Raw genomic sequence first — 144,179 nt, 5'->3', positions numbered from 1 at the left:
TTAAGTCCTAATAAAAGAAAATCCTATATTTAGATCAAAAGTTATTCAGGGTGTTTTCACTTTTTCTGCAAACGTTACGCATAGAGAAGTTTCTTACTTTCCAACCTAAGGTTCTTCGATTCGAAGTTTCCGTTCGAAACTTATTGTTAATCTCATATCTGCTAGAGAGAAAGTAGAATTTCTGCAGGTTTTTCCGGTCTTTTCTGACTCCTGGAATAAATTTTAATTTTTTGCCGTTTTTTTTTAGCTTATTTCGTGTCTTGTAATCCAAATTATATTCCATTTCTATTGTGTAATATAAAAATGATTAGAATATGGAAATTAAATAACACATGCGAATATTAGAATAAAGTTTTTGAAGAATTAGAAGTTTTATAATTGCGTACAAGGTACAAATGTTAATTGAGTTCGGTATTTTGTCCTTTTGTTGCTCTTTTGGTATCACTAAACAACAATGAATTGTCTATTTTTTGAATGTATCCAAGCTTACATGAATATAATGTGCTGAACGCGAGTATCACATATAAAGAAAGTTGATTTATGCTTCTTGCAAAAAACATTAGCATTTTTAGAGATAAAAATACACTATAATATCCTGAAATATTTGCATTATATTGTGTATTTTATTAGATTTATTGTATTATTAAATACATAATTTACACATATGATATCCTAGTTATACCCCTTCAAAGATATATCTTACCTAGATATACCTTTTAAAAATGCTTCTTAAATCTGGGTAGCAAAATTTTTAAAAAAAAGCGTTTCAGTAAAAATTCAGAAAGTTTGAGAGAATTTGTCAGAGTAACGAAAAACAGGTCCATGATGCTATTGGCAAGTCTGTAGCAAATTGAGGAACTCTTAACATTTATTATAGTAATGTGTAAATGCATATATACATTTTTCTAAACAGTTCGTACGTAGTACAGAAGAAAAACGAAACGTAACAATTTTTATCATATCCGTGTTCATCATATTGAGCTCGAGAGGAATTGAAAGTATTCATCTGGTAGACAGTGAGTAGGAGGAGGAGCCCCAATATATATTTAAAATAAAGTATAAAGAAAATTAAATTATAGTAGTTACGAGTTGTTAAATAGGACTAATAATATAGTAATGTGTAAATACATGTATACATTTTTCTAAACAGTCCGAACGTATTACCAAGAAAAACAAAATCTAACCATTTTTTGTCATATTGAAAGTATTTATTCATGTCGAAAGAAATTGAAAGTATTTCTCAGGAAAGCTAGTTTTTTTTTTTGAAAATTTGTTGCCCAGTGAATTTTTTCAAACTGTGAGTTAAACATTTAAAATGAGCGAGCGATCTGAAAAAGAAAGAAAACAAAAGAAAAGAAGGAAGAAAAAAAACAGATTATTGTTTGACGCGCGACATAGAAAGAGCCCCAATATATATTTAAAATAAATTATAAGGGAAATTAAACTATATAAATTACGAGTTGTTAAATAAGACTAAAAAATTAAAAAATAATTACGTAAGCTACTCCGTGGATTGGCGATAGATAGAGGCAGACTCTTATAATAATAAATTCTTATCTCCTTTTTCAATTAAACCGTGAATAATTTAAAACAAAAAATAAAGAGTTATACGGTTAAAGACAAGTTAGTTTGTTAGAAAATGACCGAAATAAAAGAATTTGACTTCACTAAAAAGATTAAAAATAATAAATTTTATCACTAAACGGTGAAATGTTTTTAAGCAGCAATTTAAATGCTCACAATTAAGTCATAAAAATATAAAGTGTCATATTTTTCATTATGTTGTTAGAATTATATCACGTGAGTCATAAAACTTGGTGGCTTACCCATTTTCTTCAGTTTCTTATCTCTTCCAGTTTGCATAAATTATTCTGCGAAGGTTCCGTAATATATGTGGAACATCACTCAAAAAAATCAGAAATTTTTAATAAATTTAAAAGATGTGCAAAGAATTACATTATGGACTTTTTTGAAATTACATGTCATTATCTTAGGAAATAGACTGCTCTAAATATTTCATTTCCGGAAATCTTTGATATTATTTATTTTAATTTATTTATTTGTAGATTTCTTCGAAATATACGCCTGTAAATATTTTATTATATTTATATATTATTTAAGACATGTTACAATTTAATTTGATGGAGGTTTACGATAATACGCACGCACGATAAAACGCATTTGGCATTAAGTGGCTGGAAACAAAATTCTTGAGCGGCAATAAAAAGCTAAAATTCAAGAAGTAAAAATCCTTATTTCGCTATATTGAACGATAATTATTAACTACCTTTCAATGTAATATTTTCATCGGTTTATTTATTTTTTTTAAATTTATTTATTTATTTATTTTTAAAAATAAATAAAATTTATTTATTTATTTATTTTTTAATTAATTTATTTATTTTTAAATTATTTATTTATTATTTTCTAAAGGTTTATTTATTTTTTTTAAATGGAAGTGTAATTTTTTTATTCATTTAATTTTTATCTCAAACGTCATTAATGTCTCTAAATTGAAAAGTAGATTGCATATTATAAATAATTAAAATAAACTATATCGACTACTCAGCAATGAAAATAATTTTTCAGTAAAATCTATTTTATTGGTCAACTTTCCTTGGGTAAATATGGGTTCCATGAACCCAGGTTACCGTCTAGGTAATTCCTCTATTTCTTTTGTTTCCTCCCCCTTTTCTTAATTATATTAGACATAGTTGCGTATAGCACAGTTTGACTCAGTAACCTGAAGTACGTATTATCGTAATTTTTTAATTTGAATATCACGCAACATAGCTGGACTCAGTTTTTTGAAGACTTAAACTGTCTTAAACTGCTTTTTATATATCATAATTATTTAAGTATTTCGCCATTCAATATCTTTGAGAATTTTCCATGTTTTTTATGAATTTGCACTTAAAATAATTTTCAATTTTTAATTAATGTAACTTTAAATTCAGAGATTGCAAATATTTGATGGGGATGACTTTAAGTCAATTACTATTTAAAGCAAATTACTATTTAAACCAGTAGGAAAAAAATTCTATCGAAATCTATTGAATCAGAACGCGAAATGTAAAGCATCGAAACCATTTTGATTGCGAGCAATTTCTTTTGAAATCTGCTCAGTTTTTGGCAATTAAAATGGTTTTGATGTTCTTTGTCCCGCCTAGTAGTGATTCAAAACCGAATGATAACTATTGTTTTATCATATTTTCTGTTTCTTCAGGTAATTAAAAAGATTCTGGTGCTCTTTGTCCCACCTAGTAGTGATTCAAAACCGAATGATAACTACTGTTTTATTATCTTTTGTGTTTCTTCAGGTAATTAAAAAGATTCTAATGCTCTTTGTCCCACCTAGTAGTAATTCAAAACCGAATGATAACTATTGTTTTATTATCTTTTCTGTTTCTTCAGATAATTAAAAAGGTCTGATGCTCTTTGTCCCACTCAGAGATGCAGAACCATTTTGATTGCTAACAATTAATTTTGAAATCTGCCATTTTCTTCGGCAATTTAAAAAAGGTTCTGATGTTCATTCTTCCACATAGGAATACAAACTTATTTTGATTGCTAACAATTGCTTTTGAAATCTGATGTTTTCTTCGGCAATTAAAAAAGGTTCTGATGTTCATTCTTCCACATAGGAATACAAACCTATTTTGTTTGTTAACAATTGCTTTTGAAATCTGATCTTTTCTTCGGCAATTAAAAAAGGTTCTGATGTTCATTCTTCCACATAGGAATGAAAAACCTATTTTGATTGCTAACAATTGCTTTTGAAATCTGATGTTTTCTTCGGCAATTAAAAAAGGTTCTGATGTTCATTCTTTCACATAGGAATGCAAACCTATTTTGATTGCAAACAATTGCTTTTGAAATCTGATGTTTTCTTCGGCAATTAAAAAAGGTTCTGATGTTCATTCTTCCACATAGGAATACAAACCTATTTTGATTACAAACAATTGCTTTTGAAATCTGATGTTTTCTTCGGCAATTAAAAAAGGTATTGATGTTCATTCTTCCACATAGCAATGCAAACCTATTTTGATTACAAACAATTGCTTTTGAAATCTGATGTTTTCTTCGGCAATTAAAAAAGGTTCTGATGTTCATTCTTCCACATAGGAATGAAAAACCTATTTTGATTGCTAACAATTGCTTTTGAAATTTGATGTTTTCTTCGGCAATTAAAAAAGGTTCTGATGTTCATTCTTCCACATAGGAATGCAAACCTATTTTGATTGCAAACAATTGCTTTTGAAATCTGATGTTTTCTTCGGCAATTAAAAAAGGTATTGATGTTCATTCTTCCACATAGCAATGCAAACCTATTTTGATTACAAACAATTGCTTTTGAAATCTGATGTTTTCTTCGGCAATTAAAAAAGGTTCTGATGTTCATTCTTCCACATAGGAATGAAAAACCTATTTTGATTGCTAACAATTGCTTTTGAAATTTGATGTTTTCTTCGGCAATTAAAAAAGGTTCTGATGTTCATTCTTCCACATAGGAATGAAAAACCTATTTTGATTGCTGACAATTGCTTTTGAAATCTGATGTTTTCTTCGGCAATTAAAAAAGGTTCTGATGTTCATTCTTCCACATAGGAATGCAAACCTATTTTGATTGCAAACAATTGCTTTTGAAATCTGATGTTTTCTTCGGCAATTAAAAAAGGTTCTGATGTTCATTCTTCCACATAGGAATACAAACCTATTTTGATTACAAACAATTGCTTTTGAAATCTGATGTTTTCTTCGGCAATTAAAAAAGGTATTGATGTTCATTCTTCCACATAGGAATGCAAACCTATTTTGATTACAAACAATTGCTTTTGAAATCTGATGTTTTCTTCGGCAATTAAAAAAGGTATTGATGTTCATTCTTCCACATAGGAATGCAAACCTATTTTGATTGCACACAATTGCTTTTGAAATCTGCACTGTTTTCTCGAGAAATTAAAAAGATTCTGATGCTCTTTGTCCAACTTAGTGATGCAAACCCATCTTGATTACTAACAATTGTTTTCGAAGTCTGCTCCTCTGTTTTCTCGGGCTATTAAAAAGGTTTTGATATTCTTTGTCCTCTCTGATGATTTGTCAGATTTTGATGATATTTTGTTTCTTTCTTCCTCATTTAAATATTGATTTGTGCCCCCTAATGTGTTGGCTTAATTTTACAAGGACTCTGAAGATATATATGAATCTTCATTATTGTATAAACTGCGCACAGTTTTTCTGTTTCTTAAAAGAAACTTCAATATGACAATTAAAATTTCAATATTCTCGAATAACAATTTAAGCATGTAAAATTTCCAAAATACATCAAGGCCTGTAACGAAAAAGAATAACAAATACAAATTGAATGCACATACACTATACACATACAAATACAATATTGAATTTCACCGGGAAATGGAGTATCGAAATCCATAAAGAGGGCGAATTATAATAACATTTTAAGAAAGGAACTACTGACTTATTATTTTAAGATATTATTAACATTATTTTATGAATAAAATAAGTAGCAAAATCCATGTAAAGCGTCAATTTCAACATTTTAATAAAAGGACCAGTAAATCGCTTAATAAGACTGATAATGATTTTCTTAAATTAAACTCTCTAACTCAAATAGCATGGCAAATATTCTTGTTTAAATTGTAGGAGGGATTCTTAATTATCAGATTAGCAATGCATCCCTTTTGTGAGTCGAAAGTAAGAAACCGCATTAAAAACTTAATTGAATTTCATCAGAAAATGAGTATCGAAATCCATAAAAATTGCAAATCGTAAAATTGTTACAAGAAAAAAACTATTGATTTATTGTTTATTTTAAGAATAAAGTGAGTAACAATAGAATTCTTATAAAGTGCAAGTTTTAAATTTATTTTAAAAGAAAGAATAAGCGACTAATTACTTTTGGACACTTTTATCGTTATTTTAAGAAAAGAACGAGAAACTTATTATTTTAAAGCATTCTTAACATTATAAATGAAATAAGTATCAAAATCAATTTAAAGTGTAAGTTTTAACATTATTTTCAGAAAAGAACAAGTAACTCAATTAATTAGACTGACAATGATTTCCTAAAATCAAAAAAATCAATCTCTCAAACTTAAATAGTTGGACGAATCTTCAAACTTAATTTGTAGGAGGGGTTTTTAATTATCAGGTAAACGATGCATAACTTTTAAGGAGTCTAAAAAAACAAAAAGTTCAAACTAAATTGAATTTCCTGAGGAAATGAGTATCGAAATCTATAAAAAAGTGCAAATTGTAACATCATTTTAGGCAAAGAACGAACGACTTGTTTGAAAGGACCTATAATTACTTTTCCAAATTAATCTGTCAAATTTATATTTGAGGTGAAAGAGTTTACTCATTCACTGTAGTTGTAATCGTGCAGGTGATGGACAGCTGCTTCCTGAAGTTGAAAAAATGAACTGAAGATTGATTTAAATTTAGTTTACTGCTTTCCATTTACCATCTTAATACAGCTTATGTCTCTAATTGATGTATCTATATTTAAGAAAATAACTGTTTTAGCTCATGAAACTATAATAATGAAATAATAATACCTGTTTTGTTTAAATCAAAACCAATTAAAAATCATTTTTGTCCCGATTTTGAGCTGTAACAACGAAAATGCAAGGAAATCAATGATACCGTTTAAGAGAAATTTAAAAAAATTCTGAAATTTCTAAGTACAATATTCAAAGTTGTTTGAACAATTAAAGTCTATTAATAAGTAATGCAGACTTACGTCTAAGGTTGTCCAAACAATTTTCATCACAACGAACTTACTGACCAACCTGCTTCAAACAAAACTATTTCCTCAAAAAATTAGAAATACGAAGAAAAATTTTTTAAGCTTAAACTGAAAATTAAAATTCATATTTTTTTGCAAAATATGTTACTATAAATATCTGTCTTAATACTATTTTAGAATTTTTTTTCTCCAAAACATGTATAATCGCACATTTTAAACATACATAGCTTGATACTCAATTGTTTTATATTTTCTTAAATTTCTCAAGAATTTCTTAGAGGATTATTTTATAACTTTAGTAGTGTTTAGGTCCTACAATTTCGCATTCTTATCATTAAGTTTATAGCTTTCAGATATTTGAGAGACCAGTAATGAGTATGAACGAAAACAAGTATTTTTGAGCACCTTATGGCAGAAAATAATATCATCAATTACTTTGATCGTACTTGCAATAACTACATAAAATTTTGTATACCTAGCTTCAATATTCATGGAGATATGGATATTTTTATAAAAAAAAACTAATCTTTTTACCTTATGTGTTTTTGCAATAACTTTAAAGATATTCAATAAAATTGAACAAAATGTTTGGAGCAGTTTTTAATTAATTAAAAAATTGCCATTTTAAAATTTGAAAACATTTCGTTAAAAATTCCGCTAGATATATGAGTACTTAAAGTAGTTCTTGCATACTTTGCGTGCGTGAAAAAAAAAAAACTTTTTTTTCATGCTTTTGCGGGGAATCGTATTTGATAAAGAATGAAAAAAGTTCGATTCGAATATATTGAAGATTTAAAAAGTTTCTAGCGATTTCCCAAGTTGTTTTGTATTTTTTAAAGGGAAATTAAATGATAAGGGGCTTTCCACAAATTTCATTTTGTATCGTAAGAAAAAATTTAATAACAAATGATAATACCTTACACTAATCATCCGTACACTTAAATGTAATGATATAAGGAAAGAAAACATAATTTTATGAGATATTATCTCCTACATTGCAGATCTCATTTTTTTTATGAAACTAGTTTAGTAGTACAAAAAAAAAATTATGGAAAAACCCTTATCATTAAGAACTATCTTTTAGAAAAGTACAAAAAATATTTAGAAAATTGCAAGATACTTTAAATTTTTAAGATATTCAAATCGGACTTTTTTCATTAGTTATTAAATACAATTCACTACAAAAGTATGATAAAAAAAATTTTTTAACTTTTTCCGACCCATGCAAAGTATGAAAAAATTGCTTTAATTGCTCATATCTGACGTTATTTTTAAAGAATTTCTTTCAAATTTTAAAATAATTTTTTTAATTTAAATATTTTAATAAATTTATTTAAAGTAATAGCAAGAAAACGTATGACCAAAAAATTAGTTTTTATAAAAATGTACATATCTCTATAAATATTTAAGTTAAGTTTAGGAAATTTTATTCAATTATTCAAATAACTATCAAAGTAATTTGTATTGCTGGATTTTCTGCCTCAGGATGTTCGAAATTTATTGTCGGTTCATCAAACCTCTGAAAGTTTCAAAATTTATTGATAACTATTAGAAATCGCATGATCTAAACACCTCTAAAGTTAAATAGTCCTCTAAATATTTCTTGAGAAATTTTAAAAAATGTCCTAATCTGAAAGCGTTTCTTTCATTATTGTATGTATATTTGTTACTTATTAAACAGAAGCTATTACCTGAATACTAGTAAAACTAATTGTCAAAATTAATGAGGCGAAACTGGTGTAAAAAATATTTTAATGATTTCTTATTGCTTCCCAAAACGAATCATCATTTTTTCCCATCAATTTTACTTTTTAGTAATTTTTTTTTGTTTCAATTATCATTGTTTTTAAATTACGGAGATTTCGCTGTTTTACGAACCATTCTGTGCGTTATCCCGTGCGTAAGGTTTGAAGTAACAGCGCATGCGCACCTGTCAATGATATACACAAGCGCCATTGCTAACCTAAGTGAACTAAATAGATTTTCGAAAAACACATAAGGTTAAAAACGCACGCAAACGTAATGGGCGGGGAAAAAATCACTAAATGAACTGTCATTTATTACGATTTCACTATACGAATGGAAACATTACAAACTAATTATTTTTAAAGCTGTGCGATTTAGTGAAAGATTCGTTTTGTGATAAAGCTTGTTCAATTACTTGGAGAAATTATGCAGTATTGTTCGAATGTTATTTTTAATAATATGCGTAAACAAAAAGAAACATTTATAAATTTAAAAATAAAACGGTCTTTTTAGGGTCGAATGACTGCTACATGGACGAAAATGCGACATTAGCTTCTGAAAGTAGTAGTGATTTAAACAAAAAAAATTTTAATATCTCATATTCGTTCATATGATTATGACTATATTGCGTTATTATCATTGACATTTTATTAAAAGTGAGTTTTTTTTAATATTTTTATGGGCGAGATATTTTTTACTCATAAAAAAATCAATAAAAGTATTATGCAATTTTTGTTTTAAAAAAATATTTTCAATATACTTCTAAAGAATTGGGTACTTGCACTTCGAGGAGAAGATCACGGTTACCCATACATGTGACCTATGACGTCAGCTGATCGTTTATGAGCAAAATGGCGTGTTAAAGTAGTGCTAAGATTCTTCACATTAGATAGAATGTTAATTAACTTGAAATAAATTCAATACAGCTTCATTTCATACATCAAATTTTTTGAAATAAATTTTTTTCTCGTTTACGTCTTTTACTTAATTTAGATTTGTTATTTGTTTATGTATTTTATTGTAACCGTGATATATTTTTGTTTTGTGTATCTGTAAACTTCGATGCATAATTAGTTTGTTTATGTTCTACTTGGCTTCATGCCTGTCTTTGTGTTAAGTAAGAAATATATAGTGAAAGAATTGAAATATTTGTAAAAGAATCATCGTGAAAGAATATAGGGTGTGTCACTTAAGATAATTGATAGTTGACGGGCTTGTCTTTCTTGAAAAAGAACGGAAAGAACAGTTACTAACATCAACAAATGGCACATTTTAACAACCAATCAGTATAATAAGCGATTTAATTGATTTATGCACTGTAATAGAACGACACCAAACCTTAAAGAAACGTCTATAAATAGTTACAAAAATAAATGCATATTTTGATATATATAATTAATAACTATGTATATTAATCTTCTTAGAAATTCTTAGTATTAATTCTTATCTGTGTTTAAATAAGTGTCTTAAACTAACATAATTAATACGAGTTTACTAAATCTCAAGATAATTTCACAACATTGTCATTTTTTATTAGCAATTGCTTTGACAGTGTAAAAAGTTCATTCCTGTATTTTACTGATTTCTTTCAATACTTATAAACAGCAGCGTGTTGAGCGTCTACAATGCGTGGTTGTATCTTTATGACTCTAATCGCGCCTTTAAATGTTCAGATAAGATCGGGGGGAAAAACGCGTCCATGCGCAGTTGCTCCAAAACTTATGTACGGAAGCGATGCGTAAAACTGCGTAATCTCTCTAATGTATTGTTTTATAAAAATACTTTTAAAAAACGTAACTCTAAACAAACTAAACACCTGATTTCAGATAACTTTAGGAATACTAATTCGGTGATATCAAATGCAATAATTTAGTCATTGATATTACCTGAAATAACGACTGAAAATAATGAAAAATGTGCTATTTTATTTTCTGATTAAATAGTGTTCTAAGCATCTTTATTATTTTTTAAATGTTCAAAAAAAATTGAGATCGCTTACAGTCTAATTTTTACCTCTGACTTGTGTTTCACCAAAAGAGAAAATTCCATTCCTTAAACTTCACTTCCAAACGATCTAGTTGAAATTTTTATAACAAATTTTAGGATCGTGGGCTAAGAATTGTGAATCCCTGGCAGAAAATTTCAGAACGCCAGCAGAAACGGTTCTGGAATAAGAAACAAGCACAAACTCTTTCTTTTATCATTATAAGTGAATTTTTTTTATAGAAAATTACTTTTTATACCATTTTTTACTTAATTACACGATATTGTATTAATGTAAAGCTCTACTTCAAAATAAAATCCCGCATGTTAAAACATTCTTTAAAAATAAGACTTGACCTGCATTTCAAAAATGATTTAAAAATTACACGATAAGTGCAAATTTACAAAATTAAGTGGTACTAAAACACTTACACCTCCCGATTTGTTTGACGTTAGTTATTTTATATTTTTTTTAGTATTAGTTACATTACTAATTACGTGATATTGTATGATTGTATTAGTGTAAAGCTGTACTTCAAAATGAAATCGCGCATGTTAAAATATTCTTTAAGAATAAGGCTTGGCCTATATTTCAAAAATAACTTAAAAATTACACGATAAATGCAAATTTACAAAATTAAGTGGTACTAAACCACTTACACCTCTAATTTGTTTGACCTTAGTTATTTTTTTAATTTTTTTTATTATTAGTTACATTACCAATTACGCGACATTGTATGATTGTAGTAGTGTAAAGTCATACTTCAAAATAAAATAGTGCAAGTTAATATATTCTTTAAGAATAAGGCTTGGCCTACGTTTCAAAAATGATTTTTAAAAATTACATGATGAATACAAATTTACAAAATTTAGTGGTACCAATCCACTTGCAATTTCTATTTGTTTAACGTTAGTTATTTTATTATTAGTTACAACGTTACCGTTTGCTTAGTATTGTGAGTTTTCATAATTTTCTAGACCTTAAATTTTATTTCAATATCTTTATGTACACAATTGTAAGTTGCATTTAAATTATAAAAAGTAGCTTTTTGTTGCGTCACTCTAGTGTTCTGCATTCGAGCTCTGGTGCTGCTGCATTTCTCGGCGATTTTGCTTGTCTCTTCTTAAAAAAAGTTTTATCACGAAAATTGATGAAAATTGATTTCTTGCGAAAAAAGTTGTTAAAATTTAAATACTTGCTTAAATCAATGTTTCACTCAATTAAAATTGTTGTTGGTCGCTTTGAAATGTTCCAGAAGTCTTTGACATACATATTTCAAGTAAGCTTTATAAGTAATGCAAACAACAGATATTTCCTAAAGAAAAATATAGCCACGCGTGGAAAAAAAATAAAGCAACTTTTTTTAAAAGAATTCGTTGTTTTTGAATACTTAATCAACTGTATCAGACAGCCAGACGACAGTTATTTGATGAACGAAACGTTAAATGTTGAGTAGTCAAGAAATTTTTTCATTTTGTTAACTTCAAAGTAAAGAAGTTTGTTCGAATATGGTAAAAAACAAAAGAAATCTTCAGTTTCCTACTGATTGAATTTCCTTCTCGATTTCCTAATTTATATGAGGGAGGAAATAGTCCGTGTAACATATCGTCCACTTCTCAAATTAAGGCACATCCCAATTTAAAGCATTTACATCATAGAGCAATTAATTGTCGTAAGAACTTTGAGCATCATTTACACTTTATGTATACTTATATAAAAGTTGTCTAAGAAATGTATGTTTAATACAAAAAATAAATAAGTGAATGAAAAAAACACGGTGAATAAATTTACACTGCAATGCTGGATTATTTACGAATTCAATGTTTGACTTCGGTAAATTAAGTTGTGCTTCTCAAAACACTTGAAAAAAATTAAAAACGCAAAAATATTAATTAATGTAGTTATATTAAATTTTTATTTCAGGAAGTTTGGATAATGAGTAAAAACCAGATCCGCGATGTCTCAGAAGATTGAGCATTCGCCTTCCAATGAGGTGAACCGGTTTCGAATCCCAGCGATGGCTGGTCGATACGAATTCCACATCCGGCTTGCACTGTCCACAATGCTGACGAGAAATAGCTTTAGTGGTAGACGGATCATGGGTTAAAATCCCCTTGTCGTTAGGCTAACCATGGGAAGTTCTCGTGGTCTTCCTCTCTATGTATCGTAAATGCGGGTTAGTTCCAACAAAAAGTCCTCCACTAAGGCATATTTCTCCCAATACTTGATCCAGCAGTTCGCTTGTCTTTTGGATTGGGTTCAAAATTACAAGACTTCGTTGTTGATCATTGGTAGTCGTAAGCCCAATATTGGATCGGCTGTTCAACGACGGTTATGAAATAAAAATATAAAATGAGTAATAACCAAATATATGTTATGATAATGTGATTATAATAATTTAAGTGATGATTAATATTGTTCCGTCCGTTAATGAGTTGAAATAAAATCTGGACCAATTTCAGAAAATCGACTTTTTACAAACTTAAACATCTTGAGTACTTACCAAATTCATTGCAACAGGCCTAGCAAAGGATGTCAGCAGTTATTTGGAAAGATGCAGATTTTTTAATTGCGACAAACGTTTCAACGATTTGATTTAATTTCTTTAAATTCTTAAATTCTTTATTAAATTTATTCTTAAAATGAATTTTTTTTTAAATTTTCAATTGCTGATATTTATTTACTTTTAAAACAAATACTTCGATTAAAAAAAAATCATCATTTTAACTTTAAAAGTCAACATTTTCTATGATGCTAACATTAATAATAATGGAAGATTAAAATGTCTTAATCTAGCTTTTGTAAACGAGAATCCAAAGTCTTCAAACATTAGTAAAAACTGGGTATAAAAACGTTGCAAACTAGTAATTCGGAACTAGGTGCAGCACTTATTGAAAATCCCGATTGCAATTAACGAAACAAGGTACTTTATAATTGAAAAACTCATACGCCATCTGGCAAGAGGGTCTAACAATGATGGCGAACCTGTAGTGCCAAGGTTATGATGATGCCGTAGGTTCGGCCGAGCGGTAATAAAAGCCTTAATGTGTTTTATAACAAAGAATCTACTTAGGATCAATTATTAGTATTGATAGCAGAATGTCTCCTGAAATAAAAATCCGACTCTATCTGGAAAATAGGACTGTATATGGGCTGAGAAGATTTATTAAATCTAGGTCTCTTTCTAGAAAAACAAAGTTGTTAATTTACAAGACTCTTGTCAGGCTAGTCTTGACATACGCTTCTGAAGCTTGGAAATTGACAAAAATAGAGGAAAGTTGTATCACAATATTTGAGAGAAAGATTTTGCGGAGTATACTTGGTGGGGAAAATGAAAACAATAACTGGAGAAGGAGATTTTACTTTAAACTGTACAAGATTTAAAAACAACCCAAAATAATTAAACACATAAAAATAAATAGAATGTAATGGATAGCCCACGTCATTCAAATGAGTGATGACAATACCATAAAAAAAAGAAGCTGCTTTTTAGACCCACTGGAACAAGAAAGCTGGGAAGGATGCGGTTAAGATGGGCTGACTCGGTGAAGTCTGATTTTCTTGCATTTAATGAAAAGAATTGGAGATCAAAGATAAATCGGAAGTCGTTATGGAGAAATCTTCAGAGGAAGGCATTGGCCCTCATTGAACTGTCGGGCTAACTATGATGATGATGCGTTTTATAACAGGGATGCCCATTGCCCTCAAGTGGAAAGGAGACATCATTCAAAATTGAAAAAAAAATCCCCAGATTTCAGCAAACAATAAAAATACCTATCAAATTTTTAATCAAGCAACTTTTTAGCTGTATCTAAATACAGTGAGAATTTCACTATTACATTCACCGTTAGAAAAGTTTTATGAAATATTATTTTCGAAAAGTAAAATTAACATTATAAAAAAGTATCATAGGAAAGGGGTAGTGTATTGTTTTTCAAAAATCAATATGAATTTAACAACCCATTCAACTTAATGAACTGAAACATTTATTAAAAAGTTACTGGATATTTTTTTAAAAACAATTAATATGCAAAGAATTATTTGAAGTGTATGTAAAGGTATTTTTAAAATTTTATATACATTTTTTAATTATATCTGCAATGATAGTACTAAGTACTAATCATGCATTTTGTATCAATTAGCAATACTCTCTCAGATGGTTAATCTTTTGATAAGCTAAAAATATCAACAAAATTGATGAAATGTTCCATTGTGTTTTCAACTGGCGACAAAAATTGCGTAATATGTAATTTTTTAAAAGTAAAAATCACTTCCTGAAAAGTTTTATTTTCATATCTATCATATAACGATACGATAAGAGTAATTATCAGAGTTAAAAAAATTTTAAAGCTCATACAAGTATCCTAATTTGTTAGTTAAACATTTTCCGTTTTTCTAATTTCAAATTAGTTCTTGCATATTAATTAATTTAAAAACAATATATTTAATTGTATTCGAATTAGTTACTCGTACTTTCAATTCAGGCTCAGTTTTGCACTACAATGTTTATTTTTCTGTGGGTTTTTTTCCCGATTGGCTATTTTATGATTCCTTATTTTTGGTGCTTTTTTCTGGGCTGTTTTTCCTGTTTTTTTCCCCCACTTACTTGTGAGAATACAATACTCAAGCTATAAGCTGCGGGGGGTACTGATTAATATATGTTTAACTGTGCTTTATGTCCTTTCAGCAAAACAACTTATAACAGCTAAGTTTACAAACACCCGATGAACACCCGAAGATCTAGGGAAACAATAGAACTGGTTGATAGAATAAAATGGTGCGATAAAACTTTTAAAACCACGGGTTTCTTTTGATTCCAATTCTCCCTCGTCATTAAATTCAGAAAAAAAATTATTTTGTCTTTGCGCCACATTACATTCAATTCTTTGTAAACTGCTATCAAAGAATTTAATTTTTAATCCAAAATTGAAGTTTTCATAATGTAATGCCTCACTTAAATCTTCTTTAAAGGGAGATTTTTCAATAATGTAGTAAGAAATAAGGGAATGTTGCGTAAATGTTTCTTTAATGTTTTCTTTAAGATCTCCAGCATCTTTTTCGGACATGAATAAAAATGACTAAAATGACACTACCGAAAAAAGATTTTGAAAAAATATCCACCCTCAAACACAAAGAAAAAAATGAAAGAATGAACGTATCAGTTCAATAAAACGAATGATTATAAATGTCTTTCCTTTATTATGTAATTTTGAGTTGAAGATATTTTATTTTGTAATTGTCGTTGAACAGCCGACCCAATTTTGGGTTTTCGACTACTATTGTTCAACTTTGTAGCCTTGTAATTTTGCACCCAAACTAGAAGACAAGGAGACTCCTGGATCAAGTATTGGAAGAAATTTGCTGTCGTGGAGGGCTTTTTGATAGAGCTAATCAGCATTTGCGCTACATGAAGAGCAAGACTACGAGAACCTCCCACGGTTAGTCTGACGGCAAAGGGGTTCTATGACCCATGATTTATCGGCCACTCAAGTTATTTTGCGCCAACATTGAGGTCGGTGCGAGCCGGATGCGGAATTCGTATCGACCAGCCAAAGCTGAGATTCAAACTCGGTTCACCTTATTGGAACGCTATATCCCCTGAGCCACCACCGCTCTAAGTTGAAGATATGAAGAACTTGAGAAGAAAAGTCCCTCCACCCCCCCCCCCCCCCAAAGAAGTTAAAGTATTCCTACCAAACATGATTTTAAGAAAATAACCGTCCATGAAAAAAAATTTAACTTCAGTTATAAGTACGCTTCTCTTATTTGTTGTTTAATTTAGTTTTGCATTGAGTTTACAGTAAATTTTTACCGAGGAAATTATACCCAAATACTCCGTTTAAAAAAGTCCATACTTTCAACATTTTTCTAGACTTTCAAAAATATTCCGAAATTGCAGTTTACAGTTTTAAGATTGCAAAATTGTCCAAAATATTTTTTTTTTTTTAAATTATTCACCCTCAAAATTAACTATTGTAATTTTCTCCCTTGGTATCCGCTGTGGACACCCTTTTTTTCATAAAAAAAAACTAAAGGTTCCAAAAAATTTATTTGATTTAGTACTTTTTTAAGATAGGACATTTTAAAGTTGAGCATCCGGATCCCCTTAAAGCGATTTCCCGATTTGTCACCCACGTGATTTCTGAAATTACGCAATATATTTGACAAGAAATATTTTGTAAATATGCATGCATCCATGCCACGAATACTTAGTACGAAACGTGAATGCATAAAAATAATTTTTTTCATATTCATAAAAATGCGAAATTATAATTTCTAGTTGTCCTTCCAACGGAGAATTATCTTTCAAGACATTCTAAGTTACAAACAATCTAATAGTCCTATATATATATATATATATATATATAACTAATTCTGTACCTGAAATATGAATGCAGATTTTTTCTATACTTTAACATAAAAAGACAACTGCGTTAGGGAAGGTACCTTAACGCGTTTAGATTATTTAGTATGAAATAACGGCATACTAATTTTAGAAAACTGATTTGGATTGAAGTTAATGGAAAGCGTTTTTTTTCTTCTCTAAATAGAAGTAATTTAAAACCGTGCATTCTTTTTCACAATTTCTCTAACAAAAAAGTGGAGCTATCAAAATATTTGATCTACTTTATGCTAATTATATTCATTAAATGAAAAATAGGTAAACCATAAATCAATAGGATGCCACCAGTCTCGTTAAATCTTCAAAATCGTGACTTAATTTTAACAAACTAACAGAATAAACAGCTGCAACTTTGATGAAAATTTGAAAAAAAGGGAGTGTAAAGTTCAAATCTAACGTACTAATATTAGATGTTACAATTTACTCGATACGGTTTTTTACCACCTCCACCAAAATCGTGACTAAATTTCCAACATCTTCATCTAAAGCGAAAAATACCTGGTATAAAAAAAGAAAAAGTCTGCTATTGACCTCGGGTGTAATATACTGTTTCTTCTAATAAACACCGCACTAACAAATACATACAAATCTAATGAAATCATTTCCTTTCACTTCACGAAAAAAAACATCGTCTGCGAGAATGAAAATAAAAGTTCTTTTTTACGTATATCCGCAGGCATCGTTTTCATCTTTTTTTCAGATCTCCCAAAAGCATCATTCGCGCAATTAACCCGGTTATAAGAAAAGAGAAAGGTAAGAAAATAACGGGATGTAAGAAAAAAAAGAAAAAAAAGATCAACTGGTCTGTATTCCACCTGTCCTTTCCCCGATGAAACGAAACAAAGCATTAAAAAAAAAATCACTCTCATCTTCATTGGAGGATGGCCGAAATCGGGACAGAGTGATGTCCAGCGATTGTCCTATATATATAAGGAGAAAATCAGAATGAGTTACAATCAGATCAGTTAGCTTCACCAAACCTTAAGGAGCTCTCACTGAACTTCATAGAACTTTTTTACCATGGCTTCACTAAAGGTAAGTCAATAAGAAAATTTAACATCAGTTTGTGCTCAATGAAATCACTGGATAAAAATTTATTGAAAATGTAACATTATGAATACAATTATTGCTTTAAAATTTTAAATAGTTAATTAATTATTATTTTTTCGTATAATATGTTTTAATGAATAAAGTGTTTATGTATGTTTTAATCCGTAATTTTAAATCACAAGGAGCTTAAAAAATTAAATTTTTAAGAAAATTTAGCATTAGTTTGTGCTCACTGGATAAAAAATTTATTGAAAATTTAACATTATGAATACAATTATTACTTTGAAATTTTAAATAGTTGATAAATTATTATTTTTTTCAGATAATATGTTTTGATGAATAAGGAGCTTAATTCATAATTTTAAATCACAAGGAGATTTAAAAATTCTATTGTTAAGAAAATTTAGCATGAGTTTGTGCTCAATGAAATCATTGAATAAAAATTGATTAAAAATGTAACAATTATTACTTTGAAATTTTAAATAGTTAATAATGATTATTTTTTCATGTAATATGTTTTTATGAATAAGGAGCTTAATTCATAATTTTAAATCATAAGGAGCTTTCACGGTATTTTCTATATTTTTTACCGTGGCAACACTTAAGATCAGCACAATAGGAAAATTTACAACATCAGCTAGTAAACACTGGATAAAAACTGACTAAAATTTAAATTAGTAATACTTTTATTTTTTATTAAATTTTAAATAGTTATTAAATAATTAATTTCTTATGTTGTACTAATTATTGTTGAAAGAAAATATCTTTAAAATGTTTCAGTAAACTTTATGAAAGGTATTTTTTAGTTATTGATATCAACTATAAGGAAATCACGATATTATATATCAAATATGATGAGGCAATACGAATGTTTTTAAGTAGATTGTTGTCAATTTTATTTATTAAAAGAGTTATTTGCTTTAATTAATGCCTTAATAATTATTAAATAAATATTGATTGAATTCATATTACTTTAAAACTTTTTAAATACTAAAAATATTTAATAGATGCTTTCCACAATATAATAATTTAGTATTAAGTAATGAAACAAATTTTTTTAACACTCGTTATTTAACATGATAAAAAAAATTATATTTCTTTCTTAAATTTTATCATTAAAGAATATAAATGTTATTAAATTAAAATATCCAAGAAAAAAAAATAAATAATTTTGCATTATTAAATTTTGCATAATAAAAATATTGCAAAAATCTTTATTTTTTGGAGAAAAAAATTAATTTAAGGAAAAATTTAGAATTAAATTTAATTTTATTATTAATTGTATTTATGAAGTCAAATTTTTAAAAATCTTTAATTTTTTAGTAATTATTATCAATTTGCTAAGAAAAATATATATTTAAATTTATTAAATTTAAGTTTTTAAAACTTTTGATTTCAGAATATTTTTAACTATATTTTTCGATACTCTTACGAACTGTGAGTTAGTTTTAATTTTTAAATTTAGATATGTTTATGGGAATAAAATAAGTGAACAGAATGATTGTATGTTTGAATAAAATCAGTGTGTTAGAATAAAACGAACAGTTTAAAATGTATAATAAGTTAATCATTAAACAATTAAAATTTGTGGGATTTTTGACAATTTGCTAAAATGCTTAGTTTTCATGAAAATAAATGAGTTTTCTATGCATTTTTATAAAAGATTTTATAAAGTTAAGTACTTTTTTAAAATTTAAATAATTGGGAAATAAACTTTAGAAATTTAATAATTACCACACAACCGTTAAGCATTACAAATATCGTAACTCAAATGGTAAAATTTATAAAACTATTGTACGTAGTATAAATTATTTCAAAACGTTTTCAGTGCAAGTAAAAATATTTGTACAGCTAAATTTTTAAACAAAATTGAATAACATCCGCTCATTTATTGACATTTTTATGACGTGTTTAAGTATTTTTAATAAAAAAAAGTTAAGTTCTAAAAGTATTTTCAACATAGTAGATAAAATGAAAGAATTACTAAAAATTTGACAAATCTCTTTGGAAATGATTTTTAAATAAATCAAACTCCTTTCCACATTCCGTATACATAGTTGCGTGTCATAATAAATTTCAATGCAAAAGAGAAAAGTTAAAAAGTCTTGCTAAGTAGTTTCTTAAAAATTTAAACGCTTTTAATAAATACGTGAAACATTTCAAATCAATACCCGATAAGCAAAAAATGATAAGAAATTAGATAAATCTCTCTCTCGGTTATGTTTTTAAATTAACCAAGCCTTCTCCATATTCATTGTTGTGCGACGGCCGCTATTAAGAAATAAACATATCTCAAAAAGACATTTTATAGCAAACAAAGTTAAAGTGTTAAGTACATTTTTTAAAACTTAAAGTGCTTTTAATAAGTTTTCAAATTTCTTAACATAATAGATAGTGGCGACTTGAAGCCCATCCACCTTCATACCGATAACATGTACGAGAAGTAAAATTGACTTGTGCGCAATATTCACCACATTGCCATAATCATACCGACGGTAATAAAATTGTAGAATTTTTATCTCCATAACCACAATGATCTGTATAAGAAATGCTTTTTAAGTAGTTAGCTACAAATTAAGAGAATAAATAAAGTCTATAAGAATGTTTTTATAATCAATTAAACCCTTTTCCATATTGTCTATTCATCGCTGTGTGACCGCTGCCATAACCACTGAAAAGTAATTGGTCTAATCGTCAGTCCCGCAGTGGACTAATCGTAAGCACATGGTTCCCAGTAGAACAACGATGTTAAACCTCACTGGCTGCTGTCAGTAAGTGGGTGGGTGACCACTTTGATCGGCCTGAGTAGGGACTGAGGGTGGGCGGTATCGGTTTTTGTTAAACTGTTCTACCGTAAATTGCTCAACCTCACGCTCAAATCGTCTGGCTACCAAAGCAGGGGATCAAAATTGCGATGGCATGTCTTCGGATCATCCTCAGGGATGTTTCTTAGACCGTCGCCATTGTGTAGCTTTAGTGCGATGTTAATAAAGTGCCAACCTACCTTAGGTTATTATTTTGACTTTTTTTTAAATAATATTTAGTAGAAATAAGAAGTCAGGTATGTAATTTAATAAACTTTCAGGTAAAATTTTTATTTTGGTACCTGACTTCTTTACCTAGAAAAACCACGGACAAATTTGTCTTTTATTATTATTTTTTACAAAGCTATTCACTGTGAATAGCTCATTGCTAATTTACGAAAAAAAAAATTTCTCTTCCGTTTTCATACATGATGTTAAGAATTATTTAAACCGTATAACCTTATTTATACTATTATACCCAGTTTATAGCCGTATAACCTTATTTATACTATTGTACCTACTTTATAACCGTATAACCTTATTTATACTAAGTTTTATTTTAAGAAATTCCGTGTCACAATTCTAAGCCTTTAGAGCATGAAAATATTTTTATTCCGTTGTATCATTATATGCATAACCTTTAGTAGTGATTATTTTCAACAATTTTGCCGGTTTTTTTATTCATGAGGTAATGCAGTTTGTTTCAATAATGAAGAATAATTTCAAATAACTTTCACAAAAATTTTAGTTCAATTTTTTTTTTATCAAATGGCCATTAATAGAATAAATTAAAAAGCATGATGTAAAGTAAGAAAAGGCTAGTATTTTTCAATAAAAAAAAGCCATATTTTTTTCAGGCCAGTAAATGGTAGCTCATATTGAGAGAGAAATCTAATTCTAACTTAAAGTTGCAAAAATTAGGGCTGAAACGACTTATATTTCGATTGAATTTATAATTTATCATTTTGTTTGCCTAGATGTAATTCTCATGAGAGCAATTTTTTTTATAACAGAACAATGTTTTCAAGATCTTAACTTAGTCTAATCTAATTTGTTGTTGTTGTTGTGTTCTTGTTTTGATTGAGATGATTTGTCTCGCAGTATTTAAAAGCTTTAAGCTTATCTTGTACGATTATTTCTTTATTCATTATAATTAAGTCTCGGTATATTCTATTTTGCATATAATTAAATATATAGAATGCAAGCAGATAAAAAATTTTGTTCCATACTTTTTTTTTAAACTGATTACTGAAGATTGGTTAGCATTTTTAAAATAAGAAGTCATGATTTTTTTTCTTCTTTTTAATTTTCAGCTATGGGTTTTGAGCTGTCTCATTTTAAGCGCCACATGTGCCAAAATAGAAAAAAAGAAAACTATATCTACCACAAAAGATTTAATAGCTGCAGCAACTGGTTATGGTGGAGCTGTTAGCTTTGCAGGAGCAAGTGGTGGAGGCGGAGGATATGGAGGAAGCGGAGGAGGTGGTGGTGGATATGGTGGTAGCAGCGGTGGTGGCGGAGGATATGGAGGAAGCAGTGGTGGCGGTGGAGGATATGGTGGAGGTGCTGGAGGAAAAGGCACAACTATCCTTCTTGCTATACCAGTATCTCTAAATGGAGGTGGCAAAAGTGGAGGTGATGGTGGTTACGGAGGTGGTAAAAGTGGAGGTGATGGAGGTTACGGAGGTGGATCTACAGGAGGTGGATATGGTGGTGGTTCTTCAGATGGTGGATATGGTGGAGCTTCAATTGGAGGAGGATATGGTGGTGGTGAATCTGGTGAGTATGGTGGAGCTGCTATAAGTGCAGGTGGTTATGGCGGATCTTCAGATGGAGGTTATGGAGGAGCATCACTTGGAGGCGGTTATGGTGAAGAAGCCCTAGGTGGCTTAGGAGGCTCATATGGAGGAGAAAAAAGTTCAGGAGGCGGTGATTCAGGATATGGTGGAGCATCAGCTGGAGGTTATGGTGGTGCATCTGCTGGAGAATATGGTGGTGCATCTGCTGGAGGATATGGTGGTGCATCTGCTGGAGGATATGGTGGTGCATCTGCTGCTGAATATGGTGGTGCTTCTGCTGGAGGTTATGGAGGTGGAGCTGCTGGTGGTTACGAGGGAGGATCTGCCGGTGGATATGGTGGAGGAAAAGGCGGAAGCGGAGGAATTCAAATTATTTCCCTCGGTGGTGGAGGATATGGCGGTAGCAGTGGTGGTAGTGGAGGATATGGCGGTAGCAGTGGTGGCAGTGGAGGATATGGCGGTAGCAGTGGTGGCAGTGGAGGATATGGCGGTAGCAGTGGTGGCAGTGGAGGATATGGCGGTAGCAGTGGTGGTAGTGGAGGATATGGCGGTAGCAGTGGTGGTGCAGGATATGGTAAAAGCGGTGGTAGCTCTGGTGGTTATGGGGGAAGCAGTGGTGGTGCAGGAGGATACGGTGGCAGTGGAGGAAATGGTGGTATCACTCTTTTAGGATTAAGTATCAGTAGCTTAGGAGGCGGCAAATCTGAAGGTGGTTACGGTGGAAGCTCAGGAGGATCAGGTGGTTATGGCGGAAGTTCAGGAGGAGCAGGAGGATATGGCGGAAGCTCAGGAGGAGCAGGTGGTTATGGCGGAAGTTCAGGAGGGGCAGGAGGATATGGCGGAAGTTCAGGTGGAGCAGGTGGTTATGGTGGTAGCGGTGGAGACGAATACGCTGCTGCTTTAAGTGGAGCTTTAGGAGGAGGTTACGGGGGAAGTAGCGGCGGCGGAGGTTATGGAGCAGGTAATGGAAAAGGAGGATTAGGTGGCTATGGAGGAGGTGCGTCTCTTGGAGGTGGTTATGGAGCCAGTCTCGGAGGAGGATTAGGTGGTGGTTACGGAGGCAGTAGTGGTGGAAAAGGAGGGTTAGGTGGTGGTTATGGAGGTAGTAGTGGTGGAAAAGGAGGTTTAGGTGGTGGTTACGGAGGTAGTAGTGGTGGAAAAGGAGGATTAGGTGGGGGTTATGGTGGTAGTAGTGGTGGAAAAGGAGGTTTAGGTGGTGGTTATGGAGGTGGTAATGGAGGTAAAGGATTAGGTGGAGGTTATGGAGGTGGTAATGGAGGAAAAGGCTCAAGTGGCGGAAAAGGTGGATTTGGAGGTCTTGGTGGTGGATATGGAGGAAGCAGTGGTGGTGGAGGAGGTTATGGAAGCGGAAACAGCAAAGGTGGATTTGGTGGCATCTCAAGTTATGGAGGAAGTCAATGGTCTTGGTAACCTGGTACGTTTTTTTAACATTTTATGAAATATAATGAAACAAACCTTTTCGAAGTATATAAAATTCAATTACTATTTACGAAATATTTAAAATTTAGTTTATATTTATTAAATCTTTAAAATATTGTTAATATTCATAAAATATTTCAAAATTTTTCATTAATTTCTGCTATCATTTATTGTAAGTAAGTTCAGTTACAATACTTAGAATTCCTTGAAACATCTTTTCATAATTGTTTTATACCAAATGTAAAGTGAAAAATTAGCAACAAAATTATATTATTAGTTTTTAGTATAAACTAGGATTGAATAATTAGAACACATTTATTATTTTTTTTTAAACATTTAAAAAATAATTTTAAAAAAACTTCATTTTTATACTTATTAATCGTAAATTTTGAAGAGAAAAATTGAAAAACGGGAACTAAAACTTATTTTAGATAAATTGTTTTTACAAAAATTCAGTTTAAGACTTGAAATTCATTTTAATTTTTTAATTCAATTCATGAGTTATCAATTTAATTTTAAAAAAAAACTCATTTTGTTGATATCCTCATAAGAAGTTTTGCATCTCATGCAAGCATTTTTGAAACGAAATACCCGTTCAAAAATTAATTATCTATCCCTTGAAAAATTAACAAAAGCAATAATTTATATTTTATTTTGATATTTATTGTTAAGATATAAATTTGAATATCCAGAACCTAAAATGTTTTGAATCTAACGCTTAAGCAACTTTTATTGAAGAAAATCAATGAAAGAGTTTAAAAAACTTGTTCTAATATCCGTATTTATTTCTTTTAGGAACATTTCACATGAACGGATAGCTTATTTGGAAGCACTTGAATCTTTATGAAAAACGATACATCAGAAATACGAATTCATTGGATAAAATGGTGCTGATATTTATATAATTTTATAAAATGAACTTTTGTAAAAACTGAGGCATTGCTTTTAACTGTGTTATCAGCAGTTCGCAACCAGCATCTGCACACAACATTCAGATCATGTGATTAAGATCACTAGATTCCATTCGTGTAACGAGTGTCTGAATTTCTGGTGAAAACTGAAGCGCTTACTCATTCAGTATGACGTTTTCAACTTAATAATTCCTTAAGTGGAATTCTTGGTTCTGTTGATCATCAAGCATTTTGAGGAATCAATCGGAATCATTACTTTTTGTACAGAAATGCACGATAACTTAATCGTGTCGTTGTATGTTTCATCAACATATCGTGATATACATAGTTGATAATTTTGTAAATCTGCGCGCTTGTATATGTAAACTGCGAATTGTGACATAATTGCGAAAAAAATGACTAAATAAATTGTTTTTATTTTATGTATCTGTTTTAATTTGTCTTATACTTACATGAAGCAAAACTTTAATTTATACATAAAGCAAATTTTAATTAGTACATAATTTCTTACAGTTTGTTTTATGCCAGTTTTATTTTTTGTTTTACAAAATATTTTTTAATCAAATTTGAATTGTAGGTTATAATAAGACTTGAAAACATTTACTTATTAATTTGAATCATTCAGAGGGACAACAGTGAGCATTTATAAGTTAATTTAATTACACTAATTTGAAAATAATTAGAAAAATTTGTGTAGTTACTCTAATGTGAAAATCTTTCAAATAAGAGTTGAATTATTTGATGAGAATTCCTTATTTTATTATTTGAAAAAAATCATGACTATTAAAATTATTTGTAAAATTCGTTTAATTCGTAAAGTGATTTTTAGGAATATCTTTTCTTTTTCAAAAAATTTGCCTTGTGAAATTTATAATGCAAAAAAATTAGCATGAAGTTATGTTGTTAATGAAGTTGTGGGAGTACAGAAATTATTTGAATCTGCTAATATCATGAATCCTTTTTAAATTGACATTTCATTTGAAAATCGAAAATAAATTGGTGTAGATAAAAAATAATTCAGTTGGGGGAGAAATAATTTTTAAAATACAATAAGACCGTTTAACTTAACATTATGTTTCATAAATAAATTATATAGACAACCAGCATGATTAACACGATTAAAATTTGCACTGATAAAAAGTTATATATATATGATTTTTAGTTCAATATAAATTAATCAATAATTCAATATTATAATTTTTAGAATATTATTTTTAAAGTTAGAAAAAACTACACTTTGAATATCTACCCGTATGATTCCATTGCATTTCAGTATCTTAATGAAAAACTATTTATTCTTGTATTTTTTATAAGGCAAAGGTTTGAACATTGGACCAATTTAAATTTTTTATTTTTTTTATTTTAATGCAGATTGTAATACATTATGTGAAAAATGAGCTATATTATACTTTTGTCTATTAATTTTTATTTATTTACTTTCAACGGAATAATATTGTGCGAAAGTAAATAGATTTTCTTTTTAAATTGCGGAAAATTGGTCCACGGGGCAATATGGTATTGTACTTTAGACCACCATATATGGCAATTTTAGAGTATTGACTGTCATTACTTAATTGAAAACTCTATTTTGTTCAAAAATATATAAATTGTAAATAACAGTCGGCATGTTTCAAGCTCTCAAAAATAGGTACCCATTTTAAAGACTTTCAGGCTTGTTAAGAGATGTTGGATATTCCTGCTATGGAAACTTATTGATGATGTTTTCAAGTAGATTGTGTATTAGCGAAACTAAATCTAATAATCATGCACCTAATGAAATAATATTTTATTGGGATTCTTCAAATTTGAGAAACTTAAAAAACTTTGGTGGTAAGTGACTGTAGAGTTTCATGGGCAAGATCAGGGCCCGGTTTACAGATCACAGGGCCCTGGCCACAAAGCTACTTGTGGGCCCTCTTGCCGTGTTGACTAGTTTCAGCTAGCATGCATGATTTTTAATCACACTATCAAAAAATCATTTTTTGACAACAGCAAATTGGGAAAAACCTGAGGCTCTATTTAGACCATATAAAATTACAAAATTTAACTTAGCTAAACTATGATAAAAATACTAAAATTTAATTGATAGAGTAAGAGTTGTCGCTGAGAATGAGGAAAATTGTATAGACAACAAGTAATTTGCACTAATTACCTAGCAAAGTAACTGTGATAGCATTCTAAAAAGTTATTTACGAGAATCAAAATTAACTTCAAAAAGCACTATTTATCAAATTAATTTGAAGTAATAATCTAATATATATAATTCTCTTACGTGGCTCCCAAATTTTGGCTGTATTTTTTTTCCGCCGGTGGCAACGTTTGCTTTGTTTTGTTTACGTTTTGAAAACACCAAAGCATTCTGCCTTTTAATGATGTGTTTCTGATCTAATATATATAATTCTCTTACGTGGCTCCCGAATTTTGGCTGAAGTACTTTGTACTACTAAATAAGATTCTTTTCACAACACTTAAATATTTACTTTATTTTCTTCATTTATAGAGAAAACAGTTGGCAAAGAATTCTGTTAGGTTAAAAAACATTTCGCTAAAAAAAATAACGAATTCTAAAAGAATTAAAAATAAACAACTTAAAAAATAAAAATGCTGTTGCCAGCCATAGAATTTTTTGAAAGTTAACTTGGCAACATAAATCAAAATGACATAGAAGCGCAGCTAGATCAAAATTATGATACCTGAGCGCTTGACGTAACAAATCCTTCAATTCTATAAGTGTTGTATCGCCAAATGCCCAAATTAACAATTGTGTTTTTAAAGAATTTCGATAAAAAGTTTTAAATAAACAACCTACTTCTTGAAGAACTTGGTTCATTGATTAAAAATATTGTTTTAATTTTACAGTACTAACTTTACTTCTACTTTCATTATTGCTATGACCCTCTTTCATTACATTTTACAACTTCATGCTAAATTTGAGGACTTTAAGTTGTTTTGTGGTTGAATACTGACATTTAGAAATGTGTACATAAAAAAAATAATATTTAGAGGTTAAGAGTTGCCTCAGAAAAATTTGAATTGTTGACATTGAATTTAACAATGGAAACAATCGTTTTTGTGAAAAATTGAATTGTATTGTTGACATCAAAACTAAAAATATTGTGTTTCAACTTAACAATACTACCTTAATTTATACTTTAGAATTGCCTCGGAGAAATTTTAATTGTTAGCAATGACTTAAACAAAAAGTTTTATTTTAACTGACAAATACTATATTATAATTTTAACTTTTTCTATGACTATACTCATTTTCTTACTCTTTTCTTTGTTTTTAATACATTTTATATTTTTGTGATAAAATAAAAAACTTATAGTTGTTCTGCTTTTGAACACTGATGAAAACACAAAATGATGGGCTTCATCAACAATCAAAACTATATACATTTATTTTACAAATTCCATATTATTAGGGTGTCGCCCTTCAGAGAATTCAAAATACAAAATTATCTTAATCAAAGCCGATGCTTTACATCCGGCGTTCAGTGGCAGACTACTATTTCATATTATTTTACAACACATGGCTTTAGCCTTCTGGTGGGAAAGACTTTAAAACAAAACTTACAACAATTACTTTTCTCAGCAACTGAAATTTAGAATAGTGCTATTAAGAAAAATATGTGAACTGTTTGCAGATTCAAATTAATATTGAAATGTACAGGCTTAGAATTTTCTACAGTGAAAAGTTTTCGGAACTTCAGTATTCAAAAAAGTATACAAAAGCTAGAAGCTAAGAACGTATCCAATGAGCGAGCAAAGCGAGCATTGGATTGCGAAACAATCCGAAATGAATTGCGAGAGCAGTTTCGGGGGTTGGCGAGCGCCAGCGAGCAGGGGGAGAAGCCTCCTAATAATTTTATAAAATGATAACAACTCATATTAAATGTATTTCCCATTTTAAAATGCTTGCGTGGACGTTGAGATTATAATATAAATAGCTTGAAAGTTAACTTTACGTATAACAACATAATTATAAATCGGTTAAACTTGTAGAACATTAGGGTAGAACAATTTTAAAAAAACTATTGAAAAAATTCATTTGTAATTTGTGGTAGGCCTCTTCACAATTGAGGCCCTGCAGTAAAACAGTGGCTACATAACAGTTTAAAATAACTATCCTCAGACAAATACTAGTAGTATTAAGAACTTAATGCAATAAACAAAATGATGCCGTAAATTAATTCTGGCTGAAAAAGAAAATGAAATAAACCAAAAAACAATAGAAAATTTTTATTCGAGTGTCTTTGCATCTTGAATCTCATGTTTAGATGGAGAAAAGAATAAACAAGTTCAATGACGGAAATAATACCTTCAATTTTATTCTATAACTTCAAAATTTTCATAGGCCTTATTGTAAAACAATGATAAGCCACATTTTCGAATACGCATTACGAAGGAGTAATGACTCGCGTTCTCTGACTCGTTGTGTTAGTTTAACTCACAAAAAAGCAAATATCCATAAAATTTCATATGATACACAGTGCAATAAGTTTCATTACAAAATATACAAAGAACAAATTGTAAATGTGAATTTTACTCCAAAATTATAATTTAAATTTGACACATTTGACTAAACGTGAAGGAGCGATGCAAACAACTCACGTTCGCTGACTTTTTGTGGTAGTTTAACTCACAACAAAGTAATAAATATCTATGGTTAAGATTCATTTAGCGCATAAAAAGTTCTGAAAGTTCATTTGGTGCTCAATGTTATAAGTTTTGGTACAAATATTATCCGATTACAAATTCTAATTTAAATCCTCCTCCAAAATTATCACTCGAGTTTTGTCTCAGATTCGACAAGCACACAAAGGGGCACACAGCTATCGTTCGTTGTCTGTGTTAGTTTTATTCTTAACGAATAGTAGATATCTATAAAAGTTTGTTTTCTTCTTGTTCGTTGAATGTTCTATCATTATCTAAAATAATGCTCGTTAGAGAATAATTTTCTAGTTTTTATAGTTAAATGTTTGTAACAGTTCTTCGTGACTCTTAATCTCAGTTTTGTCACAAAATGTCAAGTTGAAGAAAAAGTCACAGTTTTGTGAAAATGAAAAGGGCTTGTATTTTTTTAATACTTGTAAAGTTATTCCTACACTATTCCTTTGTTTGGGCACATAGAAACATGCAAAATTTGAAAATTATAATTTTCATCTAGACATCTCACCAACTATGCAATTTAAAAATAAAAAAATATGCAGCACAATTAATTTTAACATTAAAAATTATACCGATTTGAATTAAAATCATGGTTCCTTAATAGTAAAAAATGGGAAGAATATTTCATCATAAAGTCGAAATCTGACCATGTTTCCCCAACTAAACGTAAAGTAACTCTGACATTAACATTTTGACACTTCATGTCGTAATGTAGGACGATTAAATGTACCTTTTACAGTTTTTCCCAATTCATTTTATATTTTCTCAGACATTATCTGAGATAACAAATAATGAAAACCCTTCATTTCATACAGGTTAATTCAGTACAGCATTTACAAATTTTAAGGAATGTAGGGCACACCATAAGGACTGCGAATTGCATAACAAACCAAGTCTGGAATTATCATAGTAGGCCGTAGGGGCTGCTTGTGCGTATTTAAACAGTTTTTTTAACTAATTAATTTAACTAACTTTCAATTTAACATTTTCTATTCCAAAAATCGACATCAACTAGACAAATCTAGTTGTTTCATCGTAATTTAATGATTAGGGAACCATCTTGATAAGTTAGGAATCCTTAAGTTAGGAAAAATTTATTCCTGATTTTATTTGAATACAGTTTTTGGCAATAATTACTAAAAAACATAAAACTAAAATTAAATTAAGATAATTTAGTTAAACAAAAGTACCATTTCAAATGTACGCGAATAGCCAGTCCATAATAAATAGGTGCCCTTATTGACATACCATGACATTTACGAACAGGAGTTGCTAAGCAATTCTCAATTCTTATTAAGTGCCCTTCTACTTCTCTTCCACGTAACCATAACCGTTGCACTGAATCACTCTGTATAAAATGAAGAAGCTTGTCCGACATCAAACCTCTCATGCTAAAAACACATTTATTTTAAAATCAAAACTAGGTATCTCGATCCCGATTGGTTGTTGAAACGTGGCATATGTTTACATTAGCGACTGTTCTTTGCATTCTTTTTCGAGTAAGCCATGCCCGTCAAGTGTCAATTCTCTTAGGTGACACGTTCTGTAATTCTTACACAAAGATTTCAATTCTTACACTATATATTTCTTACTTAACACAAAGACAGGCATGAAGTCATGTAGAACATAACTAAATTAATTATGCATCGAAGTTGTCAGGTACCACAAAGCAAAAATGTATCACAGTTATTATGAATACATAAACAAATAATAAATCTTAGTTAAGTAAAAGACGTAGAAGAGAAAGAATTATATTTCAATAAATTCGATGTATGATACGGTGCTGTATTTAATTAACTTCACGTCATTTAACATTCCAACTTATGCGGGGAAACCTAGCTCAACTTTAACACGCCATTTTGCTTATAAGCGATCAACTGACGCTGACGTCATAGATCACATGCTTGAATGTCCATGCTCTCCTTCCTCTTGAAGTAATCCAATTAAAAACTCAAACAAGATACACAATCTTCTAAATTATTATTATTATAAATTACTCTTGATAAATAACTTTTGTTTTAATGATCGATGTTTTCTCCCGACAGATTTAGATATTTAAACCTCGTTATATGGGAGGGATTCCAATGCATGATCCCAATAGCTTGGTCAAGAAAGTGTTGAAGCCTCGTAATGCTAAATATTCTCTATGAGTATTTCGACATACCTCTGATGCTGATGAAAAGAAACAAAATTATTTGCATGCAATTGTAAGACTCGTTTAATCAAAGATAATTCGATTTTATTTATTCATTAATTTATACTATTTTGCTTAATCAAAAATCGTTTTGAATCGGAAGATGTAGAAAGTTATCCATGACATTAACCTCAGTAATTTTAAATTACAAAATCTAAAATCGACCAATTTCGTAAAAATTTTGGATTTTGTCATTAAAAATTTACTTATCTTAAAATAATGTAAGAATTTGTATACCTAACAATTGATGGTTTTAGTTAATTAATAAAAAATCAAATAAATTTTTTTTGATAAAAAAAATTTAAATATGTATCTAAAAATATGTAATTAGCTTAAATAGCTGCAAAGACAGAGCAAAATATGCATGAAGTAAAACTAATATTTAGGGCTTAAACGCTCTAAGTAGTGAAGACCCTTATTTTTTGCACTGCATCTATCAATATTTCGATAGTCGAAAGTCCAAATCCATGCGATGGCTCAGGGAATAGAGCGTACGCCATTCCAAAGAGATGAACAGGATTCGAATCCCACCGATGGCTGGTCGATACGAATCCGCATCCGGCTTGCACCGACCACAGTGCTGACGCAAAATATCCTCAGTGGTAGACGGATCATGGATTCGAGTCCCTTTGCCGTCAGGATAAGCGTGGGAGGTTCTCGTTATCTTCCTCTCCATGTAACGCAAATTCGGGTTAGTTCCATCAAAAAGTCCTCCACGAAGGCATATTTTCCCCAATACTTAATCCAGGAGTTCTCTTGTCTTCTGGATTGGGTTCCAACTTATAAGGCTACGGAGTTGAACATTAGTAGTCGTAAGCCCGATAATTGGGTCAGCTGTTCAACGACGATTATATATATATATATATATATATATATATATATATATATATATATATATATATATATATATATATATATATATATATATATATAAAAGAATGCTTATTAGTAAACTTTTGTATCTCATTTCTAAACCAAAAGCATCTGTACTAATTTCTTAGCATACTTCAAGTCTACCTCTTATCAATTAATAAGATTGCAATTTAGTTAGTGAAAATCCGATCATTAGATCAAAAATCATTGAGGGTGATCCAGCTTTTACTTTACGCACATATTATAGTTGAGTATTAATAACTATAATGAATATTATAATCATCAACTATTCATTATAATATTAATAATTATTAATTATAATATTAATAATTATTGAATATTAATTATAATTAATTATAATGTTATTATATTATTTACATTAATATGATAATAATAGTGAGTAGTGGATGAGTATTAATAATTATAATATTGTACATAAAATCATTGAAATCTGTTTAAAAATTATTAAATAAGGTGAGTTATATCTCCTCAACCGTCAATTATTATTTTTTTTCAAAACTTGTTTATTTTTTGCTGAATGAACGTTTTGAGGGAAGCAAACGGATGCTTTTGATATTTCTTGGGAATTTTTTTTAAGCAAGTTTACGATTGTTATCTCGAAATTTATTTAAGCGCATAATACGATTAGAGCGTGTAGAAAAAATGAATCAAAATATTCGAACAGGAGGCGGCATGTTTCAGCAATTCGTGGGACCGGTTCTTAATTTCGTAGCATTAAAGTGCTATTTTCAGTATTCCCGCAACATAGAAACAATGAAAGTTTTTTTAGAAGCATTAAAAAAATAGCTTACATCTCTAACGCCCTCATTTCATCAAAAAAAAATCAATGATTTAATTTACTGATAATGATTATTGTATATAAGTTAAGTTCAAATGAGGAGTTGAAAGATAATCACAAAATGATAAGTGTATACTGAATAATTATAGAGCATTAATAAATCAAGTTATAACTTAATAATATTCCTCATAAAAAGCTGTTATAAACATAAAGGAATTTTTTTGTAATGAAATAAAACGAGATTAAGATTTATAGAAAAAAAAATTCTTCGCAAAAAGAGAGGAAAAATTACATCCTATTGTTTTATTCATGAAATTAATCATAACCTATTTAGTTTATTAAATCCGACAAAAATAATTTCAAATTTTGTATTTTTGATTTTATTTGAGCGATTTTGAGATTTATGTAAGGGATTTTAATTCAACAAATTCCAATTGTCAAATGATGTCCAACTTAAACGACTAGCCAAAAATATCTTTCTCCAATTTGAGACATTCTATTTTAATTCATAACACACGTTGAACAGCCGACCCAATTCTGAATTTACGACTCTCAACGCTGAACTCCGTTGCCTTGTAATTTTGAACCCAACCCAGAAGACAAGCGAACTCCTGAATCAAGCGTTGGGACAAACTATTCTTGCTGGAGGGTTTTTCGATGAAACTAACCTGCATTTGTGTTAAATGCGGAGAAAAAAATCACGAAACCCGCCGTTAGTCCGACCATAGAGTTGATATAGTAGGTAGAGGACCAAGTCCGCTTTATTCCTTCCGAAAAGACACGCCACAGATAGCAAGCAAAGAGTTACAATCACGTGATGGAAAGAGTGCAATACTTGGCGCAGTATCACAAATGTTGGCGCACTAAGTTTTTAAACAGCTTTATTTCGATATTACCGATGCGCAAATAATCGGAGCATTTGAAAGACAAGTTTTTAAACAGCTTTATTTCGATATTACCGATGCGCAAATAATCGGAGCATTTGAAAGAGAGAAAAAAAATATTTTCGTTAATCATATTTCTTTATTATTAAATGGGTTTTTAAAACATGAGGAGTTTTTTTTTCTCTTAACAAATAATTTTTAATTAAAGTACTGCCTTTATTTAAAAAAATTCAGTAGTTCTCGTCTGTACCCTTAACACTATTCCTTAAAATTTATTCATTATATAAAAATAAAAAACGATATTCTGCATCACTTATATTTATTACTATATTCAGAAATTTTTTTTAAAATGTTTTTATTGCTAAGACCTATTTAAAAAAAAAATTGCTAATATATATTGTAATAACTATTGTTATTTTTTTGAAAAAAAATAATAACTTCGATACAAAAATCAGGATTTTTTTTAAAATCTACCAGGGCTTAAAATGTGAATTTGAAAATGTTGCCCTTCTCTTTTAATGAAACACAAGTTCGTTTAAAAAATTAATTTAATCTTTACGTTTTAAAAGTTTTATCACTGTTAGATAAAACAAATTGTAAAATTAAACAGATTGTCTGAAAAAAGTTCGATGATTAGAAATAACGTTAATGTTGCAACACTTTTATCATTTTTATTTATGCTCACCAAGAGACTGCTCGAGAGGTAATATCAAATTTCGGGAAAAATAGCTTCGGGGAAAATAAAACCCGTTTTTAGTAGAACAGATTAGTTAGAAAACATATTTGATTAAATTTAATTACGTTTAGAATTTTATTTATATATTGAATAAATTAAATTATTTATACAATAAAGATTATTTACATTATTAATTTAGAATTTTGACTTCTTTTTTTCCTGACACTTAAAATAGATATTTTCAAAAATAAACTGCTGTTGCATTTTAACTTAATACTCAACAATTTGTCTAAATATGAAATAAAATATTTATTCTAATATAAAAGTTTTCAGCTCCGAATAGAGAAAAATATAAGATTAAAAGCATTAAACTAATCAAAGAAAATAATAAAAGAGTTTAATTAGAAATTGTACTTTGTATTTCATGTACAATCTAATTCCATAAATTACTAGGAAGTTTAAATTGTACAAAGAGAATAGTAGAAAAGCTTTCAAAATTTAAACAAAAAATACTTAAATAAAAGAGAAAGCAATTAGAATTTTTACTTTGTACTAAATGTAGATTGAAACTAATGACGAACTTATAATTAAAATATCTTACTTTTATTTGTGATAGAAATTGCAATTTATGCAACTTTTTATGAGGTAAATTTATGCAACTATTATAGGTCAATGTATATTTAATAATTTTTATACAGAAAACCAGTATCTTAAAAAGTAGCAGTTAAAAATATTTTACTTTACAAATAAAAGAACCATAATCATTTTATGGACATTAAGAAAATTACAATGCCCATCCATAAAAAATGCAATTTTCTTAAAAATAGTAAGTGCATTTAAAACTATATCTTTTAGCCAGCTGCAAATTAAATATATACAATCTAGATAAAGGTAAAAACAGTTGAAATTTTACAAGAAAGGTTCACGATGCTAAATCTTTGCACCACAGCCAGCTGTTAGCCTTGGCCGTCTGAGCAGTTTATTCCATACCATGCATAACATGCGCTAATTTACTGCACTAATTTACTCCTATACAACTTATCCACTTCTATGTTATGTTTTCTAAATTTGTTGCACTAAATCAAACTAATTCTACGCTTTAATATACTAGTAAAATAAAGTATTTCCAATAAAGCAACTATTTTTAAATAAAAAGAAGATAAACAAGTACTTAATGATTATATTAAATATACCTTAATTTATTTTCTAAATAGTACATAATTTGTATTCATTTTATGTATAGTAACAGAATTATATAATTTTATTAAAAATTAACACTAAAACTACTATACACTATTTTATATTTAAATACTAAAAATATTTCATAGAATTTAATTATTCATCACACATATAAGAATATACAAATAATTTGGTTTTTAAGCATTCCTATGTAATTTAAAAAACACAACTTCTTATGTACCATATTTTTTATTTAAATATATATATTTAAAGGAAACATTTTAGAACAAGATAAATATGGGTTTTAGTAATCAAGAGGTAAAGATATACAAAATCTTCAGAATATACAGAAATGATATCGACATTTAAAGAGAACTAAAACAAAACCGAAAGTTTACTCAACTGTTCCTTGGCGCTAAAGTATTTCGCCAAGGAAGCCAACAAAGCTTTGCAGCTATTTCAGCTAAAAATAGAGTATATATTGAAATATACTTAAACATTATAAGTTTAAAGTTTAAGAAACAATAAAAACTTATGTTAAATGCAAAAAAAGTGAGCAAAAACGAGCGTAATTGATTATTAAAGCAAATAAAACATGATTATCAGAGCATGACTGAGTATCGGAAAAATTTTAAAATCAATTTTAAAATAGAAAAAGTGAAAAAAAATATCGCCCTTTCTTGTAAAAAGTTATCGGACAGTCCCTAGAAAACTTCTCCGTGCAGCAAAATGCTCAGGACTTTTGTACCATTCTTATTTCTGAATTAAAACGACAGACAGTTAATTGCATCAGACGATCGCAATGCTAAACGAATGGACGGGAATCGAAGCGGTCTCAGTGAACGGCAAGTTTGGGCTACAGTCACGTGACTTTATCTTGTCCACGGGTCGGGGGTTATTCTACTCTCTCTACCCAGTATTTCAACTCTATGAGTCCGACAGCATGGCGGACTCTTAATCCATGCTCCATCTACCACTGAGGATATTTTAGGTCAACTGTGTGGTCAGTGCGAGCCAGGTTCAGAATTCAAATCGACCAGTTTTCGCTGGCATTTGTACCTGGGTCACCGAATTAGGAGGCGAACGGTCTATCCCTTAAGACACAGCGGCTCTCCAATTTAAAATTTTGAAGCTGTACGTAGGGAAAATAAAACCAAAATTTAAAAAAAAAATTTAAAGAGCCATGATTATGAATTTAATTCTGAATCTGACCATTAACTATTGAAATATGGTCCAACGTGCCTATACAACAGCAACAAGGTCTGTCTTGACTGAGATGGCCAGTCTTAACTTAGGCGCAATGCGGAAATCAGCAGGATATTAAGAGGGATAATATCAAGTCAAGCTTGACTCAAAAATCAACACCAGAGGAATATAAATCCGTGCAAATTTGATTCGCTTATGATATTGACATCATCGTAGGAATACCTGCTGATATGAAACAGGCTTTCCTGGCCCTGGAAAAGGAGGCAATTAAAATGCATCTTACAGTCAACAAAGAAAAAACTAATTACATGCAGTGCACTAAGGTAACAGACTCTACTATCTATCTGCTACAAATTGGTACATATAAACTTGCAGAAGTTGATAGCTTTACATATCTGGGCTCTGAGGTTAACATTAACAGCAACATCACATCTGAAATTCAGAGGTAAATCAATGCTGCCAACAGATGTTTTTACGGATTAAAGAAGTATCTAAAATCAAAATTAATTAAAAGGAAGACAGAGCTATTAATTTATAAATGGCTAATTAGACCTATACTCTTATACTCGTCAGAAACTTGGACAATGACACAAAAAGATGAAGATGCTTATGAAGTCTTTGATGGTTTTTGGCACAGACGCTCAAATTTAGAACTTTATTGTGTCATCAAAGAACCCAACGTCATTAAATACATAAAAACCAAATGAATTGAATGGGCTGGTTATGTTATTAGAATGAACAAGGAACTTCCAACACAAAAATTATTCTTGGCCAGATCCTCTGGAACAAGAAGGCCGACCTAGCCTCAGATGGGTTGGCAGCCTAGAAAGGGATTTCACCCCTTTAAGAGTGATTAATTGCAAGGCAGTAGTCAAAAATAGTGAGGCCTGGAGGAAAGTTCTTGAAAAAGACAAAGCCCATCCACAGAAGTCGTCGTGCCGCAGAAGAAGAAGATGAATTACCAACTCAACAACCAACCTCCTCATAATACAATCGACTACGATTGTTCTTCGATGATGCAGAAAGTTTTTAACTGTGGTTTCGTAGCTGAGTGTGGTGCAGTGATCGAAAAAGATTGAATATGTTCCTCCATAACACTCCAGGGTTTTCAATCAATTTTACGATTTTGCAAAAAGCCACTATAGCTAATATATTTAATTCATAAGTAGTTGATTAAGAATCCTTATTTACTTGATTGAGCAAAGAGCGCTTTAAATTATATTTAATTCATTTAGCTGGGGATGAATAAAAGCCTACCTATACAGAATATTTATTTACCAGCTCGTTTAAATTGACCATTCTAATGCCGATTTGTAATTTTTAGTTTGAAGGTGCAAAAAAAAAAAAAGAATATATTTAAAAGCTACAAGTAGAATTGGAATCTCAAAAATGGTATATACTGTTGGTAGTATATATTCTACTACCTTCATCATATTAAAATCTAAGTAAAGCTAGAATTACCGAAGTGTCATTTTAACCACAAATCGACTTTAAGAGGAGCTAATTCCTAAAATAATTATATTAATACCTTACTTGTCTTTCATGACCTTTTCTATTAGTTTGAGATTTTCCTAAATAATACAAAACTGTTATATTAGTTTGCAGAACAAACGCGTAAAATGAAGTCCTACCTTTGAATGACTATAGCTTTCGAAACGACTGCAGTAAAAATTTGAGTGCATTGCTTCAAATGACATCCTCTTATTTTTTTTTCTTCATCTTTTATCTATATTTTATTGAGAGCTCACTAATCGGCTTAGATACGACAAATTTACCCTTCTTCCAGAAAACGATAAACTTTTGTGCGTTTTATAGCAGGAGAAACTTATAATGATCAAAATAGACAGTACATCGTGAGTTTCAAATTCATTCAGAACATGTCAAATAAGTCTAAATTTGGATTAAAATTCCAGTTGGCCGTGGAGTTAGATACCAAATATTTTTATTGGTTTTATATGTGCTGCTAAAGATGACGATGAGGACAGATATATGCAACTTGGCAGACATCACAAGGAACATTTTATTAGATCATAGAAACTTACACACTCTTTAAGAACAATGACGAAAATGTCGTTCTTTGCTATGAAACGGCTAAACTGTAAGGAACTCGTACCAATTAGCGAATCTACAACTACCTAACACTTTATATTAAAGTACTTGTAAAGGATCAAAAAACTGTATATCGATATAAGCAATTTGAGTACTATACACGAAAGATTTAACATTGCTGTTAACCTTGAAAAAATTTTTGGTGCCGACGTGTACCAATAAATCAGCCGATTACGTACTACACAAGAAGAGTATGCAAACGTCCTAGTTATTGCATAAATAACTAGGCATAAACAGCAATACATTTTTTTCGTGTTCAATTTAAGCGTGTAACTATTCCCAAATTTGTTGAAAGGCATTTATTTTGAACTTAGTCAACAAATTGAGATGCAATTTTGTTCATTAAAAGAAACTATTTGCCTCAATATTTTTAAATTCAACACAAGAAATTTTCAATTCTATTGCTGCAAGAGCTTTAAAATGTAGCATGTATTTGAATTATGATAAACCTGTTTGATTAAAATAAAACTTTTGGAATTCGAGTTATATTTTAATCATAAGTTTTAAAAATAAAATTTTTGAAGTTTAAAAAATAAATATTTATTTTCTTAACATAGATAGGAGTTTAGTTTAATCACAAGGTTACACATTTGCTATGTTGTTGCCAGTAGTTTTAAGCACTTTTAAGCATTTTTGTATCTTACACTTCGCGCGAAATGGTGTTTACTTTTGTAAAAAAGAAGGCATTTTTAAAATTTTTGAACGACAAATTAATTATTTTTGAAAGATTGTAAAAATTGCGAATATAATTGAGTACCTTTATAGATAGTTATATACATTAATAAAAAATATATATGGATTTTAATACTATTTTGAAACTGTGTCCTGTCTCAAAATGTTCAAATGTTTCGTTTTTATATAAATCTCAACAACCCTGAAACCACTTTAAAGTAAAAAAATAAAGCTTTAATATTCACAAAGAGAAATACCCAATATGTGTTAATCGCATGGAACAGATTTAGAAAGAAATTAAATTTTGAGATATCAATTACGTCACTAAGTAAGGCGAAACATGTTTCAAAATCTTCTTATCAATCTGGAATTATTCGATTACAAATGAAACTATAATCGATTTACTTCTTTAATCTCAGACTTCCGCAACATTATGAGACAAAATACCTAATCGGAGCACTTTTCAAAACAATCATTTTTCGAATGTTAAAAAAAAATTATTTCGATGCTCTATTTATAGAAAAATATTCTATGACGAACTGTTTTAACGCACACAAATAGAGAACAAATCCTTGCTTGAAACAGAGGCTAATTAGTAATGGCTTTCTGCTTTTAATAGAACACTTTACAGGGCTCCCCTACGCGCAAAGTGTCTTATTTTAATCTTTAACTCAATCGTTCAACTTTAAAATAATTTACCATCAATAGATTTTATTTTTGTGTTTTTTTTCGAATTCCGCATTCCGATGACCTATTTTGACTGGAGTATTCTAAAAGAAATTCTCTATAAATGCTCTTGTGTAGCAAACAATATGCTGCCATTTTAATATTGAAGGAAAAAGAATGAACAGGGAGATATTTTTTCAGGTAAGTCACAAATTCATATAATATAAATTGTTCTCAAAATATAATTTTAAAAAATCTCTTTTTTCCTTTTCTTTCTCTTCTTAAGCCCACAGTCCTACCCTCCTAAAACGATTTTAAAAACTAGTATCAACTTTATTTTCTGTGTGAATTTTGTGTGATGAAATGTTCCTTTCAACTCAAAGTTTAGCTTCAAAACAGCAATCAGCTAGATTTTATATACAACTATGCTCCTTAAATTTGCTAAATGACTTTTTAGTAGTTAAGAGTTCGATTAAAGCTCAATTTGGATACAAGTTTCTCACGTAGTAGTAGTACTTTATTTACGTTGCACTAGAGCTGTGTAATGGGATTTTGTCAATTGTCTGGGAAACATCCCTGAGAATGAACAGAAAACATGCTATCACAATTTTGATCCTCAGCGGAGGGGATGGTTCCCCAACAGTGGTAGCCCGATGACTTGCACGCAAAGTCAAGTACTTTATGGTGAAACAGTTTAACGAGGACCGATACCATGCCCCCTCCGTCCCTTAGCAGGTTGATTAAAGTGGTCACGGACCCATTCAATGACAACTGCCAGGAGTTTCTTGACTTTAGTATTCTACTTGAAATCGTGACTTTACGTGGTGGCTCAGGAGATAAAGCTTCTGCCTTTCAATGAGGTGAACTGGTTTCGAATTTCAGTGATGGCTGGTGGATACGAATTCCGCACCCATCTTGCACCGACCACAGTGCTGTCGTAAAAATATCTATAATGGTAAGTGATAGTGGGTTAAAGTCCTCTTGCCGTTAGGCTGATAGTAAGAGGTTTTCGTGGTTTTCTTCGTCGTGTAACGCAAATGCGGACTAGTCCCATGAAAAAAACATCTATGAATTCAAATTTCTTCCAATGCTTTATCCAGGAATGTCTTCAGGATTGGGTTCAAAATTACAAGGTTACGGAGTTGAACATTAGTAGTCGTTGGGTCGGCTGTTCAACGACAGTTATTAAAATCGGTCCATTGCGGGACTCAAATTATTAATAAAAAAATTATTACTATAATAATAATATTGTAATTAAAATTATTGGTTATGCGTTCAAACTATTATGTACATTTATTAAAAAAAATTATCTTTTGATAAATTAAGAAAATAAATTCAATTTAAATAGTTTAATGCGAGCCCGGATTGAAAAAGGAAATATTTAAATAAATGGTTGGGATTTAATTTTAAAAAGCCTATGTAAAACTCTGTTATAATTATCATTACTCGGTTATAAAAAGGAATTTTTCCTAACTTCCAGAAAATTATTTTATTGTAACCGTCAGAAAAAAAAAGTGATTGGACTCTCCGTTTTAAATTTCTTTTCCAATGGAAAGATTTAAAAACAGCATTTTAACAATTTGTTCAAAAATTGTCACTAGACAAAGAATAAAAAAAAAAGAAAATGAAAGTTTCACTTCTGTCTTACCGAAATGAATCACACAATTCCATTACTAATTCGTGAAAAACGTCAAATCAATGAGGTTGAAGAACCACGGCCATCTACAACCGAAAACGCGGAGAACGAAAAATTGCTAACTTTTCTGTAATCAATGAGTGAACCCAATATAATTTTGAGAAAAGCGTGTAGTATATGTCAATTGTCTAAGTTCAATCATAGAAAAAAAATCAAGCGTTACTCTAATTAGTGTTACACAAAAACCATTTTAAAACTTTTTCCAGTTCCTTTTTGAATATAATTCTAATTTCGATAGTATAAAAATTGTTTGAATCGCCGCGGTCCTTAAGTTCTTATTATAAACTTCGTCTGTATTGTAAGCCAGATAATTGCAAACTTCGAATTGCAAAGCTCTCACCTCATTTTCCATTCCCTTTTATTTTTATATTTATTTATTTTAATAAAATTAATTTCATCTGACATAATGAAGTTAAAAATACACTCTAGACTTTTTTTAACCTCTTGACCGTCATGTGTCATAGATCAAAACGGAGAACAGAAATACCGAACGTATTTTTACCATGTATAAAAGGCAATTAAAGCTTATTCTTCTCAACAAATGATTAGAGAAAAAAATAGAGTTTTCCTAAATAAAAGCACATTCATAAAACCCAACTTGTGAATAAATTATTTTAAAAAAAAAATTTTTTTTTTCCTTAAGTACATTTTAGATAAAATAATAAAAATATAAAAAGCGATAATATAATAGCTTTTAATTTATGATTTATTATGTAAATAATTAGAAATTCTCATGAACAAAGGTTTCACCTTATTTTCTTCTTTTTGTGTGGGTGTTTTACATTTTATACTCATTCATGTTTTACTTTTATCTTCAAGCCATTGCATATGATGTTGAATAGTGCATTCTACGGTATTTCAGAATTTCCTCTCGCATGTCCGTAAAGGGCACGAAATAGTTCGTAAGGGCACGTAAAGCACGTGTAGCGAAAGGGCAAATGAGTTCACAGAAGAATCCTCGAATATATTTTGCATCTCAAATATAAATTTTTATTTCATTATTTTTTTCATAAGATATACAGCTTTGCGCATGATTACAAAAAAAAAATGCGCCTGATTCAAATTGTATTTAAAATATATACTGTCACTTTATTTTTTAATACTTGTTTCACAACTTAAAGAATCAATAAAAAAATGTTTATATCGTAGTAATCTTAAAATGCATGCTTCTTGCATGTTATTAACACTTTCAGACACAAATGACTTCTTTAAAGCTTATTGGAAGTGTTTCAAATGCGTATAACAGACATTCATATTTTCCTTAGAGCGAGAAAAATCAAAGACTGAAACATTAAGCTCTGCAAAACAGTTCTACGTTTGCAACCTATGAACTACTAAACCTTTCAACTCGTACTTGCTCTAATTTGACTTAGTGTGAAGGAAAAAAAAGCAAATAAAAAAAGGAATCAATACCTAACTTATCTAGATAGCAATATTTAAGTTTCTACCTCGTTTTTCCAAAATCAAACGCCTTCTATATCTCGGTTCTTTACAGTCTTCATGGATAGCATTTTTTGTTGTTGTTGGAAATCTGAGTTAAATTTTACTTTACTAAACTTCATTGCCTTCCAATTTTGTATGATACATCTCTTTGTTGCCACTTTGTCAAATTTGAATTCATTATAAATAAATAAATAAAAATATATCGTAATATTTAATCCCCATGATTCAAAGTTTTTACAAATTAATAACTTCCAGTCGCGATGGCTCAGGGGATAGCCTTCCAATGAGGTAAACCGGGTTCGAATCACAACGATGGCTGGTCGATACGCATTCCACATCCGGCTCGCACCGACCACAGTACTGACGTGAAATATCCTCAGTGGTAGACGGATCATGGGTTAGAGTCCCCTTGACGTCAAGCTAACAGTGGGAAGTTCTCGTGGTCTTCCTCTCCATGTGACGCAAATGTGGGTTAGTTCTATCAAAAAGACTTCTACGAAAGCGAAATTTCTCCCAATACTTGATCCAGGAGTTCCCTCGTCTTCTGTATCGGTTTCAAAATTACAAGGCTACGTAGTTGAACATTCGTCATCGTAAACCCAAAAATTGGATCTGCTGTTTAATGAAGGTTAAAAAATGAAAAATCCATAATTTTAAAAGCTATCTCGAGTTAATTAAACAGAAGAGAAATCCTTCACATAAATATATAGCACTAACTGTTATTTTGGTTGAATTAAGCAATCTGAGCCTCTTTTGTAACATCGCAGACGGGAAAAATAAAAAGACTTTCAAAATAGAAAAGTTCAGCAATACATTAAGTATCAAATAACACTGACAGCATCTATGGCAGTACTGTAAAACGAGGAAAATTCTAAAGGCAACTTTGTCTCTCCTCTCCATACTTTAATTTTCATGTGCTATTAAATTAAAAAATAAATAAATGAATAATACTCGCAAAGTAGCAATGCTGATTATCTACTATTCTGCCACTAGAATGCTAACGTTACGTTTTAACGGACACCCAGTGGTATATGGACTCAGAGCGCTACGTAATCTACGCTCTGATTCAACCCAAAAGTGTTCTATGGGATTTAAATCATGGCTCTGAGAAGGCCAGTTCAGTTTTTGAACACCCATTTCGTCAAACAACGTTTGTGCAAGCATCGATGTGTGAATGGAGCAGTTATGCAGCTGGAAGAGAAATGGGCCCGAAATATTGCCATAGAGTTGGGAGTGTAGCATTGATCACATACATCTCATAGTTCATGTTTCCAACCACAGGAACTAACGGACACAGGTCAAACCACGAGAAACATCCCCCCCCCCCCACACACACACACCATTAAGCTTCCACCGCCATAACAATCAGGTTGTCTGGATACTTTTGACCAGATAGTGTATTTTTTTTAATAAAAAAAGGTGTTATATTTAATTTAGCTTCAAATTCGGTAAGAACTTTTGCAATCACCAGATAACAAACGATTGTTTTGTTTTTCTTGCAGATATTTTTACTCGTGTTAATGTGGGGATTAGCGCGATCCAAAACAGCTATTGCATATAAACTTCAAGCACAAGCTACAGAATATAAATCAAGTTACGATGCCTACGTAAGTAACAATTTACTATTTTTTTTCCCCAATGCCCACCAAATTAGGCAATTATATCCTTATTTAGTGGGCCTTATTGTAGATATCTTTTTTTTTTTTTTGGTGGGCACCATACAGGTTAATCAACATAACCCCAACACACCGTACGAAAGAGATTGAACAGAGAGAGAGAGAGAGATTGCCTCCATACACGAAGCGTGATTCAAACCCAGGAACTTTCTAACATGAAGTCAGCCCCCTGCCAAACATACAATCGATTAGCGAGTAACAAATTACTAAAATAGAATAGGGTGCATTGCAACCATAGCATAGGCTTAGTGTTGCAAATAATTATCTGAACAGATTATAATTGCTTTTGGTTTGAGCCGTGATGGCTCAGGGGATAGAGCGTTCGCCTTTCAATGATGTGAACCGGGTTCGAATCCTTCAACAAAGCTAATCATGAAAATTTAAGATTACGTATTTTTATATTGGCCATTTTTTGCAGAGTTAATCGTTTATAATTAGTGATGTCAACAACCAGTTATGATTTTTAACTTTTGTGCAATTTTTTTTTTTTGTCACAGCAAAAACAATATCATCCTTCTCACTGATGCAAATAAACTTATTAACAAAACTTTGTGCCGAAAAAGAAAAATAAACATGTTTTAAAAAAAAATACATTCATTTTTTTTGTAAGTGGTACACAGCTTTACGAAAAATTCAGAAAGGGTACACAAAAGTCATAAGTTAGGGAAACACTGGTGTAGAGTATGGATTTAATTTTTTTAATTTATTCATTTATTTTACTAATTTTTAAATTGAAGATTACAATAAAAAATTCGAAGTAACTCTTATTAAAAAGGTTAAACCCTCATAACAATTTTTTTTTATTATCGAGCATTAAAAAAATCGCTTCAAAATTAATTTTTAAAGTAAACGTGCCAGAAATTCGCATTTTTCTTCATAAAGGCTTACACTCGGTCATTAAAGCTTTTAAAACTATTGTTTTCTTCCTCCAAAGTTGCATATAATTACGACGCAAATAAAATTTCAACCAATAGAGGGTACTAAACCAGACTCCCAAAAGCGTCTTTTATTTAGCTATCTCTCTATATTAAAAAATCGTTAATTTGGGTGTTACATTTCTTTTGCTACATAAAACCTATAAGACTTAGAAACTAGTAAATATGAAAGTATACAGAAAAAAGTAAAGAAAAAACGATAACGTAAAAAAATTAAACATTTCATAGTTCGAGAATTATAAACTATTGAATAGTAAATACTACGTGGGCCGCTCAGCAGCCTACAGTTACAATTACTGAGTTGAAACTTGACGCGATGAAAGGGAGATTTTTTTCCCCTTGGAGTCGGGCAGCCCGAGCCAAATTTCTTTAACTTTTGAGAAAATTATCATTGAAGGGTTGTTAATTCTTTAACAGTTGATATTTCAATGGATTCAATTCATAACCTTCACGTGACATCATTATTCTTTACTAATTCTTTTATCAATATTTCTATCAGAAGATTAAACAATAAAAAAGTTAAAATCTTAAAGAATAATAATATACAATTCACAATTTAGGGAATATTCTTATTTCATATGGTTTGATCGTTCTTTCTACTTATATAAAACACTAATCAAATTCACAATTTCTAAAAATATATTTTTTGATGAATTTTTATTTTGATGAAAAAGTGACAAAATAAATATTGTTGGAGTAGTGTTGGAAAATGTTTTGTATCAAAATGAAAGTTTATTTTCAAAACATTTGAATTCTACACAAAATCGATAAATTTTAACAAAAAGAGAAGGAAAGAATATCTCTACTCATCTTTTAAGATGAAAACCGATTAAACTCTTTAGTCTGTTTTTGAACGGCATTGTCTGAACATCTTGAAGCTGCCTCCAAAAGCTCCATGTCACGGAACTGACCCTTTAATTGATATTAATATGAAAAAGTGGCTTGGTGGTTTAGACACTGAAGTGTCATTGTAAACGACTGTGGTTCGATCCCCAGAGGCGATTTAAAGTCCACTTCAAATCGATGGGTCAATTCCCGAGAACATGGGATGAGGGTCGGGCTTTGCACAGTGTGTACCACATTGCCACAATCATGCTATTGGTCACGAAATTGTGAAGACTTAACTTTCTTGACCACCATGGCCTACAATGGGCTGTTGAGAGAATGTGTTACTTAACTTGAAAATGAGTGAGTAATGTCACTCTTCAAATTTCATGATTCTTTCACATAAGTTATTCAAAAAACTGGGATTTCAACGATGAAATTTTTTTTCTAATAATTTAAAACAAAGGGATTGTTTTCTTATGTCTGAATTTCAGGAGCATCCACCACATCCTTTCCATTTCGGATACGACGTTCTTGATGAATATGGAAATAAACAACAACGACAAGAACAAGGAGATCAACATGGCAATGTGAAAGGTAGCTATGGATATACCGATGCACATGGCGTGTACAGACACGTAGATTATGTGGCTGATCATTCGGGATTCAGAGCTGTCGTACAGTCCAATGAACCTGGCCTTTCCAACGATGATCCAGCTGATGTTAAACTTACAGCCAAGTCACCCCCAGCACATATACTGGAGCAGCAAATTGGAAAAGTTGACATCGGATATTCTGAACCAAAATTGTACTTAAAATCAGTCACTAAACCAGTATACAGGGAAACATATTCATCTGTATAACATGATATAGAAATCATTCATCATTATCATATGTTGCATATAAAATAAATAAACTAGATATTAAAAAAATGAGTTTATATTTAGATTAGTTATTCACTTGATATCAATTATTACAGTATTCACTTTAATTATTCACTTGATATACGATATTATTCACCTTAGTTATTCACTTGGTATCAGACAGTAGAATACAATGGGTATTCATATAGTAATTAAATTTGATAAGTAACTAGTTTTTATTATTGGCCCTCGAAATGGGCTGTAGGTAGCGTACAGCAGAACTCTCTACCCATGGCAACAGTTCGCATGCTTTCACTATTAGCGTATGGAGAGTCATAGAAGAAAGATGTACGTTAGTGTTTTTCGTTATTTTCAAATAGATTAAAAACTTTCAAGTTAGGAAACTATATGGAACTGAAAACTGCATTGAACATAGTTCTAAAAGAAAGCATAATGGAAATTTTAAAAAAATATTGGTGACAACTAAATACGAAAAATATTAAGAAAAGGGAAAATACGTTCCCATATAACTGAGAAGAGGAGGAGAGGGAAATTAAGAGAGTCAAGACATGGTACCATTCTTCTCCCCAGGTGGCGTATTCGAGTGTTGCGATCATGAATAAAACCTTCCCCACGTTCATAACGCATCAGTTATTCATCTAAAATCAGACAGTAGGGAGAATTATAAATTTATGTTTCGGTGGGTTGGGTGTGGCAAAGTATTCAACATTCAAAACTCATTAAGGGACAGCAGTGCATGTTACATCATCTTTTGCTCCGTTAATTTTTAAGATGTATAGTGCCAAAAATAAAGTGATCTAATGACCAGATCTTAACATTCAACATTCTTGGAGTCAATCTAAACTATGGGTTCCTATTGAACACCAGAATTTTGAAATAAAAAGATGAATACTTTAGAGTTCAAATTGTAAAAAAATAGCTTCTACCTCATTATTTATTAACTGTACCTAATAATTTACAGGTAAATACAGTTATGACTTTTATTACTTTTCCACTGATAACCAAGGCCAAATACAGGCTTAAGAGCCTCAGGATAAAATTTATAGTTAACTCTTTCCCTACAAAAAGTTTTGTTTTCATATTTTGTTAATTTTTGATAAAAGTTTTTTCAAGATTGTAGTTTATACTTTGATTCTTGAAACATCTATTTTCATTAACTTATAAAAATATTAACTTTCATTAGGTTGATACAGTGATTCCACTAGACTTTTGAAACTATAAAGTCCAAGACCCGGACTAAAAGCGGGTCCCTGTTTAAAAAAATACAAATCTCCCATTTAAATATAGATTGTACACATGATTAATAAAAAAAATGCGACTAATTATTTATTCAGTAATAATTTAAACCAAAATTTCTACATTAATTGTTCTAAAAAGATCAAAATCAGATTAACTCTTCAAAACACTTTAATCTTTTTGATATGTACTAATTCATTATGCTGACTAGATCATTTAAATTAAAATAACACTTCAAAGGGAGGACAAACTAAACTAAAAACTGAACAAGATGTATGTTACTTGAATGTAAAGGAATTTAAATGTGAGCAAATAACATTTTCAACCGATGCTAAAAATTACAAAACTCTATGCTGAATAATATAAACTTGCGCTTCAAATGAACTTACAAAAATTGAAACAAAATATGGTGAAAGAACGAATAAAATGAAATAAAGATAAAAGTTGTACCCCCAGGAGACACCTCTACATATTGCATCCGATCCTCTTTGTCTTGGTTGTCATCTTGAGGAAGAGATTGCACGAAATATTCTTGGTGATCGTGAAGTCTTCCCTGCTCAAAGATTTGAGCACCTGGGGCAACATTACGTTAAGGTTTAAGGGGTGCACAACTTGTGTCCCAGGGGCCACAAGCGGTCCGCAGGATTTTCTGAACAAATAAAAAATTTCATTTTTTTAAAGATTACAAATTTTCTTTAATTAAAATATTTAATTCAAATTTATATTACTCAATAAAATGCATATATTTTTTGCACTTTCATCTTTTAAACTTCTTTTTTGCTTTGAATATGCGTGTGACCCTTCGTTAATCTACCTGCTGTGCAAGTGGTCCTTCACTCAAAAAGGTTCTGCATCCCTACGTTAAGGCCTAGGAACTACAAGACATTCCTGACAGGTGTTTACTGAACTTTGTTTAAGCTACAAAGTTTTTCTGCAACTCATGATTTAAAGTTTGGGTACAATAGACCTCGGGTCCATGTGCCTTGCTCCTCGGAGCTGCCCAACCTCTAAGTCTAATCTAAGATAAAAATTGATTTCAGATATTAAGCATATATTAAATTTGCTAACTATTTATCCATCTATGCGCTAAGGTTTCATATTCTGATAGACAAACCAAAGAAGTTAAATATTTTTAAGGTTTATTAAATTTTGTAAACCTAAGTCAGCTGGCCCACCATTTCTCTTTATTTTTCGCATTGGAGAATTATGTGTCCTTTGTTACCCAGAGACTTGAAAAAACTGTCCTTGTCTTCCACCATCTTGAGCTTGGTCTTGTTGACGTGAGAACAGCTAAAAACGTTTTTTTTGTTTGTTTTTGTTTAATTAAGATATTATGTGATTTTTTCCAAGTAAGGTTACTCCAACAAAATCAGAAAGTTGGTCAGACGAATAAGTTTTTATAGTCAAGAGACAAATAGTTAAATAGTTCTTTATTAGACACATCAAGAAATTGCGAAACAAAAATAAGTAGGTAAAAAGAAAACATTTTTAATGTATTAAAAGTGCAAAAATAGCTAACTCTTTCAAAAAATAAAGTTCCATCGAAATCACAGATATTCTACCTTAGTTTAGTGCTGTTGTTAGCCAACCCTGACAAAAGGAATGAGAGTAAAATAGTTAAAATTTGCAATAAATAATTCATCTATGTGGAGCCGAATTCAGCCATCCACTTCTCATACTTTTCAAGATCTTCTTTGCTCACTGACTTATTTATCTTTTTAATGGCTTCTTTAAAGTCTTCTGGGCTTACAGGTAGTTCTAATTCTTCTTTTGGAAGGTTTCTAATTTCATCCGGTGTTAATCCAGCAATTTTTCTACGCATTGCCATCATAGAGGCATCCCTAAAATTAAAAAAATACATTGAAAAAAATAAAAGTACACAGTATAATATAAATTGAGAGTTAACTATAATTTTAATAACTATAATTAATCATAGATGCATGGCCAAAATTAACAAAATATATTGAGAAAAATGAAAATGCACATTATGACACTAAATAGACAATTAAATTACTATAATAAAATTAGAGGCCAGAATTTAATTAATCGTTGTAGTGTAGTGACCAATATATCTCTCCATTCAGATACAATTTATGGGTCTAGATAGCTGGGTTGCAGTCAACTTAGCTGTTCATTTATTTGTGGTCAACAAAATGAGTACCTTATAATAAGCTTTATTCTTGATAATTTTCAAGTTTCATAAAAAATTTTATTGTATCTATACTGTTTTATAAAGGCACCTGTTTTTGACAGAAAAAAATTTACTTTTAATATTGTTTTCAAGTAAGTTTCAAGATAGAAATCACCAGTGTACATTTTCCACAAAAGTAATTAGTATGTTTATCAGTTCATTTGTTTGATTAGTTCTATGAAACTATTATTTGTATGAAGATAAAATATTCACAAATGAATTTACAGGTGCTTTAAAATTACTACCCTTAATATGTAGTTTTAAAAACCTTGCAAAAATAAAGTAAAGAAATATACACATTAAGGATTGCAAATTACGAAAAAACAAAGAGGCTATCTAAATCTAATAATTATTGTATAATGTAGGATTTAAAATATAAAAACCAGTTTGATTGTAGGCAGAAGATGAAAAATATTGAGAGGGGATTATTAGAGATACCTCCAAGTTTTCCCAAGGAACCAAACTGGTTTTGATACTTTTCATTACACCTTCCTCAACTCGTCAAATTTTCATAATATTTTCTTTCTTGCTTATTTTTAATCTTTAGCGCTTATACGTTATTTTTATACATTATTATTCTAAGAATATACATAAAGGTTGGTGATTATGGAACATCATAAATAATTTTATTGCAGTTAAGAAAGTAAAATATATCATGAAATAAAATTCAGAAATTTTTTTATAAATGCAATGTTGTTTACTATATAAACTGCGTAATTCTACTAACAGATATAAAGACTTGCCATTATATGTAAATGAACAATTTTATAAGCTATGAGCCAGTACTTATTATAAGTAAGATTTAATTAATTAAATAATTAATAACACCATTAATTGATATCAATTTTAGAAAATGAATATCTGCATATAAATGATAAAGAAAGTTTAAAAATTGATAGATTGAAAATAAAAATTAAAAAAAAACAAAAAAAAACATAAAAACATCATTAAATAAAATAATACAAAATAATAAATAATTGTAACATTTCTCAATTCGCTTAAAAAGTTCTTGCCATAAAGCAGAATTACACAAAAAGTAAAATTAACATTAAGGGGTCCAAACTTTCAACTCCTGACTATACTATTGGGACCATATTTCCCATATTGCAGCTATCTCTAATACGTTACTTGGCAAGTAGAAGTTTTTTAAAAATTCTAGAGTAGGAAAAATTTTTTTAATGAATATTATTATTATAATCTACTGATGCTTATATAGAATTTTATCAATATAACATTATGGGGAATTGCTTAGGCAGATTAAAATAAATTGTTCTACCTGCAAACATTAGTAATATCAGCTCCTGAATAACCATCCAAGCTGTTTGCAACATTCTCTAAATCCAAGTCCGGAGCAACTTCAACTTCTCTCAAATTGATCTTTAAAAGAGCTTCTCGACCAGCAGCTTTTAAATTAAAAATATTTTATTTTCCTAAATAAAAAATGAATTTATGTTTGACATTTAAAATTAATATCATTTATTCATTTTATAAATTTACCATTTGGAAGAGGAATATATATTCTTTTTTCCAATCTTCTACGTAAAGCTTCATCAATATCCCATGGAAAATTAGTTGCTGCTAATACCATCACAACTTTACTGGGATCTTCAGTGCTTGTTATGCCTGCATAAAATATAATTAATAATAATAAAAATTAATAAAATAAGAATTAATAAAAAGATTAATCAAAGAAAAATTAATAAGATTTAAATTAATAAGATTAAAATTAATAAAATAAATGGTTATTAAAATATGCATAAGTTAAAAAATATTATCGAAACTTTTCTTAAAAAATAATTAACCCAAAGTAACATAAAATAAAAATATTAGTTATTACAGATCAAAGTTCAGGTTTTGCATAGAAAAAAAAAGTAAAATCTGGATAAAATGGTTTAAGCGATTAGAAGAAAAGTTTAAATTTCAAAAAGGATTTTAAGGGCTTTAGATGAACAGTAAATTCCAAAATATATAATTAGGCTAGTAAAAATAACTTTAAGCCAATTTTTTTCTATGTAAAAGAAACATAAAATTTAACTGAATACTTTGAAATAAAAAATAGCCAGCAGCAAGGCCCATGCCTGTTTTTCCTTAAATTTGACCTTGGGATAGTTTTTCCGATATTCTGGTATTAATACCATAGAAACCATCTTTAAAAAGTTAATTCAAATGCAAGTCCGCACTGAATATTGTCCGAACTAAAAAAGTATAATTAGTTGCATATACCGCTACTGAAAGATCAGTGGCAAAAATACACTTAATTGTTAAAAAAAAGCAAAACACAGGCAAGACAACAGTAAACCTTAATATCTTACAAATTGAATATTACAAATTTCAACTTATTGATGGCTTTAACTAAATTGACTCAATTGTGAATAGTTAGAATAAATTAGATGATTAGATACAGAGCTAAAACGCATTGTTCTGTGAAATCATTGACATAATAGAAAGTTTTTTTTTTCAGAAAAAAAAAATTGGGGACTGCAGTGTTTTCATTACAGAAAAAAAATGAGAGAGAATTTCTCACCCTTTCTCAAAAACAGGGTGAGATCTCAAAAAGTTAAGTGAGATTTCTAAAAATTAAAATAACGCAAATAGACTTGGAAAAAAATATTTCTTTAATTATAATACATTTTTAACATTTAATTTTTAAAGCATTGAATATTTTTGCTGCATCATCATATAGAAAACGTTCTATATCTACTTTTTCATCAGCTATTCTCATTAGGTTGCTCAAATGTTTATCAGTCATTTGTATAAGATATTTTGTCCTAATTCGGTTTTGAGTGCTAAATGACCTTGCAACAGATGCTGAACAACTCGGAATCTCTAAGTAAATTTGTAGCATTGAAAAAAATTTAAACGTCTTACATGAAGAAATATTACCTTCCGTGAACACGTGGTTGCAGAAAAATGTGTTCTGAAAGGTGTTCTGTCATTCGGGGGGGGGGGGGCATTGAGTTCTGCTGTTGGCACCGGTTATGAACAATACTGGTAAATAGGGAAGCTAGATAACAGGGATCCATGTTGAAAATAATGAAAGATCAAGGAAGAAAAGTGAAACGAATTTTATTCAAAATGGCAGAAGACGAATTTTTTTCCAAAATTCGAGCATTTTGAAATTGATTAATAGAGTGTGCGATCTTCTCGCGTTGATAATTTTTTAATGAGAGAAAAGAAAAAAATAAGCGAGATTCTCGCGTTCTCGCGCTGTAGTGAAAACACTGGGACCTGATTTAACTTAAAATATCATTTGCATAATTTAAAAAGGTTTGAGGCAAATTTCCAGAACTGAAAGAGTGCACTCAATTACATGTAAATATGATTACTGGTTTAAAAGTTACTCAGATGATCTGTTCTTCATTTTTGTACACCTATAAAAAGTACATTTGATATGCATGCAATTGCAAAAAATTGCTTGTAGTGAAATTGAGATTTAATTGCTTGCCCATTAATAAACTTACAAAAAATTTGAGAAATATTTAATACTAAAAATGGGTGATAAATATAATTTCCATGAGGTAAAACCCATCTTTTTCTAGAAACAAAAAATTCAGACCTTCCATCTGGATAAGCAATTCAGATTTCACTCTTCTACTGGCTTCATGTTCAGAGTCAGTGCCTCTTCGAGAGCATAGAGAATCAATTTCATCAATAAATATTGTACTTGGAGCATAAAATCTTGCCTAAAAAAAGCATATTAGATAAATTTTTAAAAAAAATTGGAAAAAGAAAATTAGATTTTGTGAAATTGTATTTGAAAGAATTAAAATTTTAAAAATGTATGAAATTTTTACTTACCATTTCAAACAGCAAGCGAACCAACTTCTCTGATTCTCCTCGATATTTGGAAGTTAAAGTGGAAGAAGACACATTAAAAAATGTTGTTTTACACTCAGTAGCTACAGCCTTTGCCAACATAGTTTTTCCAGTTCCAGGTGGTCCCACCATCAGCACACCCTATGATTCATTCAAAAATATAGAAAAGAATATTAGGTATACATACATGGAGCAGGTAAATAAAACAAGTGGTAAATAGACAGTTTTAAAAGTCTACATTTTCATTTTATTTTCTGGAAATGCTCATTAATCTTCTCTCACACATTTAACTGCATAGATGATAGGTAGATATTTTATTTTCGTCGCACTAGAGCTACACAATGGACGTTTTGGCGACTTTCTGGGAAACATCCCTAAGGATAATCTGAAGACATGCCATCGCAATTTTGATCCAGATTCTCTGCAAAGGGGGTGGCTCCCCTACTTTTGTAGCCCAACGACTTGCTCACAAAGTCGAGTACTTTACGGTAAAATAGTTTAACGAGGACTGATACCGAGCACCCTCGGTCCCTACGCAGGCCGATCAAAGTCATCACCCACACGTTTACAAACTGCAGCCAGTGATGCTTGACTTCGGTGTTGTACTATATGATCAGTCCACTGCCGGACAAATTCATAGACGAAGAACGTGATATGAAAAATAATTGTTCAATGATGATATGAAAAAAATAACTGTTCAACATGAATGTCTAAAATTCAATTTAGTATTTTCTCAATTATATTAATATTTATTAAGCTGTGACCATTTACATGCAGAAAACAATGGTTTCTATGTATCCACACCAAATTTGAATTGTTTTGGAAAGAAGGAAGAAAGCAAAATAGAATATGTTATAATTTAAAAAATAAATACTGTAAATGTGATAAATCTATTTCAAGTAAGTCAAAGTAACTATAATAATAATAATAAATAATTTGCATAATCCCATACTAATGAAGATAAAATGCAGTTTAAATATATTTTTCATAGATAAACGAAGATTTACAATTCTAAATTTCCTCAACAAACAAGTTTCACAAAACAAACTACAATTATTCAACATTACAAAAGGGAATGCATATTTTGTGCAAATAAGTAAACAAAAATGTAACCAAACATAGAAAAATACACTAGCAATTACCGTACAGATTAGTTTTGAAAGCAAAAATGCATCACTAGCTGATAGAATTAAAGATTTAGTAATGTTCATTAAATGTTCCTTATCGATTTATTTAAATTTTTGGGGGGAACTTGATAGTTTTCTGTTTCAGAATGTATAACTGCATAAATCTCTTAATAAATGCAAACAAAAGAAAAATATATATGCGTTAAATTGTTATAAATATATGTTAAATTAGTAAAAACAAAAAATTTTTTTTGATGAAAAGTGATATTTACTATGTCAAATTTATTCATTTTTCAAAAAAATAATAAAGCAAAACACAACAGAATGAATTCCGAATATTTAAAATATAACCAGAAAATTACTTTTCTTCTTAAATATGAAATAGTTGCCATGAAATATTTCGAATAATCACTTACAGAAAAAAGATTGGTTGTCATACCTTCCAAGGTCTACGAATGCCTTTAAAGAAATCAGGCATCCACATGGGAAGAACAACTGCTTCTTCTAACAGTTTCTTGGCATCCTCAAGATCAGCAATATCATCCCAGCGAACACTTGGATTTTTCTGCAAAATATCTCGCTCCAGCATCTCTACAAGTTCCCTATCATAACCAGAGCCATCAAATTTTTTCTCATCTTCCTATATCAAAATAAGACATCAATTATTAATGCCTTGTAACAATTATACTAATGTCATTCTATTTTGAATGTGAAATATAAATCTGTAGCAATTAGGATATTGGGGCATAAACATTAATATACACATACAAGTTAAGTTGATTATTGCAAATGCAAGGAAAATAGTTTTGCCAAAAATATTTTCGCTTAAACAAAGTCAATAACTCATTACAAGTTAAGTAGATAATTAATAAATGATAATGACATAAAATAATTAAGAATGGGCCCAATACAAATCATCATACAAAATGGCAGTTTAGTCGACACCTTAGTTATCTTTCTCTATGCACCGAAACTTCGTAGAAATTTTTTTAAAAAGAAACAACATAAAAACACGATTCACTACAAAATGAAGAAAATTGGGATCGATGCAAGGCGATCACAGGTTACCCCTTTGCAAAACGGTTCTTGTCAAATTTCTTTTGGAAAAGAAACTTTTATTGTGTTCTCATCTTGTTAACTGTTAATCCTGAACTGCTTGGTACACAATTTCGCAGACATATTTAAATGCAGCTCAGACACATTTTGTGTAAATTCTTTGTATGTTTGAATAGACATTGAACAGCCAATCGAAAACAATATTAACACTTTTGGATTGGTATAATGGTGTTTGATGGAGATTGCAATCTGCATCATACACCCGTTTAGGATTCCCAAGTTCATACATGAAATATGATTTCGAAAGCTAGGCTTTTTTTTCAATTTTACATGAATGAATCATTTATATTGTGTGGAAGACAGTCTACTGTCTAGTGCAAGTTATTGGGTACATTGACAATGGATCCTTTTATCCCTAACTAGTGATCAACACCCAGTTCTCGAATTTGCATGAAAGGGGTTCAGAGAGCCACCATTCGCTCTTCGGTAGGGTTCAATTCTCTCAACCACTTTGGTACTTCTGTGAAGGATGGGTTTCATGCTTGTGTTTGCGAATGGAATCCTTTTGTTTTTCCATTTGTGTGTAACGCTTAAGGTATTCCTGTCTACGCTCCTTGACTTTTTCAGCCTCGGTAAGTTTAGACCTTGGCATCGTTTTTTTCTTGCTTCAACTCTAACTTTTGGGACTGCGTCAATCAGTTTGGACCCTCTTTATTTGTGATATTCATCTGAATTAGTATTGAAAAGGATCCACTTTGAACTGTAGGTTGGAATTTCTAATTCTTAGTTAAAACAATAGGGCTGTCGCGCCACTGAGTTTAGTTTAGTTTTTAGTTAAAACAATAAAAATATCGTTCAAAGGATGAAATTTTCTTTTATTCACAACTCAAAAAGTATTTGTGGGATCTCTCTGGTCTCATATCTCAAAAATAAACTGACCAACTTAATGTGTAACAAATTAAAAGTGAAAAAAGGAATTCTAAAAATATTATCAAACAGCAACTGTCGCCCTTGCAACGCATGTGCACTGTTTATTATTACTCTTGATTATTGTAGTTGAAAAGTGAGGACGCCATGAAATCCAAAACAAGACCCATTTTGCCAATGGGTAAAAAAAAACTGGCTTTATTAATAAAAAATTACTAGTGGAACACATTTAAAAAAAAAAAAGAGTTATCAAGTTCAACTCACTTTTTATTGTTGCATCAATTAGGCTTTTTCGCTTTACAAATGAACAGAATTGCATTTCGATAAGAGTATTAAAAATTCTAGTAGCTTCGATAAAAGTGAATATGCTTCATTCAGACAATTTTCCACTCAAGTTTGTTTTATTTTAATTACTAATTAAGACAGATTGTTAGGCATTGAGTTATTAGTTGTATGTACATGTAAAAAAGCTGTGTTTTTTTAAATTGTGTTTCCAAATAAACTTTTAATTGCTATTGGAAGAAATAAAACAAACCTTATCTTCTTTATTTTCATCTTTTTTGCTATCCTTCTTGTTTTTATCATCTTTTCTGGACTTGGAATCAGAACCTTTTTTAGTAACCCTTTCATGATTTGATCTATTACTGCTAGGACCACTTCTTGTTCCACTGCTTTTAGAAGGAGGGTCATTTCTTCGTGTAGCTCGAACTGGGCGAATAGGTGGACCATGCCTAAAATTTAGCACAGCAGATATAAAGTTTAAAAATATCAAGAATGGTTACACTAAATAACTCATATGAAATTTGAAACATAAACTTTTCAGACCACATTCAAAAATTAACAAACATATAAATATCAAAAGTATACTATGTAGAAATGTTTCAAGACAGAGTAAAGACAGCCTGAAAACGATTTGATAATGAAATTTGCAACACTCTAGAAATTATGGTTAATTTCTTTGTATACCTGCATAGCAAAATCAGCACATAGACTTACTAACAAACATACAACCTTGCAATTTTTCAACTTGATTTCTGTTCTGTAAAGCTTGAGATATATTTATGTTTCTTATCTAAACTTGTATATTGCTGTTTAAATGATTTAATAACAACTTGTATCATCATACTTTTTTAAAATCTGTTTTTGTTCGCTCATAAAATTTAATTTTATTAAAGTTTTCTTACATCTAATATAATGATACTATTTCTAGCTAGACTAAAAATACTTATATAAAAAATTTCCCAGCTCTTCAGTAATTTTTCCAGATCAATTTTAGCAAAATTCCCTGATTTTTGTAACTGAAGACATTATTTTTATTATTAATTTTTTAGTTTTGTCTTATTCCTGAACATAAAATCTATTGCAAAAAGCTTTTGCCTGATATCGAAGCTAAAAAAATTTCTTAAAAAAATTTTACAATAAATTAAACATATTGAATGAAAAGCATAAGGAAATGAGCAGTGACGAGATATAATAGATGATACATACATTTTATTGATTCTTGCTATTTATGATATATCCAAGATAACTGTTAAGCAACTTTAAATCTGTAGGAAACGTTTGTCGTTGATTTTCCAAAAAGTTTAAAGCAAACTATCTTAATAAAGACATTAAGTTTTGATTTTCATCATGCAAATAAATGTTAAATCAACTTTTTTCCAAAAAAATTTAGTTCAGAAAATATCTCAAATATGAATTCATTTTATTTTTCTGTGACTTTTTAGAGATTTTAACAGAATTTTTTGACGTTTCCTTGAATTTTCTCCATTCTTCCTGATTTCCCTGTCTAATATCAAAAATAAAGTTGCTTACTTATGTTCCACGGGTGTAGGAGGAGGCCAAACATCTGGATCTCTAGGTGCAGGTGGACCCCACATATCAGAAGAAATCGAAATGTCAGAAGGAATCGATAAACTATAAGACTGTCTCGAAGAAATAGCACGGTCAATACTCAGTTCGGTGTTAAATTCAGAAATCACACTTTGAACTTCTTTAACTGCTTCATGTTCTTCAGCAATTGTTTGCTGAATCTAAAAATAACAATTACAATAAGTTTATTGATTCTTTGAAAAATACTTATGTATAAAATTGCTACATACTTGTTGCCATCTTTCTTTTCTTATAGAATCTGTTATAGTAGTTAAAAGTCTATGGATTCTTTGAACTGCTCCTTGAAAATACACCAAAGAGTTCTCATATTTCCCCAACAGTGCATATTCTCTTGCCATCTGTGTATCCTCAACAATGTCTCTTATAGTATAGCTCATTTTCTAAAATAAAATTTAAAAAAATTATATTTTAAAAGAATATATATTTAAATATGATCTTAATTATAAAATATTTCAGTAGGGCGTCTTACAAGGATATTAAAAATTTAGTTTATAGCAATAGTAATGACAATCAATAGAATGTTCAATATCTTTCTATTATTAATTACTTGATTTCTAAAAAACAAAAACTTGCCAATTATTGACTGCTTACTTCTCCTTCAATGCAAAAAAAGTTTTTTTTTATATAGTACAGACAGTTATTGATATCTTTTACCAACAACAGTTAATGATAGCGTCTTTTATGATCTATTAATATGACAGTTATCAAGATTCTGAGTTACTAGATCGCCACAGATCAAAAGCATTGCTAAATTAATGTTTATAGATATAGGGGTAAAATCAATTTAAGAGAAAATATGCATATATTTTATAGAACAATTCTCAAACAACCCTATTTTGTTTTCCTTTTATACTGTTGTTCAGTGCCCATTTATGTAACTACCACCAAAGATAAATGAAAATCAACTTTATTTTAACTTTAAAACTTAACCTAGATTTGTTAAAAAAGTTTTTCTTTTATTCATATTTGAAAAACTATGTATACACCAGGGCTTCAAAAATATCAACAATTCTTTCATGCCCAATCAAGCATGTTAGCCCACAAAATTCATGCTAAAATAATACTTTTACAAGGCCAAAAATTTTTTTCAAATGCATATTAATGAAAACCTAAAAATGTACTCATTCTGTAATGTATCTGTAAGCAAAAAAAAAAGAATAAATAATAGTAATAACAACACTATTTATACATCAGCATTTTAATTTTATGTACAAAATAGAATAATAAATGCAAACCATTGTTCTTAATAAAATAATAGAATTATCAGATTAAGTAAACAAGTTAGTTCAAAATGTCACTTAAAATAATGTTACTTGAACATTCGCTTTCATATCTTATTTAACATTATTTTCTTATGTACAGCAATTGGGAAAACTTTTTCTCAATAAAAATGACCATGACTAGAAGAAAATAAATAAATTTTTTTGCACATTTTTATATTAATTCAATTAAATAACATTCAGATCTTATCATCAAATATAATCGATCTTCTCCTCTCATCCATTTTTTATTGCTTATGGTCTATCCTGCATCTTCATTTCTGTCAAAGTATTCAAGGGTATTATAATACCCTTTTATACAGTTTAAAAACTGTATTTTATGATGCTTTGGATTAAATATTTAAATGCCAAGCTGAATTGTAAAGATAAAAAATTCAAGCACAGTCTGAATTTTTACTATTAGGTAGGGTTTTTGAAGGTTTCAGTAGTTTAAATTAGTGAATTTTAAAAAGTTTTGTTAAAATTTCATATTGCTGTATGCATATACTTACATATTTACCTAGAAAATTTATATATAAATCTTAAAAAAATTTCTGACTTTACTTTTTTGCTTAAAATTGTTCATTATTCATTCATATTATACTAAAAGTTTCAAAAGACAAAAATCTCTAAAATTCACACCTAATTTTATAAAATGCTCTAGATAAGAGTCAATTTTCAAAAATAATTTATTTCAATTTTGGTGAAGATTTTATTTAAAAATAAAAGAAATAATCATTTAATTAATAAGTGAAAAAAATAATAATTATAAGCAGTGATTAAAGCAACATTGACTACAAGAAAAAAAATGATAGTGCCACAAGATAAGTTAGGCCCTCATCTACAACAAAAGATATTCAGTAATCCATCAACCAAGTAAATAAAAGTAATCAAGGACCAAGTAAGAATAATTTTATTACATTTATAAATGCGCATAATATATTATAAGGTTTAATGGTAAACTAGTATTGACCTTGACATTCATTAAAGAAAAACTTTCCTGACTTTTTAAGAACTATTTTTTTTATTAACATATTTATCAGATAATGTGCATAATTAAAAAATAAACAAATTTTATTATAATATAAATAATTTTAGGTAGTTTTCGCTCTCGCGAAATTTATTAAATTAAGATTCAGCAGCATATTTCGACTTATTAACGAGGAAAAAAAATGTGAGTTATGCATTGGTAATTTTCAATTGATAAATAAAAAAGGTTACTTAATGAAAAAACATACATTTATTAACCTGAATACCAAATACGTATGGCAGAAATAGTTTCTTTTCTGGGACAGAGATCCTCCTGGTTAAGTTTATAAACACTGAAAGGTAAAGATTTCTTATCCGGCTATTTTGTATGATAAAAACATATTTAAGCATAAAAAAATATCTAATAAGAGAATTTATCACTGAAACCAAATCTTTTTGGAATACTTTAAATTTGAATTTGGAAGAACAACAATTTTATTTGTTATTGCCTGGATGGTCGTGATGGTAACAATGAACTTATATGGCGCATTCAGTTCTAAGAAAGAGATTGGTTTATAGCTTACGTAGATTATTTTGCTGAAGGGTCCTTTATACTGCAAGCACAAAATCGCATGAACGAATCCGATGATGCGGCAGAGAACCTGGTTGGCAAATTTTTCACCAGCAAATGTACTTAACCAATCAGGTTTTCATTCGCGTCTCCGCATTTGCAATTTTTTTGTACAGTGTAAATGGTTTCTTAAATTTTTTATTTTTTAAAGAATTGTACTTTAACCGCCATCAAAATGTAATTTCTAGTTGAAGGGCATCAAAACAAAGCTGTTAGATGTAAATAAATTTTGCATTGGAAGCAAGGAAGTTGCGAGGACATGAATTATTAGTAAGGTATTGAACTTTTCTTAATTTACATTATTTTATCTGAAGATACTATGATATATCTGGCTCAATGCTTCTTGCCAATTTTGTTAGCAAATTTAAAACTCAAATTGCAATGTCAGATTTTGTGTTGGAAACTTGATCAAGCATGGGTGACCCAATAAAATATTAAGAGAATAAAAATATATAAAAATAAAAAACTTTACTTTTTATATTCTATTTATTGACTGTATAGAAAAATTTATTCATAATCTTTAACGTACAGTCAATTGATATCTCTTTTCTTCCTACTAATATTTTTTCATGTGAAAATATAAAATATTGTGGTACCAATTCATTCTTGTGATACTTTTAGTTGCATCAAATTTAGATTATAGATTGTGATTTCATATTGTATTGTATGTTTAATTTAAAGCATGTATCATTAATGAAGTTTTTCATTCATCTTAGAAATCTGTAAAACATTGATCGCAATGTTGCTAGACGATTCACTTGAAATTGATGAGATTCCAGCATCAGCATCAGATGCAGAATTAGTTCCAATGATAAAGTTGCAAGATGTGCAACTTTCTAACATTTGGATTCCATCTGAGCTTCTTCTAAACAGACAATTTTTTTCTCAAACTTCTTCAAATGTGGTAAGATTCATTTGTGTGTAAAAATATTTTGTTATTACTGGGACTATTTGCGAATAGAATTATTAAAAGTACAATTCTTAACAAGATTCTTTACTCCTAAAATAACAATTATTTTAAGCTATTATTGAAATTTAAAAACTCATAATTTATTCTACATTATTCTTTATATGTCATTTAATTCTTCATTATTGTATTGTACTTCAATGCAATAATTAGGCTCTATTCGTATGACAATTTTATCTTAGTTGTGATCATCTGTTTTTAAGAACCTATTATTATAATCCAGTCCGTAATCCAAATGATGACAAAATCAGTGTAGACATATGTATTTAGGTCATGTTAAATTTAATTAATTTAATAAACCATCTCCTTCCACATTATTTTAACTAATTTGTTATTTGTAACCTCATTTTCAATTAATTTTTCTATTGCACATTTTATGTATTTTGGGCTTTCCTTATAAATTTCTTCGTCCAATTTTCCGCTTCGATTAAAAATAATGACAAAATGATGAATTTGAGTTCTAAATTTTGCAGCTAAGGCTGTCAGCATACAGATAGAAGTTCTAATTCTGCTTGTTGAAAAAAACCTTACCTGATTTATCTAGCTTTTCTGTGTCCTAAAGTCGATTAGAATTGTATTAGTTTCTAAAGACAACCCTGTTGTTCATTACATTTTCATTATTCAACCTATCTACTTACTCAAATGTATTATTATTCAGAATACATTTTATTTCCTTGAAAATGCATCTAACCATTCATTTGACTTTTGATTTTATTAAGCCAAATAAAGTAAAAATTTTGCTATTTAAAATAATATTACTTCTGTTTAATATTCTTTTCGGGGTCTACCTGCTCATTCTGCACATAAATTCTGTTGTTGTGATTTATCTTCCAACTATTGGACAAAATCAGACAAGTGCGGGAGAGAAATCGGGTACAACGATGCTTATAGATGTGTTTGTGTAATTCTTTTGATTTGTCAACTACATGCAGCTTTAAAAGTTTTTTTAATTTTTTTATTTAGCCTAAATGTGCATCCGCATCTTATATCACATGACCCATTGTAATATGAATTTATTTTAGGACCCTATTCATTTTGACATAGTTTTATTGTAGTTAATTTTAACTGCAATCATTTTTCAATGTTTTAAAATGGTACAATAAAATGGAAAATTTATCTATAATAAATTATTGCTTTGAATAATCATAATCAATCAAGACAACAACAAAAAAAACTAGCTGAAATGTTTACAGTTTATCTATTATTATTAATTGTTAGCTGTTTATGTCTATCTGTTTTTTTAAAAGTGAACTGTCTCAAGCTTTTTCCGCTTGACATTAACTGTGGGTTCTCACGATGTTAATCTTAAAAAATGTTCATTGTTATGTCCTTAATTAAAAAAACATTAACTTCAAACAGTTACTTTTAGTGTTGTTTTTTTTAACGCCAATGCACATTACTGATTTATATAAATATATTTTTCTAGCATCAATCTGCCATTTCCCGTACATTAGTAAAACATAATGTAGTTGACAGCCTTTCCATTTACAATGATGCTGGAATACAGAAAAGTATCTTTCATAGCAGTGAAAAGTTGTTAGATTCTTTAGAGCAATTGCCACCTAACTATCTAGACACTGAACAAACACATTTGCAAGAAGCTAATGAGGGTGAAACATATTCTTGTTCTTTTAGTTGCTTGAATACAGATAACAGTGAATTTGCTCTGGATATTAGCAAAGTAAAAAATGATTCATGTTCTGAAGAGAAATTTGATAGTCCAGATAATAGTATTGCTGATTACCTAGAGCATCTGAATATAAGTGATGATGAAGAGGAAAATTCTGTGGTTGGAATTATTAATGATCCCGGTGAATCCGAAACTCCTATAAGTACTCTTGATTATTTAAGTGATAAAAAAGTGTTGGAATCTTGTGATGTCGAAATTTCAACAAAATCAGCATGTAATGTGCCAGTGGAAACAGATATTTGCCCTTTAAATGATGAAGAAGTTCAAGATTCTGTCAGAGTGTCTTTTTCTAGCCCTGATCAAATGGAAGATCTATTTGAAGTGAGTGAAAAACTCTGGAACGATCTTAAGCTAAATAATGAAAATAGTTCTGTAGGAATTGAAAACATAATTTTTTCAAATCAAACTGGAGGAACTCGTGACACAGTTGAAGGCACTAGTCCAGGGCAAAGTTCAGAACTTTCTGAGAATCCAAGTGATTTGAGTAATATAAAAAATCCTCCTGAAGAGGTTCATCTTTTTCCTTTTGTGTTGCAAAAATCCAAAGATGAGTGTCTTTCTACTGTTGTCAACAGTGGTAAAAGTAATAAAAAGGAGAAGAGAGTTAAAAAGAAAGCTTCAAAGAAAATACCTTTGGATAATTTTTTCCTCAGTAACAAAGAAGCTGCTGATTCAGATTCAGGGTACTTAGCCTTTTGTGAAAGTTTACGTCAAAAAAATAGTTATGGGGATACTTTTGAAAACAATGAACTCAGTTCTCATTTCCCTTATGCAACTGAGTTGAATGCAAAACATAAACCTGAATGTCCAGATAGTTTTTCGAATTGTGTAACAAACTCAATATCTGATTCTTCACCTCCAGTTAACTGTAGTGCTGATTCAACTTCAATAGACCACAACTTAACAAAATATGTTATAGAAAATATACCTTCTTTTGTTAATGGAAATATGTTGCAGAACCTTATTGCTACATTTGGGGACATCATTATCAAAAATATTGTAATGAAAATGTCTGGAAAAACTAAAAAAGCTCTAATAGAGTAAGTTTTATTTTTCTTCGTGATTCTGTAACTAGTGAAATATTGTATCATTATTTCATATTTGACTTTCTTTTAAATGTTTTCTAGTAAGCTTTTGCTTCAAAAAATTTTTAACGCTAGACAACTGAGCACTTATCTGGTTGACTGACTTTTGACTGTTTTGGGAACTCAAGTTGTTAGTGTTTTTGCATGTTAAGATCTTCAAAAATTGCAGATGTTAAATTTCAAACTTTAAATAAAAATGGACTAATATTTCCCTGGAGCCATTCTTAATTTGTTTGAATAAATTACTTATAAAATTGAGCTCATTTTATAAATCATCATCCATGAATCGAATGATTAGTTAAAGAGTAACTCTAAATTATGTTAAGCTATCGTAATCTAGGATTAAATTCACATATTTTCAATCTGTCCCAAAATTTCAAATGATTAAGTAACATAAATTAAGAGGTATAGTTCTAATCATTGATTCTTCTATTTCCTCTTTTCTGATCTCATTTATAACCATATCAAATAAATATAAAAGTGTTTATTCAAATGACTGATTTAATATTTCTCACTTTTTTAAAAGTCTTTCAGTTTATGTTTTAAACTAACTTTTTGTTGGTTGTTAACATTATTATTGCTTAGCAAGGTGTTTGTTTTGCACTCCATAATACTGTCCGGAGTGCCACGCACATAAATTTTTGGGAGGGGGAGATATACTAGTTTTGATGAATGAAACTCTTAATTTGACTGAATCATACATAAATGCGAACAAACATACTTATAAACAGACAATTGAAAAAACTCTAAATCGCTTTTCAATGTAAAGTTAAATAACCTTACTAAAAAAATACATATTAATACTGATAAGCATCAATATGTATTTTTATACTGCTTGTAATAAGCATGTATATGTATTGTATCCTAATAAACATACATATTAATACTAATATGTATTTTTAAATTTTTCAACAGAAGTGAAAAAAAAAAAGTTTTTAAAAAGGCTGGTCTCGAATTGATATTTATCCGAGAGAGAAAAAAAAGCGCTATCGAAATCTAACAAATCTCGGTACAGGAAGACAATATAATAAACAACAGTTCTGATTGTGCGAGGAAATAGAGTGTTGTGAAAGATGATTATTCAAAATACTTTTCACACACTCTAATCAGGGTTGGGGTTTTGGACGTCCTAAACTGGTTTTAGACAGGACACGTGGGTTTTACTGTCTTAAACTGGGTTTTACTGTCCTAAACTGGGTAAAACTGTCCTAAACTGGGTAAAACTGTCTTAAAGTGTCCAAAACCTTGAACTTTGGTAAAAGGTAAAAATTCTATAAGTGTAACCATTGTACACATAATAATTACACGTATAAATAAATATTTGATATTTTTTATACAATTTACTATAACTTATTAAAAGAAAATAATATAATAGGAAAAGATTTATAATTTTTGAAGCTCCACAATTCATTGAACAACAAAAGTGAATACCTAATTCTTTAATTATAAATATGCTTTTAATACTGATAAATAATATTTTTGCATAAGGATAAATATGGCAATATTAAAAAATAATTTTTCTTTAAAATAATACTAAATTTGTTCAAAAATTAACCTTTTATTTTTCACAATATTTTTTTTAAAAAAATGTTATAATTTCTGCATTACAGGATGATAAAAAAGACATGTATTCAAAAAAAAATTGTTTTTAAATATAAATATATTAGTTTAAATTGAAAATACAAAATAACTGAAAAATGTATTAACAGTTTTGAAGGGCATAACATCAGTTTCAGTTACTGACACTGGTGATGTATCACCACTATGCTAAAAGAATTGAACATGAATGAAATAAAAGTATTCTTGAATAGTACTATAGATAAATAAACCTGTTCATGACGAACCAACCACTTAGTCCCTAATATTTTAACCTGTATGGCAAGGCCAAACTTCAGTTATGTACTATTGAATGAGAGGACCAATTGAACTTGATTACTGATTAATCTTCCTTTGTTTAAATTGAAGAGTCAAACAATATTAATAAAACATTATACTTTTAAAAACAAATATTCTCTAGTATATTTAATTATCAATATGTTATTAGTTCTATGTTTATTTCACCTCTTAAATATTGTTCAGATAAAATTGTGACATAATTTGAGTAAAAGAGTTTTGGACAAAGGGGTTTTGGACAGGACGGTTTAAACCGTGGATTAATCCATTCTGTCCTAAACCTTGCCAACCCTGACTCTAATATTTTACTTGTTATGATCATAACATTTTAAAAGACTATTAACCAGGGGTCGCATTCCCCCTAAAATTCCTAAAACTATGTGCAAACCCTACAACTCCTAAAAATCTGATAAAATTTTGTTGGTGTTTCTAAAAAATTAGAGTTATAGGCTAAATATAAATAAAAAAGCAATAATCTAAAATATAAGAATTTAACTACATTAATTAAAAGTGTTTTAATTTTGCCACATGGGAATTCTGATCCTGAGAGAGGTTTTTCGATAAGAAGACTATTATGTCTCTTAGACTAATCAAAGATACCATTCAAAATTATGGAGGTGTGTTGAAGATCACCACAACACTATTGAGGGCAGTAAAAGAATCTCACAAATCATATCAAGAGAATCATATCAAGAAAAATGATCATGATTAATTTGATTTTCTCTAACTTCTAATATAAATTGCTGATTTGAAATCTAATAATATCACACAATAGTTTTTCTTAATAAAGTAAGGTAAAAGGTAATAATAAAGTTTTGATTAAGAAGGTAAAAATTAAATAAAAATCCAAGTTGGTGTTAATTTATTTTTTCTCTTGATTTATTCTCACTTTTGCCTGTTCCTAAATTATGCACTTAATTTCTGATAGGTAATATGTAAAGTTGAAATTTCAATTTTACACTTTAGAGATTTCATTCTTGACTTAATAAATTTCAGGGCTTTATTTTATGGCTTGCAATTATTTATGATATGTGTGGATGAATTGTAATAATCTTCTGTTATGTAATAAACTACCGTGTGATCTGTTTTTATCCTAGCAAAATCATATATTACCCCTAAAATTTACCTAAAATTTTTTGAAAAAAGTTCCTAAAATTACCCTAAAATTAAAAAAAACTTTGCTGCTTCCCCTGTATTAACACAAACATTCCAAGTTCTATCATATCTGATGCCATTTCAATATGGAGTAAAAAAAAAATGTGTACATGATTAATTACAAAAATTATTGTAGATATCTAACTTACCGTATTATAGATGGTTCATGCCTTATAGCGACCCATTAGGTAACTCATCAAAGTGGCTAATTTATTTATTTTTAAACCAATCTACCGTGCAACACAAATGCTCCATCAAAAAGTCCTCCATGAAAGCAAACTTCTCCAAATACTTGATCCAGGAGTTCCCATGACTTCTGGATTGGGTTCAAAATTAAAAGGCTATGGAGTTGAACATTGCTAGTCGTTAACTCAGAATTGGGTCAACCCCGGTTATAAAATAAAATGATAACTCACAATCTTTCTCACTGAAAAAAAAATTACCTCTTTTGTGTATTTATCTAATTTGCATAGTGCAAGCATAAAGTACCTAAGCTTATCTCTTATTTAAATTTTTAATAATTTGCCAATTTAATTTTGTGTTTATAATTTGAATGGTTTGTTTTTAGGGTGAGCTTGGAAGATCCAAATTGGCTAATTGAGTGTCTACATGAAAGTCAACCATTTGGAGGTAAATAAAATTTTATTGACAAGTATATATTTTTTTTATTGACAATATTCCTCTAATGATCTTCCTTATTTTGCTACAATAATTTTAGCATTGTCAGTTAATTAAATTGCGTTATGAAGTTCATAACGTAATTGTTACTAAACTGGTTGGAACTGATTTGTTGCACATTAGCACCGGATGTTTGACATACTTTTATCGCTAGCCACTTCTGTCACGTACGAAAAGTTGAATAAAATATTATGACCCTTTTAAATTAAAAGTTTGCTTGTATTATTGTCATTTTTAAATGCAAAACATATATTTAATAACGGATTGTATATTTTGTGAATAACTGTTCAGTATTAAATGTTATCCCTCAAGTATCTGTTTTGTTATACGTCTGCACCTGATGCTGAAAAAGGAATCAAATTTTGCAACCCTATGAAATTTTCACCCTATGAAAGTTCATTTGTATTTTGCTCAATTTTAAACAATCAGTGTAGGGTATGCCGGGCAGTGGCACTATAAGAGCAAAGCTAAAAAACTCAACTATTAAAAAAGTGAATGTCCATTACACCAGTAAATTGCATGTTGGGATAATGCTTGTATCTTCAAGCCAATTCTGTGTATCAATTCAAAATTAATTTGAAAATTATTAACTTATACAGGCAGATAGTTTAAAAAAATACATTCAGGAAACAATCAAACTTAAACAAACACTAATAACAATTTTACACAATGTGTTAAAGTTAACATGAAAATCCCCTTCTAATCTAAACAACTGGCCAATTCCTTAACATTAACATGTTATACGAAACACTTGCTCCTCTCCCAATAATAACATTGCAAAGTAAAATCGAAACCCCATGTTAGCAGTTATTATTGCATATGTTATGGAGAAAAAATATCTCAAAATGAGTGAAAAATCATAGTCAACAGGTTACTTAATTATGTTCCCTGATTTATGTATGAGGCACTATTATTCATATTGAATAAAATAAAAAAAAGTAACTTTCACACACAACTAAATTCAGGCCACTTTAAAAACAAATAGCCTTGCATGTGTGTTAGATATTTTATAATGATTCACTAATGCTGTTAAATATTTTTCAGTATGGTCAAAATTTTTAGTTAGTGTAGTTTTTATACGGCCTTCCATTTATTTTTTATCTCTATTAAATTATTATTATAAAGATCAAAAAATGGTTTTTCTTTTAAAAAAAACATTTCTTTATCTTTATAATAATAATTTGATGTTAGTGGATTTATATTAAAATATTCCACGAAATAATCAAAGGGATGCAAATGTCGACTACTGTGCAGTTTAGTTATTACTATGGCATTATGGTAACCCTTTTAAAAATTTGATTTTTCCTGAACACTCCTAAAGTAATTCTTTTATTTTCTGGTATAAATCATCCTAAAAGACAGACATGGACTTGTTAAACTATAAAAAGGGCTCAGACTGGTGATTAAATTTTCAAAAATTTTTTTTAATACCTTTAACATGCAGTCTTCTCCGCATAGCAAAACTGGTTTTTCCATGTTATTAGATAGGAAAATAGTGTATTGGGGAACAGCATTCTCACAATTTTGCCTATTTGCTAAACTGCCAGTGGGTTAAACAAACATTTGGTTTAGTTATTAAGTACAAAAAAATCTAAAATTTATTAAGGAATAAAAAAAATTGTGATCTGCTTCTTCTATTCAGTGTTTCTGCTTTGTGAGGCTAACATTATTTGCCTAATGACTTTTACTTAGCTCTGGTGGGCTCTGACCTCCAAGAACATGCCCGAACTCATCTCTTGCATCTCTGATTTTCAAAACTAACTTCTCAAATTCCAGCCTTGTTCAATTCTACTTAAACAATCTGGCAATGTCCGATAATCCTTATTAATTGCGTCATACTGCTCCAAACCACTTTCGGTTGTAAATTTTTTTGGAAAATAATTTTTGTTCTGTAGGTTTATAAGTTTTAGTACAAGAATAGACAAAACTAAAGCTGTTCTTTGTGTCTCAGTATACTATTTCCCCAAACATTTATTTGTGTTTTTAACCCTAAAAAACGGATTTTTTTTTTACGTGCTATTTTTATACTTATTTTATCAATGTATTCTAAAGTTTTTTTATGATTCAAAATCGTAATTAAAACTGTTTAAAAATTACCCTTTGATGCGGCAAAAGATTCTAACAACTATTTATTTTGTTTCCCTTAAAAGTATTTATTAAAAAAGAATACTTTCTTTTCCTATTTATCTCATACCTTTATTTATATGGGACAAATAAACTTTGTTTTTTAAAAATATAAACTGATAATAAATATTACTTTTTTATAGCTTCTGATGAATGTTTGAAATGTTATCAGATATTATAATGCCTGAAAGAAACCTTCTAAATCTATATTCTCAACTCAAGCAAGATGAAGTTTATTGTTTAATATTTACTTTACAACCCAAAATTCTCATTTCTAAGTAAATTAAGTTTCCTTATTATACAAGACTAATCAACCTTTATTATTAAAATGTTTAGATATTTCATTATTAATAATGCTTTTATTAAATAGAGAAAAAAAAAACTTTTTTTATGGTATTAAATTTTGTTCAAGCAATTTGTTGGCTGATAAAACTTACGGAAATTATTTTAGCAAATTTGATTGCTATTTAAGGATCGTTTTTACATTAAGCTATGGAAATGAAGATTTATTTTTATTTGAATGACTAAAAATATTTTTACTTAATCAAGACGACTTAAGTTTTAATCGTATTGAAATTTTTTATATTTAAAGTGTTTTATGTAAAAATATTTTAAAAACTGCGTGTTACATATTTATTGAAAAAAAATTTTTATTTGTTATCTTAAGAAGTCTTTATAAAGTTTTCTCCTTTGACGATTGTAATTTTTACAAAGATTAAAATTAAATAAATGGGAATAACTACAATTAATAGCTTATAACAAAATTGACAGAATCAATGTATTTAATTATGACACAAGTAAAAGTTATCAAACTATTTTGTTCTGTATTTATTTTATCTGTTCTATTAGTTGCATTGTATTATGTAAATCCTAGATCACTATGACAACATTAAATCGAAAGAAACAATAATCCAAAATAAATGTCTCGGGAGTAAGTGACTTATAATAAAATATCATCAAATAGAAAAAGGAAAGGGATTCCTTTTCAAATATTCCCTGATGTATTTTTATAATAATCCACTTAATTTTGTTTAAATAGGAATGAATTAATTGCTATTACAAAAATAAAATTTAATACAATACTCATAAGATTTTTTTAAAAAATATGTACATATATGTTAATGGCTTCTTTTATTTATGGAATTTGACTAAAATTATTAATTTGTTTGAAAAGATGTAATGAACTATTGTTGTATTATATTTACTAATAATGTGTATGTTATTGTTTGCATGGTTTATAATTTTTGTTTTGATATTAATATGTATGATACCTTAACAGAAAGAGAGTTAATACAAATGATCCAGTTATAATATTTAATTCAAAGCTGTATGTAACATGTTTAGAATGTATATTTTAGTGGCTGAATCAATGCATTAAAAAAAAATATTTTTTTTTAACTATCTGTGCCTAAAATGAACATATTATAAAATGAACTGTGGAAAAATTGAATTTTGAATATAGCTGTTTTCAGCTTGTGATAGAAGTTAGTTTTATAAATACTTTAAATTGCTATATATATTTTAGCAATTATTTTTAATAAATATTATTGTACTTTATGATGATATATTTAAAAAATTTGTTTCAAACATTGTTTGGGGATACAAAATAGTTTTCAATTTTAATCTGATTTTTTACTGATTTCTTCCACTACCATCTTTTCAGTTGTAAAATTAATGTAGTTTGGAAATACAATTTATCATTTTTTTTATTCACTATGATTACATTTTTTTCCTTTCAAATTCTGAGTAATTAACAAAACATACATTTATATATCCTTTTAAATTAAAGATTATTTTTTTCAATATGGATAAATTTATATTTCAATAGCATTGTTTCCTTGGGTACAAACTGATTCTTTTAAATATCATTTCATTATTTTTAGTAACTTATTTCACTCCTCTTTTATATTCAATTTATTTGTGACCCTTTAAAACGGAATTTGTATCCATAATGATATCCTGCCATATAATGTATAAATATTTAAAAAAAAGTATTTTTAAACATGTTTGTTACATTTTTAACAACACTATTTGAAAAAAATAAAGATGCTTCGAGTCTGAGTTGTGTTTTACTTTAAGGGAGCATGAGCACTTTAACTGAAAACATTGAATTCTCAGGGAATTCGAAAATAGCACTGGAAAACCCGGAATTTTCAAGGAAAATTAAAATCAATAGTCATATTTGACTTCCATTGTGCAAAATTGTGGCCACTATGATGGTCACATGTCCTAGTTTCAATCAAAGGGCAGATATAAGCTAACCAGACTGCTAACCGTGGGTAGAAATAAGTTTCAAGAATTTCTGATTTAATTTAAAATAATTAGAGAAAAAAATTTTCAAGAAAAAAGGTACCCTCTAACTTTAATGTAATTGTTTGGATTTTCAAGTAATAGCATACAATATTTTCAATTACGAAATTGGAACATAAACTTACTTTCATACAGAATCAACACGCCTTTATTCTGACGGATTCAGCATTTTTACCTTAAAATTATGAAGGAAGTAGCTGCAATCTAAAAAATATGATTCAAACCAAACAGATTAATTAAGAGACCTGTTCGATTAATTTTATCCAACTCATCTGGAGCTATTAATGTAAGAAAAAAAATAAACATTTGGCAACGAAATTGGAATCTAGAAGTCATTTTACTTAAGAATCAGGCAGAGTTTAGTCAAGACTAGAAAATGAAAAAAATTTATCTAGTCTGGTACAAGAATCTAAGGACGCATTTGTTATTTTACAAGAAAGAAAGAGATAAAAGTGAGCATATTGAAATAGTATTAGAATCTTTATTGACAAACAACTTTTATGCAATAAGTCTCTTCATTTTTGTCACTGGTGTCATTCATATATAAAAATATGGTTTCTGTGAAGATATAATCTTGAGGCATAAAATATAGTCCTATAGAATAACTCTTGCCAGGAGGCACTGAAAATTCACTTTCCCTCAAGTTTAACATATGAGGGTGACTAGAATATAAAAAGAAGCTCCGAGTTTGATGATATGGGTTTGAGTAAGTAATCCGCTGTAATAAAAATTTTGCAATATTTAAAACAGACATATTTAGTTTTCATGTGATGCAATCTTATATACTTTACAGAAAATCTTCAAAACCACATGGATGTTTTAAGTGCCCCATAACTACAATTGTAAAATATCCAGCTTTTTATAGCTTGAGTAAAATACCTGGGTATTTATAAATTTTACTGAAAATTCAATGATCATATTTTTCTTTTGGATTTTACAAAATTATACATATTTAAGGTGCAATTAAGATTTGCTTACATTGTTAATAGTTAATTAGTTATTTACTAAGAAGAAAACTTCAATGAACATGTAATTTATTGGAATCATATTTTTATTTGAGAGTGGCTATGATTTAATCATCCTGAAGTTCACATTTTGATTCATAATATTTGTGGTTTCTAAACTAGGAAAAATTTACCAAAATTACGTTTTTAAATTGCAAAATTTTTTTCAGATTAAAATTTAGTATACAAAATTTTTGCTGCATCTGAATAAAATTTAACCCTTCTCGAATCCATATTTAGTAGTGATGATATTTGAACAATAATGCTTATTTAAATGAGCGGTAAATTTTGAGTTTTTATATAGTTATTAGTAATTAATTAAAAAATATAGAGTTTAACATTAATAAGATTTTAAAAGGGGTAAAAAATACATACTAATGCTAGCTTGTATGTTTCCAAAATTTTTGCCTATCAAGTTAAATAGGTTGTTATGCTTCTTTCCTAATAAAAAAATTGTTCTGAGGGAAGAGGAACTACTAATTTTATCTACATTTAAAATTAAATGTTCAACATATTAAATAGCTCTAAACAAAGGTTTACATATATTATTTATTGCCTGAAATATAATTAATAAATAAAATATCTATATTAATTTTAATATACCTAATGTTTTAACGAACTGAAATTTAATTATAATTACAGGAATGAAAAAAAAATTTATTTATTAAATTTTTGTTATTTAAATATACATAAAATGTATTCGAAATTTTTTTTTTAAATATGATTTTAAGTCTGATTAGGATATAGCAAGTGAGATTGATAACTAAAGCACACAAATATACAATAATTTATCTGAAACAAATTTTATTTGCAATTATCTTTCATTCCAAACTGATATAACTTTATTTGATAATTTTTAAACAATAACTACTACTTGTTTAACTGTCTAAATAGTCTTGTATTCTAAAGGCTAAGTAGTCTTTTGCTCATAGTTTGAAAATAATTCAATATAAAAATTAAATTGCGTGGTTCAGAATTTTTGTGCTTCAAATGAAATTTTAAAATTTCACTAAAATATCAATGACTTTAAAAACAATCATTTTTAATACGATACAAAAAAAAAACTATTTAAGCACATTTCAAATTATTTTAAACCATTTGATTAAAATAAACCATTCAATTAAAATAAAATAGTTTTCTAGTTATTTAAAAAAAAAAAACTAGATATAAAATTTCTAGTTTTAGTTTGATCACTTATGTTAAATTTACAGAATTAATAACAATATACAAATTAAAGAAACTCAATCCCTGTGCTCATTCATTTTCTTCTATTTCATCAATTTCTATTTTTTCTAGAAAAGCGCTGAACCTTCAATTAAGTCTACATTGTGGTAGTGCACAATGCAAACCTTTTTACATTACTTTAAAATGTTTCAATGTAGTTCATCTACTAGATATTTTTAGTTTTTTTTTTTTTTAATATTTTTCTAGAATTGATAAATTTTAAGTTTTAATGTTTATTTTTGAATATTAAATATATTATTTCCAGAAAGTTATCTAAATTTGTTAAAACTATAAAAATTCCTTAGAACACTATGCTGATTGTTTTGGCTAAAGAGCAAAACTAATTGTTAAACCTTCCTCAAAACACAAATTTATTTTCATATTTTGTGAGATTTAGTTTTAACACATTTTATTTGATGATACACATTACATAATGAATTGATGTAACCATAAAACACTTTAAAACTACTGAAAACCTTCAAAATCCAAATAGGTACCAAAACAGAGTTCCTATTCACAATACAAAAGTCTTATTTATCAAATTTTGTGAGATTCTTGGTAAAACCTTCTTTCAGATTGTAATTTACTGATTCTTAGTATATCTATTTTCAGAAATATACTAAAATACTGATTTCCCCTTATTTTAATTCTATTTATTTTGCTGGAAGATAAACATTTACTGGCTTATTTATTTGTTGTACATGCATTACGAGAATTTAAAAAAAAAAGCATATTATAATTCTAAAATATTGTTTTTAAAATTAATAATTAATTTTCTTAGAGTATTTTATTAAATTTAAAAAAAAATTTAGATATTAATGATATGTTTTATAAATATTTTAAAAACATTTTTAATATTCTATGAAAAATATTTTATGAAAATTTACTAAGATCTATTATACAATACAGTGGTCACAGTGCCCTATAAATAATTAGGATGCGGAAACTAATTTACTTTTAAACTAATGGACAAAAGTTTTAGTTTGATTTGAAGCTCTCAAAATATGTAACTTTTACTTTAAAAAATATCACAGGGTACAGTTCTATAACTAAACATCATTACTTAATTTGTAAATATGCCATGGTAGATAAAGCATATCATTTAACCTAAAAATAGGCGAAAATATTATAATCTTCCTACCAGAACTTTATATAAAATAATAAATTATTTATAAAACCTTATATATTGCAATCATTTTTATATCAATTACTTATAAAAAATTGAAAACATTATATTCTGGTTTCAATAACCCTATATATTAAAAATAATTTGTAGATGCATATTTATCTGAAATTACATTTTCATCAGCTTAAAAGAACAATAAAATAAAGCAATATACCTTAGCAGTCTCTTTTCCAACAGAAAGGTGAATTTGAAAGGCTTTGGAAACAGAAGGCTTTTGGCATGAAAGTACAAGCAACCAAGTTTGAACAACTTGTTCTTGAGACTGGTCAACCATAGTAATTTGAAAATGTCTGAAAAACAATCATTCATAGCAAAATACTTAGCACAATTATAACAAAAATTTAGTTTCATGATGTTATACAGAAAGATAAAAAAAACTTCAAAAAATGGCATGGCATTTCTTTAAGTAATGAATGCATGTTGATTATATGTTTCAATTTGATTAAAATTCTCAGTAGAAATCAAAAAAGTATTATAATTTCTTCTTATAACATTGTTTCAAATGGAAACCCCTTTTTACCAGTGATAACCACGCTATTGCAGCAGTTTTTGAATAAATAATATCCAAGTGATCCAGTTTGGTTTTTAAGGTTAGACAGCTCTGTATGTGATCTGTTAGACCGAACCCTGGTATTAAACTCGAAGCCAGAGTTTTTTTATTTTATTCATTTTTTTTAAAAAAGAGTGTTTTATTTGTAAAATCTCAATTGTCCAAATGTTAATAAAATTCTGCATTGAATAATAACAGTAAAAAATGGGCATGTCATAAAGGTTTAGAAATATAGCCTCAGAAAAGGAAATTATATCAAAAATCTTGTAAATTTTATTTTGGAACAATTATATATTTATCATTATCCTGTTTCAAATTTAGGTTTAAAAAAATATTTCGGCACTCAAATATCTATACACTTACACAAAAAAATAAGGGGAAAAGTATCATTTAAGGCATTGAAATTCAGTAAATCTTACTAATTTATTTATTACTTAGGTTTGTTTGAAAACTAAATTTTAGTTTTCTTTAATATTGAGCTTAGTTTAGAGTTAGGCTGTAAAATGTTTCTTAATTGTTAATTAAAACATAAATATTGAATAGCAGTTCCTAGTTAAAAATGCTTAGAAAATATGTTTAAAAAATTTAAAATATTGTAATAATCATCATTATCAATAGTTATTAATAGACTGAGTTTACTTACAAAAAGCAGAGTTCAGAAAGATATAGGTTAAATAAAATTACATAAGATCATTTCCTTTGTTAGAAAATCTCCTAAATCAATATCTTAGAACTAAGTTTCAAATTGGACAACTAGAACACTACAGAGAGAGTGTAATTAAAATATTTATTAGAAATAAAACATAATTATTGGTAATTATTAAAATCTTAAAATCATTACAAATCTAAAGCTTAACATCATTGTTATTGAGTTTTGGTTGAACATACCCCTTTTCTTAAAAAGGAAATTTATATCTGTTAAAAACTTTAAGAAATTGACAAAGTGTTTAATTGATATTTTAACAGTTACAGTTAATTTTAATTGAAAAATTAATAAAAATTGGAACTATTATCAACTTAGACAACTATTATCGAGGAAACGAAGGACTCTTAAAAATAATCCTGATGGCGAACTGCAATGTTCTTTCAAAGTATTTCTTTATAATGATGAAACATATTAAAAAATATAAAACCATTACTTTATTCCAGGTATGAGTGATCTCATATTCATGGATAATTCTTGCACGGCAAATGGAGATAAAATAAAAGCCTCATTTGGATCTAACAACAAATCTTGAGAACTTGAAAAGCATCTAACCAAATTAGTGGCATGTGTACCCCTGGAAGTATAAGCAAATTACATTGATAATATATTTATCTCATTTTCTATTTCATAATACATAATAACTAGAGTGTAAAGATATAACATAAATTAAAACACAATAGCTAAAATTTTCCCCATGTGAAATAAGATTTTTAAAACAGAATGAGAGGCTGCAAATTTTTACTAAAAAAAAGCCTACCTAGAAATCGCTTAGATGGTTGAATCTCAATTAAACACAGCTGTAGAGAAATACCTTGTTCAGGTAAGAAAATATCTTGGATATTCCAATGTAGCAAATATTGATTAAAGAGTATTTTTTTTAATGTATAATATATCAGGATATTAATAATTTAATTAATGAAAAAGAATAAGAATGAACATAAAATTTAATGTCATATAACTGTTATGAAATTGGTTGATGAAGAAAGAAATATTAATATTTTGTTTTCATTTATCCTTTAGATGAATTTACTAATACAGTAAAGTCCCGATTATCCGAGTAAATGTGGACCACGTAATAGATTTTACAAATACAAAATTTATACAAGTACACCACATACAATTCATATTATATTTAAAAACACTTAAAGAGCATACTTTATGGGAATTAAAGAGTGTTTACTTAAAAAAGTCCTTAATTTTTTTGTTTTACTTACTTTGGAGCTTTTTTGCAGCAATGTCTTGCCTTTTTTTCAGAGATAACAGGAAGGCTGGTATCACCACGAATATATAGAACAACAATTTTCTTGTTGTTCCATATATTCAATTGCTCTTTTGATAACTTTTAGTCCCTTTGTATGAGAGACTTTTATATGCTTTGATTTTCATCGGCACTGTCTTCGTCATTTTAGCAAGATTAATTTTCATTATTGACGATATTAACAGTCATTTCATCGGTAATCCCATGTTGTTCGTCAGCTTGTTTTCTTGAGTGTTTGGATGATAAAATACAGAAGTTTTTTTGGTCGTAATTTTAAAAATAAAAAATAAACTGAATCAAAAAAATATTTGAAATATTTCATAGCTCGGTTAAAGTGAAAACTGGGATAATCAGAGCTCAGATAATTGGGACTTTACTGTATTTTCATTCTACAGGAACAAATTTTACTTCAAATCAATCAGAATAATTTTTTTGGTGCCCAACCAGATAATACTATCCTGGTTCATCTCGATTGTAATAAAATAGCTTCATTCCAAAAAATAAAGTTTGGAATATTTTGAAAACAATATAATAGACTTTAAGAATATTATAATATAATAAACTTTTAAAAAATTATTCAAGGAAAGCTGGCAAAAACCATTACAATGAAACTTTAGCCTTCACTATAATTGTTCGACTCAACTTTTTATTTCATCCAAAAAACTGGAGGTTTATCTCAAGGCAAAATAACTGAAACATTGAATTAGAAAAACATGCTTTGATATTATGATTTAAAGATTAAAAATTCATTTACGACTAAAAATTGCTTTCGTATTCTTCTATGTTTTGTACTATGAAAATAGCATTTTACAAATCTAGTACTAAAAAAGTCTGACAACCCATTATTACCTAAAACAACAGTTATGAAAATTTTGCGATTTACAATTTAATTAAAATTTTGTGATGATTATGTATCAATAATAAATCTGAAAAATAACATGGAAACAAACTAATACATACAAAAAAAAACATACTATAGAATCAAAATATGTTGTCACGCTTCATTGAAAAACAAATCTATACTTAATGATAGTGTTTAGGTCGATTTATTTGGAAATTAAAAGTATAACTAAGAATTAAATACTTAATACCTTATGAGCAATGAAGATCTCATGAGCTGACCAGCAACACATGATAAATCAATTCTTTGAAAAGCACAAAGAGAGACACGCCAAGTTTGATAAGGCACAATCTGGAATTCATCACTGTACACAAACACATAGAATTCACTACATTTTCCGGATGACTTTGTTGGGGCCTAAAAGATATTATCACAATCGTAAAGATTTAAAACCTTTAATAAATATTTCTTTACAAATGTATTCAGCCAAAGATAATTTAATCCCTTTCTCAAATATAACTTTCTATAAGAAGATAACAAGAATTTTATAGTACAGCATAAAATTAAATGCTAAAATAAATTAACTTCTATAAAAGTTAATATAATATAGTTTCATTATTTTAAAAAATTATAAGTTAAAAAAAAATTAAAAAGACATGCTGTTAGCAAATTGAAATAAGTTGTATACTTTATTATTTTGACGAGTGTAATAAAGACAACTAGAATGAAACCCAAAAGGAAAAAAAAATCTATTGTCTATAATTTAAAAATATTATTAATTAAATACACTTTCGAAAAATATTTTGAAATGAGGTGTATAAAACTCTTAAAAGAAGAGAAAAAAGCATAGGCAGTATAAACTTTATAGTGTTATATAGAACCTCTATTTTTGTAAGTAAGTTATGAATGAATTAAATGAATTGACAATTAAAATGCAAAACAAATCAGGATAAAAATTTAATTTAAAATTCTAAACAAAATTTCATTGAAAAACATCATATATAGAAGTTTTAACCATGACCTAGATAGAAAAAAAATGAAACAGAAAAAAAAGAATTGAACAAAATTTAAAAGTTTGCACAAGTCTATTTAAGAATACAAAATTCGATAGTCTAAATGAAATGAAAGTCCTGATAAGAAATTAGCAGGAAAAATGAAACAAATAGTTTCTAATTATGTAAGTCCAGGATGTGTTAAAATATTATAGAAAATTGAATTGCTTAAAAGAATATCATATTTTTTTGTAAACTATTTTGCCAACTGTTATAAAACACAATTTACACAAGCAATGCAATGACAATAGAAAACAGAAAAACAAATATTTAATGATTCAAAACTGTATAAAAAGTATTTAACAAAAAGATATCTGAATGCAAAACCATAGATAATTGATTTATTAGTTTTGCACAAATTGTTAATTGAGTACTCAAGTTAATTACTGTAGTACTGAAACTTAAGTAACAATAAATAATTACCCAATCAATAATTTATATCATTCATAATTGTAACATACTTTTACAAGTATCTTGACATTCATTTCACTACTTTCATTCTTCTGTATCGTACAAACCACTGAAGAATCAGATATTTGTAAATCAATTTCATTCATGCTATTATCTAAATATATAAAAAAAATTAAAATATATAAAAAGAATAAAAATGTATAAAACAGAAATTTCAAAAAAATTTTGCAAGTCTAGAAAAGATAGCAGATTGCCACCAATTTGTTTTGGGGAACATCATAGGATTGCATTGATGTTTAATGATACAAGTGCTGTAACTATACAAACGGAACTAAGCTTAATTAGCTATTATTTGAATTAAGTCTGATGCAAAAACACTACAATAAAATGAGAAATCACTCAGGTATCTTGAGAGCATAAAGCACATTTTTAATTAACGGAGATAAAACCTGTGCGTCACAGTTACACTTTGTGTAATGTTATAATTATTATTCTTTTCTTTTAATAATTCTTAAACCTTTACTTACCATTAATATTATAACACGTTAAGTTTATTCCATGCAAAATTTTCAAGTGATTTTTTGTAATTAAGGGATTTTTTTCTCAATTTAAATATATTGATTATAATTTTGACTGGCAAAAATTTCACTTTTCAATTGGAAAATCTTAACCTTCTATTTGGCTTTCTTTGCTTTTAACAATCATTGCACTTTCTGTCTGATATTAAATTTTCTGTGGGTAAGTGAAAATCCCTCTTTCCTCGCCTTTGGCGACATCTTTCGAAAGAAGATGTCATTATAAGTATTTTATGACTTTGTTTTTCATAAAATCGCCGACTGTAGGCGATAATTTCTTGTTGTTCATTTATTTTTTTGAGGGCTTACTTAGTCAATCTTAATCATCCACTTTTCAAACTTTCTTCTCCATGAATTTTAATTGGTTATCTCCAGCCTGGTTTTTCTCAGTCAAGAAATTTTTCTCAATATATTGTGACACTCACTTGCTTGCCTTTTATACACCAAGGAGTGTATGTCCTGCCATTTCTCTCTCTGACTTTTGTTCGTATCGATGGAATTATTTCCTTTTTCTACATTCGTTTTTCTTAGCTTCAATATTAACATTTATATTTATCAGTTATATAAATGTCCTTATATCTACCATTTTATACCTTTGAATGATTTTTTAATATTTTAGATCCTTTCAATTTAAGTGTTCAGTTTAAGCGCTCCTGTATTTATCTTATCACCCTTTAATTTTATCCTTCTCTTGTATCTTTCATTACATATTAAGCTTTATTGTAAAACCCCCATTTCTAATTTTACGTATGTCATAGTTAAAATTTTGTTTACAAGAAAGGAATGTTTTTTATTTTGTAAAAAAATGTCTGAGTATTGCAGACAAGAATATAAGTTAAAAATTATTTTTAAAAAAGTGTTGTTCAATAAAAAATATCTTCATTTCAATTGCATTTTTCTCATCAATATCGCCTGTATGTGGTGAGTATATTTTGTTGTTTTGTGACCATATGACATTTTTTAATTGGAAACATCTCGTCACTATCTTTAATGCAATGTTTGTATTTGGTATAGCAAGTAATTGTCATATTATCATAAATCTTTCATTTTGATTATTTTTAGTGTCGACCTTATTCCAAATTTGATGACATCAATGTGTTCAATGTTAATATCAGGTAGAGTGAACATTGCATCTATTGGATTACTGTCTAACACTTTGGTTTCTGACCACCATTTCTTGTAAACGATCATGGTAACTAGAAAAACTATGGTTTTTATAGTTATATATTTTAAAAATAAATGTTCTAATTTACAGATCTAAGCTTTTGTAGATACTGTTGCTAAGATATTGCAATTTTTAAGTACTACCACAAACCAATTAACAAAATTTGCGATTTTTTTTAATCAAAAGCATATTTATCTAATTTTTACAGCTTTTAGCCCATAGCGGTGACAGAAGATATCAATACAGTGTACTAATTCATCCTTCTTAACGAGGATAGTTGGCAATTTTTCAGAACTAACGCTAGATTTAAGATATTTGATTTCTTTAGCCCAAACTATCAAATATCCATATTTAAAATGCTAATATAAGAGATTTCTAATTTAGTCTAAGCAGAGCTCATTATTAAAAAACAATATTGAAACAATAAATATAGCATAAATGCGAAAATAATCATTTAAAAATAAATAGGGGTAAGAGTGCATTACAAAAAAATAATAAATTACCTCTGCTGATCTGTATGCTTTTCTTAAACATTGAATTCTCAATGGAAAGAAATTTGAAAACATGAGTGAATGAAGGTGGAAGAGGTTGTACTTTTAAATTCAGAACTGCTAGTAGTGTGCGTTCTTCAGTCATGAAACGAATCTAAAAATAAATGTATTTATCAATATCAAACAAGCACAGAATTAAGTACATATAACACAAAGCGAAAATACATCAGTCAAGGAAAAAGTTCAGTGAGAACTATAAAAAATTTATGCAAAATATTAAAACTAATATAGAATATATCTTACACCTAATTATAATTACTGAATTTGTGATGCAAAAAAATAACAGACTAATAAAAACAATAATACAGTGACTGCACATTGTTTCATCCTTTTTCTCATGAAATATTTTATTCTCAATAGTTCTTTTTCCTCATTTTTCATTAAAACGGTTACAAATATTGTACCACTACTGTAGTTACTAGTATACTTAAGCTCTGCTTTCATATATGGAAAGCCCTATCTTTAAAAAAAATTGCATGAAATAAGAAAAACTAATTTCGTCATCTATATATAAATTTCACCATAACTCGTCATTATATTGGGTTTTGAGCTTTCCTAGTGATTAAAATGTGCTAATTTTTAGATGGCTTCAAAATACTACAAAAAAAAGTATTTAGAAAACAGTTGGAATCATTGTTTTTTAATTTATATTTTAATTGTTCTAAACCAAACAATAGGCATTGTTAACGAGATATATTAAGTAAGAATGATAAATATAAAATTTGAATGTAAAGGAACTATTATAATGGATGGTGTTTTCTACACTAGGGAACGCTGCAAGCTTGGTACTGCCTCAATTTCCGAGTTACTGTTTCTGTTGTATTTTAAAGCCATTTGGCATCATTGTGTTTTGAGATTCTTGCAAACAATGTATTTGATTACTTATTACTTGTGTTTACAATGCTAACACTACTTGTGTTTACAATGCTAAAAGTGTTAATACTAACGTAAGATGGTGCACAGCTTGGAACAAGAACAAACAGTAATAAACTTATGGAAAGAGGCCAAATCAAGAATGCCAAAAAAGAGAGTCATTCAAAATCTAGCAACCATGTCACCTTTTTCAACAATATATCTCTAAATAACTAAAACATATTTTCACTTCAAACTCACCAGAATTACATAATAACATTAATATCTTATGAAATACCGCAGATTTGAGCTCAGAAATTATCTAATTTATTTCTTTTACTGAAAACAAAATTATCCGTTTGAAAATATCGCCTAGCAGAATAACATGTAGTAAGCAGCTGCAAACTTTCTAACCGGAACTAGAGCACGCATACAGCTCGAGATTGTTATTGTTTACATTTCTACTGAAAACACCATCCATATAATAAAGCTTTGTTTTAAAAAATCTAATCGCACTCCTATTAAAAATATTGTAATTACTTTGACAGATGATTGAACAATATTATGAGCTGGAGTGGAAGATAATACATCAGATGTAAAATGATGACCAGAAACTGCCTAGAAAAAGAATGTAGTACATTGTTTAAAATTTTTTGCAAAAAAACAATGAAATGAAAATTTCAATTTTATTTTTTTACTTTAAATAAATCTAGTTGAGTAGGTGGGGCAGTGAAACATTGATAGGTGAAAGGAATATGCACTTTTTCACCAGGCTGTAGCACTATTGATGATTTACTGGACTCAGTGTCAACAAAATTCAACACAGTTGTGTTTTGTGATAGATTATTCATACTTCTGAGGATATGCCATAACTTGTTTTCAACTACAAGACTAAAATGAGAGAAAGGAATCGTTAAATAAATAATTAATCATTAAATAAACACTTGAGTAAGGTTTTAACAGAGGGGAAAAAACAGCTAGAGACTGATAAACTCCTAATTATTTTATATTTTCTTCAATAATCATAATTAAATTTATCACAATGAATTGTACTAAAATTAATTTTTTACGTTTAGATTTTAAATTTCTTTACATGCATGAAACAGGAAAATTCTCCAAAAATCCATTGCAACTAAAAATGCTGATATTCTTCAATGAAATGTGAAGACATCCGTATCTAAAAACTTAATCATCAAAAATATCCCCAACAAACAATAAAAAATATCATATTAATGTGGTATATGTTATTTCAGATAAAAAGTAATAACAGAAAGCATTAATATAATTACTTTCATAACTTTTTGAATTGTGTAGGTGATACAAAATTTTAACGTTTTAATTCACTGTGAAAAATTTAACACAATATGTCAAGAACATTATACAGCCTTTTCATTTCAAATTATAATTACTAACAAAATTTGAAATTAGTTTTTAAATTTGTTAAAGACACCAATGGAGATTTTTTTTAAAAGAAGAAAAATATTGGTACATTTTTTTTTTATTCAGCAATTTTTAACTGTAACAACAGAAAGCTAGAACATTGCCAGTGAAATAAAAAACTTTCTTTAATAACTATATTTGCAATCTAAATGAAATTTTTTTAAAAAGAGAGAAACTCAATTACGGAAAATAGCAGTATATTACAAGTTTAAGTTGTACAACTATTAGGAATCCTTAGTTAGAAAATACATAAAATAAAAATAAAAACTTTCATTTGCGCTAAATAATAATCATTTTTGTATGAAACGTAAATATTCTGTTATTTATTTATTTAATTATTCATTTATTTAATTACTTATTTATTTCATTATTTATTAATTTTGAGAAAAATGATAAATCGCGACAAAATTTTGCGAAGTTGAATCCCAAGTAAATTTTATGAATATATAAATGGAAAAAGTTAAATATTTTAATCAACAAGTCAGACTAAGTTGAAATTTCATATTCAAACCAAAAAATACCAAAGATTTTCCACAACTTGTGCATTACCAGATAAAGCGATATACACTGCTGCAATATAAGAAAAGAGAACTTTATATAAGAACATTTAAGACCTGATATAATAATCTAGTACCGTAAACCGGGGCGAGTCTACCCATCCAGGGGCGAGTCTACCCATTTTAGTTTTATTTAATTTTCACTATTTTAAATTGCAAATAAAAAAAATTTTACCAACGGAGGACTTAGTTTAGACTCTAAGGAAGATGGCGCTGTAGTAGTTTGATCCGTTTTTATTTATTTGGTGTCTTCTTAACCGACCTGTTCAAACATCTTTTGAGAGATTTGTATTGAAAATCAGCAAACTTTTAGTTGGTGTTCCGTAAGTATATTATTATTATTACTATTTTCACTTTGGTTAAGTGATAAACTTATCTAAGACTAAGATTACATTAATTTTATAAGAAAAAAAAAACAAAAATAATGTAAGTTTTGCTGTTGTAAACAAAAAGCCAGAATTTGCGGGGCGAGTCTACCCATTCGTATTAGGTTTTAATAAAGCATAATAATATAATTTAGAACTTTGTTTATATTAAGTCATTTTAAATGAATTTGAGTATGTTATTTTAATTCTGCATTGATAAATTTATCATTAATAAGAAAATTTATAGGTTAAATATAAATGTAAATATAAAATATGTTTATTTTACCTATTTTTTCAATTTTTATATTACAAAATTAACTTTTTTTACTTAATGCAAGTTAAATAAATTATTATTTATTATTACAGATGGTTCGAAATTATATTCGCAAAACAAATGGATTTAAATGTTACAAAAAAATGCCACCTGAGATGGAAAAAGCTATCCAAAGGATAACAGCCAAATTGAAAATAATGAGAAAAACTCTTTCAAAATATTGTCATCGGGAACCAGAAGAGTTATTTTATAATGTTAATGATTATAAAAACAAAACTGTGATCAAAATGTGATAATCGATCAAATACTCAATTTGTGTTATTTTATGAATAAAAAAATGGAATATATAATAAAGTTATGAATTTTACTTCATAAATATCCTATATAGTAACTTAAATAACAATTTAATAATAAAATTTGATTATTTACAATGTTAACATTCATTTTAGTAGAATGGATAGACTCGCCCCATACGAGAGATTTGTCAGCAGTTCTATAAAAATATACAGTAACAGTGTAACTGTTAATATTTTCTAAAATCGATTTCACAGCTTTAAAGAGGGATAAATAGCGATTCCGAAACACCTATTAAAAGCCTTTTTTCTTTACTATTTACAAAAGTTTGACCACTTGAAAGTCGACAAACTGAAAAAATGGGTAGACTCGCCCCGGTTTACGGTACTTACTTTTTACAAAAAATGCAAATATCGCCTGCAAAGTTATTTTGTTATGAACATTAACTAAGCAATTAAAGATAATTAATGCATGCTAGAATACATCATGAAAATACATTATGAATATTAGACTTTGTTATTTTTCTTCACTTTTTCTTGAAAATACAATTATTCAAAAACTGAATTTAAAATTTTCTTTTGAGAATTAAGATTGGTTTTAATTTTTTCAGTTTCGCTTTTGTACATAATCTTTTGTTTCCATGGATATTTTTATGATAGTGCGTCATTTTTATAAGCGTATCTGATTTACTATATTTCTTTTACGGTTTCACTGATTTATTTTCCCAAGAAAGTGTCATTCTTAGCATTAAAATATATTGTTTTAAGAATTGAAAGAATTTTTTTCTATTTCATCTTTTCAACTTTACATAACTATTATAGTTTTTTTCCCTTTATCCCATGCCAATAATATAGCTAAGTTTTGATTAATTTTTAATAATAACTAAACCTTTTTATATATATAAAATAATGTTTATCATTAATGATTTCTTCACAAAAATGCAGCTATTCCATCGTAGAATATTCAACCGATATTTTTAGCCAGACATTCTATATTCAACTAAATCACTATTTGTTACCTCTCTTATCACTATATTTCCATATTCATTTACTTTTGGGCACAATAAAAAATAATTAAAATGAAGAAACAACAATAACAATTAAAAATGAAAATGTATATATTTACATTCAACGTAAAACAAATTAATATTGCCTCTGAAGTATAAAATTGCAAAACAAGGCTAGAAGACACATTTTTAAATGTATAACTTATTAGATACAGGTTAACATACTGATAAAAAATCAAGTCCTTTAATTCATATTTTGTAAATAAAAAAGCACTTAAATTAGTACTTTAAATAAATATTAAGTAATATTAAAAACTTTAAATCTGTTTCTAATTTTTTTAACACTTTTCTTAATAAATTTCAAAAAATTTAGAAACAGATAACTGTTTCCAATTGTTACAGTTAAATAAAATTTTTGCAATAAGCAAAGAGAAAAAAATACTAATAAAAACATTAAACTTACGAAAGTTCAGGGCATTTCCAAACAATTTCTATTTTCTTGGCAACAGGAAAAGGATTTTGAATAACAAATTCAAAAAATACTTTACTACCAATAACGGGAAAAATAAGTTTCTCAGAAGTAACAGATTTACACAATAAAGAGTGAATGATCTCTGTTTTATTCTTTTGAATGTATGATTCAATGCTTAGTAAATTCCTTTGTTTCTCTTTAAGTAAATGTATCCCCTAAAAGCATAATACAATTATTTTAGAAATACATTATAATCAAGACATTTTAAAATCAAGTCTTCTCACATTTATTACTTCTTACATTTCATTCAAGTAAGTTTTGAACTCATTCAAACAGATAGTCTTGTTTGACTACTCATTGTTTGATTTGAAAAGATTTAAAGCTCAAGAGAATGATAATAATCATAAAATAAGAATATTAACGTAAATACATAATTTTTTAAGTTTTTGGTTAAAAAAATGAATAGGAACTAGAAATTAATGCATCACTAATCAGTGTAGAGTTAAAGGTCTCCTTCAGATAGGAAAGAAGTTCTACTTTCTTCTCGTTAACAAGCAGAAAAATATTTGATGCAAATTCTCTTCTCTATTTATTAATTACCTGATTAATATTTCTGAATATTTCTATGTTTCATTTTATCTGCTGAATTGTGTACTGTTGAACCTAGTAACCAAATTTCCAATTTTAAGATAATAAATATTTGTAAACTTTTTCAAAGTTCACTTCTTTTAAAAACACTAACAATCGTAAAATTTGGTCACTAGGTTCAATTGAACCCATTCCAATCTATAAAATTAGACAAAAAATACTGAAAACTATTATTAACTTTTAAAAAATAAGGAAATTCTAACAAGGTTAATAGAAGCAATACCTTTTTTTTTGTCTGAAAGTGACTTTAAGAGATATACAGGATAAACGTATATGAATGACTGAATTTTAAAAATTTAAATTTTAGAAACTATTACACTTATTATGTAATAAGTGGTACAGGAAATTTAATTATTTAATTAAACTTAATTACTGTATTTTAAAGGTCAAAAACATATCTGATAATTTAAAAAATACAATAAATAAAATTAATTATATTTAAACTATTTTCAAAAAAAATGAAGATCACTTTTTATGGAAAATAAGTCAAAGAAATAAAGCAGTCCACTGCAAGATCCAAAGCCCAATTGTCTCCGTAGGCAAGTGCCCTGCCACTAGACCACTGCACCACGATCGACTTGAGAAAATTTTTCTAGTATGAAAATTATGCTTAAATCTAGGAAATCAAATGCATTTTTCTTAAAATTGGCTGGTTAGTGTAATCTGTTATTTTAAAGAGTGAACACACTTAAGACACACTACTAATTTTAACCAAATTTCGTTTCAAAGTGAATTTCTCAACTAGTGCTAGTTAGCGAGCAGCTCCAGATTATCATTATACTGTATAAAATATATGGATAATAAGTGTCACTATGCATAGCATTGTAAGGTAAAAACGGTAAACAAGTATGCAAAATTAAGTTCCTTATTTAAAGCAAAATAAAAATACTTGAAATTACTAATCAGACGTTTTGTGTAAAGAACTTTTTACACATAATATTTCAAAGCATTGTATGCTTTCAAACCAAACATTTATTACTGAAAAAATTTAAATTATGAAGTAATATTAAAAAAAATTTCAATTAATCAAGCTTTTTAAGTTAGAAAAAAAACGTTGGCAACATAAATGATTAGATGATTTTTATATCTCAGAATTTTATTATTTACAGCTTAAAGTAATACAATGCACCTGTCTTTAATGAAGTATGCAGGTATGGAAGGAGTCACTATTTTATTATTTTTATTTTATAACTGTCGTTGAACAGCCGCCCCATTTTTTTGGGTTTACCACTACTAATGTTTAAGTCCGTAGCCTTATAATTTTGAACCCAATCCAGGAAACAAGGTAACTCCAGGATCAAGTAATGGGAGAAATTTGCCTCATGAAGGACTTCTTGATGGAATTAACCCGTATTTGCGTCACATGAAGAGGAAATCCCCGAAAACCTACCACGATTAGCCTGACAGCAATGACCCATGATTCGTCTACCACTGAGGATATTTTATGTCAGCCCTGTAGTCGGTGCAAGCCGGATACGAACCTGTTTCACCTCATTGGAAGGCAAACGCTCTATCACCTGAAGTAACAATTATTCATTTAGGGGAAATACGATTCATAAAATATGCAAAACATAATTTACATGGAACTCTGAATTTGTAGATCCATCAGAAGAATCGCCTTTTTCTAATTTTCTAATATTTTCCATTCTGGCTAACTTCCTCCGCCTTTCTTCCGTCACATGAGGATCCGGAGACATGTTTTCCAAATTATTTACCATGTGTCTAGATGTTAGCAACTTTGACAGTTCTTTATCAGTTTCAGCTATCGGTCTTGCTTTAGAAATAACATGACCTGATAAATGAAACGCTAATGTATTTATGATACAAATGCATGCATACATATTATTTATACATATTTATATCATTCTAGAATTTTCTCCGTCTTATAAAACGTGAAGCAATAAAAGATGTAAAACTTGCCCTTATATTGACAAAAAACATATAATTCAAAATAACGATAGCTGTAAATTTCTTGGTAAAATTTATGTTATTTATATGTTAACCTATGGTTGGTTTTTGTAATATGAAATATGTTGGACTAACTAGTAACTCCCATTCGAATTAATCATCCTCGTTAAACAGTATAAACAGTAATAAAACTATCAATGACTTAGAATTGAATCATTTTAGAATACATAATTGTAATAGTGTTATAATTAATATTTTAGATATAGTCGAAGATATTGATTTAAGAATACAAAAAGAAAATTATTACATGCATTTATACAAACAATTTTGTAAAAGGATTCGTTCTAACTTACACAGATTAACTTTAATAACTCCTCAACTTATTCACTTTTTTATATTAAAGATAAGGGTACAAATTGAGATAAACAGGGATCAGGAAGTAGTAAAAACTCTTTTAATAATGACAAATTAAATGTAAATTTTATTTCTAATAAGGAAAAAGATTCCAATAAACATTACGTACCTAACTAAACCTGACTACTTTTAAAACTTTATGTTTAATAATTAGGAAAATTTAAAAAACAGTAAGAATTCAAAACATTTTTCAAAAATTCATAGGTTAATTAAGCAACTACAAAAAAAATTTGCATTTACCCCCATAGACAAAGCTAAGAATAGCAATGTTCTCTACAAAATTCTTTGTTGAACTTTTAAATAAGGAGTTAAAAAATAGTAAAAAAATTTACGTTTAGTAATTTAAATAATTATACATTATCATTAAAAAAATTCAGCTTCATATAAGAGGTTAAAAATTTAAATATCAGTCCAAAATTTTTTAAAATTTCTATAAATTTAGAATAATTACTTGTAGGTCTAATACGTATCTAACTAAACCTGAAACCATTTTCTCTAACTACTTAAATAAAACTATTAACAGTATTATTAAAAAAGGTTTTTCTTGGATTAAAACTAATAATCAACCTTTTTTAGTATTTATTAAACAAAATAAAATTAATTCAATTTTTGATTTTCAAGATCTCTTCAATAGTATGAATTGAATATAGTGAAATCAGATATTAAGAAAACATTAAAAATCATAAAGAATCTTAATTGATGAAAAGACATTTTTTTCTGTAAAACATAAATTTATTTATTCCATAAAATGTGGTAACATATACTTATTCAAAATAATTATATTATTAATTACAAATTTACTTACGAGGAGATTCGGATGGACCTTTACCATTAGAATATACAATTGCAGAATCCAAATACAAATTTTTATCTAAAATACAAATTAATAAAGAAAAAATTTAAGTTAAAAGCAAAAGAGTCAAGATAAATCCTAATATAGAAAAAATAGCAGTTACATATGCATATTATTATTATTACGATTCACCCTGCCTACGTTTTATTGAATTGATTTAAATAGTCAACTGAACTTATTAAACAAATAAAAATATTTAAATTAATTTTTAAATATTAGATAAAATTAAACAATTTGTATTCAAAAAAACGAAAATTAAATCGAAATTACTAACAAATGTAAATTGAATTTAATAAGCAACACTTAAAGAACAAAAAAAAATCATAATTTAAGTAAGCAAATATGCAATAATAATATGCAATCAGTTAAAATATCTCCAAAAGTACAGATATGACCAGAACTCAAAAGCTTCAAAAAAGATAGAACTCAATAAAAATTTGTATTGGAGTTTATGTGTAATAATTAGTATGTGTGGAATATGTGTAAAAAGTATTTGGATAGTTTATTCACACTATAATAAAAATTCTTGGTCAGATTTTAAGGTAAATATTACAAAAATGCCTACTTTATGCAGCAGATTGTCAAAGTGAAATCAATTAATTAAATAAGAGAAACATAAATCAAAAATTGTTTGAAATTCTAGAGACGAAAATGCAGCAGATTGTCAAAGTGAAATCAATTAATTAAATAAGAGAAACATAAATCAAAAATTGTTTGAAATTCTAGAGACGAAAATGCAATATCTTCCATTTTAAGGAATATCATTCTCACAGCCTCACAACTTAAATTCTAAATTAATTTGTTTTTTCAAATGCTGCTTATAGCTGCAAATTCTCAAATATCACTCAAGATTTGCTGCAAAACTTGATTTACAAAAAATCAGATAAAACGCGAGTTGATCAAATTGCCATAGTTTCTTGTATTCAGCTGACAGAAAAATTTATTTAGAAATTAAGAAAAAATGCACTTCCAAGATTTGAGAAAATTGTCAGTTTTGCAACTGAAAACACAATTGTAAAAAGAGCTTTTTTATCAAACTTCAAACTTTTTTTAAGATTATTAAAACATAAATGTTACATGTGTTCAAAAATTTGAAATGCATAACATAAATAGTCAGATGAATTTTTGTAAATTTCTAAATGCATTTAAAAAATTTTAATGGCTTCTTATTACGATTTTGAATTATTTTTATTAAAAATATAAAGAAATCAAAGGGTTTTTTTTCTGTGTAAATATATTTGAAACATTATAATTCTTTTTTTTTTTTTGAATAAATCCTAATTTGGTATAGTATTCTGAAAGCTGCCTGAAACCATTTGTTAATTTAATTTTAAGTCACACTTTTTAAAAAAATTTTTATAAACCTAAAAATGTAAAGTAAATGGAATGAAAAAAATTAACAAATTTATTTAAAAAAATTTTTTATTGTGATAAATTTCGACTAACGTTAGTGGGTTGCAGTCAATATCATCATCTTCGACAATAATGATGAATGATAAATATGATATGATAATAATGAATTGAACTTCTAAAAACGAATTTTGCTTAATCTATTAATGTTAAGCCACTGGAAAGGACAACAAGTATGCAATAACAATAATAAAATTGAAATATTTTATATTGTGTTGGTAAAGGGCCTTCAATTTCGTGCATAATTGTGTAGTATTGATTATTTACAAATAATGCTTAGTGGGTAAATGCAGATTTATTGATTAGTTACTATTTCTTTACCCTATATGAAGAACGAGTATTCAGCTAGTCTGTAATAAAAGCAGTATATTCCAGAATAAATTAAAATGTATAAACATTGAAACAATTTTAAGAAAACCCTATAATTGATAAAATACAATTCAAATTTAAAATCTCTTATTAATGAACTATCATTACATACACTTCTAAATTCTTTTTGGTACACATGACAACTTTTAACTTCATTCAGATAACAAGATGACTTTAAAATTTTAATTACCATTCAAACATGATATTTAACAATAGGAAATTATTTCAATAATATATTACTAAAAATAAAATATATTTCTTCATAATATACCAAAGCCATATCATTGTAATCATATCATCGATGTTTCCCATATTAAAAAGGAAGAAAAATATGATACAGATAAAATTAAAGATAACCTGCGATATATTTCACTTTATTTCTCTTCCTTATACAAAATTCTTAAGAATTAACTTAATATGTAAAAAAGGTCAGCCTGAGATATATTTTAATGGAAGAAGGCTTATTTATTTAATATTGATATTAAAGATAATATGAATTTTATATTTTTGAGATTAAGATTTTATTATTGCAGTTGCTACAGCATATAAAGACTATGAATAGAAGATAATTGGAAAATTTAATTAAACAAAAATGGAAGGAGACAGAAAAGTAGAATTTGCTACAAACTGCTTAAGAAACAAGTTTATTATCACCAAGTTTCCAAAATTAGTAACAAAGAACCTCAACAGATGGCAAAACTGACTATAAAAATAACAAAAATGTCCCAACATTTAGGATTAGAAGTAGCAACATCAAGGAAAAAATAAACAGATGATTGCGAAACAGATGATTATAACATTTGGAATACTCTGGCATGCCTCATTAATACACTGTTTTATAGTTTTTCTTATCTAAATGCACTATCTTTTGATATACATTGAAACCAGCTCAATTTATGACTAGTTTTGGGAGGCACAGAATTTTTTCTATAGACCTTGTGTGTTGAAGAATTAAAACCTCTCCTAGGGACTGGATAAAGCATCTGCACCAAATAAGGATAAGGTCAAATAAGGAAACATGAAAAAATATCAAAATAAAAATACTAACAAAACAAAAAAAGTATATTAAAATGTATTCTAAATATTTGTGTGAGACTTTTATTTAGAAAGCTCTTATTGACGATCTCTGAAAGAGATTCACAACCTTATGTTACAGTCAAAGCACACTAAAGACGATGATTTATTTATTTTTTTGAGTTGAATGATTAGTTTTTGATTTATCAACGATTTATTTTTAGAATTGAAAGTTAAACAGAAGAAGAAAAAAAAATTTTAGAAAAAACCAAGCATCTCGAACAAGCAAATCTCTTTAAATCTTATAAAGCAAACTAATTTTTATGATATAAAATTAAATGCAACTTTTAAACATAATTGTTTATTTATTTAAAATATTCCTATCATTCATAATTGGTAAATTTGTTTTAACACATAATTATATCAGTAGGGATCATTTTCATTGACGCAAAATTTTATTTATCGATTTTCCTGACGTCAACACAAGTGGCATTTCCGTACTAAGAAAATATTACTGACTAAAATTTAAATTGTTTGCAAAAAATCATGTACCTTCGATCACATTTTTAAGTCAATGGAGGTAACCTATAATCCATAAAAGATCATCTAACCGTGGAACACAGAGGTCTCACTGTACATAACTGATTTACTAATTTTAAAACTCGGCAATCTGATCTGGCAATGTAACTAATTTCAAAACTCTGAGAGAATAAATATAACTAGTTTCATAAATAGAATGCAGCAAAGTAAATATTTCATATCCAATTCAATTTTTCTTTTATTGATTATTCAAATCATTGGATATTCATCAAGAGATAGAATTAATTGAAATAAATAAACCATCAACAAATTGTTTTTTAAAGGAACCAAAAATTTCCATAGCAACCAATTTTTTTAAAATTAACAAGTAAAATAAAATGTATTCATGTAAATATCTTTTAAAATTATAAATAAAGTTAAAAAGTGCAATAACACAAATGTAGAATAAAAAAAATTAAAAAAATTGAAACTAACATATGGTTTATACCTTCATAATTTTCGAGTGCCTTAGAAGATAGGGGATGCCTTTTACTGGCTAAATTTACGTGTAATTTACCAAGTGATTTCCGAATGGAAGTTGAATTTTGTGCCAAACTTTCATCCAGAAATTCACAATTAACAATATCCAATTCTAGTACTGTTGACACAGCTTCCTTACCTTGCCTACATAAAAACTGAAAAATGTAAAAGCAAAGCTTGTAGCACAATGAAACTTTTTGACAAAACAGTTAATCATAGCAAATATAGGATACTTTGCATACTATTTTTTAAATTTTCCAGCAGGGTTTCAATACAGTTGCAGGACCCCGATTTCTACATATGCAGTTTTTCTTTGTATTAATAAATTTATCATTTAAAGAAACTTAAAAAATATATAAATGATTTCCGGCGAGCTTGCTAGGCAACCACATTTTTTTTGTTCCTATTAGTTTTAGAAGAGGCAGATAAAATCTCTTTGATTCTGGATATTTTATTACATTACATAATTTATTACATTTTTATTTATAAGTTTTAATAGATTTTAATCCTAAACAACAAATTAAAATTGAGCTTGCCTCTAATGTTTACAATTTTATTTAATTATTTATTTATTTTCAAATAGAAAAGAATCATAAAATTTGCTTATTTTCTAATTTAAAACGATGGAAAAACAATAAATGATAGTTGATTTAGTAAACTAAATTACAGTTTTTTTTTGCACAAAATTATCGGATTAATATCGAATTGGAAGACATTTAAATTTTATAAATGTTCTATTTTTACTGCAGTAAAAAAATTAATGACAATTTTTATAAACCTTTACTAACTTAATATTTTCATTTTTATTTATGCTTTAATCATTACAAACTATTCAAAACCTTTATCGATTTTTCAACAGAGAAATCAACAACAACAAAAATGTTTTCGTATTAGGAAATCAGAACAATAAAATAGTTTCACATTCACATTTTTGCTGTTAATCCTGACAATGTCTTTTAAAATAGAAAAGGCATTTTTGTAATCATACATAACAATAAAAAAAATGTTTACAAATCAAGATAAATGAGATACATAACAACTTTGAGTTTTATCTAGAAAGAAAAATCCAGATGTTAATGTACAAAGACATAAAAAAAATTATAAACCTAAATGAAAGAACACCATAAAGATCAATTTTTTACCCACCTTCAATGGCAGCATTACTGTTCCAAAGTATAATAAAGATTGGGCATTCCATAAATCAACATGAAGAGAGTGATGGATTAGATAATTAATGAATGATTTGTACTCCCCCGGATTCAGTTCTGTTGGATCTAAATTATAAGTCACCTATAAGGGAAGAAAGACTAATCATATTTGAAGTTAAAATCAATAATAATAAAAAACACAGATATATAATTTCTCAAAGAAAATGTTAAGTCCAGTATTCTATACAAACATTGAAACCAGGCATCTGGTCTCCTTTGTCTTGTTTTCCATGTAAAGTAAATACAAAAGACTGTTTTTGGCCTAAATCTTCATTGTCAGAGAGTTGCTTCAAAACTAGACTGGAAGAACAATAACAAAAAATAATAACTTGGTATAGTAATATAAAAGAATTTTTTGTTCTAAAAAACAAATTATTTTAGGATTTAAACATATCCAAAGATTAAATTTTATCAGATCATAGTTTTGAAATTTTAAACACAAAGTGTAGTGTTGAAAAACATTTATTGTGAATCTACTTTACTTTCATTAGCAATTTTAAATAATATTCACCTTAAAGAACTGAAAATTGATGTGATGATGTGATCATTGATGTGATCATTCTTACATTTATAACATCACCAAAATTGAGTCGAATAAATATCTTAACCAAGCAGTAAACATTACATACATAAATATGTTAACCATTAACCACATTCAAATCAAGCAAATTTAAATTAATGTAACTCAAAGGATAAATATAAATTTTTGATATTGTCAAGTATTAGAAAAAAGGTTACAAACATTCATTTGCAATTTTTCTTCAAATATTTTGAGTTAAAAAAGTGTAATTTTTTTTAATACTTTTAAAAGTAAATATCCATCGTGAGTATCAATTTTAATGCAATTAATGGTTAGTTATATTAAGTATTCAACAAAAACAAATTTTTGTTTGTTTTTAAATGCAATGATAATGATATGGAGTATGGACAGTGTTCTATGCGGATAATACATTTTTGCATACTAAGATAGAATGTGAAGTAGCAAAGTTACCAAAACATTTTGCACAAGTACTAGAGCATATTAATATTGGATACAATATTTTTGACAAAATATGTAAAATTATAAAATATATATTAACTAAAATATAATTAATAATATTATTTTAAAATTGTAAATAATATTATCAAAAGTTAAACGTTACATTTTTTTTAATAAATATGTAAGAATTAATAATGATTTTTTTCTGAATGAATATATAGAAAGAAAAATTACATATTTACTAAACAAATACTAAAAATAAGTTACCTTTCTGTTTTAATTGGAAGAAATCTGTAAAATTGAAAAGTGAAAAAGACTTCACAAGGTATTTCTACATATTCATCTAAACTACAAATGAAAAGAAATAATTTAAGCATAGGTAAATAAAAAGTTACAGTAACAAAATTAATTTTAAAAAAATAACCCTAATTTACATGTCATTACTTGAATCATGCAAATTTAGGTACTTGAGTGTAATAAAATTACGCACATAAATTCCCATCATTCAAGAAATAATTTCAAATTATTTAAGTACAAAATTTAATCACAAAACTATGAAAAATTCACAAATTTACTTTATTTCAGACAGTCTTTTTTATCAACCAATAAGTGTAAAGATATAAGTATATCAAAGCTTTGTTTCAATACAGTCCTATGAAATAAATAATTAGAGTTTGAATATCATAAAAAAATTTTAAAAACTATAAATTAACAAACAAATCAATAACAAAAGAAAAAGATTAACTAAGGTAGATTTTTAAAAATCTCAGTATAAAATGTAGCTAGTAAGAGATTCGTTTTGTTATAGTAAATTTTTTCTTATCAAATTACTTCAAAGTCACTCCATAATACTATTTAATTATATCAGTATTTTTCTTAATCTTATTGGAGAAGCTAAAAATGCACATAACTTACCAAGAGATGGCAATAAAATTAAGCATGCATTCATTCTTCTGGGGTTGACAATGCAATTCAATGTCTGCATCAATTTTATACTTCATTGGATTGTCAATAAAAAATGCAGGCTTTCCGTGATGATCTAGAATGGATGGAAGTTTATCCCAGTAGAGCTTAATAAAAGTTCCTGACGGCACTCCATTACGCCTAAATTAGAAAATAATACTTTTATTATTGGTAATTAATTACAGAAATTACATACTTTTATAAAAATGTAATTCATTATGGAAATTAAAATAGAAACAATACACTGTAAAATTTCAGTCACACAATCTTTTGCAGATTAGGAAAATTCAAGGACTAGGAATATGATCTGTTAAATACAATTTTAATTTTGTTGTCAATGGTAGGCTCTAGCACACTACAAGTAGCAAAACTACTGTAGTTGCAAATCTTTTTCATAGTTTTAACTGTAGTTTGCTTCATTTTAAGAGGAAAAAAAAGGGTAGTGAGGGGTGAACAAAAAACAGTAGTTGGTAGTGATTCCTGGCAACTACTTTTAATGTTGGTTCAGCAAGGAAACAGGGTTTAAACACAACAAATATTTTTTTATTTATTTATTTTTTGAATTTGAGTGGTACAAATCTTTGTGGGACCATCAACGGAAATAACATGAATGCTCCTGTGGAATATAAGAATAATGAATTACTAATAAGAATTATGTATTACTAACATTTAAAGCAGCCATTGTGAAGAATAGTTAATTAATCACTATGATCGCGCCTTCAAATGAAAATGTACATTCATGAATAAGTGACGTTATTTCAATGGAAGGAATTACATTTCCTACGCAATTTTTGATATAATTTAATTCTTAGACGAAACAAAAAAAATATTAAATGCTTTACAAAATTGATAATATTTCAAAAATTTCCAACATTACGTTAATTAAATATTCACAGTCAAGAGAGGCATAAAAAGACCAAATTGGTAAAAAATCATATAAATATTTCTTAATAATTATAATAATTTCTTAATAAATCTAATAATTTCTGAATAATTTTATAATATTTCTCAATAATCACTCATGTGTAAGTAAAAAAATTTTTTTATTCAAAACCGTTTTGAACATAGGTGAAAATTAAGTTCTTGAGAAAAGTTCGTTTCTTAAAAGTAGGGAAGTAGTGATTACATTTCAAAAGTAGTTTTTAGTCACTACTTTAAAAAGAAGTAGTGCTAACTGTAGTTAACTACATTTGTAATAAAGAAGTTGTAGTTGACTATGAAAATAATGTAGTTTTTCTGACCACTGTTCATTTTAAAGCATAACAGGAATTTTTTTAAAATTATAGTAGGTAAATATTGATTAAACCTACACATTTTCACTGATACATTTTTATTTGTCAATACATCTTTGAAAAAATGACTTTAAACTAAAAAATATTGGAAAAAAAGAGAAACAACCAAGTTTAGTCGGCTTAGCCCAAAACAATTTATATTTTGAATAATAGTATTTTATAAAATATATATTGACAAACAAAGGTGGATTGTCTATATGCTAGAACATATCAAAATGCAAAACAAGATAAGTAATCATGGAGAATTGTATTGTTACAACTGTTTGTTCAAAATTTATTTATAAAAGAGATTTTATGATAATATACAACGCAATATTTACTTTGATAAACAGTATAAATTTTAAGAGCTGCCTTTTGATCTCATTCTAATTACTAAGCTTAAACTGCGAGAGAAAGTTGCACATATTTAAAGACGAAGAAGATGCATGAAGTTTGGTACACTCTGTTCTTAGTATTGGGTAGTAAATATCCAAAATTAAATAAAATGTAACTCCTTATAAAACTACTTACAAAGGAAATGAAAGTAGGAGGGGTGGTATCAGTGGTAATGATGATGGCACCAATACAACTTCTTGTAAAGAGAGATTCTACAAAAACAACAGAAAGTGGTGAGCACAGAATAAAAATTTCTTTCAAAGATTTAGAAACTGTTACTTACATTATCATTTTTGTAAACTGAGTTTACTTTTTCAAAATTCTTTCCATTACTATGTTCTACTGACCTGGAATTCAGTATATATATTAAAATCATTGCAATAAAATTTAATATGTCAATACATTATAAGTACAAAAGAAGATAAAAAGAACTATTCAGAGGGGATATATAATAAAACTTAAGGACATTAATCATAGAAAAATTAACTATATTTACTTATATGTATTATAAGTAGTAAAATATTCTTACATTGGAATATCAGCAACAGATTTGTACTTTGAAACATGCTTTGAAAAGGGTACATTAGAGGATACAACAGATGAATCAGATTTACTTGGAGAACTATAAACGTGTTCATGTGGCTCTGATGGTGGTGATGACAAACTTGAATTTTTCTTCTAAATATAAATTTTTCATAATGTTATGTGTTTTAAAAAAAGTTATAGAAAATTTAAGCAACAGACGGTTACACCTTTATGCAAAATAGATAAACATATTTGTCAGCAGAAAAGTATGAGAGTCCCATACTCAAAGGGTTAAATGATGATAAAGAATATTACAGTCGGACTTCTATTTAATAAAATTCCATTTTGCGATTTTTTTTTTGGAGGAACCAAGAACATTTCAGAAATTTCTTTGAAAAATAACTTCCAAATAGCAAAGTGAATTTTCTATTTAACGAACTATTCTCCTAGATCCACTTTCCAAAAATATTTCATAACATTTCAAACTTGTTAAAGCATTTCATGGGTGAAATGACCTTGAATTGATTTTCGCAGTTACTTAACTTTTAGAGATAGCAGTAAAATACCTTTCTCTTTTTGTTTGCAATGCAAACGAAAAACTCCAAAAAAAACCAACTGATTTTATCAGTAGCAATTAAACTTAAGAATGTATGCGGTAATATAAGTTTAAAATCACTTTTATAATAAATGCAGCTATAATTTTGTACATAAATGTAGCATTTTTATAGTTGAAAATGTATGTAGCATAATAGTGTAACACTCGATAATGTTTTGCTCTATTTTTTCTTTCCATGCAGATTTCTTTTATGGTAAGATTTATACCTGCTTTACCAGTTAAATCCTGTTTTGTGTTGTTTAAGTATTTCAGAAGGGGATTTTCTATTTAACGAATTTTCATTCTAACAAACTTATTATCGGGATTTAGCGACTTTGTTAAATAGAGGTGCAACTGTAGTTGAAAATTTTAATAAAGAGAAATACATTTGAATATTAGAACAGAAAACAATATAATAATGAAATAAAAAATAAATATACACAGAATGACTATCATCGAGGTAAAATATGAAAACCCTCCACACAATGGGCACAAAATTAGAGGATTATTTTTAAGAAGTTTAAATAAAGATACATAGTTTTTTTTTTACACATCGTAATAAAAATTGAAGTTTCAAGATGTCAAAGCTTCAGATTTCAGTATGGTGTTCCTTCAAGGATCGAAAATGATAACAAACATAAATTGTTAGCATAAATTGTTAGCATAAATTGTTAGCATAAAATGATATCAAACATTGTTTAAAAAGTATTAAAAAGAATTCTGAATACTCACTTGCTTCAGTAATGAAGAGGCTGAAAATGAGAGTTTCAAATCTTTTTCAGTTCTTAAAAATTTTATTTTATGTGGAGCAAAAGTAGGATCACAAGACAAATCAATAGACTGAAATGGGTTTTTCAGCAATATTTTGAGACTGCAGAAACCCCATGCAATAATCATATGGCAAATAGGATTTTTAGTTACTGAAGTGGCAGACATTTGCACCTAAAAGAAAATGGTTTAAGTAAGATTTAGTGCCTTATATTTAATATTAGAAAACTAATACTAAATGCTGGTAAGCATTGTCACAATATTAAGATATAAAAACATAAATATAAATTCTTAATGAAATAATATGAATAATAAGAAATTTTTATCAATTCTTGATATATATAATAGAATGTATAGTTAATTCTTTTTTATTAAGCCAGCTATATACTTATTTATAGTATAATTATTTTTTACAAGAAAAGAAACAAACAAGAAAGATTTCCCTTTCATGGGATCACATGTTTCATAAAGGTAACCATAAAAGCTATTAATAATAAATTTACATAAAAAATATCATAAAAGATATGACATAAAACTGAATTATTTTCACAATGATAGGGAAAAAATTTCAACTAAAAGATATATGAATAATATCAAACTAATGGTTAAAAATAAGCATTATATAATTACATCAACTAGATCTGAATTCATGGCAAATATAAAGTTTTGAAATTATGAAAGAATTTATATTTTAAAGCAGAATTTTTAACTGCAGTTTTTAAACCAAAAACTTTTTGAAATTACATAAAAGCACACAATATAATTATATACATTGCTATATAAAATAAAATTGAATTTATGCATTCAAAAAAAGGCAGTAGATTGGAAAAATTAAGCTTTCATGTACTATTGTGTAAAACGTTTTGGTACATCATTAAAAAAGGACTTTCTAAGGGTTTAGTTCATCCAAATGTTTTTTATGGCGTCACTAATTTTTGCAAATTTGCATTAAAAAATCAACTAATAACTTTTTGAACTAAAAGACGAACTTAAAATTTAATAAAACTGTTAATGTGATTGAAAAATAGGTATACCTTCAATATAAATTATTTAATCTGTCTTTAAGACTACAAGATAAATTTTTTAAAAAACAGAATTAGCCCATAGATAAAATTTAAATAAAATATGGAAACTAAATTAAAATAAAAATCCTCACTTGTTTACCACGTAATGAATATTAGGCCACTATTAAATATTCAGCATGTTCGGCCTGTTTGCCGAATATTTGGTCAAATATTCGGCAAAAATTTTTTTGAAAAAGCATTTTTTGACAAAGTTTTTTTTAAATTTGAACTGCTGATTTTTTTAATAATTATATTCAGGCAAGTCAAATTGTCATTTTTTTCACCACATATTGTTTTAAGAATTGGAAAGTTTTTTTTTCCTCATTTTTGCTGTTTCCCTGTTTCTATAAAAGTGCAGTATTTTAATGCAGCGTTTCTGATAAGACGATTGTTTTTTATTGCCACAATTCCCCTGTATGATAAGACTTATAAACAGTAACAAAGATAGCTGTGATTTTCACCATATCATCAAGTGCAGTACTTTAATGCAGCGTTTCTGATAAGACGATTGTTTTTTATTGCCACAATTCCCCTGTATGGTAAGACTTATAAACAGTAACAAAGATAGCTGTGATTTTCACCATTAAAGTTATATTTTAAGAAATAAGAACATTTCCTCTGCTTCTCTTTTCCTTTATATTAATTTTTCCTTTTATCAGCTTTTTTATTATGATAGAGTATTTTTTAAAGAACGTTTGCATAGAATGTAATTCTTTTATCGTCACTTTTCTTAAAAATAGGGCAGCGTGAAAAAGTTAAATTGAGATTTTTAGAGTTAAATTTTTGGTTTTAAAATTAATGACGATTTTTGTTTTGTTTTCAATCAAGTTTTTTTCTTTTTTAAAAAACTTTTGTTTTTATCGAAATTTTTATTAACCCCTTTACTGCCGAGTAAAATTTACGTGATTCACTCCCTAGCGCCACCGTTTTTCGCTCAAGTGTATTTTCTTAGGCGGTGTTTTGGTGGGAAAAAATGATGCAGTTTTTTAATAATGTTATTAGAAAAGACCACGGTTACAAATGAAAAAAAATTTTAGAGCTATAAAATGCATATAAATACAGGTTATAATTAGCTGACCATTTTGTGAATTATAGGCAGAATTCTCCCATCCCCCGATGTCACAAATACTCTGAAATTTATTGTACATGCATCAAATAAAAATTCTTTTCAAAGCCCAAAACTTTTAGCTGTTGAATTACTTGAAATAACTGTACCGAAAATTATCTTCATTCAAATAAAGTCCGGAAGCATTCAGCTTCTATTACAAACTGAATTTAAGAATATTAAGTGACATTTAGTAAACAACTGATGTTTTTAAGTATCAAGTAAGTAGAAGAAAAATCTATTTGATCTTACTTCCTGAGAATCTTCCAAAGCTACTATGTATTCAAGAAGAAAAACAATATTGATATTGGGATCATCAGGAATATTTGGCAATTTAACATCACTCCTTAGAACTAATCTTTCTTCCCCACTGACACTAAAAATAAATTAAAACAGTGATTATTATTAATATTTTTTAAAATTATAATAGCAACATTTATCATACAGCAAAAAGACACCATAAATTATAATTAGAGCAATAAAATATTACAGTAATAGAATATAATAGAAATTAATAGAATAATAATTGAGAATAGAATAGAAATTGGAGTAATAGAATTAAAATAAACAATTTTTATAAAATATTATGATTCAATGGTAAATGATGTATTCATAACAATTAATTAACATAAATTATTTACTTGAAATAGTAATAGGATATGCAGTAAAATCTTGATGTAATGAGAACAACATGTTACTAGATGTCTGATATTATGACAAATTTTTGAGTCGTCATCAAAATGCTAATATTAAAAATACAAAAATTGTATGTTTATAAGAAGTTAAAAATTTACTAGCCTTCCTTTACTGCAGAAAAAAAATTGAGGAAAATATGCTTATTAAATATTATGCAAAAAGGTCTAATGAAAGACATTTTCAGTTATTTTTTGTCTCCACACAGAAAAGTGAAAAACTATCATCATTTTCTCCTTTGTCCCTCTTACAATTTTAACCTTTTAAGTTCACAAAGCAAATACCTTCCCCCCTGGATAGATTATTTTCCTCCTTCCAAAAGAAAATTCTTCCGGTATTTTTAAGACTTCAGCAGTTTACTTGAAAAGAATGCATCTTTTATTGACCATATATCTATCATGCTCACTTATTTTCCCTTTTTAACATCATACTATTAAAATCAACATTCAGTTTCATAGATGACGTTAAATAGTATTGTTCAGAATAATACGAAAAAACTGCGGCAACTTAGAAAAAAACTATTGACAATGTGAATTTATTGAGTAAATTTAAATAGCTTCAAAGCAAATCATCAAGAGGCAAAACTAGAGAATAAATATAGTAATATCGAGGGGAAAACTAAATACTTCTTAAATTGATTTTTAAGATACAAAAGAAGAAAAAAAACATACAAATAAAAACATTTGGAATTGCTTTCGGTAAACGGCAAAAAAAATCATAAAGGATGCAATAAAATGAAAATAAGAGAACTTCAAGTGAAAAGCTTTTATAGTACCAGATGATTATTCATAAAAAAAAAATTATGCAAAAATGGTGCAATGATTTTCGTTTCAGGAAAAATTTTGTTAGCACTTGAGTGCTGTGCAACACCTTCGGATTTGCAGTTTATGTAGCAGAAATACATTCTGATATAAACAAAACATCAAATTTTGATTAAAATAAATTATAAAAACAGCGAGTATATAGCTTTTTGCACAAACAGTATACCAAATGCACTATTTATTTTTTACAATAATAGTGTTAACAGAAACATGCCATGAGTTTAATCTCTTGAGACCTGTTTGACAAAAGGTTAATTAAAACAAACTCTCTATTTAAATAATTCAGAATTTACAGAATCATAGTAAACATATAACAGATTGTATAATTGCATATTTACGATAACGTATTATTAACTAAAAAAATTTTAAAAAACAGAATATTACATCAATTTGCTGTGTCAGATTCAATAATAATTAGTTAGCTGTTCTTTTTATCAAGAAAGGGATTAGGTAATTAAATATAATTTTAAAAAACATATTACATTAAAAAACTTAGAAAAAGGTAATACTTTAAGGACATAACAAATCAAATCATGAATAATTACTACTTATCATCTAAATCAAATTATTTCAAAATCATGTGCATACTTTACTGAGCCTAAGCTGGATGCTCTTCTAAGAGTTTTATTTGATGTAGCAGTTGGAATAAGAAGATTGTAAAAATCAGGTTCTTGTATAAAATGAAATCCATTATGTACAGCAACCTAAAAAAATGAAAATGTATAAAAACAGGATATTATCTTATTATTAAAAAAAAAACACGCTTTTAGAAACCGGATAATATTCTAAATTTAAAAACTTTCTAAATTTGTATAAACAAATTTACTAACAATATCTCCAAAACTATTCAAAATGAAGTTAACAAAATTTTTTATCATGCAACTTTTGTTAAAAAATATCTGAAATAGTAAGATCAGAAAACTAAAAATTACCCCTTATGTTTGATCAGTACTTAAAACTTGCACTAGTTCAATAAATTTATAGAAAATACTAATTGACATGGCCATTAAGTCTGATTATAAGAGATGCAGCATCTTTACGGGTTTTTTTTTTTAATAAGTTAAGAAGGCATCGATGGTGATAACAATGCACACCCCAGTAGCAGAATTTATCCTATCAATCCGCAGCATAATCTTCATAGATAAAAATTAGTTTGTGAGCCTAACATAGACTGATACACTATTCTTGTAAATATTAGGTTTAAAACGACATGTGTACAGTGAAATTAGCACAATTAAGATAAATAAATTAATACAGAAAAAAAAGTGTTACAAATTTGCAATTTTTGATAAAAATTTCTTAACACTTTTAAATAAATAAAATAAATGAAATTTTTTTTAAAAAAATATCCTTTACTTTCTAAAATTTCTTATGTTGAGAGATAGAGAAAGGAGATTATTATTTTTTTGGAATATTTTTTTAAGTTATCACTTTGCATTTGCTTATAAATTTTCCAATAGATTGCTCACTGCCAAATAGAATTTGTTTAGAACCTGAAACAAATAGCAATTGAGTTTTTAAGAATTAAACATTATTTTGCTGTTTTTCCTATTAGTAACATTCCGTGCCTTTTTTTAAACTCGGAGATGAAAAAAAAATCTTCAGGTGTAATGACATTTTTTTTTTGCTGCAGATCTGCAGATGCTCTAACAAACTGCAGTCCTCGACGCCATGCTGAAGGATTTCTACTACCGAGATGTACACTAAGGAGGGTTTAAAGGTTTTAATTCCCTATTGCTAACACTGAAAATGATCAACTATTCCCACAAGATGAATTTCTGCAGCTTAAATTGTAATGAATTCTTAGAATATGATTATTAACATGAGGATTGATTTTGGTCATGGATTGATATTGGATTCAATCTGATTATGAAGATTTCAGATAAGCTTCTTATAATGCCATTCTTTAATGAGTTTGGAAGACAGTTACGTCACATTAATTATGATAATCATTATAATGACAATACAATAATCCCCGATGCTAATTCAAGAACACAAAAAACTACTATTTAGGTTTTTAAAGATATTTGGGTAATATCTGTTTTACTAGTACCAGTTTTAATGACACAAAAAGTATATATTATTATATTTTTGAAACAAAATGAAAAATCCATTTCACAAAGCATGAAATTGAAATATCAACTCATGAAAGCTGATAAAAAAGTTATTACGCTTTATGTATGAAAAAAGATCTGCACAAGAACTCTGATTTGTACATACTTGTAATCTTCGTTGTATTAAACGAGTTCTTAACAGAGTTTCATCTGGTTTAACTGCACTCAAATGAGCTTGAACTTTCTGCAATATTTCATCTTCAAACAAACTAAGAGGAGACTGCATTCTGACACAAAGTCTCTCTAATACAAAGGTTATGCATTTTTGAAGATGAGGTTGATAAGCATACTCATCATCTAGATAAAAAATATTTCGATTAATTTATTTATAATTCTTAAAACAGTTTTCGAAAATTTATTTATGATGATGAAGTAATTGGATTAAAATTTTAAATTTATGCAACAATCTTGTAAAATAGGTAAATTATTATTCACTCTTAGATAAATAAAACTTTGACTGTTTATAAAATTATAATAATGGTTAATATTGCTAAAAAACCAAAACTCAGAAAAAGAGTACAGAGATTTTTTATGCAAAAAAGCAAAGTTAAAAAAATGCATACACCTGAAACGTAATAAACAAAATAAAAAATTATAAAAAAATTTATTGATTAAAATTTTTCTAAATCTTGATAATTTTATATTAATTTCTGGAAAAAAATAATTTAAATATTACATGAGACATAGAACTTTTAACAAATACTAATCTGGAAGATTATAAATAAAAGAAAAAATTGCTAATAATTTGAAGTGCTGCATGTCATTTAGCTTTTTTTTAAAAGAAGATTTATCAATGGACTGAAATATAATATTATTTTGTATGTTAATCTTTATGATCTAAAATTATAAAGTTTCCATAAAGCGATTTCATGCTATTGAAAAAGTTTTACATGATAGAAAGAACTCCTTTATAAAACAAACTCCTTTACAAAATGTTTCCTAGGTTATTTCTTATAATTTCAAAATGAACTAAATTTTTAGAAAATAAAAATTTATACAAAAGATCTCTTTGAAATAGGCTCATAGGAAATCATGCATTCTTCAGAGAAACCTTACATTTTGAGACCTTGGCAGTATTTTCTGATAAATGTTTAAAAAATTATTACATTCTTTTAAACATATTAAAGAGACTTTTTAAATACATTTTTAAATCGAATATAGAAGTATAGCAAACTAAATTTAATTAAAATCTAAATTTATTTTAGCAAATTTTTTGAGTTATTTAATCAAATTACTACTTTTGTGATCTAGCTAATATTTTCTGATAAAAGTAAAAAAAATAATATTTTAATTCATAGTAATTATTAAAAAAGAAATTTTTTAAATACACTTCCATCTTTAAATAGAATGCAAAAGTGCAGCAATCTGAAGTTAAGTTCACCTAATTTATATAGGATTTTCAGTACAGCACACCAAACACAACAACACACCAGTTTCAGGAGAGATACTGCACAGTTAAATCATAAAAAATCATATTGAAATGCCTGGTTATAAACACCTTTCTGTCATGCAAGTGACTACACAAAAGACAAAAAAGAAACATGCAGAGAGTTTTAGTCCACTCGATTGCCAGACCCAACTCTTCCTTCTTCCTTTGGGGAGCATGTCAAAACGCTAGAGTACAAAACCGTTATTAGCAGTATTGAAAAACATCTTGTAAGCTACTGGAACACACACAGTATTTTAGAAAATTTTAAACTATGCACTGGAGTTTAATATTTCTATCATCTATACACTGTATATGTAAGACTTTAACTTTGGACACGGTCCTGAATAACAATCAGTGTCTTCTTTTAATCTTTTTATTGTTCATTTGAAATCTCATGAAAGTTTGTAGTGGCTGTTCGTAATCAACCTGTATATATACAACCCAACTATTAACACTTTTAATATTTATATTTCAAAGGAAAAATTAAACAATTCTAAGTAAATACTTGACTTGCTGATACATCTAAAATATTTTGTTGCATCACGGTTGATAGTAATGTTTTGAATTATACTTTTTTGTACATTTTTCAATTTTTCAGAGTACTTTTATAAACAATAACAATAATATTTGATTTCAGGTGAAAAAATTGTAAAGATTCTTTTTTAAATGGACATAAATATAACAAGAACAAAATTGTGTACCCTAAATCAAAAAGCATAAATTATAATCTTAATTTGACAACCCTTATTTTGCAAAAACCATTTCATAAATCAAAATTTTTTAACTTTTTAATTATTTCAACCTTAGTTCAAAGTAGTATTTGGCAACATATGTATAAACAAACAATATTTTTTCCAACAATCCATAAATAGCATGTGCTAAGCAAAAATTGATTGCACTAATTTTTCCTGAGGCCATTTTTGGATGTAGCAAAATTCTAGTCACATAAACAAAGAAACTTGAAAGCCAATTCCAAAGAAATACACTTCAAAAGTGAAACACAATCTCCATACATTCTCAGAGATAGAGAAAAAAGTTAGCTTTAGATAAAGAAAAAAGTTTTTAGAATTTTTAGACCCTAAAATGACTAATGGAACAATTCAACCTATGAAGGAGGGAGTTTAGTTTGCAAATGTTGCTTTTGTAATTGGTTATGGAGCTATTTTTAAAAATGCCATCCTAAATATAAGTTATATAAAAAAACTATTGGAAAAAATTATATTACATGTAAAAATATAATATTTGTAAAAGTTTATTTGTTGGAAGTAATTGAAAATTCTGACTTAAATGTCAGAATCTACTTTGGAATCATGCCGTAACAATGTTCATGAAGAAAAAAAAATTATTAGTATTTACCACACTACACTATCATTAAAATAAAAAAATTCTAATCATAATACAACTATTGATTAAAAAAAACTTTAACACACTAACAATAACATTATACTTAGTGACATCACAATCTTAATGCCCCTACAAACAATGAAAATCCGTAACAATGCAATAACAATGAAAATCTACTTTGGCTACCATGACTTTCTCCTCACAGCATCATGAAAAAAAATGTACCAAACATTGTGGCATTGTTTCAAAGTAGATCCTTAATTAATTATAATGATAAAATTGAAAAATTCATACCATCCGTAGCTTCAATTTGTGACAATACACCTGGAATTTTCGTAGTAGGGTCGATCAATACATTTTCAGGAAGTAAATGACTAATTTCCAATAAATTATGCTGAGGAGATAATGAAAATGAAATTTCTAATCCAGTTGTATGATCAGCAAAGTTAATATCTAAAAATATAATAATTCTGTCATAAAAAATAATGGAAAAGAAATGAAAAATTTCCTTAGAAGTTTAATAACAAAATAAACTCCATAAATTTTCTTTCCTTTAATCATTTAATAAAACTATGGTCAGAAAAAATAACTATATTAATTTGTATTATGGTACCTTTTCTTTCAGTTTCTATTACATCAAGAAGTAGAAAAGAAGAGGATCCTTTTATAAATGGCAATCTGAAAATTAGATAAAAACATTGTTAAAACTAAAACTACAACTTAAACATCTTAATTTTAAACATAATTTTTTTTACTTATTTACCTTATATGTTCTTTTATTAGTTAATATTAACTTCTACGTTTATTGTTTTTTTTTTTTAAAAAAATAGTTGCATAGATTTTTAAAACTTCATTTGGCTTATATGACTGTAAACGATACTAGATACAGTGGCACTACCATGCTGTTCATCTCTAAATTGTAGTGACTTTAACTTAATGTCCCCTAGGTCAACAACGGTCTATCACAGGAGTGCTTTACTAATTTGGTTAAGAATTAATGTAAATAACATTCAACAAATAAATAAAATTAATTAATAGTAATAAAATTATTCAAAGTAAAAAAAATATATTTATACAATTTTTAGATTATTATATAATACATACTTTTACTCGTCGACTTTATTGTTTACCATTTTGTTGATATAAAACAAGCATTTACTAATTGTGATTAGCGCAAAAGAGGAATACTGGTTAAAGTTTTAATCCTAGTTTCTGATTGTTATTTAAAGTTTCTAATTGTTATCACTTAGATTATATGTTAGCTGCCTTTATAAAATGACCAAAAATATTGGTATTGAGTCAAATAACTTAGTTATATGATTCGATTGATATAATTTTAATTTTTAAGTGCATGTAAACTCTTAAAAAGCTTATAAATTTGTTGTGTAATTATCATTTATGCTCTTATAGCACATTTCTGAGTAAGCAATTGTGCTTAACATTAAAACCTCAGTCTTAATAGTGTTTTTAAAAAAATATATAGATATTTTATTGTTTGGTTTAGGATCTAAGGGTATATTCTTTTGGCTTTATGATTTTCAGTTTCATGTTTTGGCTTGTGTTATTGTCACTAAATCGTACATTTCATCATAATTGTGAACATTTCATATTCTTTGTATTATAGTTTTTCATTTAATTCACATAAAATAACTTTTTTTTAATATTTATAAAAAAATATTTTTCCCAATTTTTTTAAAACATATTCTAAAATAAATAACTAATCCAAAGCTCAAAACATCATTATTTTATAATAAATATTTTAAAAAAACATTTTGCGTTTAAGACTACCATATATATGGTGGTTTCAAAAATTTTTCTATAACTGCATTTAGTTATTAACAGTGAAATGATGCATAGTTTTGTATTTTAAAACACAAATAAATTTACTATGAAAGAAAGATGTTTTTAACACAATAGAAAAATGTATAACTACTTATAAGTAACTTCGTCTTCGATTTCATCAAGAAGTAAATAAAGCCAACCGCATGTTTTACATTGATTGTCTTTAGACTCAGAAATAATTTCAATAACAAGAAGAAGTTCTTTGGCAGGTACAGAAGTGTAAAAGTAAAAATTCTGTAAATAAAACAAAATTACATTAAATTAAAAAAAAAAACATAGTTATACGTAATTAAAAGATTTGTTTTTTAAAATGTTTTTTGCAAATCAAGTAAATTCATTTATGCGAAATTCGTTTAGCCAATGTAGAAATATAGGTAAATGTTTGACACAATTCCTAGTGGTAAACTTAGTCAATGTTTGATGAATAATTGTTTAATGATTTGTTCATCTTCCCAAAATAAGTTGATGTTTACTTCCTTCATAATCCACCGGAGAAATCTCTATATTAACAATAATATAATTGCGCTAAAAATTCTATAAAAAGAGAAACTGAATTTTTCAATTTCTGAAGACCTAACCGGGGCACAAAATCTCGGTCTGTATCTCTAAAATCAAGTAAGTAGTTATAATAAACAATAATATACAATGAAAAGCACAATATTTTAAATGCATGATAAATTTGTGATGCTAAAATAGGGATAAAGTAGCTGCTGAAAGGAAAAACAGTAACAAAGAAAACTTTAACTAAAACAACAACAAAAAATTATTAAGTATAATGAAATTAATAAGGAAAAGAAAACACAAACTAAAAATAATATTTACATGCAACAACTTACTTGATTTAAAAAACATAGAGAATTTTTTGTCATAACAGGCTTTCCTGACCAAAAACTACCAAGGAATCTTTCATATTTCTGATCAAACAGAACAGTTTGTATTCTATAGCTGTCAGTATTTGCACTCTAAATATAGAAAGTATAAAAATTAAACTCAAAAATATGAAAGAAAAATTAGCAATTATAAATACTGAGTCCCAAATCTGGGCGTTTGTTTCCCAGAAATGAATTTTTTCACTTTTTCAACATTCAAAATAAATTAATCTCTTTTGCTTTTCACAAAACAAAAATTAAATATTTTATTAAATTTGTTAACTGTTACAAAATTTTATGTAGGTAAGAAAATTAAGTACATGAAATACTGATTTTTAATTTAAAGAATATTATGCAGAAAATTTCAGTTTCTGGTTTAATGGAAGTCTTAACAATTCAGGATGTTGTAGTTGTTATATCACACAGGTTTCCCTAAAAAATATTTTCAAATTAATCTTATAGTTTTATATTTTCCAGGTTATCAAATTTAATTATTCATACAACATATTTTGTTTGAATAATTATAAAATATTTTATAGCAAGATTTTTTGTGAAATAAAAAAAATACACAAGTTACTATATTATGAATTATCTCATACAACTTTCATTTATTTTGAAAATAATGTATTAATTTTTTTCCTTCCTTAAATTAAACAGATAGTAAAACAATGTGAAACAAAAGAAGCTTATTACTAAGTGTTTTTTTTTTCAATAAATACATTTTAAAAATAACATGCAAAAATCTAGAGAATAAATTTATGATAATTATAAAGTTTCAGTTGCAACATGACATAGTAACACTAAGTACAAATCTCAGCTAAGACAAAACACATTTTAAACATCTGAATAACAAATCTAAAGAACTTAAGTTATCAAACTCTAAATTTTAATAACTCTTACTTCACGGAAACCTTCAACATGTTTCAAACACACGCAAAATGTTTGAGGATTATTTAAAGTCTCTAGGCTTCTTTCTTTAGAAAGAGGAATATACTTCACGAGTGACAACTTATTTTGCTGTGTTTCGGTTTCCATATGTAAAGTTTTTAGGAATTCATAATGAAGACACTAAGTTTACAAACTACTACGGAAAGAAAATATACACATTTAAATCAATAATTGAAATTACTATTATTTGAAATATAAATAAACAGGTTTATTTGGAATCCAAACTCCGACTGTTGCTAAGCAACGATCAAAGTTTCGAGACTGCCAGATTCACAAAAGAGACGGTTAAAACATAACTATTTAAACTAAATATTCTTCAAGAACTGTTTTGGTTGCCTATGAATCTGCGTTAATATCTGAAATTGAGGACAGCTAAGTCTAGTGTCGCGCTAAGATTTGTCCGTCAGTCTCTGCTGGTGATATGGAGCTCAAACCTCGCAGACTTCGAACGAGCTAGGAAGAGAAAAATGACGTCATTTTGACGTCACGTTTCTACTCCTAGGAAAAACCTGAAACCTCGCGCTTTCGAACGGATTTTGCTAACGGGCTGCGATCTTCATTTTTCCTCCCTTCTATCGGAAAACTTTCACCTAACAATTTGCTGGTGAAAGCGATTCGAACGATCGAATAGGATGCGTTTAACGCTGGGATTAAATTAGATTTCCGATTTCAAAGATAATTTTTACCCAGATATTTTATGAATTTTTATGATCATTTACCTAGATATTTTATGAATATATTTCAGACATAATTTTTTCTCTCACAAATTTATTATTTCATATAATAAATGGATTAAATAATTAGTTTCGGTTTCTAGCAGAACTTATAATAAAATCTATAATAATCTTGCACGACTTTAAATAAAACGTGAACATTTTTTCTGTTCCAAATTTTTGTGTATTCTTAGCCATAATATGTTTAGTATAATTATTGCCATGTTTTTATTAACTTTTATTTTAATTACCTCGTAATATTTTCAAAATATCTGCAGAAAAAAAATGGAATTTTTTTCTTTAAAAAATTGTTGAGTTATGACTGAGATTAGTGCCAAATAAATAAAAAAAGATTACTATAACTAAATCGTATAAAATTTAAATAAGAATTACTATAAATTGTATGCTTATTTTTAATCCGCTATGCAATTTTCTATCAGAGATTTGAAAGAACTGAAGCTTTTAGAATATGATCGGTTTTGTAATTTTTATAAAGTAGTTGATTAGTTTAGATGCATAATTAAGAAGCATAATTTCATTTATTTTCACTTGTCTTTTGAGTTGGGTAGAATATAAGTGGGTAATAAAAAGCATGGAATATGAAGAGCGGAAATTTTTTCGATATAATCGTTTTTGAATTATTATTAAGTTGCAGTTAAATTTAGATGCATAATTAAGAAACATTTTTATTTTTTTTATTTTTCTGTTCATACTTTAAATGCGAAAATTTCATCTTTTATTTTCTAAGACAAAAAGATATTTTTACTCTTATATCTATCTATAATGCCAAAATATATTCGACAATTTATTTTTTAAAAATTATCTATTATTTTTAGGAATAAAATTTGTTAAGATTAAGATTAAAAAAATTCTAAAATCACCTTTTTTAAATTTTTTTTTTTTTTTTTTGCTAAAAATAGCATTAAAAAAGCAATTGAATAAGAAAAGCGTTTTAGAGTTATTTCTTAATCTTCTGTTTGACATTTGATCTTTTTAAAATAATTACTCCTTTAATAAAATGGTAAATAATAAGTTTTAGGGTGGAAAAAAAACTTAAGCATTATTTTCTTTTCTGTTTTGAGATTCTCCATTAAGTATCAGCTAAGTTATTCTAAAGATATTCACTTATATTTATTTGTTATTATTAAACTAGCGTTATTATGTTTTTATTCAAGTAATACTTTAAATTATCTTAATGTATGCGATTAATTCTACTTCAAAAAGCTTTTTTCGAATTTTTGCGACGTGTAAAAAGAGAGAATTTCTTTTAAATTGCTTTAGCATAATTTATTTACATACAGAATGGTAAATCATAAGAAAAAAATATCCTGCGTCAATCAGAAAAACAATTGAGAAAATTTTGTTCTTAAAAATGTGTGCAATAAAAACTAGTTGATATTTGCATCGAGCTAAACTACTAACACTAATTTGTGATAAAATAAAATCACGAATAATTCTTATGGCTAGACCATTTTCCATTGCTGTACAATGGAAATGTATAACTAAAAGTTCTAACTCCCAAAAGTTCTAACAAAGTTCTCATGACTTGGCACCCTTGTCTTCTGAGTTGGATTCCATATAAGAGCATAATAAAAAGACCGGAATATAAAGAAAGAAAACTTTTTTAATAAAATTGTTTTTGAATTAATTGTTTTAAAGTTGCTGGTAAATTTAGATGCATAATTAAGAAACCTTTTTCTATTATTTTTTTCCTTAATTTTCCTGTTCTCAATATTCCAAGAAAAAATTATTTATATTTCTAGTCTTATAATTATGACATCGAAATATACTCAAAAATTTGTTTTTTAAAAGTTATGTAATATTTTATGAAAAAAAATTGTTAAAATAAACATTAAAAAATTTCTAAAAAAAATCACGTTGTTTTAAATATTTTGTTTAAAAATTGTACTAAAAAAATTCTAGACTAAAGAAAACTTTTTAGTTATTTCTTAAGCTGATGTTTGACATTTGAATTTTTGAAAATTCTTATTGTTAGTATTACAAATTTTAGGGAGAGAAAAAATCAAGCATAATTGTTTTCTCTGTTTTGAGATTTTTTTTTAAATATTAGTTAAGTATTAATAATTTGCTAAGTATTATTAATTTTTAAATATTAACTAATATATTCTGTTTTACCTGTATTCATTGGTAATTATTATACTAATATTTTTTTGGTATTATTCGAATAATATTTTAAGTTATCCTCATTGATGCAATTAATTCTAATTCAGAAAGTCTCTTGCAAATTTATGTGGCACTTAAAACAAATATTTTTCCGAATTACTTTTTCATAATTTATTTACATACACAATGGTAAATGATAAGGCAAAAAAAATAAAATCCAGCATCAAATATAAAAATAATTGAGAATATTTTGAAATTGAAAATGTGTTTAATTGAAAGTATTAAAAATACTTGTAACGAGTTAAACTTTAAAAACGAATTTGTGATATAAAAAAAAATCACGAACTGCCCTTATGGTTAGAACGACAATAGTGAAATTGTGTAACTAATAACTCTAGCATGAAATTCTTAAATAAAATACAATTACTTGGCATCCTTGTCTTCTGAGTTGGGTTTAATGTAAGAGGGTAATGTAAGGCAAAAAATTCATTGCAGAGAATTTTTTTCCAAATCTAGTTCAATATAACACAACGATTGAAAATACCATTTCCAAAAAAGAGATAAATTATTAAATTTGGAAAATAAATATTGCATTGTTTGAGTTGCGAATTGTAATTTATTATAAAAAATATTATAAAAAAGAAGAAAATAATGTTTTTCTTGAAAAAATAACTTACAATTATTAAAATGTATAAGTTTGCAATTGCGAAAAAAAAAAAGAGGAATCATAACAAAAAAGAAAGTGAAAAATTGAAAAAGCAGTTTCTTTTAAAATTGTAAAGCAAATTTTTTTTAAGATTATTTAAACTAACAATTATTTAAAAAATGCTAGTTTAAAGTTTATTTCATGCATTCTACCGATTTATTAAAGTTTATTTATTGCACGTTATTTTGATACTTATTGTAGCTTTAAAACTAAAAGATTTTAGTGTTATAAAGTATAAAGCTACACATTTTATCAATTGCAAATAATAATAAAAAAAAAAAATAATTATAAATAATAGAAGGTAATAAAGTAATCATAAATATAATAAAAATTTTATAAATAATAAAATAAGTAAAAATAGAAAATTGCAAAATTTTGTGAAATTAAATAACCTTTATTAATCATTACTTCTTTAAATCTAAAAGCACTCGATAATATACATATAATTTCTAAAGTTTCATAATCTAGTGATAAAATTTCTGATTGACTCAATTACATTTATTTAAAACAACATTCAAAGTATGATTTTTAGAAAAGGTAATAAATAAAGATGTATTGGATTGTATTATTGATTTGTATTATTTGACGTATTATTTTTTATTTTAAGAATATTTCTTTTTTTTTGGCAAACTGTTAGTAAATATAGTTATAAGTAAATTGATTCTCTTATAATAAATACAATAATATAAGCAAGTTTAAAACGAATACTACATATTAAATTCTTGAAGAAAGATCAAAGATTAAAATATGTAGATATTTATTTTAGACTATGTATGTAACTGTCAAAATGAAAGAAGAATACATTCTCTTTCTGAAAGAACACTGTAAACTCTGGGATGGAGGTCACGACCCCTAAGCGAAGGGAGAACGATTAAAGGATAAACAAAAGCCATTGGTCACTTTCTTATAACTATCGATACAAAACGTCACTTCCTAGGGGGAGGGTCCGAACCTTTGTTCGAGGGCTGGGATTCCCTTCACCGCTCTCTTCGGGAGTTGCGAGGTTTGGATTTTGTTTTACTATCGGACGGTGGTATAGAATAGACTTCGGGGAATAGTGACGTCACCGTCCGTGTTCGAAGTCTGCGAGGTTTGGGGTCATGCTTTTGTACGCGCATCTCACTTTTTCAGGCGTTATTCTCAGTAAATTCCCATTTCTAGACGGTAACCGAATTTTATGACTAGATTCTGCTTTTAAGGACCATTCTCACGTCGTTATACGGTGCACGCACTTCCGTTCGCCTATGAAGGAGAATGAGAACCTGATTGATGGAAAATATTTTCCCTCGAAAACACTTTTCTATCGGTTTCTGTTCTCGTGGGTGTCGAATTTTAAAAAACAGAACTAAAGTTATATTACTTAACTGCATAAACTTTAGTAAACTAGATGAAATCTTTATGGAGGTAGGGACTTTCTATGCAAAAAAAAAAAAAAAAAAAAAAAAAAAAAAAAAAAAAAAAAAACTATTCGCGATCGCAACGCTCGAGTACGCCGTCTAGCGGGAGCCTGTAAATATCGGACATTAATTTATCACGTTTTCATTTAGTTCCATCAAAGTCATTGACTGAATCAGACGCCATTTTTTAGCAGCAAATAAGAAACAAAATTTCCCTAAGGAAAAGGCCGAAGAACTTGAAAAAAATCTCCAGAATATTAGTAAATCTTTCAGGAACAGAACACGCCAAACATTTGAAGAAAAATTCCTCAATAATTTTTAATTTCTATTATCAACAAACTTGCAACTGATGACTTCCGATTTCGGATACTGTTACAGATGTGTGTATTAAGGTAAAATGCATTTCTTCTGTCTTCAATTCATTACGAATTAAAGTGAAGTCAACATTGCTTTCGTCATTCCAGTGAATAAATATGAATTCAGAACATACAGAATTGTAATAGTTATAGCATATTTTTCTTCGTTATAGAATAGTATATATTTCTGTATCCATATAATTCGGAAAACAACAATAAAAAATTATCCAAGTTACTTGAAATAGTGCCATTTGTGCTGATTCTTAATTAATTTAAATCGTTTTCTTGGTAAGTTTTTTTTAATTTTGAAAGATAAAGTTCAACTAGAATTCAGCTATTCTGTTTTTAGCTACATATTCAAATTCATATCAATTATAAAATTTTGCTGTGTAGTATGTTATCTAAAAAACTATGTATCTATTATTTGAGAATAAAGTTTTCAAACAAGGAACTTATCATTTTGGAATTCTCCGGGAATCATAAATCAGGTAAGTGCAATGATTTTTACAATAAAAAATTTGCTTGTAAATATTATTTTTTTCATTTGATGATGGTTCTCTACAGAATGGTTTTTTACGTCTGATTAAGAACTATAAGAATAATAAAAAAAGAAACAATATGAAAGTTTTTATTTCAATGTTAAGAATTCTTAAAATCGTTTTTTTTATCCTAAGAATTCTTTATTTTCCGTTTTTTAGTTTATAATTTTTTGATAAAAATTGTTCTCAAAATACTTTTGAAAAATTAAATGGTATAACATTATGTGTTTATTTATACTTCTTGTATATTCCAATGTTTGAAATAATATGATTCAGAAAAGTATGGAATAAAAATTCGGTACTTACGACGTATTAACGCCACCGCCGCTACAGATTTGGCGGTTTTTAAGTGCCGCCAATCTACACTTAAAATTTTTGCGACAGTTCATAAAATAAAACACTTTATTTAAAATCAAAATAGTTAATTGGATTTCGGTGGAAAATGAGCCGATATAGAGTTTAGCATAGATTCAAAACAATCATATCGCCATATGAACTCTGATGAATAAGATTCCAAATGAAATAACATTTCCAAAACGTACGTTTGCCAAGATAAAGTTTTATGTTGTGGGAATTGGTACATTTTCGTTTTTTCGGTAAAATATTTCCCTCCTGAAAAAATAAAATTGCATCTTGCTTTGTTTTTGGCAAATCCCAAAGACGAACTTTCGTAGCACTAAAAATGGCGACAAAAAAGAATTGTTTTTTTTTGTTTTTGTTTCGTCAGCATTCTTTATTTTACGTTTCGTAGTTTCTAAATAATGATTTTTATTGAAACTTGAAATTTTTTGATAAAAATTGTTATCAAAAAACGTTTTTTTTACAAAATTAAATTTCATAAAATTATGAGGCTTATGTATACTTTTTGTTCATTTTAATTTTTGAACTAATATGATTCTTAAAACTATAGAATGTAAAGTTTAAATGGGCCTTTCATGTTATGTCATTAAATTTAGTAATACTATTTCTCGGGCATTAGGTTTTACCTCTTATAAGAATATACATATTTTTTTCTGTTAATGTACAAATATTTTTCCGATGTGTTTTGGATATTCCTTCTCTAATAAAATGAGATACCATTTTGTTTTCGGTTGTACAAGAAAGAAGATCAAGCATTTTTCTTTTTTAAATTTAATAAGCCACATTAAAGAAGGAACGTTGCAATGCTACACGCTGCATTAACGACGTCTCCAGAGTAACTGAATGACGGTTCATATGGAAATCGCAGGTAAGCGTCTCATACAACAACTCCCCCTATAGTCCGTTGCGATCGCGAATTTTTTTCTTGATATTTTCTTACTAAAACTCTAAAAATATTCAATGAAAAAATTTTTAAAATTTGAAAGAAAAAAACTTGGAATTGAGCAGGATCGGAGCATTTAAAGTAGTCCTTATATACTGTGGATAAGCAAAAAATATTTTAAGAAAATTTGCTTAATTTTGTCAAAGTCGTATTTGGTAACTTATGAATAAAGTTCGATTTGAATATTTTGAAGATTTAAAAAGTTTCAAGCAATTTTATAAGCAGTTTTAGTACATTTTTGTAAAAAATTCAGAATGGTTAGGGCTTTTCTGCTATTTTGATTTTGTTACTATTAAACAAGCTTTATTAAAAATGCAACAGCATTATGGGGGAACATCCCCTATTAAAGTATATTTTATTTCGCACCTTCCCTTTCCTTATAGGTTTATATTTTGCTAACCTGACAATTATTGTATAGTATTATCATTTGTTATCAAATTTAGTTTTATAACACAAAATAAAATTTATGAAAAGCCTCATATCATACAGAGCTTTTTTTAAAGAGTTGAGATTTTTGACCCGGTAAATATTGAATCACAATATATGTTATTTTCTCCTGTATCGCTATCGGTTATCGAACGGTATTTATAACTCAGTACTTGTGAATATCATGTTATTTATTGTACACAAAATGCTAATGCATGTGTGATGGTGCTATATTTATAATGTATTAGAAATATAATTTTATATGTATTTTAATATACAAATGGCCATAAGGAAGTAACCTATTCTTGAAATTGACTTTTTGACAATTGAATAAGGTTTTCAGAAGATCATCTTTATAATATCACGTTGGTTTAATAGCTAGTTATTTTTTAATTAACTTTCAAAAACCGCGTTCGCTTAAAACGTGGTGTGGCTACAGATGTCGCCAATTCTGTGTAAGCAAAGAATTCTGCCTAAGCGAAGAATATCGGCGTATAGTGAGAATGGCTTTGGCAGCTGAAAAAGTTGTTACTTTTTAATCATTTTTAAAATTTTTTAAGCATTTTAAAACAATCGGACACTTTTCCATCTATTTCCGTTCTTGTGGTGTCAAATTTTAAAAAATACAACTAGAATTACACAATTCCTAAGAGCAGTAAAATAAAGCAAATAACATTAGCTATTAACTTTTTGCGTCATCGTTACTTGAAATATTTGGTCTCATTAAAATGCCATTTTTTTAATGTTTACTTTCTCTCATAAGGCTCATGTACTTTCGTAAATTTGAAAATAATATGGTGAATTTGATTTAGTAATTATAAGCAATATAAAAAATTCATACCACTAAGTTTGAATCGTAAATCTAGAATATTTACGCTAAATAAAATTCTTTCATAAAGTACTCTCCGTTGTAGTTCATACCATTATCTATACTTTCGTTGATTAGAAATTAAATGTATGACTGCATAAGCCGCAGGGAAGCAGGAAAACTATGCTCTATCAACAAATTTGTTTTAATATTCTTACCAAGTTTCGTATAATTAGTCTAAGAGTATATCTGCTTAAAAATATTTTTCCCACCTGAAATTTCACAACCCGAGTATTCGACAATATTTAATAAAATCTATTTTAAGAATCGTAAGTTCATAAATTTATTTTTCGCATTTTAAATCAGAAATTCTATAACTGAACTTTAATTTGTCGAAATAATTTTAGGAGTTTCTCAGAGACTTCACCATAAACCACTTGGAGGTCCAGCCAACGCTTCTTGTCGAAATCATATGGACGGATGAGGCATGCATATTCAGGTAATGCAATCTATACTATAAGCAGAGCATCTATTACATACAGGAATCAAGGTTTATCATATTTTATTCAGGAGAAAGTGATGATTACATTTTGTCATCATTAAAGGCTGGACAACGACTAACTAGAATCGAGGGATAACAATAGTTGAGTTGAGTTGAATTATTGCAAGGCGCATTTATACTGACGATAAAAATACATAACAGCATCGATTTCTGGTCGCTGAATAATCCTAGATGTGCTATCAAAGTTCGACATCAAGTACACTGGTTGATAAATGGAGTGTGTGGAATTTTTAATCATAGACTGATCTGCCAGGTATTCGACGAAGGCATGTTAACAGGATCCCGATACTTCGAACTTCTGAAAATCCGATTTTCGAAAAGATTTGCCGTTGAGTGACCACCGGAATATATGGTTCACCGTTTGCACAAGGTATCAAATGTTCAATCAACAGTACATCCGGGAGGGACACATTCCAGCAGTAAGTCATCAGTGTCTACGATTAACTGACCTAAACCCATTGTTTTTTTTCTTTGTGGGATTACATCAAAAAGCGAGTAAATAGCAGGAGATTCGAAACAAAATCGTATTACGGATTTTTGTGAGCATTTTTTTTCTTTGTTATAAATTGATGAAGCTGAACAACTTTGAAATTTACTTTTTTTCCCGTATCATTTTTAAGGTGTGATTGCTCCGTGCTTTTACTCTACCTAGACCCCACACTTATGACGATAGCTTACTTTAGCTGCAACACTGTGTACACAAGATCATTAAAAGAACAGATATAAAAAATAAAAAAAATTCTGCCTTACGTTGCAGAAAACATAATTATCTAAATTGACATAAATCAAAATATTATTCGGTTAATATCTGAAGTATCAATCGGAAGGAAGTTGAAAAATGTGTTTTATTGGAAAACGTGATTGAAATTTAAAGATTCATAAATTCAGCATGGATTCATACCTTTGCTGTACTCTATCTATTTCATCTAAAAAAAAATTCTTCAGAAAATCATTTTTACATTATCTCTTACGTACTAAAAGTTAAAAGAAAATGGAATGCAGAAAAAAAATGAAAGTGGTTTCTTGGGAAAAATGTGATTTTTTTTTTTAATTTCAAATTTTTTATTTTTTATTTTAGCATTTATAAGTATCACGCTGCTTTCAGTGTGATACTGGTTAAGTATGAGACTTGAAACAGACATAAAATGGAAAAAAAATTACCATTTAATAAGACAAATAATCCGCGAAGGTTCAAAGCAAGCTTAATTGTAGGCACTAATCTAGCTTACAGAACAGCTATATAACATCTGTTATTATTAGGATTGAGTTTCTATCTTTAGTCGATACTTGAAGCCCGCTCAGCAGCAAAACGATTGGTACCAGTCAAAGTGGGAAGCAAAGGAGGCATTTAAAAAATGCCTACGAGATTGGCATAATCGTGTCATTCACCACCGAATGGCATATGTAGAATTACTTGTTATTGAACCACCGATAGATGGCGGAGTTTATCATTAGATTGTAACCGTAACTGCAAACAAAGATTTTGTAAAAAGCAAGAACATCTACATTGAAAAGTAGTAGTAGTAATGTCTACCATTGTACCGTATTGATCATGTTAACGATTTAAATATATTTTTGTTACTTACCCCTTGGTAATTATTGAGTAGTTTTCCTGTGCCATCAAGAAAACGAGAAAAAGGTTATGTTCACTAATAATAGTAATAAATCTTCGGTGTATTTACCCAATTAGAATTGCTTTAAGTTGAAAAGCAAAAGCATATTCTTAATATTCAAGATCCTTTTGGCCCACTACTGGTTGTTGCGGAAATATATTTATGAAATTCAAACCTTTATAAAAGAAAACAAGTTTCATATTTTGATCGAAACATAACTACATTATGAAAATCCAGTGTCATGGTAATCTTGCTGACCATATTTACTCATATAGCTTTTTTTAAATGTTCTCTTTAATACGAACACAGAACTAGAGATAAATATTGCACATTATTTTTGTTTAAAACGAAGTAAATATTGCACATAACGAAAAAAAATTCATCATTTGCGACCTTTCATATTGAAAAAAAGTTTCGTTTCTCCGGAACTGAAGTGAAAAAAATTCATTTGTTTTTCGAACTGACGTGTGTGGGGGTGATGTTACCCACTGAACAAGTGAATTGGCGTGGATAATTGAAGACAGAAGGGGTACCGATACCAATACGAGGGGATAGTTTGTCTAAAGTAAGAATTCTTCTAACCATTCATCTGGAACCGGGGCGATGACTATGGTAAAGAGGTATAACTATTTTAAGTAGGGCTGTGGGGTCATTGTTTAGGACAGATTTTGGCTCGGGTTGGCGAGAGAAAGGTAATATTTTTCTTCTGTCTACAGTGAAAAGAAGCTTCTTTCCTTGAAGAAATGCACTATTCTTGTTTCCATAGCAGCAGACGGCCTCAGACTTTGTGGCGGTGGGAGTTCTTACCGTAGACAAACTATAGTGACCCTGGGTAAAAGGAAATATTGTTTTTTTTTTCTTCTTTTTTTTTGCTGGCGGTGAAATTCTCCTATAATCACCATTCATTTGTGAGCGTTTTATTTGGTTTCTAGCAAGCTGTTGATTCTTATTGAATTCGAGCTCTAATTGTGAAAATGAGTCGAAAGAAAAACCTTATAATTCGGAAACTAATCAGAAAATTTTATAAAATACTTATTTATCACATTAATTTTCCCACAGACCACTTTAAGTTTCATCCATGCTTTACTGTTTTTTTTCTTCTTTTTTTTCTTAAATCAGGGTGGGAGGGTTATTGCGAGCACTGCCTCCGCAATGAGTGGAGTTAAAAGGAGATACTTGCGAAGTTATTATGATACATCAACATCATATTATTTTTAAGTGATTTAAGACACTATAAAAATGGAGAAGCATTTCTCAAAAGTGATTTTTTAATTTATCTATTTGAGCTGGAAAATTTTAAATTTTATAATAATTTATTATTGAACTATTTTAGGAAAAGTAAATAAGCTTAATTTGGTTAACTTTTCAATAAACATTAAACAAATACATCAGCAAAGGAAAGGAGTAATTTTTGATTGGAATTGTTCAAGAAAGCTGAAGAATAAAGTAGTTACAGATTCTAAACACCTGTTTCTAAAAGCTATATACAATGGAAAAAATGAGCTGTACCGATTTTAAAACTAAAAATCTCCCTTCTATTAGAAACACATAAAATAAATAGTTACATATTTTCCCACTTCACTCACATATCTACATTTTTTGATGGATATAATTTTAATGTCACAAAAAATATGTTACAAAAAATATTTTACAAAAAACTTAAATTATTACAAGGAAATCAAAATCAAATTACAAATATTTTTAATACTGAATAATTATGAAAACAAAACCAAGTTGGAAACAAAATTAAACAATAACACATGTTTTGGATTGAAATGTTGGGCAGCTTATCACAATCTTTCTGGAATTATGATGTTTTCCATCATTTGCCGAATACAATGCCTCTTTCTTGTGACTGATTATGCGGTAGGTTCCATTGACATTGCTGCGAGCTCCTTTTGGCAAGTGTTCTTGCAAAATATTTTCAGTTATCCCCAAACTGTTTAGAGATTCTTTGGTTTCTTTTTGAACAGTGGAATTTTTCCCATTTCCGGGAGATGGAAAAAAGGCTCCTTTCAACCATTGACAGCTCTTGATTTGGTTGCAAGTCAGCCGCTTCGAGGGATCCAGTTGAAGCAATCCATTTATGAGATCTGTGCATTCCTGGGTGATAAATTTAGGAACACTGTAATGGCCAGCTAATATCTTCCGCTTTATCACGGACACTGTGTCTCCTTTGAAGGGCAGAGCGGCGGAAACCATGAAGTATAAAAGGACACCCAAGGACCAGATATCTACGCTGGAACCAACGTAGTTCTCGTTCTGAAAAATTTCAGGTGCAACATAGGGTGGCGAACCACAAAACGTCAACAGCTGCTCCTTTGGGTTCTGTACTCTAGTGCTGAAGCCAAAGTCTCCAACTTTTATGGTATTTTTTCCACAGATGAAAATATTCTCAGCCTTCAAATCCCGGTGAATTATATTGTTCTTGTGCTGAAATGGAATGAGAAGTCTTTGTTAATAGTTACAAACATCATATTTTTTTTTCTCAAACGTTAATTTTTTCTAAAGATATGTATTTGTATTATTGCACCATTGGCGATCGAAATGGGTAACAGGTGGCCTAGAGTAGAACTCTCTACCCATGGGAACACTTCGCATGCTTTCACCATTAACGTGTGGAGAATCATAGGAGAAGGAAGGAAGTTAGCTTCTATCTTGATTTTCAAAAGGATTAAAATCTTTTAAGTTGGGAAACTATATGGAACTGAAAACTACATTGAACATAAGAAAACGTCATGGAAATTTAAAAAAATATTTTTAACAATTAAATGCGGAAAATATTAAGAACGGGGAAAATATCGTAGTACATTCTGTTATACAACTGAGAAGAGGAGGGGATAGGGGGAGAGAGGTTCAAAACATAGTATCGTTCTTCTCCCCAGATGGCGTATTCGAGCGTTGAGATCACGAATATACAAAATATAGAGAGAAAAAATCTTTACTTGCTTACTAAAAACCTCCTTATTGCTTTACTTAAAATTAAAAACTATTTTAATAACAAAAATTATTTTTGTTTCTCAAGATTTTGTATAAAAATATCCGTTTTAATTATCATTGGGAGAATTTTACAGAGTCATTTATTTGTCTAAATGGTAAAGTTCATCTTTTCAATTACATCAATACGCAAAAACTTTTATTATTTTTCAAATCAGGAAATTGAATGTCAATACCCTGAAAAATATGTGAAAAACTCGTTATCCCAGAAATAACTCTTATCGCAACAATAAGTTTTAAATAATTTTATTGACAACTTCGATCAATATTTTTTGATATTTCCGTAAACAATACCAATAATTCTGTTGTCAGTTGTTATAATGTATCTCGCAATGCAATGGCTGGCTGTACCTGTTGCACTCTCAAATAAGTATTGATTTTTGGGCGTGCCTTTGATGTTGCATATTTTTCTCTTCAATAAGAAGATACTCCCGGTAAAGGTCATTGTCCTATTGAAGATCATTACTCCTTAGATGTACATTCAGTTACCTTTATTTATAAATTATATTTGCATGATTTTCATTTCTAAACTTGTTTCATATTAATTGAAATGCTTATAAATTAATTAATAATTCTTAAATTATCTTAAAAGCAAAATATTTCTTAAAACCAAAAGAGTAACTAAAATTTATAAAACTGAGTTATATGTTAATTTTTTTATCTCTACTATTAGGAAACTTTTTTTAAAAGACCTAGTTATTTTCGGTTGAAATGTAATGAGTTTTCATAAGTTAAGACGGAATAATCCGTAATCATCTCTCTTAACATGTATTTTTAGAATCCTTGGCAAAAATGAAGTTAAAAAGGCATATTGGTGGTCGTAAATTAATATTTAAGCCAGGTAGAACTAGAACGTCGTTGATATTTGACGAATCAGTTTTAAGAAGGGCGGGATTAAAATTATCAAAACCAGTTTGATTGGAAGCTAAAACTTGAAGTATTTCAAATAATCACCATGCGACTCCTTTGTTTCTTGTCGCAATTAGAACAGCTTTTGATGTTTTTAAATTATATTTTCTCGTTAATGATCATAATTTGCATATTTCTTAACTTTATTTTTGGCTAGGATTCTCAAATTATATATTAAAAATAGTTACGAAGAACTTGTAAAGGAAGGTTAAAGATTTCTGGCTTATTGAATGAAGTGTAATTTCCAACTTGCTTTTTGACGCAAAATCAGTTGTCACTACCGCCTTGTTGGGCTATAAATTGTGATATAACCATTTTAAATATAGTGTGCATCTTCTGAATTCTGATAGGACAAAAACTATGTAAAAAATATTGTAAATGTATATTTTAAATGTAAGTTTTAATGTGTTTATAAAAAAGAGAGAGTAAAAAAAAAAAATTAAAATGAGCAAAATAAAATTAATGTTACCTTAAGTTTTATTAAAAAACAGTATTGAGTGTAAAGTGAGAAACATAATTATTTCAATATTCGAAGTAGATTTTCCAATTATTACTAAGTGTTGTGGGTGGTCTCATTTTTCCTACTTTTCTTCTCCAGAGATCTAGGTTCGAATCCCGGCGGTGGTGGGAAGATACAAATTCTGATACCAGCTCTTGCTGATCATACTGCTGACATAATATATCCTCGGTGGTAGACAGATCATGGGTTTGAATCCCCTTGCCGTTGGACTAACTGGGGAATTTTTCGTGGTTTTTCTCTCACTGTAACTCAAATGCAGATTAGTTTTATCAAAAAGTCCTTCACAAGTTCAAGTTTGTACCAATGCTTGATCCCGGATTTCCATACTTTATATCTTTGGCTTAAAGTTACGGAATTGAATATTGATCAATTGAAAACTCAAAAATGGATCGGTTGTCAAGTAACAGATTTTTAAAAAAAAATTTAGATTAGTCTTTTTTTTTTTTACAACTTATCACACTCAGGAACTTCCCAAGAAAATAGTTATCTTCTTCTACAAAAAGACGTTCGTATTTCATTTTATACTTTATAGCCGGTGCTGAACAGCTGACCCAATTCTGAGCTTTTGATCATCAATGTGCAACTCCGTAGTCTTGTAACTTTGAACACAACCCAGAAGACAAAAAAATTACTGGGTCAAGCATTGGGACAATCTAGCCAATCGTGGAGGACTTTAAGATGGAACTAATCCGCATTTGCATTACATAGAGAAGAAGACCACGAAAACCTCCCACGAGAAAACCTCCATATTGCAAAGGGATTGTTAACCATGATCCGTCTACCACTAAGGATATTTCATGTCGACCAGTCAACCAGATGTTTTTATGAGCAGAATTCATATTGATCAGCCAACGTTTGGATTCGAACCTGGATGACCTCATTGGGAGGCGAGGGCTTTATATTTTGAGCCACAGCAGCTTTGGAGGGGTTATTTGTCACCCTTACGTTCTGGAATACGTCAGCGAATGGAATTAAAAAGTAATTTAAAATAAGTACTTCTAGAGCTCCACCAAAATACATGAATGTTATAGGTTCGCCATCTCACACGGTGATTTGTGTTACATTTTAATTGAGTTTCTTTCCTCGTTTAAATATTAATTGGTGTTTTGTAATGTGTATGCTTAATTCATTTTTGGAAAGGATTCTAAAAATATATATTAAGGGCATTCGTTACGGTATACCCTACACATTGATAATAGGAAAAAAATTAAATTTAAAAAGAATAAATGTAATAAACGGTAATAAAGGATATGTATGATTTATCTAAATGATCTTCATGTGTGATTTATCTAAATTTATGTTTATAATAACAGTATATAGCTATATAATAGTTTAAGCAAATGAAACACAAAATTTCCAAATAAATCGTAAGAGTTAAAACATTCATAAGTATTCGATTATAATATTTGTTTTGACTTGTTAAAGCGTATATTACCCGAGATTGAACGACTCTACGTACACGATCTTTATCTTATGTTACAAAACTAAACAGGATAAACAAAAAACGCGTGCCAAACTCCAAATAGCGAAAATTCATAAAGCGAATGCGTGATTAATACTATTAATGTAGTGAGTGAAAAAAGAGCTTGTTCCAATTTAGAGCACGCAAACTTTGAAATATATTTAACTATATTTAAAAAACTAATGATGATGTTGCAGGTTTTCCATTGTTGTCAGTACATTTTTACTGGTCGCAAAATCACATGATAAAGATCCAGTTTTCTCACATTAATTTCAATATTTTTTTTGATTGTCATCATCACAAAATTAATAAAAGTCATAAAGGCATTGTTTCTTGAAAAATGTTTTCGTACCCCAAAACACCCGGTACAAATCTTATGGAAATTAATTCTCTCTCAAATTGGTTGAAAATTAAGCCTTCTGAGCAAAAATTCTTACCGAAAGTTTGAAGCGCGCTTGCGTGAAGCATTGGATATTGAGTACTTGCTTACACATTGCGAGAGTTGTATTGTTTTTAGAATATGTACGGTATCTACACCGTACATATTCTAAAAACTTGATGTTATATATCTAGAGATACTTGATGTTATCTCTAGATAACATCAAGTGTATCTGTTTACGAAGTTAATGTGTATGAATGATACACTAGGGAGCGCTGCAAGCTCTTGACCGCTTATACTTCCGGGTTACTGTTTTTGGTGCATTTTAAAGTTATTTGGCTCACAACGTGATCATTGTGTTTTGAAACTCTCTTGAATAGTATTCCTTGTATATGTGTATTTGTTACCTGATTTATTATTTGTGTTTTAAAAAATAATAGTCATTTGAAGACCTGTCATTTCAAGATGTAAGAATTTTCATCTGAAAAAAGAATCGCTATAAAACATTTCTTACTTTGTCAACAATATACCAACGTCGACATTTAAACCTAAATGATAATTAGTAAAATTTACTTAATCTCGCTGCTCAAATAATATGCTAACGCTAGTGTATGATGGTGCACGGCTTGAACTAAGAACAAACAGTAATAAACAAATAAAAAGAGGCTAAATCAGAACTGCCAAAAAAACGATTTTTTTTCTAAGCCTAGCAACCATGTCACCTTTTTTAACAATACATCTCTAAATAACTAAAACAAATTTTCACTTCAAATTCACCAGAATTACTTAATATAATTAATGTCCCATGAAATACAGCATACTTGAGCTCAGAAATTGTATAATTTATTTCCTTTATTAAAAACATAATTATCTGTTTGAAAATAGCGCTTCGTAGAATAAGCTGTAGTAAGCATCTGTATACTTTCTAGCCGGAAGAAGAGCAGGTCAAGAGCTTGAGATTGTTGCTGTTTACATTTATATTGAAAACACCATCCATTGTATATATATGTATCTATCGAAATGTGTCTATAATACAGTGAATCGACTTCCCCAGCAAAAGTAAAATAACATTCAAATAATTGAAGTAGTTGTCTTTATGCATAACTATACAGGATATTCGTTTGCGGCCAAGAATCTTTTTGTTTAAACAATCCGCTCTCATAAGGACTATAATTAGCGCAAAATCCGTTCCATCAACCTCCATGGGGTAATGTTTAATGTCGTGACGATATTTAAATTGAGAATTACTATATATATATTTGAAGCTTCTGATCACGGAAACTATCAATTTTCGCAATTTTTTTTTAAATGAAAACTTTAAACAAAATGCTTTGAACTACAACATATGGAATTTTCAGCCAATTTGACTGATTGATTTCCATAAGATTTGTTTGGGATCCTTGAAATGTATTTAACAGTAATATTTATTTTTCTTAATTTACTCTGCTATTATTACGTTTCTGATTTTGATTGTTTTCTAAATTAAGAATCTTTTCTTTTTAAAATCCCCTGTCATAAAATACTCTTTTAAATTTGTACATTTTGACAAAAAGTTTGACTAAAAATGTCATTTAAGAAAAACTGTAGCTTGGAGAGAGAAGCCGATTCACAAATCATCGATACTAAGATTTGTTAAAATATCAACATGCAACAGAAGAAAAAAAAAATTTGCTTTCCTGTGTTATCTCTATTTGTTAAAATTATTCTGAAATGTGAGACACAGATTGCCATTATTAGGTGTGAAATTCAAAGATCAGTGTCAACTAGTTAAAATTCCATCTTAATTTAAGAAATATTGCTTTTCTTTCTTCTGGAAGTTTGAATTAATTATTTTTTGCAAAGTTCTGCTTTGATTATTTAGGCGAAACTACTAAAAATAAAAATATCGAGCGAAGTTTCGAGTAAAGAAGACAAAATGAAAGTATCGATAAAGATTATATAAATTAATTGTGAATTTCACACAGTAACTACAACTTTAACCTTATACCTAATAAACTCGAGTAATGATTAATTTGCGGTTTATTTATAGTTGAGAGGTAATAAATCCTAAGTTAAAGTCAATATAAGGCACAAGTCTGAACATTCCTCGAGTGGCAAGAAAGTGCTTCTAGTAACATAATTTGTTTAATTAAAAAATAAATAAACCTAAAAATAGAACGTATCGGACAAGAAAACTAGGGGTAACCATAGACACCATAACCGTTTTTAGCCACTTTTAAAACTGTTGCTACAAGTAGGTCATTGTACGCCTTTTGTCTAAATATATTTAAAGAATACGAATCGATTTGCGGAAGATATTAAGCAGGCTAAATTACTAAAAAAGGAAAGCATTTCCTTCCTTTACTTTTTAGGAAAGAAATCGTGTGTGGGGGGGAAAGATACAAAATATACATAGAATAAAATTTTACCTTAAACCGGGAACTCTAAAATCTTATTTGTCCCTCTTATTTTTAACATTACAAAAGTAAAAAACACAGTTCATATTCACATCAAAGTTAAAGCAAAAGAAGAAAGAAAGGAAAAAGTAAACTTATTCCTTCCATATTATTTTAAATTTTATTGTTAAATCCCTTATGACCTGTTAAGTGCGAGTGTAGCGCAAATCAAATGATCGTTAGTGGTTTCAACTACGGTAAGGTTTATAAATTTTAAGTAAGATTAAAAAATACAAATTTCAATATTGAACGTGTCTAAATATTTAATAATTGCGCGATTTTTGATTAATTTTTTTTTAAGGCACTCTATTGAACATGGATGACACAATTGCACACAATTATAAAATTCCTTTATCTAAAGACTAATTTAATCATATCATAATTTTTAATAATTATTTAAAGATTAATCATTTTATTTATTAATCGTCGAAAAAATTTTGAAGTGTAAGGTAAACAGTTTTTTTGCATCATTTCAAAGAGTATAATTTTACATGACAAAATACAAAATTTGAGCGAAATCAGTCGTATAGTTTCTGATAAATCGAATTTTTAAAAAAGTCGTATTTCTTAGGAACTTTTCGATTGATTTCGTTCAAATTTTTTATTTTGCCATGTAAAATTACATTCTTTATAATAATGTAAAAAAAAAAAAAAACTGCTTGTCTTACACTTGCTCACTGCTTATCTTCCGATCTATTTTTGACAATTATTAAATAAAATTATAAATATTTACTAAAAGTTATTTTTTGCGTGGAATTATCTTTGGATAAACGAATTTTATAATTGGGTGCAAAAAAATTTCAATTCGTTTAAAAAGTTATCGAGATATGGACAAAGACGCAAAAAACTTAAGTTAACGTCATCAAGGGTTCCAATATTTGGACCTCTCTCTTGGGACCAGATTTCAGGTAAAGGTTGCAGTTATTCCCTATATTTTGATATTTTGGGGCTTAGAAATCGGAATCCGTCGAAAAAAAGGTGTGTATATTCAGAGAAAGCACGTTTAAGCGTCTGATTTTGAAACTTAAAATATCGTCTACACTAATTAATTAGCCTATTCGAATTCATCCCTTCGAACCACTATTATTGAGTCCTAGAACACGAAAATCCAATCTTTAGATCAAAGGTAATTCATATTTTTTTGTGCACTGTACATTAACTAAAGATACCCTTAAAACATTTCACTAGACTTAAATTATAAGAAAGAGCCATAAGCCATACACGGATGATACCAATTATAATAACTAAATATCCAATAACGACTTATTTATAGTTATGGAAAAGATCACCCAACACTTACTAGATAAAAAACAGCAGAGGTTAGTTGAGAGAACAGAACTTTTGCTTCACTTTCGGGAAGTTTTCCCCCATTTGAAACCTTATGGAATAATTCTCCTCCTTCAGCAAATTCCATAGCAATAAAAAGTTTTGACGGTGTCTCTATGACTTCGTAGAGTCTAATGATGTGGGGATGTTGAATAGCTTCCATGGCAGATATTTCTTTGCTCAACATCTGTTTACTCTTCGCTTGTAGTTTGGCTTTTTCAATTATTTTGACAGCCACTTTCTCTGCAATCAGATAAAAATGATACATAAGAACATGACTCAAAATATTCGAAAATAAAAAAAATTATAGAGATGTTAGTTTTGCTTCAATAAAATTATCATGTATTCTGCACGAGTACGTTGTGATCGATGAGCTAATGAAACGGTTACAGGGTAGCATTTATCACCAAGACATTATTTGAAGACTAACCTTTGGTCAAGTAATGAACAGCCATCTTGACTTTCGAAAAATTCCCTTTCCCGACATCTCTGTACAATCTGTAGAGTGAAACACGAGTACCAAGAGCTATTTCTTTCTTCCAGCGATCATCATGAGACAATTTGTGCAGAGCCTGATGATAAGCCCTCTGTTGTTCTTGATGGGAGGTAGTGAGGGAGGTAACAGAGGTTGACACAGTACTTTCATCAGAAATGGATCGGCGAGGTCTACCAATTTTAGCAGGATGAAATATAATACCTTTCGAATCGTCTGCCACCTAAAAAGGTTTTAAACATTTTATCAAAAGTCTGAAATTACCATCTGGATATTTTTCTATTCGGGTAAAATGATCGTTTGCTAAAAAAAAAAACTTTCAACATGGCAGAGTACGTAACCAAATTATTCAAGAAAAAATAAGCACTTTTTAAGCACTCAAATAACGTTTTTAAGCATTGTAAAAAAAATCACAATTAGGTAGGATTGGAAAGTTTTTGACAATTGACGGTTTTAACCGTCATGTCAAGAAAAAAAAACAGCTTTCGGCATTGTTTTTGACCATTGCCAAAATTTTTGAATCATGTAAATCAAAAGGCGTTTTCATACGCTACGGACTGACGATAAGCCGAAATAGATTGGGGTTGAATTAATTGGGAAAGCGTTGAATGGAACAATGTGAACAATGTCTTTCTGCATAATTTGTAGTGAAAATCAACATGGTAAAAGAAAAATCTCATTTTGAAAAAAGAAAATTAAGCACTTTTTAAAAACAATCAATGAAAAAAGCACCTTTATATACTTCTTAAAAACGCTACGCACCCTGCATATTATTTTTTTTTCAATTTCACAAGCGATTAAACAAACAATGATTGATGAAAAAGGCATCAGAGGTATCATAAAATTCTTACTATTCTATTCCCAATTTATCTCTGAAAAGGGAGAAGCTTGAGTGTAAGGAAGTTTTTGAGTATCATTTAGAATAACATAACAAAAGCGTTAGTTAAAAAAATATCTTAAGTATCAATTTTTCGAAGAAACACCTTTTTTTGTTGCGCTAATTACTGGACTAATTTCATTTTTAAATAAAATATTTGCTGAAGCAAAAAAAAAAAAAAAAAAAAAATATGATTTTTACGTGAAATGTTTTTCTCCTTGTTAAGGTGGCAGTTCTCTTTCGATCCAGCGGCAAGCTTGCATTGCTGGAGGTCTCATCATTTGTTGCTTTTGATTTGTCTTCTTCAAGATCTTGATTGGGATCGCAGCTGTTGGAATTTAGACTTTTCAAACGTTTCCTCCACCACTGACCTGCTTTAATAGCAGACGAAGGTAGTCTAAAACAATGGGGGAAGAAAGTTACGTTTTTTTTAATAAAATAACAAAAATGCAAGATAACTTAGAAGGTATAACCTAATTTTAAATTCCTAGGGTTATATAAAATGCAAGTATCATATTTTTAATCTTGTTGTTAAGTATAATATTTTAAATCTCTTTTTAATCTAAATAAATCTTGCGAAAAAAGTTTTTCTGAAGGTAATCGTTAGAAAAATTAATATGATTAAGTACATTCATGAAATAACGCGTGAAGCACAAAAGATCACGTTTCGGTACAATGCAACAAAGAATTAAGTGGGGGGAAAATTGGTACGAATTGTAGGTAGGCAAAAAATACCTCCAGGTTTATATTTATTCTTTGAAAAAGTACTGATACTTGTTTATAGTACCAAAACAGGCGTTAGTACTCTCATTCTTCCTCATTATTAAGGTGAACAGTTTCGAATTTAATTGTCTGTCCTCAAAAAATTTCTGACATTTTGGGGATAGAAAATAGCCCCGAATTTCCACAGTCGTCCTCAAATTTCTTCAAAAACAAATTTTTTTTTTTTTATGCTGTAAAAAAAAAAAGTGTATGCTTTTTATTTATTTTTAAGAAAAAAAACACGATAATTTTGTCTAATAGCGAATACAAACAAAAATCAAAAAAGCACCATGCTAATTAGCAGATGAAAAAGTAATACTCTTCTTAAAATAATTACTCCAAAAACGAAACAAATTTTAATTTAACAGAATATTACACGATATTTCAAAATTGCTTAGTAATAAAATCAAGTTTAAGGAAGATGGTTCTGGTTTGTCTTCAAATCATGGTTTCTTAATCTGGTCACCTTATTGTTTGTGCTTTTCAGTATTTCTACACGAATTTTTTCGTGCCCAAAAAGAGCTTTACTTCGTTTGGATGACGTAGTACGTCTCTCAACTCAAAATCTTTAAATGGAAAAAAATATCCAGATTATTCAGATTTAACTCGTGAAGATCGAAACAGCAAACATAAAATTTATTAATTTCAAGAATAAATAAAATTTATATAAAATGAAATGAATTTTTTCTTTCGTTAGCTACTATACTCTTAATTTTTTTTTTTAAATCACAGTTGCGTGATTTGAGTTACTCAAACAAATATTTTTAAAATAATATATTAGTAATAAAATCTAATTAAAAATAATACATTAAGCAATATTCTTATTCCTTTTTTTGCCTTGAAAATAAGTATGTAAAATCTGACGTAAAAAGTTTGGATTTATTTCAGGAGTTAATTGAAACTTACAGGCTATGGACAGAGTGGTAAAGTACTGCATCCCATTAAATGTTTAACGAAATCTAACGAAATTTAGTTCGCATGAAATTTGTGTATAGGGTTCTAAGATTTAAAACTCAAACCAGTAATAACTTAATTACCTGATAGAAAACTTCTTACCCCTCAAAAATATGCAAAATTGAAATAAAAGTCGACATGTTTCAAGCGCTTAAAAAATAGGCACCCGTTTTCAAGACTTGACAAACGTGAGTGTATAATGAATAAAACAAAAATGATTTGAAAACATAAAATTGCCTAAGGTAAATGAAAATATTAAGACAAGAAACAGAAACCACAGAAGCCGAGAAGCAAATCAGGGTAAAATATATTTCCACGCGTTATGGAGAAGCTGGGAGAAACTAATGTCATTAACAAGGGAATCAGCATTCAAATGAATGAAATAAGATTCCAGGGTATCAAGATGAGCCGACGTGACTGGGGTGGAGATAAATCGTAAAGCATTGTCGAAATTGAATTTATGCTCAAGATTCCAACATTGTGAAGCAATTGAAGATATCTCTAGTTCTTGATAACGGACATACCTATCGTGTCTGAATATTGAAGCGCATTTAGTTTACCCGATGTAGGTAAGGTCGCACTGACAAGGGATGTGGAAAATGTCCCAGAGGACTGTCAAAGCTAATGGATGTTTGATTGAATGTAAACAATAACAAACTTCCTAAAACAGGAAGAAATTTAGAAAACTTCCGGTGTATCTCTCCGCTTATATTATGCTTACGAGTTCTTGAAGTTCCTAAAATTTGAAGAGAAAAATGCACAAAAAACGCAAAATTTATACGTTAAATGACGGCTTAATTAGAATAACACGCAAAGCATCATTTACTGCAAGATGTGTGGTGGGGAAATGAGTTATGAGTTGTACATATTTTTAGCATGTTTATCAAAAATAAATTTATTATTAGAAAGGAGTAAGTTCAGAGAAGGTGAATGTGTTTAGAAACACTTACCAGCCCCCAAGATAATCAGATCGGTTTTAATTTTTTATGCCACCTTCCTCAATACTGATTCATCAAAATTTGAAAAAAATTTTCTGGCTTAAATATTATTTTGCGACCTCTAATGTTTGTACATAACCTTATTTTTTGCAAAGATTCTAAAAATATGTATTAAGAACGGGGATTGTCGAACATCGTGTATTCCCGATATGATGAAATTTTCTTTGAATGGGATACCTGCAAGTGACGTAGCATGGGTATCCCGACCCTAATTGGTTGTTGAAACATGGCATTTGTTTACGTTATCAACTATTCTTTCCATTCTATTTCAAGTAAGCCAAGCCCGTCAAGTATTAATTCTCTTAAATGACACATCTTGATTTCTTTCACAAAGAATTCTGCTCTTTCACTGAATACTTGTTACTTAACACAAATACAGGCACGAACTCATGTCGAACATAAATTAATTATGCATCGAAACAAAAATATATCATGGTTACAATAAAATACAAAAGCAAATAATAAATCTAAGTTAAGTAAAAGACGTAGAAGAGAAATAATTATATTTTTACAAATTCGATGTGTAATACGGCGCCTTTCTAACTTATGTGGAGAGACTTCGTTCGAAATTAACACGCCATCTTGTTTATAAACGTTCAGCTAGCACTGAGGGCATAAGTCACATGTCTAGGTATCGATGGTCTTCTTGAAGTGCAAGTACGCAATTGACTTTTTCGAGCCAGAGAATTTTGGAAAAAAAAAATATTTTGTAAAAAAGAACTAGAAAATTCTTTATGTTTAAATAACAACGAGAAAAAAGTTAGTTAAAAAAATATTAGTATACCAAATTTCCAATTTTATTTAGATATATTAGGGGACTAATTAAAATTTCAAAGTAACACGTAAGAACATTTTTCTGTCATGATTTACGCACCACATGCTATTTTGAATATACATTTCGGTGTATTGTTCATTTTTAGAGAAAATATTTAAAAACAAGAAATCAAACAAATAACAAACTTTCTTAAAATGCTACTGTAGTACTATACTATATATACTATAGTAGGTATGGTATCTACTATAGTAGTTTTGAAAACTTATCAACTAAAAAAATAAAATGATGCATTAAAAAAATAATTATTACGGTGATTTACAATAAAATAACTGAATTTTAACTATGTTTTATAATATGCTTCAAGGCAAGACATTTTTACTTCCATAAAACTAATAATAACATTGTTATTATTATTATTAGTTTTAATAATAACAGTTTTTATTGTTGCTTTTAATAATAATAAAAAAAAACTATTCTAATGGCTAAAAAAACTTGGCAGGTGTACGTGATCTTTCTTAGATACATGCTATGCACCTGGCTTTAAAATTAAATTACATTTCGTGTAACAATTAAAAAAAAACTACATAATAATTAGATATTTTAGAAAAAATAAAATGCATGATTCATTGATAACGCGAAATGTCACTTACTTTTCTGAAGTCATTCTTCGTTCTGAAAACGATACTCTTTTAATTCGACGCTATAAAATAATGAATGCAATAGATAAACACGGAAGTGGCATAAACCAGGATTCAAGAAGTTGGATTTTTAATCGACATTTACGTTTCCCATATCATTTGAGCTCTAGAGTCCATTCACCACACTCTGTTATGTGATATATTGCACGCACATCTCTTATCTCTCATTGGTGAAAAGAACTCCACTTTCGACCAATCGATATTCCCCTCTTTTTTTTCCTATTAAGATGCTTCAGACATGATTTGTAATAAGATTTTATTTTGTTTATAAGAAATTCAATTAGACTAATGAAAATAATACAAGCTAGAATCTTGTTTATTTTACCAATACTTTTATGATATTTGAACATTTTTATT

At 28.3% G+C, this 144,179-nt stretch overlaps 6 protein-coding genes across 7 annotated transcripts; 3 read left to right on the top strand and 3 right to left on the bottom strand.

Moving 5' to 3' along the window:
• The first annotated feature begins 17,784 nt into the window (after window positions 1–17,784).
• Window positions 17,785–25,328, top strand: LOC107439918 (uncharacterized). The gene is made up of 3 exons (XM_087158778.1): window positions 17,785–17,937; window positions 22,070–23,990; window positions 24,791–25,328. The coding sequence occupies exons 1-2, from the start codon at window positions 17,923–17,925 to the stop codon at window positions 23,984–23,986; spliced, it is 1,932 nt and encodes a 643-aa protein (XP_087014904.1). The 5' UTR covers window positions 17,785–17,922; the 3' UTR covers window positions 23,987–23,990; window positions 24,791–25,328.
• Window positions 25,329–40,549: 15,221 nt separating this feature from the next.
• Window positions 40,550–48,326, top strand: LOC107439922 (cuticle protein 10.9). Its single transcript, XM_016052674.5, has 3 exons — window positions 40,550–41,036; window positions 45,477–45,581; window positions 47,905–48,326. The coding sequence occupies exons 1-3, from the start codon at window positions 41,013–41,015 to the stop codon at window positions 48,271–48,273; spliced, it is 498 nt and encodes a 165-aa protein (XP_015908160.2). The 5' UTR covers window positions 40,550–41,012; the 3' UTR covers window positions 48,274–48,326.
• A 2,617-nt stretch (window positions 48,327–50,943) lies between these two features.
• Window positions 50,944–63,349, bottom strand: Kat60 (katanin p60). Its single transcript, XM_016052664.5, has 10 exons — window positions 63,035–63,349; window positions 60,747–60,917; window positions 60,460–60,677; window positions 59,183–59,378; window positions 57,104–57,304; window positions 55,520–55,678; window positions 55,278–55,404; window positions 53,219–53,344; window positions 52,998–53,124; window positions 50,944–51,371 (listed from the first exon to the last, which is right to left on the bottom strand). Exons 2-10 carry the CDS (start codon window positions 60,912–60,914, stop codon window positions 51,173–51,175), a joined length of 1,521 nt encoding a protein of 506 aa, XP_015908150.1. The 5' UTR covers window positions 60,915–60,917; window positions 63,035–63,349; the 3' UTR covers window positions 50,944–51,172.
• Window positions 63,350–63,547: 198 nt separating this feature from the next.
• Window positions 63,548–75,049, top strand: LOC107439916 (uncharacterized). 2 transcript variants are annotated; one of them, XM_016052662.4, is made up of 6 exons: window positions 63,548–63,671; window positions 64,113–64,300; window positions 65,790–67,093; window positions 70,755–70,816; window positions 73,132–74,597; window positions 74,872–75,049. In XM_016052662.4, exons 2-5 carry the CDS (start codon window positions 64,136–64,138, stop codon window positions 73,167–73,169), a joined length of 1,569 nt encoding a protein of 522 aa, XP_015908148.3. In that variant the 5' UTR covers window positions 63,548–63,671; window positions 64,113–64,135; the 3' UTR covers window positions 73,170–74,597; window positions 74,872–75,049. The 2 variants fall into 2 exon arrangements, with proteins under 2 accessions (XP_015908148.3, XP_015908149.3); XM_016052663.4 differs by having other exon boundaries at window positions 63,581–63,666.
• A 710-nt stretch (window positions 75,050–75,759) lies between these two features.
• Window positions 75,760–117,964, bottom strand: LOC107439915 (nephrocystin-4). The gene is made up of 28 exons (XM_043048964.3): window positions 117,643–117,964; window positions 116,710–116,835; window positions 115,965–116,107; window positions 114,645–114,709; window positions 114,326–114,484; window positions 111,365–111,555; window positions 109,733–109,848; window positions 107,883–108,006; window positions 105,426–105,635; window positions 104,103–104,251; window positions 103,857–103,920; window positions 103,709–103,785; window positions 101,859–102,047; window positions 101,211–101,291; window positions 100,156–100,264; window positions 99,903–100,046; window positions 98,725–98,911; window positions 94,857–94,922; window positions 93,310–93,521; window positions 91,073–91,296; window positions 87,372–87,564; window positions 87,214–87,291; window positions 85,774–85,915; window positions 83,581–83,684; window positions 82,318–82,484; window positions 80,402–80,542; window positions 78,867–79,002; window positions 75,760–76,016 (listed from the first exon to the last, which is right to left on the bottom strand). The coding sequence occupies exons 1-28, from the start codon at window positions 117,775–117,777 to the stop codon at window positions 75,780–75,782; spliced, it is 3,969 nt and encodes a 1,322-aa protein (XP_042904898.2). The 5' UTR covers window positions 117,778–117,964; the 3' UTR covers window positions 75,760–75,779.
• An 11,957-nt stretch (window positions 117,965–129,921) lies between these two features.
• Window positions 129,922–143,940, bottom strand: LOC107439914 (serine/threonine-protein kinase NIM1). Its single transcript, XM_016052659.4, has 5 exons — window positions 143,775–143,940; window positions 139,837–140,032; window positions 138,696–138,981; window positions 138,240–138,508; window positions 129,922–130,670 (listed from the first exon to the last, which is right to left on the bottom strand). The coding sequence occupies exons 1-5, from the start codon at window positions 143,786–143,788 to the stop codon at window positions 129,984–129,986; spliced, it is 1,452 nt and encodes a 483-aa protein (XP_015908145.2). The 5' UTR covers window positions 143,789–143,940; the 3' UTR covers window positions 129,922–129,983.
• Between the last annotated feature and the right edge of the window lie 239 nt (window positions 143,941–144,179).

The sequence above is a fragment of the Parasteatoda tepidariorum genome, chromosome 1 (genome assembly GCF_982258835.1).
Source record: "Parasteatoda tepidariorum strain Cologne lab strain chromosome 1, Ptep-v5.0, whole genome shotgun sequence".
NCBI lineage: Eukaryota > Metazoa > Arthropoda > Arachnida > Araneae > Theridiidae > Parasteatoda > Parasteatoda tepidariorum.
The sequence above is the reverse complement of the archived record's forward strand: the minus strand, read 5'-3'. Positions and strand labels throughout refer to the sequence as shown.

Excerpts from the sequence above, each read along its gene's own strand:
- LOC107439922 (XM_016052674.5), top strand. The coding sequence starts at position 41,013 with ATGAACAGGGAGATATTTTTTCAG. Across the intron at positions 41,037-45,476 it reads ACAGGGAGATATTTTTTCAG|ATATTTTTACTCGTGTTAAT; the intron begins GTAAGTCACAAA and ends TTTTTCTTGCAG. Across the intron at positions 45,582-47,904 it reads AATCAAGTTACGATGCCTAC|GAGCATCCACCACATCCTTT; the intron begins GTAAGTAACAAT and ends TCTGAATTTCAG.
- Kat60 (XM_016052664.5), bottom strand. The coding sequence starts at position 60,914 with ATGAGCTATACTATAAGAGACATTGTTGAGGATACACAGATGGCAAGA. Across the intron at positions 60,678-60,746 it reads GAAAAGAAAGATGGCAACAA|ATTCAGCAAACAATTGCTGA; the intron begins GTATGTAGCAAT and ends TGTTATTTTTAG. Across the intron at positions 55,679-57,103 it reads GCATTCGTAGACCTTGGAAG|GGTGTGCTGATGGTGGGACC; the intron begins GTATGACAACCA and ends AATGAATCATAG.
- LOC107439916 (XM_016052662.4), top strand. The coding sequence starts at position 64,136 with ATGTTGCTAGACGATTCACTTGAAATTGATGAGATTCCAGCATCAGCA. Across the intron at positions 64,301-65,789 it reads CTCAAACTTCTTCAAATGTG|CATCAATCTGCCATTTCCCG; the intron begins GTAAGATTCATT and ends ATATTTTTCTAG. Across the intron at positions 70,817-73,131 it reads TGAAAGTCAACCATTTGGAG|CTTCTGATGAATGTTTGAAA; the intron begins GTAAATAAAATT and ends ACTTTTTTATAG.
- LOC107439915 (XM_043048964.3), bottom strand. The coding sequence starts at position 117,777 with ATGGAAACCGAAACACAGCAAAATAAGTTGTCACTCGTGAAGTATATT. Across the intron at positions 116,108-116,709 it reads CTCTATGTTTTTTAAATCAA|AATTTTTACTTTTACACTTC; the intron begins GTAAGTTGTTGC and ends TTTTATTTACAG. Across the intron at positions 94,923-98,724 it reads GGCACTCGAAAATTATGAAG|ATAAAAATTTGTATTTGGAT; the intron begins GTATAAACCATA and ends TTTGTATTTTAG.
- LOC107439914 (XM_016052659.4), bottom strand. Across the intron at positions 138,982-139,836 it reads CAAGGAGAAAAACATTTCAC|GTGGCAGACGATTCGAAAGG; the intron begins GTAAAAATCATA and ends AAACCTTTTTAG. Across the intron at positions 130,671-138,239 it reads CCTCTGCTGTTTTTTATCTA|CACAAGAACAATATAATTCA; the intron begins GTAAGTGTTGGG and ends ATTCCATTTCAG.